The sequence below is a fragment of the Saccostrea echinata genome, unplaced genomic scaffold (genome assembly GCF_033153115.1).
Source record: "Saccostrea echinata isolate AGI-Se365-2 ecotype Australia unplaced genomic scaffold, CSIRO_AGI_Sech_v1 ptg000051l, whole genome shotgun sequence".
Lineage (NCBI taxonomy): Eukaryota > Metazoa > Mollusca > Bivalvia > Ostreida > Ostreidae > Saccostrea > Saccostrea echinata.
The window spans coordinates 6,332,708-6,476,886 of record NW_026889800.1 but is presented as its reverse complement, the minus strand read 5'-3'; the positions used below and the strand labels follow the sequence as shown (position 1 = coordinate 6,476,886).

At 34.0% G+C, this 144,179-nt stretch overlaps 6 protein-coding genes and 1 pseudogene across 8 annotated transcripts in view; 2 read left to right on the top strand and 5 right to left on the bottom strand.

The window, feature by feature from the left end:
* Positions 1-2,727, bottom strand: part of LOC133203657 (neurocalcin homolog) — a 3,993-nt gene extending 1,266 nt beyond the window's left edge. Inside the window, exon 1 of the mRNA XM_061339428.1 lies at positions 2,274-2,727. Within this exon, the coding sequence (XP_061195412.1) occupies positions 2,274-2,651 (378 nt within the window). The 5' untranslated portion in view covers positions 2,652-2,727. The remainder of the gene's footprint in view (positions 1-2,273) is intronic.
* A 24,349-nt stretch (positions 2,728-27,076) lies between these two features.
* Positions 27,077-28,813, top strand: LOC133203798 (uncharacterized; annotated as a pseudogene).
* Positions 28,814-32,183: 3,370 nt separating this feature from the next.
* LOC133203579 (peroxisomal acyl-coenzyme A oxidase 1-like) lies at positions 32,184-46,324 on the bottom strand. Of its 2 annotated transcripts, XM_061339351.1 has the most exons (16): positions 46,155-46,324; positions 45,274-45,436; positions 44,843-44,997; positions 44,522-44,629; positions 43,990-44,109; positions 43,515-43,630; positions 42,992-43,161; positions 42,594-42,756; positions 38,971-38,997; positions 38,050-38,213; positions 37,399-37,563; positions 36,834-36,939; positions 36,023-36,169; positions 35,739-35,809; positions 34,883-35,018; positions 32,184-34,401 (listed from the first exon to the last, which is right to left on the bottom strand). In XM_061339351.1, the coding sequence occupies exons 1-16, from the start codon at positions 46,312-46,314 to the stop codon at positions 34,336-34,338; spliced, it is 2,037 nt and encodes a 678-aa protein (XP_061195335.1). In that variant the 5' UTR covers positions 46,315-46,324; the 3' UTR covers positions 32,184-34,335. The 2 variants fall into 2 exon arrangements, with proteins under 2 accessions (XP_061195335.1, XP_061195333.1); XM_061339349.1 differs by lacking the exon at positions 38,971-38,997 and having other exon boundaries at positions 38,050-38,240.
* A 4,949-nt stretch (positions 46,325-51,273) lies between these two features.
* Positions 51,274-53,205, bottom strand: LOC133203509 (uncharacterized). Its single transcript, XM_061339284.1, has one exon. It carries the CDS (start codon positions 53,203-53,205, stop codon positions 51,274-51,276), a length of 1,932 nt encoding a protein of 643 aa, XP_061195268.1.
* Positions 53,206-63,988: 10,783 nt separating this feature from the next.
* LOC133203508 (uncharacterized) lies at positions 63,989-75,063 on the bottom strand. Its single transcript, XM_061339283.1, has 6 exons — positions 75,060-75,063; positions 74,774-74,964; positions 74,390-74,562; positions 67,025-67,203; positions 64,430-64,467; positions 63,989-64,309 (listed from the first exon to the last, which is right to left on the bottom strand). The coding sequence occupies exons 1-6, from the start codon at positions 75,061-75,063 to the stop codon at positions 63,989-63,991; spliced, it is 906 nt and encodes a 301-aa protein (XP_061195267.1).
* Positions 75,064-83,408: 8,345 nt separating this feature from the next.
* LOC133203585 (protein CFAP276-like) lies at positions 83,409-87,796 on the bottom strand. 2 transcript variants are annotated; one of them, XM_061339358.1, is made up of 4 exons: positions 87,646-87,796; positions 86,098-86,330; positions 85,718-85,836; positions 83,409-83,906 (listed from the first exon to the last, which is right to left on the bottom strand). In XM_061339358.1, the coding sequence occupies exons 1-4, from the start codon at positions 87,724-87,726 to the stop codon at positions 83,836-83,838; spliced, it is 504 nt and encodes a 167-aa protein (XP_061195342.1). In that variant the 5' UTR covers positions 87,727-87,796; the 3' UTR covers positions 83,409-83,835. The 2 variants fall into 2 exon arrangements, with proteins under 2 accessions (XP_061195342.1, XP_061195341.1); XM_061339357.1 differs by having other exon boundaries at positions 83,820-84,469.
* Positions 87,797-88,043: 247 nt separating this feature from the next.
* On the top strand, positions 88,044-129,295 carry LOC133203797 (endosome/lysosome-associated apoptosis and autophagy regulator family member 2-like). The gene is made up of 22 exons (XM_061339584.1): positions 88,044-88,203; positions 95,215-95,341; positions 96,010-96,202; positions 96,803-96,950; positions 99,333-99,422; positions 100,638-100,755; positions 100,995-101,144; positions 101,296-101,384; positions 101,639-101,924; positions 102,265-102,476; positions 102,882-102,946; positions 110,328-110,498; positions 111,748-111,966; positions 112,960-113,083; positions 114,574-114,671; positions 115,348-115,439; positions 117,599-117,638; positions 121,898-122,140; positions 125,451-125,529; positions 126,249-126,331; positions 127,629-127,806; positions 128,855-129,295. The coding sequence occupies exons 1-22, from the start codon at positions 88,126-88,128 to the stop codon at positions 128,909-128,911; spliced, it is 2,940 nt and encodes a 979-aa protein (XP_061195568.1). The 5' UTR covers positions 88,044-88,125; the 3' UTR covers positions 128,912-129,295.
* Positions 129,296-144,179: the final 14,884 nt, after the last annotated feature.

The window sequence follows — 144,179 nt, the reverse complement described above, 5'->3', positions numbered from 1 at the left end:
ATCTTGCTGATTCGATCCCTCAAATAGGATAGACTTCTGATTTCCTGAAAATCATTGTAATAGAACTTATTTCCTGTAAAAAGGTACGTCCACTTGTTAAAGTTCCGATTTGTTCCGAATAAATAATGAATATCTAGTAAGCAACACAGTTAGGTTACATTATGTATATAACAGCTAAAACTGATACATTTTGCAGGAAATCAGTCTTTCAACGGTGATTTTCAGGGAATGAGCAACATTTATCGATTTACTCTTACATGTACATGTATATAGGGAACCTTCAGTAGATGTATAATAACGAACGATAAAACTATGATATCTATTAGATATAATCTTTAATAGTTTGCTTGTCTTTATATTCAACTTTATGAAGCTTTTGAACTGCAACTAACATTCATGTTGGAGTGTCAAATCATACAGAGTTTTTAACCTTAGATTGAATTAAAGTTTTGGTCCAACCCCTAAGTATAACATAGCATCAGACACCTTAATGGCACCGGTGACGAAACAACAATCCTTTGTTAACATGTAACTAGTGAGTGTTGCATAAGTGGAAAATGAGTTAGAACAGTTTTCATCAGACACTACACTGCGGATATAAACCATATTTTACTTCAACTTATTTTTTGTTTACGATCATAGTATTGACAATGCACTATTACATATGAGTTTAGTTATACTGAAATTTGTTAGCAGTGGAATTTGTACTTAACAATCCACATTTTTGGCATATAAACTTAATGTGATTAATATTTGATTTTATCACATTTTAATCAGTGAAATGCTGAAATGCTGTAATTTATCCGTTCAATAATATTGATATTTTTATACTGTGAAAATAATGTTATTTTCTGAGAATTCGTTCGACACTGAATAATATACGTATACTATTAACTATATTGTTATACACTCTGCGTATGTACTAAATCTCCTGTTGAACGTTATGGAGTCTCCACAGGCGACAAATATTTATTAAACACTTCATTTATCATATGAGAATGTATTCTAAATGTATTCACTCTGCCGAGGTTTGGCGGTGTGCAACTCTATCGTTATTCATTGTGCTTATGTTCACGAGTAATCTATGTAAGGTACAATTGAAATACTGTTCACTGTGCTGAGGTGCTCGAGTAAAGGGACTTATGTTTAATCACCATGTTATTTTTGTGCTAATACTGCATCTACTAAGTGCTAGCTATCCTATGTGCCGAGGTGCTCGATTGGAGGATCTAACGTATAACTAGAGTGTTATTTATTGTGCTTTATCATTAGAATGCTAGGTGTTCACTGTGCTGAGGTGCTCAACGTAAGGATCTAACGTATTACTATAAAGTGTTTTCCCTTATAATTGGGCTAGTGACATTCTGTATCGGCAGAGAACAAGGAATTCAATTGTGCTGATACTCGAGTGAATCACAATAGAATATTATTTAAAGTAACATTACACGAATTTACAAGGACATGGCTATAATATGATGATAGGAAAAAAATATCATTGTAAATTTACTGAATAGTTCATTCAATTACCTTAAATGCTCATAATAAATTTACGCAGAAAAGGGTACCGTATCTGAGTGTTCCCAAACTATAAAACACGAAATGATACTCCTGTTTTTATTCAAGCCTTGATAAAAAAAAATCCCTGCTCTTGGTGACAACTGTCTCATCATAATTCTAGCTTTTTTTACTCTCTGGAGGGAATATTGTTGTCTAGCTCCGTCTATAAACTGAGAGTTACACTTTTATACTGTGAGGTTATCGTAATTTATGGATTGATTGAACATCATGGGAAAACAGAAGTATCTGGGGGACTGTTATAGGTCAGGTAATGAAATAGATTACTGTGAGGTTAACTTTTAGTGGAGTAATGAAGATCGATAACTTTTAATTAAATAACACTACTTTAAAACCATCTTTTCGCCTGGATAACTGTTTCGAAAAGAAGACCGCTAATTAAATTTTACAGATTATACAAAGATTATTGCATATTACGCAATAGCTTTCAGAAAACAGGTCATTAGCTTTCAAGATACCAGATATTCAGTTAAGTGTGTTCGTTTTAAATTTATTTGATAATCTTAAGTGCGTTTTCTCAATTTACTTCAGATTTACATGCAATATGTGTTATTCGATAACAATAAATACTTTACTTTCCTTTAAAACCAAGATAATTTTCAATAAAAAATTGAATCTACAGGAGATACGTGAAGTTACAATTTTTAGAATATTGAATAAGGTTTGAGTAGTAAAATATTTTTTAGTTATAATCTTACTTTGATAATTTCACGCATTTCATCTTTTGAGATGTAACCATCGCCATCAAGATCGTATATCCGAAATGCAAAGTGTATCTTCTGCTCTAGGGTTCCTCTGGAGGATACGTTTAACGCACACATAAACTCCCGAAAATCTAGTGTTCCATCTTTATTCTCATCAAATGCCCTAAACACATGTTCTGCGAACTTCGATGCGTCGCCAAGGGGAAATAACTCAGAGTATATGTTTTTAAATTCGTCTATGCTCAAACTTCCGCTTGGACAGTCGTTAATGAACCCTTTATACCACTCCTGTATTTCCTCTTTGCTGAAGTTCGTGTTCAGGTTTAGATCCGCCAGTTCTTCCGGTCTCAGTTTGCTGTTTTGTTTCCCCATCCTGCTCTAAAAACTGTAGAATGCTTCAATGGGAGGAGAAACTAGAGCTAGGAACTGTTCTTTTCGATACGTGATGCAATGCAACCAAATGCTGTCTGTAATCTAATAAATAATGTAATTATGAATTCTCTGCAATTAAATAGAGAATGTCCAACACAATTTGCTAAAAATGTATCCGTATTTCCAGATGAACAATGTCAGTTTGTTTAAGGTTTGAAACCAAACGCATAAATGACAAATCTATAAATAAATTCTCATAAAACATTTCACTGCTTTATAAATTATTCATTTCAAATTCCTCTTACGGAAGTCATAAAAGCACTGATGAGAGAGACAGACCGAGCTTACTAAGACAATAGGCAATCATCGGTTGATTCTTGCCTCATTTTAGCTGGAATTACCGGGGAGCTCAACACAGTCCGAGTTCTGTGATAAGTGCTTAGTAACTCCACTGTATCCCAGGGCACTGATATTGTCGGGATTGTAGCGCAATAGACTCCGTATCACGATTGGAAAGTCAGAAAGGAAAACAGCGATGTTTAATGCATTTTTTATAACGTTTGAAAGCCGTAGTTCTATGAGAAAATAGATCAATACAATGCTTAAAAAGAAATTAATGACAAAATAAAAATTATTCAGATCAGTGCCTGTATTTTGATACATACCTCTTTCTACGTTACAGGAGAGTCAGTCCACAAACACGGAGCCAGTTGATGCACAAAGTAAAGGCCTTCTCATTCAATTAATACAAAGATATAATTAATCATTTTTTTTAAAATAAACATGTACATGGTGATGGGACAAAGGTTCAAACATTGATTTAAAATTCCCCGATGAACCGATCTGTCATTTGTAATCAGAACAGGAACGAACTTGAATATTGAGCAAGATTGTTTACAACGGCAACCTCGGTTCAATACTTATTTCAAAATTCCTTTATCAATATCATCTATTGATAATCAGACACTAAAGTAATTAAGGCTTCTTTGTCACATAAGAGGTCTTTACGTTTATACAAAGCGATATTAATCCGATGTTGATTTTATAGTATTTATATATACAATAAGCTCATTATATTTTCCGGCAATAAAACATATTAACTTAAGAGATTTATTTTAGGCCATCTTAAAATGTTGTCTGTTTGTCCTATCCTAACCGACTGGCTAAAAACAAATGGCCCGACTCAAAAGAAATTTTAAAACCTACAGGAAAAGTTTATTTTTCTTATTAATTCCGGAATTTTCATATCCCATCACCATCTATTTTGATTCTATTCATATCACCAATATCAAATTCAGCAATGATGTTGAAAATTTCTAGGGAAAAAATCCCACCTACCTACTGACTTCATTTTTTTTATCCGCAGTTGGGAGAGGACAAACTTTTTTTAGACGGCCTAACAGAAACACACAATGTCAATAAGTCGTGATAACTAGCTACTAGGGATTGTCCGTCAAAATCGAATGCAGTTGGATAAGGTTAATTGTACCCATATTTACTGATATCTCCCGAGCAATTCACAACTATAAAAAAAACCCAACAGTTATTCCCTACTTATTTGGACATTTGCTAATGGTATGAAATCGACCACTCGTGACAAAGTTAGATCAACAACAAACACAAATCTGTCGCAGTGAAACTAATAATACAAGATATTTAGATTTCTCAGATGTATTATTTAACAATGTGTTCAAATAGGCATCCGATTCAAAGCCAGTGTGCTGGCAATTGTTAGGCTTGGTTTCTCATTTCGTAAATGAATACTGCATTACACCCGCAAAGCCTGGTAAATCAGTGTCTGATCACACCTTTAGGAATCGCGCAGTGATTAAACGTACAGAAGACCTGGTGGATGAAGAGATCGATCACGTGATTGAAAATATTTAAGACAATTATCGTCACAACTCGTTCTTTTTTCTAAAGCTCACACGGGGAAAATAAATGAAATGTGTGACATATTACTCAATACACCTTGATGTAGAATAGCCTAATACAAGATGAAACTCTTACAATGTTGAATTATTCATGTTATTGTCAACAGGAAAAAATTGAACAATCATCAATGTTTAAAAGGGTTTATGTTTTAACTAGATTTAACACGGTTTACGTTTTAACTAGATTCAACACGGTTTACGTTTTAACTAAATTTAACACATTTTACGTTTTAACTAGATTTATCATTGTTTATGTTTTAACTGGCTTTAACGCGGTTTATGTTTTAAATAGATTTAACACGGTTTATGTTTTAAGTAGATTTAACACGGTTTACGTTTTAACTAGATTTAACACGGTTTACATTTTAACTGGATTTAACACGGTTTATGGTCGCCCGCGTGGCGCAGTGGTTAGAGCGTCTGCTCTAGAGTCTCGTAGTAAGGAGTTGATTCTTATGTCGCGGGTTCGAATCCCACTGTGGGACGTGGAGACCGGTCCTTCGGATGAGACGGTATAAACCGAGGTCCCCTGTCGTAGTAGGTGCTGACACGAAAAAGATCCCTCACTGTTCAATGGCTGTAAGTGCCGAGTATAGGACAAAATTTCAGCTCTCCACCGGCAAGTGGTGGCGTCTCCATATGAGTGAAAAATTCTCGGGAGGGACGTTAAACAACATACAAACAAAACAAGGTTTATGTTTTAACTAGCTTTAACACGGTTTATGTTTTATCTAGATTTAACACGGTTAATGTTTTTAAATGTTGTGATTGGATATAATTTTTATCCAACGTGTTGTGAGTTTTCTAGGGAAAAAAAGAGCTAGATAGAAATAACCAATCAAAAAACACCCGAAGATAATCTCTTAATCTAATTTGATAATATACTGTCATGTTTACTTCAGATGGTTTACATAGTCAGCGGTATTTTCCTTCTGGAAAAAATGCCAAATTAAAGTATATTTTTAAAATCGAATCTGAATGGGAAGGGATAACTCTATTATTAACTATATTGATGGATTTACAAAGGTTATTAAAGATGGATACCTTTTTACATGAAAAAAAAAAAAATTGAAAACTTAAAAGAACTTGGTCGTCTTATATATGTTGATGGTAAATTAAATACATTTTCCTACAATCATATTAAGCTGGAATTGACATAATATAATGGTATTCGTCTCCAGTATCATTTTCACATAATGTACAGAGTCTTTGATTTGAAGGTATATTGCTCCATCGGCCTGTCATAACTTTATTAGCTATTATATAATGAATAAGAGGATTTTACAAACTCATATGATTATATATTTATGTTTATTATATGATTGAATAAGTCCTTTCTCTCTGATTGGCTGAGATCTAACAATGTAGAAAAATACTACGTTATATTCACCTGCACGTGACCTTCCAGGTGAATATAAGGATTTATTTTCACCACATTAGACTTAAAATAAATCGGGAAATTCCAAATTGATGCAAATAGTTTTGGAAAATTATTTCACTTACATCTGACTTCCACTCATATGAACATAACATAAAGGCACATAGATCCTTGGGGAAGGGATCGAGGTGAGGGTGGTGGTTGCAGAAGGTCTGTCCCTCTCCCCACCTTTTGATAATGTAAAGTTTTAATTTAAAATTTTAAGGATAAAAATTTTCAGTGAAAGCCCCCTCCCCTCATTTATGGACCTTTACATCCCACCAAATAAATTTTTGAGTGGGGAGAATTCTTTTGCTCATGCTGGGATTACTTTAAAAAATAATATAAACTGAACCCTAATTTTATTACTTTTATGGCAGTAATTCAATTAGTTTGCGAACTTCTTGATCACCCTTCGTATATAATACATTTCCTGATCAGCTGGGATACCTGTCCGGGTTCTTAAATCTTTAGCGAACAGGGCCATATTCCGTAGTAAGATATACTGACTGACTGGGCATCAGGTTCCGAAACCCTTTCTACTGTACTGAGAACATGGGTACTCACCAGGCCATGTGAGTTGTGACTAGTGTTTCAATACCGAAGAGAGGTCAAGCCCCTATGCATGTATGGTATTACCTTCAGGGCTATCACGTAGGATCACTAATTTGATAGTATCCGTGAACGACACAAAATTTACTAATCGCAAAAATGTTCTCTGTCACTGTATCGTCTGAACCATGTTTTCGTTTAATCCGATCCACTCCATCGCCAATCGGTGTATTATTTTTAATGTAAGATATTTGGAGTATAAAAATGCTTGTCAATTCTTAACACCTTAAAAGGGAACAATTTTAAATTGCAAAATACTGACAGTATAGATAGATAGTTTGGACGGACTTCATTTTGCATAAATAATAATATGTCATACTTGATTACAACTTCTTATTAAATTACCATTTTGATATAATTACATAAATGTACTTTGATGTGAAATTCATAGTGATTTGTTATATAATTCAATTTATGAAGGGATGCTTAACTTTTTCTTTATATACAGATGTAGTTAAAAAAAGAGAGAAAATGATCCATTCATTCTAAAATATCAACAGCATAAAATGACATTTGGCGATGTTCTTGAAAATCGTTCACGAGCAGGTGGTATTTATCAAAGAAAATCACAAGTACTTTGAGAGAGAGAAAATTGGTTCATATATTAACATATTTAATAGGTAAAAATATGAAGTTACAAGAAACATATCTAGCATTCATATTATGTTCAAAGCGTGGACGTAATACAGCACAATTATAAAATTTGATGTCTCACTTTTTTTGAAGAGGACATAATTATTTGCACATGCAATACAAACATATAAGGTCTCATATTACACGTTCTTTTGTACATATTTCCCTGTACTTTGACACATAGTGGCCAATTATTACGAAGTGCTAAACTGGAAATGATTCTTAAATGATACGTACCTCTCACATATACAAGAGGGATTTGATATTAGACATTTGTCAATAAACAATTTCCTCCTTGAACTTTTAACCGTCCCTTTTCATTGAGCAGTCGCCTAATTATTGCTCAACAAAAGGAGTAAGTGAGTATGTCAACTTCTCCTCAACAGAAGATAGTGCTGGCTCAATCTATCAGTTCCTTCCGTGGTAAGATTTAGAGCTTTGATTATGAACCATGACTAGTATGAAGGATATAGATACAATCATCTGCAATTGGAAAAGAAAAAAAATCATCTTCCTGTTTACATTTTTTGTTCGTCTTTCGATGTGATTAAAATACCTCTTTGCTAAAACATTTATACAAAAATATTTATTCAAAAAGAGCATACTTTATTTGTTTTATTTTCAACAGTAAAATACGCTTTTTATGATCTCTAGAATGTGGTTAAGGATAGAAATAAATAAAATTTTATTTAAGGATGATGACACAAAATATGTTTGAATGACGTATACCATCAATATTGGAAAACTTAGGGCTTCCTAAGGTTTGCGCATTTCCGGCGTTTATATTACTGGAAAAATTTATGTGAGAACTTGAAGGGTAGTGACGATTTTATTTAACATTTTATTTAAACTGTTCGTTATTTCCATATTTCATTCAATAATGATTTAATATGTGGCAATTTAGTGTAAACACTACCATTCATAAGATAAGCAATGGAAATATGAAACAAACTGAAAATCACCTTTCTGGGATATCAGGAAATCGGGATAGGTACATAGGAATTTGATAAGATGGAGAATGGCCCAAAAGTTTTTATCGATCAGTGATAGCAGTCTGCATTTTAATGACTGCACAAAGCGTTTGCACGGCAGGGATCTTGCGTACCTTGCTAAAAGCGAAAATATGACAATCAAATACGAGTATATGAAATATGAGTCAGTCTCTGTTATCATTTGGGCTCAATATGTACAAGCAGTTTGTAAGTCGAACATGTTCTTTTATTAAATATTTCAAAATCTCAAGGAATAAGGCTATGTGATAGTAGCATTTTATTTAATAGAAAAAATCTTAATTAAACTAAGGCTTTATTTACAATTAGATCACTGTTATAGAAAACGTCAGCCAACGTATTGATTGCATGGAAAACTGTCCTCTACCACATACATATTTCTGACATTTCAAAGTTTAATGTGTCGTGCTGAGTCTTACGTAAAGGAATTGATATCTTCCTTTAATAAAGGTGGTTGTTGGAAAAGAAAATTTCTGTGTGTAATAAAAAATTGAATGAACTTTCATCTAAACACTCGTTGTACAAGTCTGATTGGTCTAGAGATGATTGGAAAAAAACATAATGTTACCCTGTTAGAATGAAATATGGAGATAACGAACAGTAATCAAGCTCAAAAGTCCATTGAAACAATACAAATCGGGAGCAGAGCAAACATAGACCTCCATGAAATGTATGTCTCTTGACTTTAATAAACTGAGCTGAAAAATAAAACATCAGAGGTGGGATTAGGTGCCATGGAGGTGTAAACATCCCCCTGTCGACCAGTAACATTCGCCCTGTGCTCCTTGTCTTGATCGGGTAAACGGGAAAATCCGTAGACAATTTAGTGTTTAATAATGGCCTAAGATGTCAGTCAGCGTTTGACTTCATGATAGATGAGACAAAATTTAGAGAACTCACATCTTTCAACTGGAATCATAATTTCATAAATATTATGAATTCTGTGGAAGATTACAGCAGGCGATGGGCCAGACATCAAAAAGACTTTGACACTTTGTCAGAATGGATTAAATATATCAAATGTATGTCAAATTCATTAAAAGCATTAAGTGATCGAGGGGCAATGTGAAAACCATCTATCCTTCTGTGTTCAATAATTCAGAAGTGAAAAAAGAATTAAAGATTACACAATCAGTATGTACTGGTCACATCTGACAAAGCAGATAACAACATTGTCTTTGTTTGTAATGCTCATTATTTGAATTGTGTTTTAAAAGAACTGGGAATTAATACTACAAGTGGCAATCCAACTTATACCCACAGTTCCCTTTCTAAGGAGGAAATTCTTCAAAATCATATGTCAATTTTGAATATTTTTAATATTCCCAACAACCGAAATGAATTTTATGTACCATATTTACATTGTATTCCGAAACTTCATAAAATCCTTACAAAGTTACATAGCGGGTTCCAGTAGATGTTCTACCAAGCCTCTTTCTTTACTCCTCACTTAAATATTAACAGCAGTGAAGGAGAAACTTCAGGAGTACTGTGCAACAGTATATTCGAGAAGTGGTGTAAATGAGATGTGGATACTTAAAAATTCCAAGAAACTTTTGGAAAATTTGAAATCACAAAATCTTACCAAAATCAATAACATAAAAACTTACGACTTTTCAACTCTCTATACAAACATTCCTGAGAAAATTAAAGTCCAGGCTTTTTGACATCATAGACAGCTACTTTTTCAATAAAAATGGAACTCGTAAAAAATTAATTACCTTGTCAATGGTCATTTGCAAGATTATTTTGTTAAAAAACGTTCCGATTGTACACACAGGTACTTTGAAGTTGATATTGAAAAGATGCTTAAGTTTCTGATTAACAATATCTATATGGGTTTTGTTTTGGAGACGAGTCTTCCAACAATCTGTTGGAATTCCCATGAGTACCAATTGCGTTCCATTGTTAGCAGACCTATTTTTTTCAGGGGATGTTCACTCCTCCATGGCACCTTATCCCACCTCTGGTGTTTTTGGAGGACTGCGTTTGCTCTGCTCCCGATTTGTATTGTTTAAATGGACTTTGTGATTGTATACTGTTCGTTATCTCCATATTTCATTTCACAGATGTGTCAGTCTCTGCGTGTTTTTTTTTTATTTTGAGTTCAGTGAGATATATGGACTCAACGGATAATTGGACATATATTGCAATACGCTGTTTGCCCCTTTAATATTTAGAAAATATTACCACTTTCAATATTAATGTCACGTTAAAACTAAGCACTGAGAACTGTACCTAGAGTTTAAAGCCAACCAACAATTACGACAAGATTAACATTTTATCATGCAATTGATCTCAATTAAAGTTTAATTCAAGCAGTTATTTTTTCAATTTTTTTTTTAATATTTTCAATTTATGATTAAGCTTGAAAATTTGACATTCTACAAGTATAACGTCTGTTTTATTATAAGTAAATAAAACGTCCATGAAACCATGACAAAATAAACAAGAGAGAAACGTCCATTGATTTTGTATTTGAAAGATGTTTCTTTGCTCTTGTCGTCAGAACTTCAGAAATTTTTACATGTTAACTGAAATATATGATCTTGTTGAAAAGAATTCCCTATGGTTGTTTCCTCTTTTAACATTTAGAAATAAACGACTCGCCACCAACACGATGTTGCTTTACAGAATCAATTTATGCCAAATTAGTGTATCGATTGTAAGTTAGTATCGTCCCTTAGAGAATTGGCCTTATTCAAAATGAGACATTTGATAAAGCATAGGTGAAGTTACACAAATAAAAGGTCCCATCAAACAAAGTTCAGTGTGTCATCTCTATAACATTTGTCCATAAGCAATAAACAGTGGGAAATATAAGTTGGGGAAAAGAAAATGTTTTATAGATGCAACTATATATTTTCGATTAAATTTTTAAAAAAATGTTAATATGAACTTTGTTAATAATAAAGCATATTTGTAATATTTTTTAAATTCCAAAAAAGTGTAAATATCAATTTTTGTGAGGAAATAGTTAACAAGAATTTATCTTTGGTTAGAAATGCAATATCTCAATATCCAGTAATCCAAACATCATGTTTATTGTTAATTGGGAATGAAAGAATGACAACTGTCAAGACAGTTGAAGAAAGAGTTTTTATCCGGAATATTTAATTCCGGAAAATTTAAGAATACGAAATTAAAAATTGCTACGTAAGATATTTTAGAAGATTTAAGATACAAGCGATATTAAGGCTTAAATAAAAAGTTACCATTCCTTTATTGTATATAACATCGCTATATATATAACAGATTTGTAATGTGTTATTGTTAATATATAGAGAATTAGATATACCTTTTCCATATCACAACCTATATACCAATATCAGACCAAGGGCAGGAGAATGGGCTGATACTGGGTGTGATTTCGAAAAAGGTATGTTTTACTATTTTTATTATATAGTTAGTAAAAACATACTACACTATGAAATTTTAAATACAGTATATTTATATTTATAAGCCTTTCCTAAAGGCATCTTTTACAAAGTTAATCAAATACGGTGCCTATTTTGAACAAGATGCCCATTTCAACAAAATATGTTTCTTTAGTGATGCTTAAGCCGAAACGTTGGAAGTCCAAAATATTCAAATAAAAAATTGAAAATTGCACTATAGTTTTTCCCTTCAAAAGTAAAGTTTAATCATAATTCAACATGCTTTATCATTGTTTGATCACAGTACTTTTTGATGTTGTTAAAATGGTTAACAAATAAGATTATACAGTACTGAATAAATATATACCCATATATGTTATATTTCATCGTTAGTTTAGTCTAGGTCTGTTGTAAGTATAATTTACTTGAAGCGGAAAAAGAACAAAAAAAAAAAAAAAGTTCACAAGTGAGTGGTTCCGCCAAAGATGCATTCCTCTATAAAACATGACTGAGGCATACATTAGGGATCCTTTATGCATGGGTGATGATACAATCTGCGATGTTTTAGAGTTTTAACATCATTAGTTCTGTATCCATTATCATTGAACTGATAATAATATGTGATTTATATATTCTGATATTAATACGGAGTACAATATACCTGTTGCGAAACGTGTATTTCTTGAACACTGTACCATTTCAGTGCAAAAGTTGCTAATGAGTGAAAGTTTGAAAAATTAGCAAATGAGTTCAAAGAAAAGCATTTATTAGATAAATACATGAATAGTATACAATTACACATATATATGTAATGATGTTCTCTCAAACCTACAAGATATTGCAACATCATATAAATACATCATGTTATATCCTGTCTCGTTCACAAATAAAAGAAAAGCTTTTTGTAAAGTTGAAAATATGGTTGTAGCTGGAGTTTATATACATACCATGGGACTACCTCAGAATTCATTTACATTAATTCACCTTAAAATGGATAGGTGTACATAAAACATTTTGATTCACTAATGCCACTAATATTATTGATATGTAAATATGAGAGCTTAAGCTGAACATGTTTACTTGTACTATGCTCATTTTGTTTTTTGTTAATGATAGGATATCGATGTATTTATGATATTGGAATCCAAGACACTTTAAAAAAGTATGACACAGGTTCTTCTATAGAACTTTTGGATGGATGGAAGTCAATTTATATTTCATGTTTATAGTTTTGGTGGATTACTTCTGTCTTCAGTAGAGTCTTCAGAAGTACACTGTTGGCATCATTTTTGTTTGAGAAATCAATTTTGGTTGAAATGGTATGAATCATTAGATCTGGATCTGAAATTCAAAGTAAAGCAAGTCACATTTATGGAGTGTTGCATTTGTCGAATCAGTTTGATCAAACAGTTCCATTTTAACTTTCTGCATCCAGCACTTTACTGGCATAATATGCAGCATCTGGTGAGAAAATTTAACCACAATTTTTTTTTTTTTTGGTTAATATAAGATATATAGTTATATTTTAGAACAAATGTTTTCACCGTTACTTGAATGAGCGTGCTGTTCAATATAAGGTTATATACGATCTCTTCTTTCTGTGACCTCAGTATTTTCCACCACAACTGGTTGAATAACACTAAAGAATACATTGCAATAGGAAAGCAGTATAATGGTACAAAAAAAAACTTAATCTGTAGACTAGAAAATACGTATTTCTAACAAACTGACAAAATTATGAATATCTAAACAATGTAGTCCTAATTTATTTTACCGTAGAAATATCTTTCAAATCTATAACAAAATGAAAATTAATTGAGACTAGTCATTATCTAAGACGATTACTACCAAAACAAAAATATTCTGATCCAAGAATTTTTTCTCTAAACTGGCAGATTATACTTGTAATAAATTAACATCCTTGAATATTTTCTCCTTTGTTTCTTGTTACTAAGCCAGTCTTTGTTTACTGAATTGCTTACGGATTTCTCCGTTTACCCGATCAGACAAGGAGCTCAAGGCGTTTGTGACCGATCGATAGGGAATGCTTACTCCTCCACGACACCTGATCCTACCTCTGTTGTTTTCAGTTGTATGTGATTGCTCTCAATTTTTATAATTTAACTGGAATTTTGAGCGTGATTGTTTTCGTTATCTTCACATTTCATTATAAAAGTGATTGCTGTTGATCAACAATATTCAATCAATCTCTTCACTAGGTATATCTGTTTATTAGCAATGTTTTTTATATTAACACTACTATTGCTTATTTTGATCATGCTCTGGCGCCAAAAAACTTTGATTAGCTCACTTTTGATCTCAGTCTCATTTTCCACTATTAATTCCTTTTGTGAAAGCGAGACTGAGATCAAAAGAGAACTCATCAAAGTTTTATGGCCCCAGAGCCTGATATGCATATAAAACTATTGAAAAAAGTATTATTAGCGCAAAAACTCTATTTTTAATTTATTCAGTTATTGAAAACAATCTAAAAAAAAAAAGAAAATTCATATTTAATGCCAAAATATCATGCCAGATGACTCTTGCATGTATGGTCTAGATGTTTTCTTTTGTAAATTTTCATTCCCCATTTTTACTTATTGTGATTGTTTTAAGAACTGGCAATGGGAGCATGAAACGTCTTATACATTGTCATTTTTTTTTTTAAATTTTCATTTCTTATGCTGTAGTAGTCAAACAGTCCAAAATTAAAATATTATCAAAAAAGGTGTTTCACAAAAGTGTTGTTATAATCAAATTGAGATATTAATTTGACAATTAATTAACATACAACAGGTGATATAACATTTGACTAAACTCTATGTCTATTTCATTGTCTTGGAACCAGATCATCTATTTTGACTTAGTTTATCAAATAATGTATGATGGCTTCAAATGTCTAATATGGACGCTTAATCCCTTGAAAATTTTCATTTATAAAATAGAAGTGTTTTGGACATTGAATGGAAATGTCTAGCACCACCGCGTATATTCACATGTATAACAGCACTGTAAAAATAATTATACAACTGGACTAGGCTGAGGTCGAACAAATAAAGCTCAAGTTATAATTTGTCAAAAGTGGACCCAAGATGTTTTCAGTAATGAGAGATTTTTAATAGAAATATATTCCCATAGTTAACTGATATATGTCAAAATATGTTACCTTTTTCCTTAACAATTTTAATGTTGAAATTAAAATTCTACTCACACAAACTGGCATGTTCCCTTAAAGTAGGTCAAAAAGCGAGGAACATGCATGAGTGCCTCTCCGTTATCATTTATACACATCAACCCAGAGGCACACCTGTAAAACAAGGGATGAAGTATCGCTAGAAGCACATAATTCTGATGAAAACATAAATGAAAGAATTAATCATGTTTTGGAAAGGAGAAAGGCCTCAAACTGTCCATTTTGTGAGAGAAACAACTAATCGAGGGTCGTATCTCCTACTCAAAACATGATTTCCTTTATTCTGAGAATTAAATAAAAATGTACAAAACTGGAATCAGATATTAAGAATTGGTTTTGTCAGGTAGCACACATACAATGACAAGTTCTTTGTTTACAGAATGGACAGTCACAGGTAAGCTTAGGTTACGAGCAATTTATTGAATAACCATTTGTTTCCATATGAAAAAAAAACAAAACAAAACAAAACAAAAGGACTTTGTCTAAAGAATGGACAGTTACAGGTCTATTTTGGGGATACTAGTATCGAAATCTAATTAAACAAAAGATGCACAAAATCAATGGTATTTGGAATAGTAAGAGTAAAAGACAATATTAGTGCAATATTATATATAAATCAATTACATACATATCGCATTAACATAGTATACACTTACAAACCTGTGATACTTATACATACTATCATATAGCTAATTGTTTGAAGCATTCTAATCGTAATTTATTAGTATGAGATATATTTATTTATTACATTTTCAACAGTGAAATACTGTGATTTATTTATTGAATAAAAGTGATATTCTCTCACAGTGTGAAAGGATACCAAAATGATATTCTCTCACAGTGTGAAAGGATATGAAAGTAAGTAAAAAATAATTTCTGGCCTGTCATAAGATAGAGATAGTAACTAAGCATCTTGATAGAGCTAAAACTGCAAATTTCTTCCCAAATATCTTGCTGAAATCCATGCTATGTAATGTTTTCAATCACACAACTGCTAAGCTATGACGTCTCAACCTCTCAACTATGACGTCAAGCCTATGACACTGTGTTAAGAAAAGACAGAGGCAAAGGGAAAATCAAAGAAAATGTAATAAACAGAAAATTCAATGTTTTGTAGATGAATATGGAATTTATTTCACTCGTGAGACAGGATTTTTTGATATTTTCACTCGTGCTTCGCACTCGCGAAGATATCAAAAAACCCTGTCCCGCTCGTGAAATAAATTCCATATTCATCTACAAAACATTGAATATCCTCTATATATTTCCCTAACTGATTTACATCTTTAGTATTTGTACTAGAAAATAGTTGTAATAGTTTAAAGACACTTAGTCTTCGGGAGTAGTATGTCTGTTGAAACTTTTCAAAGTCAAGATTTTTTTTCACTTGTGCATTATTAATCAAAATTGCCTTAGAAAATAACTTTGGTTAAATTGGTAATTCTAACAAATGTCTTATTCTGTGTGGCTTGTGTATGACAAAACATTCATGGAAAAGAACACATTTAAAAATGTGTTGATAATTTATGGAAAGTTAATTAAAAAAATCTGCTTAAACTTAACCATTGCAAAAAGTTAGGTAAGCATCAAATCTGTTTCATTTACTTTAACGGGTAAAAAAAAATATTATTTTGACTCCATTTTATGAGAAATATATGTAGCAAAAATATAAACATTACTGCATATCAAACACTATCAGAATAACCCCGCTATTAAAAACTATGCTAAATATCTATATTTTGTATTACTGAATTCAATAAACAGACCACTAGACAAACTGAAACTTACCTTACAGTTGACCAAGAACATTGTTCTCCAACTCTGCGCGCGCATTCTTTGCAGCAGGAACAGGGTCTATTTACAACTTCACAATCCTTAGAGGGCAAAACTGGACAGTGAACGCTTGAACCACATTCGATGCATTTCCTAGCAGCTGCAATTCCAAAACCCACAGTAATCAGAAAATTAAAAATAAATACTTTCTCCATCTATTTGTAATTATTATCCAGTTAAGATGCACCTTGGCTGAGATGCAAATATATATATTTTAGTTCCGATGATTAAGAGAAAACAAAATGTGCAGTGTGTACCGTTATGTAACTTCTATTACATCATTTGCTGGCTCTGTTTGTCATGAATTTTTTTCTCTCAACATCTCAAACAGAGCTCTTCGCTGAGGATAATTTGTCATGAAAACTTTGGAAGTAAAATAGATGCAGCAAACGCTATTAAAGTGCTCCTTGAGAGATGCGCCTGTGTGCAGAGGATTGGCCGAAAGATAAAAGTTGGTGATTTACGTTCAGAATATTTACCGAATTCCTGAGGCAATTGAAACTCGTATAACGAGATGCACACCTCAACAAAACAATTCTAATATTGATAAAACAAACCATCACCTGTGTGTTTAATTGTGTTTTTTTTTCTTTTGTTTACTTTCCTTCCTTTTGTCTTCCTCCGTTTAATTTCACTTTTCAAATGTCAGTTTTCTTTCCACAATCCTTTGAAAATTGAAATTGTTAAAGAGTATATAGAGCAGTGGTAGAGTATGTTATATCTATGAAAATTCAATAAAACTATTTTCACATTTACAAGATACAAGAAAAATTTGAATACAAGTAAAAATTAAGCACTAAAATGTAAGTTATAAAAACATGAAATATAATGTATACACCGGAAGTGAGAAACAATAGATGAAGAAACAAGAAACGGAAATAACTAACAAAGACAAATCCAGAGAAAAAATGGGCAGCTTTTTGTAAGTAATTCTCTCATATATCCAAATTAATTAAATGATTATGTTATATACACCACGATTTTAAATTTATTTTTTTATAATAAAAAGAAGGAGGTGTTTGTTGAAGAAGTGAATTATCATCACGTGTTTATATTTGATTTATTTAGAGGAAATAACCTCAAGTATGTTTTCCATACAGAACTTTCAATAACAGGAGCAGTAATTAATATTGCATCGGATTTTAAAGAATTCGAAATTTTCTTGCATGTACCGTTACAAGAAACTATTAGAAGTATTTTTTTTATTACGATATAATTGTTATGCACGATTGACATCAATAAGTACTAATGTTTTGTATGTATTAAATTGGTTGTTTAATAACTTTTTCCATAGTAAACTTTCATTATTTATGTAGTTATACCTATCACTATCACCTGCATAATGTGTTTACGTTTTCCAACTTATTTGATACTCAAGAGCATGCTCTATGTACGATCAGTTTAAAACCGAGGCAGGCTACTGACAGATAATATAAGTTAAGATAATAGGGATTTCAACAACCTCACTTAAAGTCAGTATTTCGTAAATTCTATGGTCGTTATAATGAACTTGTTAGCCAATATAACCTATCATCGGGTCGTATTTTGGCTGACATGTGTCATACCAGTTGTTAGGCCTTTGCTTTTATACTACGACTACGGAATGTTTCTTCTACCTGATCAATACACTGGGCTCACGGCGGGTGTGATCATTCAACAGGGGATGCTCACTCCTCCTAGGCACAAGACTCCACCTCTTGTATTTTCGGGGGTTCGTGTTCCATATCCTGTTTACAGGTTTCTATTGATTGTAGATTATTTTTTAGGTAGATCACTGTTTTTTATCTTCACCTTTTTCACCAATAAGCTTTAAAAATCACAAAAATCACTTTTAAAACAATTTTATTTTATGTTTGTTCACACGAAATGCGTCTTTTTGGACCAAATGAAAAGTGGCATAAAAAAGAAAAACCTACCAAAACAAAACCGAACAAAAAAAGCATTTGTCATCAGAACTCTTAAAAGTATTTTTGTTGAAGAAATTGACATTCAATAAAACGTTATTACAAAATGCACACAAAATTTTTATCAGAAACAGGTCTGTCTACTTTTTATACTGATGTGCATATCAAAAGAAAATGACAGCGATTTTTTACATTTGGAAAAAAAAAAAAAACTTAAAATTTGAATTCATACATGTTTATAATTTAATGTAATACAAATACATGTGCTCATACTTCATCTCACAAACAGTGTTATTTGGCGAATTAATTTTGATTTTTAAAGGCTTTACGGATGATTTTAGGTTCCAGATGGTTACATAACCTAAAATACTTTATGTTCAGATAATAATAAAAGCTTTGGCAATTTTAGCTCTTCAGAAGATTCTTCTGACGTTAAAGTAGCAGTAATAAACCGTGAGAGGGCGGGGGATGACAAATATAGAAGAGCAATACGAAAGCAACAACAAAGGGATGAAGATGCCGAGAATAAAAAGGAAAGAAATATGGCCCGACAAGAGTGGATTCAACATCAAAAGATGCTTGAAGCAGGAAGGCTAAACAGAGAAAAACAAAAACAAGAGAAGATTCGTAAACAAAATGAGAAAGAGGCAAGAGAGAATGACTTGCGGAAAGGGATCGTCGATATCAGCAGACCAACTGGGACAGGAGATATAGAAACATCAGTAAAACATCAAGATAATATTGTCACACCTGTTCGTGGTCAACAGAAGGTTGTAAACAACAGGGATGATCAAAAAATAACTAAGTCACGTGATATTTCAAGCAAGCATGGCACACAGTCAGCTGGGAAAGTTCCGGTACACAGTGCTAGACCACGGCAAAAGACTAAGGAACTCAATCTGCATGAAAGTGAAATTATTCCACACGAGGTTCAGAAAGGACAAGGACACGATGGTGTTCCAAAAAAGAAAGAAAAGAATAAATCCCACGACACCAGAGAAAATGGCCCTACAATGGTACATCAGAAAACGGCTCACTCACTGGCTTCTAGTCAGCCTGATACATTGGAACATCAGAAAACGCCTTCCCCACAGGAGAACCATTCCCAGGAAAGCTCTTCAGGGGAACATGAGAAAACGACCCATTCACCGATTCCTAGTCAACCTGATAGTAAACAATAAATCCTATAAAATAAAGCACAAGAGGGTCAACCAACACAGTGTTTGACTTATCATACATTCATTGGCATACTACAGTCAACAAACATGATATACGCTACAACAGATGAAAAAGAACAATTTGAGAACATTATTATGTACTGAAAGCTGTACATAATGTTTGCTTTTAAAATCTGTAGAATTTTTTTCTTACATCTATATTTTCTTGTGATTTATAATGGATATACACTATATTGCTTCTGCCGTGTAGAATTGCTGATTATTTGAATTCAAAATAAGATGCATCCTTCAAATGCCCCACAACAACTTATAAATATACCTTTTTGCCTTGTATTGTACATTTACCTATCTTTTTGGAAATTTAACTTAAAAGCCTTGCAAGACACTTATTCGTAAGACCACTGAATAATAACTGGGAAGAATGGACATATATATAGCTTACATCATTTTCATTCATCTACAACAAAATGGACAGACATGTTCGGCACAGACTTGCATGTATGTAAATGTTTACATCTGAGTTGATTTTCAATCCACCTAGCTACTAGTATTCTCTTTCAGAGAGTATTTAATGATTGATCCATGCTACTCTTACAGATTTATTCAGAACCTTTAACTCCAAAATTAAGATAATAATTTTTTTATCCAATGTTTTTTAAAACACACGAAATGTGGTTACCGGTAAAGAATGTTTTTGAAAACATTGCGTTTAAATTTTATTTTGTTGAATTTTAAATCGAAGAGGACATAATTTATTCTGAAGAAAAATATTAATGTCAAAATGGATTATTTGAACAATACTTAGAAAAACTACAACCAAAAAATCCCTTTAATGTAGGCTATTGAAAACATAAGATTGAAATTTATTATTTTTTTTTTATTGAATTTCAATTCATTTTAAACATCCAAGGCAGCCCTTATCAAAGATGCGACACGACAGAAGTTCTATTCAGCAGTACAGATGGGTTAACACTTCTTACTACTATAGATAGGATAACAACTAAAACAAAAAGCTAGATAAGAAATTGATTTTTTAAAATATAATTGAAATGAAATGGTATGCCGTAAATTAAAGAAAAAACATAAACAAACAAAAACCAGAAATTACTATATATGCTACTGGCATTGTTCAATGCGAATTATCTACCAAAAATTTACGCATAAGAATAATGAAACGAAGATTTCTGTTAAAAGCCTTCTGACAGAGGTGTATGTGCTTTGTTATTTCCATTTATTCTTCAGGTCGTTTAAGTTATGATACTCAACGAAAATATTACACTTTACTATTTATTGAACATCAGATGAATATATTTCATAAGACAGAGGTACGCAGCACTTTATGCGGCTGAGACTAGCAAAGGCGAAATTCACTTAACAACGTTTACATTTAATCCAATGTTCTCAAAACGTGCGAACTTGGTAATATGACAGCTCACCCTTCAACACAGACTAGATTTTTTACATGCTTATTTTTTTTTTTTTTTTTTTTTTTTTTTTTTTTTTTTGGTTTTACAGGATATGACGTGAGCTCCATACTTCCAATTTTCTGCTATCTTCATCACCACTGTTATAAATTTGCAGATATATGATGAATGTTGAAACAAGCACTGTGACTTCATGCATACACTAGCTTTTGATGTTCTAAATTTTAAATATGCTGACATAAGTTTACATCGTTATGCAGTATGTGGAAAAAATGCATTTTTTTTTAATTCTGATTGATGAAAAAATAAATTTTTGACCCAATTATTCATTTATTTTTTTCTGGCATCAAAATATGAAAAAGATTTTAGTATTAATAGCTACGTTGTCAAGCTATTTACATAGTATATCAATTTTATTTTCCAGAGCCATCACTTGGTACTTGCATCAGAATATAAAAAGCTAACCGAGTGAAGGCATTGTTATTCAATGACCTCCATAACAGAAGCAATTATCACAAAAAAACAATAGATATATATGAACCCTAAGAATTAAGAGGCCAAAGGGCCTTGACGAACACTTGAGTATTCTGAATTTCTCAAGCTTTGGGGCTCATAGGGCCCACCCTAGAACTGGTCTAGACTAATGTACAAAAAAATGATATACGGTTTGGTGATCACTCTATAATCATTATTCATGCAGATTGTCTCCTAGATGTTAAGGAGTGAAGAAAAATAAGGTACACTGTATAAAAGATCTCAATTTATGACCATCTTAGCCCACACTGGTACGGTCCCTACTTCCATGAGGCATTTTTATGTTATATTTTAAATTTTTGGAGATTGCTAGCTGCTCTTTGTAATCATACCTACAAATTTTCTTCTCTCTGTCCACAAGTGAATAAGATTTCCAAATGTGTTAGGTAATTCAATACATGACCAACGTAGTCCCACTCTGGGGGCTGTACTATGGGCCCAGGAGGCTATTATTTTGATAAAGGGTTATGAGTACTCAGTGTAATCATCTAAATTCTCTGCCTTATTAAATTCATATAATCAGTTTATTCATTTAATATCCATGAGTATAGAATGTGATTTTAAACGTTGAACGGTAAACATTTTCAAATTATGATCAATAAGTAAACTCCATCATGGGGACTAAACTATGGATCAAGTGTCTATGAATTTCACAATTTTAGTAGAATGCTAAATCTATAATCCTGTAAACAGTTGTCTGTTTAATATTCACGAGTAGAGAAGATTTTCAAAGACATAAATATATTTTCAATATACATGTATGTCGAAATTACCATGGGTACTAATTGCACCTCGTTTTTAGCACACCTATTTTTGTATTCATATAAAGCAGAATTTATTCAAAAACTTCTACATGAAAGATTCAACAGATGATTCAATTCAAAATTTAGATATAACAAAAACGTTTTATGAATTAAAAGTATCCATCTTCAGTCTTACGTTGAATCGATAAATCCCTTTGAACTCGAAATAAAAGATACCAAAGAGTCTGGCCCATCTGTTTCATATTTGGATATTTTACTAGAAAAACACCTTAATGGTAGACCAACAACAATTCAACTTTTCTATCGTCAACTTCCCTTATTTATATAGCAATACATATGCATAAGGAGTTTACGTCTCCCAGTTGATTTTATACGCAAGAGCATGCTCTAGGTAAGAACAACTTCTTAAACGAGGCAAGCTAATGAAAAATACATGTAAGTAAGTGAAACAAGAATATCAACAGTCACGTTTAAAGTCATCATTTCGTAAGTTCTATGGTCAATGCAATGACCTTGTCAGCAAATACAATCTATCATTAAGTCGAATGTTTGGTACATTTTCGCCATTTTTTTCACACTGAATTGTTTGCGGATTTTTCTCGTTTGGCCCATCAGTCGGGTGTGACCGATCGACAAGGAATGCTCACTCCTCCATGGCACCTGATCCCACCTATGATGTTTTAGAGTGTTTTAGAGCTTGTTGAGTACTCGTAGATACAGGGGCACATTTTACAGAAAATTGTTGAAGTTGGTTTCATGGTTACGGAAAAAACCCCCTGAAAATGTTCAAAAGTTTACGACTGAGAGTCGACGCACATCGACGGACAAAAATAGAAAGCAAAAGGTCACCTGAGTGAGTCAATATTTTCTTTATTCAGTGTCTGAATACTAAAATAATAAAAGATTAAAGCTTATTTAAACGAATAATATATATTTTATAAACAAATCAATTTATTACAAAAGAATGTTCATACCCTGTATGGAAATATAATTTTGGCGTCTTCACCAGTACATCATAGAACACAAAAGTTTAATTAACGGTACATTATTGTTTTACTTTTATAAAAATCACTGTCTCGTTTCATTAGTATTCTTCGTTAAAAAAAAATCATGGACCCTATAGTTTCCAAAACATGTAGCCAGTTTACATTATGACGTAATATTATGAATACTTGTTCTTTACTGCTCGAAGAGATAAAGAACATAAAAAAATCCGCCTTCTGTGCAAAGGCATAATTGTCTTATTTGATTTTACAGGATCAAGGTATAAGATGTGAAATACTCCAAACACTGGGGGTGTTGTTGCACAAATGTAGTCAGTTTGTTGACTTACTTTCGGTAGAGAACTGAGTTGATAACAGGGTTTAAATGCAAGTTTCAATGAGATAATGCATAGAATTAGAGCAGGAATGTCCAGAAAATCTTTAGAGAAAAGTACTTTCCACAATACTATATTTCTGCTAATTTAAATATGATACGCCCGTGTACCTAAGCTGTTGTGCTGATTTTTTAATACTCCGAGTAGTAAAGAACAATTTAAATAGATTAATGAAATATGAAGATAACGAACAGTATCAATCTCGAAAGTCCAATGAAACAATACAAATTTGGAGCAGAGCAAACACGAACCTCAAAATTTAGAAGTGGGATCAAGTGCCATGGAGGAGTGAGCATCCCCTGCCGACCGGTCATGATCGGGAAACAAAAACCGGAAAAATCCGTAGACAGTTCAGTGTATAAATAATGGCCTAACAATTAGTATGAAAAACGTCAGTCAGCATTTGACTCAGTGACAGGTTGTATGTGCTGACAAGGTCATTGTATCAACTGAAAAACTAGCGAAAAGATGACTTCAAATGAGTCTGTTGATATCCTTGTTTCATAACTTGTTTGTCAATAGCTTGCCTCGTTGTAGAAATTGTTCATACGTAGAGCATGCTCTTGCGTATCGAATCAACTGAGAGACATAAACCCCATATACAGGTGATAAAGGTATATTGCTACATAAGTAAGGGAAGATGACGATTGAAAAGTTGAAGTCATCACGTTTATCATAAAGCTTTGTTATTTAGGTTACCATTAACGTCTTTTTCTAGTAAAATATCTAAATATGAAACAGATGTGTCAGAATCTGTGGTATCATTTATTTCAAGCTCACTGGGATATATCGAGTCGACATATGAATTAAAGTAACTATTGTAAATTGATAATACGCCGTCGATATATCGCAATGTCGAGTTGAAGGCCACAGCATTTTAAATTAAAATCACGCTACTTTGGTTTGACATATTTTAGATCTAGAGTATTGATCTTCTTGACAAAGTTGTTGAGAGAACGATGATAGGCATAATGTTTGATCCTATCTATGCATTAATTAATTTTTTTTCAAACAAAACATACTCCTTGATAGTAATTAAAATCACATGAACTGACAGTAGGTAGAGACCGGAAATAGGATCGTTAAGACCCTTAAACTTATGAAGCATATGGAGGCCATCTTGGATAACAGGTAAGATCTGTAACAGTTTAAATACATGAAATAAATGGCTTGAAAGGCTGAGGGAAGGGTCTTGAGAATTTAGCATTTTATTCACTAAAATTTAAGTATATTGAAGATAATGACTAATGGGATTAGCAGAAAATAGCAAAGAAATTACAATACAGTATTACAATTTAATTTTTTTCAATGGGTCGGGGCACTCGCACATCCATTTATAAACCCACCAATTGATTTGTCATGATATTGAAATCAAAATTAATAGTCACTCTTCATGAAAAAAGTCTTTCCCGCGGTACCAAGGACCTCACTTTTAGCATCCTTTCTCAGAATACATAAAAATACATAAATAGTTTAACCTTTAAACCAGTTTCAATCGATAGATCTTTTTTTCTCCAAACTCCCTGCTTTTAAACGAATCGTAGAGTTAAACTAGTGTATTTCAAAATAGGCGAATTACAAGAAGTTAGAATTAGAAATTTTAATTTTCGTGAAAATATGTCAATCAAACTCGAAAATTGATTTGAAGGTCATCAATGAAATATGAAGATAACGAACATTATTCAGTCTCGAAAGTCCAATGTAACAATACAAATTTGGAGCAGAGCAAACACAAACCTCAAAATATAGAGGTGGGATCAGGTGCCATGGAGGAGTATATAAAGACACACTTTATAAACATCAGCTCATTATCTATAACGATAAAAATCGGTTAGTCAAAGACAAAAATTATGTGTAGATTTGAACGCATTTTTTTTTAAATTTTAATGTTGATAAGTTAGCGTTTTCACATATCTATTTATATCTCTATATTTCATAGATCTATCTATGGTGATTTGAATATAATTTAGATTGTCTGGAATGAGATCGTCGAAGTAATAAGTCAGTTGTTTTTTACCTGTTCATTCCTGTTTAACACCATATCGTTTGCCAGTCTCTCCTGCAGTTTTTAAATAATTTTAATTTAATCCCCGTTGAGTACCGTGAACTGTTTTTAATGAGTGTCTAACCCTGTCTATATCCTTGACAGTTATCTCTCAAATTATATAATTGAACTAACATAATAGATCAACGATAGCAATGCAGAATGAAATTAACTGTGTGATAATTGGTCCGAAAATTCTTTCATGCCTCTGATATCTCGGGCATGATTCATAATTATCGTAATTTTTGCTATCTTAGTGATCTGATCAAGCAGAGATACAGATTATGAATGATACATTTTAAAAACTGTATTTTGATTCGATTATTCGACTCATCATTCGAAACGTTTTGCGATTAACCAAATGCATAGCAATTTTGTGTTTGATTGCCATCCCTAGAATATTCAAGCGCTCTCAGACTAGAGTTTGCACAGGTCTCCAGCTAAAGGTAGGCACAGGGTGTTTAAAATTTTAGTCATCCCCAAAAGTCAGAGGATAAGTTGGCCTCTATGGCAATTGCAAATTACCATGTATGGTTAAAACTCTGGTAGCCATATTGACTTTGACCGTCAAGGGTTGTTTTGACCTGTTAAATCACAAGTACTGCACAAAGTTTTGTGCAAAAAGGAAACAAAATCGCAAATAAATTACAAATAAAACAAAGAATCAAGATACATCGGCACATGGTGTTTATAATAATTGATGCCATTTTAATTGACCAGAATTTAGGCCCGATCATTCTCAATGAATTAAACGCAAGCAATAAGAAAAATGTAAAAGGTGAAGATATAAACAGTGATCGATCTATAACAAAATCTACAAACAATACCAATCTCTGAACGGACCCCGGGAAATTCCAGAGGAGTGCTTTAATTTGTTTAAACTTTCATAAAACTTGAAAGACTATTTTTATCATTGTCATATATATCCTTATATAAACACCATGTATATGTATCATAAACCCTTCATTTCAATACGTTTAATAAAATTTTGACTTTTTATTTGATTTTGAGTTTAATAATTTGTTTTCTATTATTACCACATATTTCATTTAAAAAACTAATTTTAATGTCATTTCAAATTGACTTGTAGAAAATCAAAATCAGTGGAGTGAAAATTCTCTTTTTTATAGTAATACTACATGTAATATGAAATATTTTTTACAGCATCAACTTCATCATGTGAATGAGATACCTATAATGGACCCCCACTACAGCGCCCAGGACGTCCTCCTCTGTGACCTGTGTCAAACAGCTGCACTACAGAGTCATTGTGAACTTTGTCAGATTAACCTGTGTAAGGCCTGTGTAGGAGATCATCTCTCTGATTCATCAAGAAGACATAATGTTGTACCATACAAACACAGAACTTCTACTCCTAACTACCCAAAATGTCCAAACCACACCCAGAAACATTGTGAACTTTACTGTGAGAAATGTGACATTCCTGTCTGTTCTACCTGCATCTCCTCTGGGAAACACAAAGGACATGATTTATCTGATGCTCTGCAAAAACTAAATTTTAAGACTAAAGATTTAGAAGTCTTGAAAGAACTAGAGAAGAGAATCTATCCTAAATATGAAGAAATTGCCTCAGATATAAATTCTGAAAAAGTTACGTTAAAACAACATTACAGGAAACTGACAACAGCTGTCACCAAACAAGGAGAAAACTGGCACAAAGAAATTAATATCATTGTCAACAAACGAAAATCTGAAATTGATGAAATGAAAGCAAAGCATCTGGCCATTCTAAATAAACAGGAAGAAGAAATTGAACAAATCATTCCTTTTATAAAACAGAGTATTTTTGATCTGAAGAAAACGCTTGATTCCAATGATATCTCCCAAATATCTGCATTCAAACCAAGGAATGATGAATTCCGAAGCTTACCTCCTAAAGTCAATGTGGCAATACCAAGTTTCTCTCCTCATCAGATCAACACAGAAGAACTCAATCAAATGTTTGGTTCTCTGTCAGCATTATCCATTACAACAGAAGAACATGGTTACACAATTGAGGCACCAGAAGCTGTATCCTGTCCTCCAGTCAAACCAGTGTTTGATGAACCAGTGCTCATCACCACTATATCCACTGGTTATCTGTTAAGCCTTACCTGCCTCAGTGATGAAGAAATTTGGACATGTGGAGGTAGCGAAGTCATGAGACTCTACAACCTCAAGGGCAAAATTCTGAAGACAATAAAAACCAAATCAGGGAGAGAATCACGTGACATAGCAGTGACAAGGAGTGGAGATCTGGTTTATACTGACCCTGGTACAAGAACTGTAAACATAGTGAAGAATAAACAGATAAAGGAAGTGATCAGATTACACGGATGGAAACCTCCTCTGGTGATCTCTTGGTTACCATGGACAGTGATGATGGAGAACAATCGAAAGTTGTCCGTTACTCTGGCTCCACGGAGAAACAAACCATTCAGTTTGATAGTAAAGGTCAACCGCTTTATACACCTGATTACTGTAAATACATAACTGAGAACAGGAACATGGATATCTGTTTAGCTGACAATGGAGCTCATGCAGTAGTTGTGGTCAATCAAGCTGGAATACTCCGAGTTAGATACACTGGTCATCCATCTGCTACAAAGAAATTATTCTACCCATGTGGCATCACAACAGACAGCCAAAGTCAGACCCTGACAGCAGAAAATACAGACTACGTATACTGTATCCATATCTTAGATCAGGGCGGACAGTTCCTCCGTTACATTGATAATTGTGATCTAACTACTCCAAATGGTTTATGTGTAGACACCAAAGACAACCTGTTTGTGGCTGAGTGTAACAAAGGTAGAGTGAAGAAAATTAAGTACATGTAGGATAACCGAGAATCAGGAAGTGAAAAAGAATTATCATGCCTGTTTTAAGTATATAAGCAAGAATTTATCACATTATTTATTTAATGCATATGTGAAATGAGCTAACATTTTGTACAGTCAACCTTATTGACAAATATTTTCAGTGGAAATATTTTTTAAAGGAATCATTTCTGTTGTATCCATATTTGTTTCCTCAGTAAAGTATTACCTTGAATAATATATGTGTTTTTATCGGTCAGAGGATTGATTAAAACAAATTATTTGAGGGAAAAACATTGTTCAAGTGCTACACGAGGGTCGTTCATCCATACTTGCCATAAAGCATCCTTGAGTGAAGGAGAGTCAAGTTTGATCAAATGAAGGAACCTTTTTTCATGGGGAGATAATTAAAAATTGGTGAAAATTTAATGTCATCTTTTTAAAACCTTCTTCTAAAAAACCACTGGGTCAGAAAAAATTAAACTTATGCAAAAGTTTCCTTACATATAGTGTAGATTCAAATTTCTTTAAATCATGGTCTCCGGGTCTCAATAGGAGATCAAAGTTTTATGAAGGAATATAATGGGGAAAAAATCTTTAAAATATCTTCTCAAGAACGCAAAGCCATGACTAGTCAAATTTAGAAGAGAGCATCCTCAGGTAGCGCAGATTCAATTTTGTTCTAATAATGAGCATCGGGGCTAAGGCTGGTCTACAACAAGCAATCAAAGTGCTATAAGAAAGATCTTTAATTTTTTTCTTCACGGGGTAAGCCATGACCATGTCTATTCAAATTTATATGAAAACATTCTCAGGATAGATTCTAGTTTGTTCAAATCGTGGCCCCCGGGGCTAGGGTGGGGCAACAATGAGCGATCAATTTTTTTTCTATGGGAATAAACTGTACATCGGAAAAATCTTTTAAAATCTTCTGAAGAAGAACAGCAAAATCATGATTATTCATATTTATATATCTACATTCAGTGTGATTTTCTTTATGAAATCCACTGGAAATCTACAACATCCAATACCCTATAACACACACGAAACCTTGTCACTGCGCTGTAGAATACACAGTAGGAACTATATCATGTATATGCATTTTCAATACTCTAGGAACACCAAAATGTATGCATGAATGAAATATGAAGATAACGAACAGTATTCAATCTCGAAAGTCCAATGAAACGATACAAATTTGGAGCAGAGCAAACACGGACCTCAAAATGTAGAGGTGGGATCTGGTGCCATGGAGGAGTGAGCATCCCCTGCCGACCGGTCACAAACGCCATGTGCTCCTTGTCATGATCGGGAAAAAACTGGAAAATCCGTAGACAGTTCAGTTATAAAATAGTAGCCTTACAATTAGTATGAAAAATGTTAGTCAGCATTTGACACAATGATAGGCTGTATGTTCTGACAAGGTCATTGTATCGACCATAAAACTTGCGAAATGATGACGTCAAACGAGACTGTTGATATCTTCTTTGTCAATAGCTTGCCTCGTTTTAGAAATTGTTCATACATGTACGTAGAGCATGCTCTTGCATATTGAATCAACTGAGAGACATAAACCCCATATGCAGGTGTTAAGGGTATATTGCTACATAATTAAGGGAAGTTGACGATTGAAACGTTGAAGTCATCACGTTTATCATAAAGCTTTGTTGTTAGAATACCATTAGCATCTTTATCTAGTATAATATCTAAATACGAATTAGATGTGTCAGAATCTGTGGTATCTTTTATTTCAAGCTCACTGTGATATATCGAGTCGACGTATGAATGAAAGTAACTATTATTAATTGATAATACACCGTCAATATATCGAAATGTCGAGTTGAAGGCCACAACAAATATTTTCTTCTTCTCCTGTAGAAGTTTTTGAATAAATTCTGTTTCATATGAATACAAAAATAGGTCTGTTTTGGCTCAATGTAATGAAAAACAATTACTCTTTAAAAGTATCGTTCAAATATAACATTTTTACGTTTAGAATTAATTTGTCATTTTCCCTTGCAATATTCATTTGCGTTATTTAATTAAATTTGCAAGTCAACAACGGCTCTTACGTTTATTAAGCACACCAGTTCTGAAAGGCGATAAATTCATGATAAAGATTAAAGAAACAATAATGAAGAGAGAAAATTAAAGAATTTAAATATAAGCATTAAATTCTTATTTTTGGAAACAAAAATAAAGATTCAATGCTTAATTGGAAGCAACATCAGGTAATGTAGATAGATTCAGGTTTGATCAAATCATGACCCCCGTGGTTAGAGTGGGGCCACGATAAAAAAATAAAGTTTTACGTTGGAATGTATTGGGAAAAATCTTGTATAGAACAACAAGCCATCTTTAGTCATATTAATGTGGAAGCATCCTCTGTAGTGTATAATTTTAAGTTTGTTCAAATCAATACACTCGGAGGTAGGATCGGGATCAAATTTTTACATAGGAATATGAACAGCAAAGCCATTGTGACGATGTAATTAAGTCTTCCAAGAAAATACTCATCACTATATGTTTACCGTTCTTTATTCATGAATTTCAAAACGTTACATTCAACTCGCTAAAACTCTACTTTAAGACTAAAAACTAACAGACACACTTAAAATCTCATCTCTTTTCCCCATTTCTTTCCACATTTCTAAGGAAAACCAATGAAAGTGTATAAAACAAATTGCAACATTAAAAGAGAGACGGTTGACATTAATTTAGGCAGAATTCTCAAGACAGGAAATGTTTAACCTTTTATCTCTACGCTGAATGTTAACTTACAATACTGTCATTGATACCGTGGGATGAGAGGGGGAGAGATGTCAAAATGATAAATATAACACAGATGCTGAAACATCAAAATAAAATAGACAAATTCACTCCTTGACCCCATGATAAGGCATATGCAAGCATCTTCAAGCATAATTTGTCTCCCAGTTGATTCGATATGCAAGAGCATGTTCTACGTATGAACAATTTCTAAAACGAGGCAAGCTATTGATAAACAAGTTGATGAAACAAGGATATCAACAATCTCCTTTGAAGACATCAATTCGCAAGTTTTATGGTCCATACAGACCTTGTCGGCAAATACCGCCTCTCACTAAATCAAATGCTGACGTCTTTGTCTACGCATTTTCCCGTTTTTCCGATCATGACAAGGAGCACACGGCGGGTGTGACAGGTAGGCAGGGTATGCTCATTCCTCCGTGGCACCTGATCCCACCTCTGATGTTTTGGATGTCCGTGTTTGCTCTGTTCCTGGTTTGTATTCTTTAAATGGACTTTGAGCTTGAATACTGTTCGTTATCATAATTCAATTCAATAGTTTAGCTTTAGGTTTGTTAAGATCAGGGCCCTCAAAAATAGGTTGAGACTACAGATAGGGAATCGGGGTTTTAAAAAGGAGTACATTAGATGAAATCTTTAAAAAGAGTTGCGAGATCATACTAAATCTTATTAATAACAAAACACACCCTATATATGTAGAATAGATTTATTTTCTTCAAAATTATAAGCCTTGGGTTTAGAGTTCAGCCAAACTCACAGATTCAGATTTTACATAATGCATAATGAGTGACAAATTCTCGAATGGGACGTAAAACTACATACAATCAATCAATCAATCATAATGCATGAGTACAAGAAAAATACTTAAAAACAAACATTATAACACATTATTTTTCCGAGAAATATTGGAAGTCCATTCATTGGTCATGCATATTACAAATATGATTCAAATGCCAATATTTGTTATGAGTAGTATAGCGTAGTGCTTAGCTTGTAAGTCTCGAAGCGAAAAATTACATTCAGGATTTTTATTGCTTGGGTTGAACCCCAAGAACATCCTCTTTTTTTAATCATAGAACGATTTTTGCCAAAATAATTTTCCAAAGAAAAGTTTTATTTGTCATAATTTCTTACCTTTCAATGATAAGAACTTTAAATACTAAATTCACAAGTAAATATGACTTTTATACATTTGAAGTTATAGGCATTTTGCACATCTAATTCACCCATCTCCTTTAGCTATATCAATTATCCCAGTGAACTCAAAATAAAAGACTCTACCAAAAAAGTCACATATGTTTCATATTTGGGTGTTTTAAAGACTAAAGACTTTAATGACCAACTAATAACTGAACTATATGACAAACAGGATGACTTTATATTTTCCAGTGTCAACTTTAGGTGATCATGTGTTTCCAGAAGTCCTTGTTTTTGTTTTGATTACAATTCGTATTGTTTACAAGATTTTCACGTTTTTATATAAACATCTAAAATGTTCTCTTTGTTTATACAGAAATGAACAGTTGCAATTCCTGCAGAATATTTTTTTTAAGTGAGATGCATTTTTTCTTCAATGTTCATCCCAGTATGAACAAAGAAAGAAAGCATAAAAATATCGTATAAATAAATATCACTTTTTATATCATCCACTCATTTATTCAGTTTTCGAAGGGAAAAAAAAAATATTTAAATGGGTTTAAATAGTGATCATTTAATCATTCGGAATTACCAAGTCACTTCAAGTGACAAAATAACCTGAAATTGTTTTCAGTAATATATCAATTTTATTTCGTTGTGTCATGAATTATAAGATGTGTCAATATATCAAATATAATTGACTATGGACATAGTAATTCAATTTACTTTCTTATAGAAATGTAAGGAATAAATATCAGCCACTATGAAATAATACCAATTAACGATGAAACCTCATTAAGCAGATTATGTATGCACAATCAAATTATTACAAAAGGATCTTTTACAGTGACACAAGTTCAAAGCCAAGTGCCAAGAACAAACAATTTTAATGCCTTATTAATGTACATCATTATACATGTATCCTATAAATTCATGTTTTAGAACTACAGGGAATAAGAATCACTTGGCTGTATTACATATATATTTGGCTGTATTACATGTTACCAAGGACGAATTCATTATAAGTGTGTTCCCTATAACTCTTGTTTAATAATGTATAATTTTAAGATCAAAAAAGGAAAATCTTAGTTAACAAACACAGCTAGGAGTAAAATGCTCATTTCTACTTCAAAATAATTATTTTCTCATTTCAGTATTCTTCATATTAATTAATGTTACTGGTATAAATAACAGTCACATAATAATTAAAGTGAGTAAGCCTGCAACATAGGAAATTTAAAAAAAAAATACATAATATGATCAACAACCTTGAAACAAATTCAATATTTATAAAAAAAAAATTGGGAAAATATAAACAAATGATTGAAGTGATAGTAAAATTAATCACATTTCTAAAAATATCACAGATTGTCCAACAGATCATCTTTATCAGTTTTTCATTGCTCTCTATTTTTTTCTTATCAAATATGTAAGCAATTAATACTGCAAATTCAATATTGTAACAATAAAAATCCACTATTCAGAACTATAAATTTACATATACTCAGAAATTTTATATATTAGAATGTATTTTTTCAGAGTGAAAATGTTAATTTCTCCATATGCTATGTTATGCAACAATCAGCCAGAAACCGGGTAGAACTGAAGATAAACAGACAACTCCATAATCACACTGTCTTCTGTAATATTCTGTTAACACATTGTCCTTGGTAAACACATTCTCCAAGATAAATAAGTGTTATTTACAGTTTTGAGTGATTATTCCTGTGTAAGAATGGCTTCAGGTGTTGATGATAGGAGTAGTGAACCTACAACATGAAAGAACACAATTACACATGTTTAAAATGTAAATTTACGTTCTAAGTTCTAAGTAATCGAGCTTATCAAGAAATGCATAATTAAAATTTGAATATTTTAAAATACTTTTCTTAAAAGTACCAGTGTATTGACAATGTTTATAGATCTCAAAATTAAACTCTGAAACAGAGTCAAGGAAATAAGAAATTCAGATTAAAGAAATTTCAAATTACCATATAAGCAGAAATTTTAGTGAGAATTCAATTTTGGCATTTTTAGCAAGTATATTGAGATCACTAAAAAAATTTAATATCGCCAACAATTTATTCTGCATAAGAGGTTACCGCTAACTTTCTATGCACCATAAAATCATGAAAATTATTTCTCGCTAAAATTATATACTGATTTTTAAAGACAAATCGCTACATTTACATCTCAATAAAAAATTCCACTTATATGGTATTTTAACATCATTGTATTGTTTTGACTTACATTTGATTGGTTGAGAGGTTCATTTTCCGTTGATTTCAGCATTCTCTCGTAGACATTTCCATCATAACATCCCAGTACAGATCCAAGGGTGTCATTATGGATGTCAAAGGCATCTACCAGAGACACAGCATCTGGTCTGTTAGGTAAAGGAGTTAAATGCATTATATCATTTCCAGTTTCAAGTTTTTAGACATGCACAATGTAAAGTATATTTAATAAGAGGATTAGAGAATCAAAATACTCAAACAAGACATTCCTTTGAAAAATTAGATTTAAAAAAAAAAAATCTTTTAAAATGCTACTGTGCCCTATCTGTAAACATAAAATTTGATGTTTCAAATAATTTGTCTACAATATCTTAACATCTGATAGTCTTATTTCCTTGAAAATATCTATATACCAGTATATTCTTATGCAAAATGTTGACCCTTACTGTCACCCCAACCTGACTTTTAGGAACTAAATTAAATCTACAATCATACATCTGTGAATTTATATGAATTTTTCAAGCTATGTTGTTCACTAGATTTTTAAAAATCTTTGTTTGCAAACAATTTTATTCCTATTGTGGCCTACATGTGACTTTGCATTATCCAAACAACCATGATTAAAAACATGATCACTTGTTAGTAATAAACAGATTTTGTCTTGATACTCCTCCAACACAGAGTTAAACATTCCCCTGACATTAGAATTTTCTTTAATTTTTGGCCCTGTGCTCTAAAATGCTCACCTGGTATTTACATGCGTTGTTATATTTATTTAGCAATAGTATTTATATAATGTGTAAGCTAAGATACTCATAACATTTAGACAGCTGGAAACAAAATGGTTTTGCACAGCTAGAAAAATTTACCTGATTTTAGCTAATATTTGAACCTCTTCTTCTTTCAGCCATTCCATCTGTGACAGACCAATAGACTCTGTCTAGAAAAATATAATCTCATAATTAATTTCAGGATCTTATGCTCTTTTTTGTTTTAAGAAACTGTAATGATTTTGAAGAAAAAGTTATATAATGAAGAAACTGAAAGACTGAAGCAAGTAAATTAAAGCATTATGCAAGCAATGTGAGTTTACAGATAATTTTAGATTATTTGTGAAATGTTTCTTTTAATATAATTTTATATATATTCTTACCTCAAGGAAATCTCCAGCATTTTTAACCATGTTGAAGACAGTGAAGAAGACTTGTAGATTATGTAGAGCATTTGACACAGGCAAGCTTGTCTGCAGCTGACTCATACTGTCATTGTAGTCCTTAATCATACAGTACATTATGTGGGCCTACAACCAATATAAATCTATAATACATGTAACACTGTATTTCCTTAATCATACAGTACATTATGTGGGCCTTCAACCAATATAAATCTATAATACATGTAACACTGTATTCCTTAATCATACAGTACATTATGTGGGCCTACAACCAAAATAAATCTATAATACATGTAACACCGTAGTCATTAATCATACAGTACACTATTACCAATCCACATTTCTTGTTAATGAGATGTATAAAGTTCACATTTACACTTGACAACATGCACAATATGATTATTGTTGTTACAGCGTATAGACATCATATTTTAGACAAGAAAAAGGCATATAATGGCAAGCTCTTTACATGATTGTATTTATTTGTGTATTCAGACTGGACACATCTGCTGGTCACATTTCAATCATGGATCATGTCTAATTGGTTTATATATACCCTAAACGTACATATATAATTATATGAATTAATATTTTAGAATTTATCATGAATTATTACACACTTCAGTTTGTAAAATGATGAAAGAAGAATCTTGCATAAATAAATTTAATGTTTATTCATAATTAAAGAGTTTCTGTATTAGTTACCATATTAGAGGGATAACACCCAGTTACTGTAGTGACAGTTACTGGATTAACGACACAAAGAACCAATCAATGAGAAAACACTGACCTTTGCTGCTCGGACCAGTTGTACCAAATTGTCATTCATGGCTACAGACTGCTTTTTTCCAGCCTCTATATCTTGTTGTAGTTTTCTTGCAGTCTTTGCAATCATTCTGAAAATTCCATGAAGAAGGCAATACATTAATATCATAATGATATTCCTATTGTCTTGTACATATTACTAGGTAATTCCGCCCAGAATAAGTATCTTTTATCTAACTCCACAATCTGGAATTAAGTGAGGAGTAATGCTAATAGAATTTCCTCTAGGACAATCATAAATAAAAGAAAATGTAATCTTTAAATGCCTTTGTTATCTGCATACCAGGACAACCAGAGACCGAAAGTATATGATAATGGATGGTCCACAGCTAACATTGAGACAATCTTATTTGATTTTTAGCAAGTTATTGTTGAAATTGAGAAGTAGTATATCATTTGTTTTTAAACTCACTGACTTTTATAATGCTCTCAAGTCACAAATCTACATTTTTTTCCAATTCTAAATTGATATGAGTTAACAGAACCCTACACTCTACATTTCCAATCATCTACATTGTATTGATACTTACACAAAGGCTCTGAATCTGTACACATCACACAAGAGTTCCACATTTCTACATTCTCTGGAGGATTTGAGGGGACACACATATTTACTGGGGTCCATTGTGAGGTAGTCTGTTGAGCCAGACAGTGTCTCTCCACTAATAGCAGAAGCAAACCTCTTCATTAAGTACCTATTCATTAAAGCAGAAATAAATTATATACAGGTATGTTGATACTGTATTCATTATAAATTTCAAAGAATCCATCACTTATATAATGCTTTGAAATACATGGAATTACAAAAGTGAAGGAACTAAAATTTCAAAAGCAACATGCACAATCATTCAATGTTGATGATTCTTCTGACGAATCCATGAAATTATTGTTTACCAAAGTACCATATATACTCGCCTATAAGTCGGTTTTTTGGGAGTTAAACTTTGGTCCAAAACTCTGTGTCCGACTAATAGGCGAGTCATAAAATGATTGGTATTTTAGAGGGTTAATCCCTCTAATATAAGCCTAAAAAATGCAACCGTCTTATAGGCGGACCAACTTATAAGTGAGTATATACAGTATATAAAGTCAAAGTACTGTTTTTGCATAATTTTTTGTTTTTTAATTTTGTTCTTACTATACTCGTAATATCTGCCCCTTCTGTTCCCTTGACAACAAACCTGGCCACCTGTAGGTACAGTACAGTGTTCTCTCCTTCTACAGTGATGAGGGACTTAGAGGCTGCCACTGCATCCCCCAGGGTAGCAGAGGAAAGGTAACCATGACCCCCACAGGCCTGTCTGCTGATCTCCATCACCTCCACCGTCATCTCAGAGGCCAGGGCCTTCATACCAGCCGATTGACAATGGATCTACAAATAGGGACAAATGTTAATACATGTACCCCCTTCATCTCTGAGGCTAGGGCCTTCATACCAGCCGATTGACAATGGATCTACAAATAGCGACAAATGTTAATACAGTCATGTACCCCCGTCATCTCAAAGGCCAGGGCCTTCATACCAGTCGACTGACAGTGGATCTACAAATAGGGACAAATGTTAATACATGTACCCCTGTCATCTCAAAGGCCAGGGCCTTCATACCAGCCCACTGACAGTGGATCTATAAATAGGGACAAATTTTAATACATGTGCCCCCTTCATCTCTGAGGCTAGGGCCTTCATACCAGCCGACAGACAGTGGATCTACTAATAGGGACAAATGTTAATACATGTACCCCTGTCATCTCAAAGGCCAGGGCCTTCATACCAGCCCACTGACAGTGGATCTACAAATAGGGACAAATGTTAATACATGTACATGTACCCCTGTCATCTCAAAGGCCAGGGCCTTCATACCAGCCGACTGACAGTGGATCTACAAATAGGGACAAATGTTAATACATGTACCCCCGTCATCTCAAAGGCCAGGGCCTTCATACCAGCCCACTGACAGTGAATCTACAAATAGGGACAAATGTTAATACATGTATCCCTGTCATCTCAAAGGCCAGGGCCTTCATACCAGCCGACTGACAGTGGATCTACAAATAGGGACAAATGTTAATACATGTACCCCTGTCATCTCAAAGGCCAGGGCCTTCATCCCAGCCGATTGACAGTGGATCTACAAATAGGGACAAATGTTAATACATGTACCCCTGTAATCTCAAAGGCCAGGGCCTTCATACCAGCCCACTGACAGTGGATCTACAAATAGGGACAAATGTTAATACATGTACCCCCATCATCTCAAAGGCCAGGGCCTTCATAACAGCCCACTGACAGTGAATCTACAAATAGGGACAAATGTTAATACATGTATACCCATCATCTCAAAGGCCAGGACCTTCATACCAGCCGAATGATAGTGGATCTACAAATAAGGACAAATGTTAATACATGTACCCCCATCATCTCAGAGGCCAGGGCCTTCATACCAGCCAACTGACAATGGATCTACAAATAGGGACAAATGTTAATACATGTGCCCCAGTCATCTCTGAGGCCAGGGCCCTCATACCTGCAGACTGACAGTGGATCTACAAATAGGGACAAATTTTAATATATGTACCCCCATCATCTCTGAGGCCAGGGCCTTCATACCAGTCGACTGACAGTGGATCTACAAATAGGGACAAATGTTAAATAATGCATATACCCCCACCATCATCTCTGAGGCCAAAAAATAAGAGTGATGCAAACTAAGTCTACAAAGATGAATCAAAAAGACCTAAAGAGGGGCAGGAAATACTTTTAGAGTGAAGAAAAATTAACAATGTAAATCTGTAAATCACAAAATCACTACAATGGAAGTACAGTTCAACTTCAGTATCTCAACCATCAATATCCTGCCTATCATGGAATACATTGAGGGGGTTTGGAATTAGAACTAGAAATATGTCCATAGGACATGAATGCCCTGCCAAGGGTATATAAGTAATGCAACATGAAAATTTGTATTAGTGTATGAAATTTGATGAGAATATCTTGAAAAGTTCCTTTAAAATTGAAATTGAAATCTAAAAAGTTGGATTTAGACGATAAATTCTCACCAAATTATGTATAAGTGCATAAACTTACATATATATATCTTAAATGGTTTCTTTAAAATTAAGCAAAATGCAAATCTAAGAAAAGTGAGGTCAAGGTCACAAGAAAGTTCAAGGTCAAATGTTTTTAATGCAGTTGAATACTTCTCACAAATACGTATCAGCAAATTTAAGTTTGATAAAAATATTTTGAATAAAACTGAGCTAAACACTAGTTTAAAATAAATGAAGTTAAGGTCCAAGGAAAGGTCAAGGTAAAAAAATGTTGATGCAGTTGAAAAGGTTACATCAGTATGTATTAGCATATAAAGTTCGATAAAAATATTATGAATTTTTTCTTTAAAACTGAGTTAAACACAAATTGAGAAAAGTGAGGTCAAGGACAAAGGAAAGATCAAGGTCAAAAAAATTGACGCAGTTGAATAGCTTACATGAGTATGTATCAGCACATGAAGTTTGACACTAATTTAAGATAAGTGAGGTCAAGGTCAAAGGAATGGTCAAGGTCAAAAAATGTTGATGCAGTTGAATAGCTCTCATCAGTATGTATCAACATATGAAGTTTGATAACACTGTATTGAATGGTATCTTTAAAACTGAGCTAAACACTAATTTAAGAAAAGTGAGGTCAAGGTCAAAGGAAATGCCAAGGTCAAAAAGTATTGATGCAGTTGAATAGCTCTCATCAGTATGTATCAGCATATGAAGTTTGATAAAAATATCTTGAAAGATTTCATTAAAACTGAGCTAAACACTATTTTAAGAAAAGTGAGGTCAAGGTCAAAGGAATTGTCAAGGTCAAAAAATGTTGATGCAGTTGAATAGCTCTCATCAGTATGTATCAACATATGAAGTTTGATAACACTGTATTGAATGGTATCTTTAAAACTGAGCTAAACACTAATTTAAGAAAAGTGAGGTCAAGGTCAAAAGAAATGCCAAGGTCAAAAAATATTGATGCAGTTGAATAGCTCTCATCAGTATGTATCAGCATATGAAGTTTGATAAAAATATCTTGAAAGATTTCATTGAAACTGAGCTAAACACTATTTTAAGAAAAGTGAGGTCAAGGTCAAAGGAATTGTCAAGGTCAAAAAATGTTGACGCAGTTGAATAGCTTACATCAGTATGTATCAACATATGAAGTTTGATTACACCATCTTGAATGGTATCTTTAAAACTGAGCTAAACACTACCATATATACTCGCCTATAAGGCGGTCGACCTATAAGTTGGTTGTACTTTTTAAGCTTAAATTAGAGGGATTGGCCAGCTAAAATACCATTCTTTTACTAACTCGTGTATAAGTCGGATAAAGAGTTTTGGAACAAAGTTTAACTCCCAAAAAACTGACTTATAGGCGAGTATATATGGTAATTTAAGAAAAGTGAGGTCAAGGTCAAAGGAAAGGTCAAGGTCAAAAAATGTTGATGCAGTTGAATAGCTTACATCAATATTTAGTATATAAAGTTTGATAAAAGTATCTTGCCATGGATAGTTTCTTTGAAACTGAGATTTGAAAAGAGCTAAACACAAAGCGTGACGGAAAAGACAGATGGAAGGACGGAAGACGGACATGACAAACACTATGTGCCCTGGCCATATTCATGGCGGGGCATAAAAAAAACACTTATTCTTTGAGAATTTTTCCCCAGATATCACGAAACTTCAGATATTTCAAAGTTTTTCTAGGTCCCATCAAGTCTGAGATAACGAGGTTTGACTATATACAGGTGACTCTCGATGGCTTGAACTCCGATCTCTCGAAGTTCTCGATCTCTCGAAGTGAACCTCCAGTACCGTTTTTTTCCTCTATATAACTAAGCAAATTTACTTCCGATCTCTCGAACTTCCAATCTCTGGAAGTTCTCCATCTCTCGAATTAAGACCTGGGTCCCGTTACACACATTTCATTGTTTTTTACTCTCTATCTCTGGAAGTTTTGATTGAGCGTGTGTACACGCCAATCAAGTGTAAAATTAATGCAGCTTGGACTTACCTGGATAACAGTGAACGCCTGGGGCTGGCATGGAGGTGTTAATTGGGTGTTTACATAGATGACACTATACCTGTGAGCATCCGAGTGTTGATATAAATAATTACTTGGTTATAATTGGTAAATTATAAACGAATTGCTTCACAACTTATTTTTGACTTGACAGCGCGACGAAAATTTTTAGAAAATAATTTAAGAGGCGTGTCAATAATTTTCCATAGATTATGAAGTTTTATTAGAGTGTACATAATCCCAGCATGACAAACATTGCACAAGAAATCCTATCTCAAGAATTAAATACCGATTTAATACGAGAAATCTGGTAAAGTATCAAGCCCCGGGGTAGCCACACCGACGATTGCTATTCAGGTTTTATGTAAACATGAAATGAAAACAAATAAATATTGAAACTTAAAGAGATCGTTTTATTTATTCAAAATACGATCATTGTTGTTGAAATCAAGTGAATTACCTGTAAAATACGAATGAAAACGTGCAATGTTATTATCAACATATACTTCCGGTATTTATAATAGTAGAACAATGATGATCGCAACTAAAAATTCCGGATTTTATTCACTTTCTATCTCTCGAACCCCTCGATCTCTCGAATTTTTCTTGCGGTCCCTTGAACTTCGAGAGATCGAGAGTCACCTGTATATTAATATGTTTTACCTCTGCTAAGTTTTGATAATTGCCCTTCATCATTTCAGCATGGATTCTCAAATAACGGTTCTGGAGAGTCTTGGAGACAAAGAACATGGCATAGGTTGTGGCAAGAGCTGGGAAGACTTTGTACTGCTGTGTTTGGTAATCCAGAATCTTAGTTTCCTCTGGACTACAAGGATTAAATTTAAAATGAAACCAAAAATATAATTTCCATATCTAAATGAAATCAAAGTAAAATAATAAATCAAGTGATAAATATTTGGAGACAAAATTCCTCAGTGCATTATATACTGGTATACAGATGTCCCAAAATTAATCTGAAGTTTGATCACCTACTTGGCATATAATGTTTTGGCAAACAATGGCTGAATGATCTTTTTAAAGGTAAAATCAAAGCTGCCTACCTTGCATCGAGCTTGGACTGCCTTCTAACGGAAGAATAACGTACAGTAATTGTACAGGTGTTACTAAGGGAGATAAAACACCAGTTTACAATGTTAACTCGGACTAACATCATGGCAGCATAATTCCCCTTGCTGGGGCCTCTTGAGGTAAAATGGCCCTCCCTACTGACCTACAAAAAAAAATATCTCAAAAAATTTAATGTTCCTGTACACAGTTTGATGATAAAAAAAACATTTTCAGTGAGTTGTAACTCAAAAATACACCTGCATTGTCGTAACACTATATAGAGTAAATTGTTAGAGTTTCTAACTTTCCAACTTGACAATAATACATGTTTTCATGAACGAAATGTAAAACAAGTTCTGCAATTATGTAAATTTTAAATCTTTTTATAATGCATAAGTTCTGATGAATATGCATATATATGATTTTACTAATCATTTAAATTGAACTTCATAATTTTACAAAATACATGCACATTTACTTTGCAGGGGATCTTGAATATATGAAAAATGTACAAACCTGTGCATTTTTCATTAACATATTTTCTCTCGGAATCCTGACATTATTTAAGATCAGAAAGCCATTGTCTACAGAATTAAACGACAGTTTGGGACCAATATCTCCAACCTTAATGCCTGCAAAAAATATACCATTATTAATTAAATACAGTTGAACTTCAGTATCTCAAACATGGATATCTCGAATACCATGGATATGTCAAAGTCATTTTGAAGTCCAAACTACTTTTTTCCTTAAGTATTTTACCCTGGATATCTCGAATCCTCTGTTATCTCGAAGTATTTTCTCGGTCCCTTCGAGTTTGAGATAACGAGGTTTGACTGTATATATGTAATTTACTGTTGACAGAATAAATTTTAAAATTTGTTTAAAATTTGTATCATATTCTACCTGATATAAGTAGTGGCTTGTGTAAATAAGAAAATTGTGTCATAGTTTATCTTGAAGTGGGTTATATATGTGTGTGATATTTTACCTGGTAGAGGTTTGTGATCCTCCATACTCCTTAGGGGGGTCAGGAAGGGGTGCATACCATACTTTTTACCATCAATGATTAGTGTGGCCAGAATTATAGCAATATTTACCGACTTTCCTACTGAAAACAAAAAATCAAAAACTAGCTCACACAATCTCCTGAAAGAGGAAAAATCAAACACCTGCAGCATTCAACATGCCTGAAGAAGAGCAGCAATTTTCCCCTATTCCTAGCCCCTACTACCAAAAAATAGATCATATAAAAAACAAACATATCCTTGTTTGATTTTATTATATATATTTTCTTCATTCATCAATTAGAGTATTACAATAAAATACCAAAATGTGAATAAAAAGCATACTTAAAGTGATAACTTACTTACAGTCAGGTTAATTTTTGCCAGTAAGTTGTAAAAGGAATGAAATATTTACAGGGACTCAGAGATATATTATGTGTTCATAAATACATGAGTGTGCTTTTACAGTTCCATGCAAACATATCCAGATCAATACATATTTTTGTTCAGACTTACATGAACCTGGCCACCATTTGATGGAGGTCACTTTTGGGGTATTAAGAACAAACTCCTCTGTGGTGGCATCATAAGTAGCTGTGGTCTCCAATCCCTGCAGGTAAGTTCCTATCAATGACCAAAGCCTCATTTAAGGAGTTTATTTTTTAGCTTTGTAAGTGTTTTTGGTGTGTAAACTATACAGACTTGTCACCTAGGCATATTACCTGAAGCACAATACATGTATTTTCATAATAAGTAAAAAGAGTAGATCTTGAAATAATGATATTTTTTAATTTCTTGAATGGTTCTAAATTGCTCAGTCTTGTGTTGACATATTACCATGACCCATCTCTGTCTGAGCATATGTGCCAATAATCTGGTAATTTCTTGCTAATGGCAGCCATTTTGCCTTCTGTTGCTCTGTTGCAAGTCTCTCTAGGGCAGGAACAAACATGACATTGTGGAGACCCAACGTGTGATCTTGGTTGATTGCTCTGAAATCCGACACATGTAGACAATGGATTAATCAAACACACAAACATAAAATAAAATTTTCATAAACACCATATCAAGATCGTTTTCTAATCAATCATTGCAGCAATTAATATTGTGATAAAGTCCTCTAAATCTGTGTTAATTCAAAAACAATTTAAGAAAATAAGCTATAATTGTACAGAAACAGTCATTTTCATCCCAACTTAAAAAAACCCATAGTTTATATATTAAGAATAATATATATTAAGAATAAAAGGAAAGTTAATTTAGCTTACTTGAGTGCCAGTCCAAATTCTACATCATTCCAGCTGTGTTCCTGTTTGAGCGTGAATAACCTAACAGATCTCTCTAGACCCTTTGCATACACCTCTTGTCTGGATTTATACACTCTGTCATTGGCATACTCTTTAAACAGGGACTCCTTAAATAATATTTTCTCTGTAATGAATAGAATTTTTTTCCAGCTTTTTAAATATAAACTCTGTTCTGTCAAAAAGAGATGAGAAATTAAGAGACATGCAGAATAGTTGAATTAATTGAAAAATTCGGAAAAATATGCAAACCAATAAAAGTAATTAAACGTTTAACAAGAACTTACAAAACAAAAACAGTGCAAATTACTTGGTCTAGAATAGAAAAATTTGCTTTCATCCATGAATGCATATGAGGCACATGTTACTAAACAAAATGCTCTAGCTATCATCAAAATAATAAATTCCCATGGACGAAATTTAGTAATAGGCCTACTAGGCTTGACCCAACTGCCAAAGCATTTTTTTTCGTTCCGAATAGACGACTTTCACATTTACAAAAGTTATTTCCCTTTGCGGGTTCAATCTGGGGTCAACCGGCGTAATGCACTGTTTTCCCTCTATAACATTACCAACTTTACAGGGCAACTTTTTACAAATGAAATCTGTATGAATATGTTTATTATGATTTTAATGCTGCCCCATACTATGACAATACAGGTACGAATCAAAATTGTCAGATGGCGTTTGGAGGTTCAAAATATTTACAGGTAAGTTACAAAGGATGATATAGTGAGAAAAATGAGCGTTACCATATATAATACACACCTTGTAGGAGCAACTTAGTTGAGACTATGATCACTTCTTTGGAAAATGAGTCCCTTTTTATGACCTCTTAATCTTACCTATTTCCCTCCTTTTTTCAGTTATATGGCGACCACCGTCAATGAAATGTGTAATTTCGGAAATATGTGGAGTTAATTGCGATCTGTCACGTTCAATCTGGAGGTCAGGATTCACTTTAGAAGGTATCTTGCCAAGGTTCCATACAATTGCAGCCGACATTTTGAACGGATGTCTCTGCTCTCATAATGTCACATGATCAAGGCGTGCGTAAGCTTTAAATTGGAAAGGGATTTTCTATTCCGAACAAATCATAGGATGGAGACTTGCACTTATTTTTCTCTCTGTGTGTGAATTCATTGATTAAGATAAAATCGAAAATCGCAGAAATCATTATATCGTAGTAGGAATACGATATTAAAAAAAAACATTATCAAGATATGATCGTAAAACACTGATGCCCCAGGCCCGTATATGGCAGTCCGTGGCGAGTGTGTAGTAGCTTTTCAAATGCGAATCGAACTCCAGGGTCAAGAGATCAAAAATGTTGGTACCCAGCGAAAGGTCTTGTCACAAGGAATATACACGTGAAATATAAAAGCCCTAGCATCAACCATTTAAAAGTCATTGCCAGGGTTAAGTTAAAGTTTTTTTCAAAAGAAGGGATAAAAGGTCAAAACTATTGGTACCTTAAAGCTTAGGTGCCTTGGTGCTTAGGGAAGGACATATCACAAGAAATACACATTTGAGATATGAAAGCCCTTGCACCAATTGTTCAAAAGTTATGACCAAGGTTAAAGTTTTTTAAAAGTAGGTTAAACTCTAAGGTCTAGGTCAAAAGGTCAAAATTGTTGGTCTTGCCACAAGTAATATGCATCCTGAAATATGAAAGGCCTTGCATCAACTGTTCAAAAGTTATCTCCAAGGTTAAAGTTTTTTCAAAAGTAGGTCAAACTCCAAAGTCAAGGCCAAAAGGTCAAAATATGATTGTTGTACCCACGGGAAGGTCTTATCACAAGGATACACATATGAAGTATGAAAGCCATAGCAACAACCCTTCAAAAGTAAGGGCCAAGGTTAAAGTTTGGTAAACGTTTGCAAAAGTGGGTCAAAATCCAAGGTCAAGAGGCCAAATATGTTGGTACCCAAAAGGAAGGTTTTGTCACAAGGAATACACTTGTGAAATATGAAAGCCAATGGTCCAACCAATCAAAAGTTATGGGCAATCTTAAAGTTTTTTTCGGACAAACATATAGCTAGACAGACAGACAAACAGGACAAAAACTATATACCACCGAATCTTCGATTGTGGGGGCATAAAAAAGAAAAACCCATTTCCCAAACTTGAAAAAAAAAACCTACCCGGTATTTCATGGTGGTGGTGAGGTGAGGGCTGTGTCTCTATTCTAACACTCTGGGTAGTGTGTCTACACTAAAACTCTGGGCTGTGTCTCTATTCTAACACTCTGGGCAGTGTGTCTACACTAACACTCTGGGCAGTGTCTCTACACTAACACTCTCGGCAGTGTGTCTACACTAACACTCTGGGCAGTGGGTCTACACTCACACTCTGGGCAGTGTGTCAACACTCACACTCTTGGCAGTGTGTCTACACGAACACTCGGGGCAGTGTGTCTTGTACTTTGGAAGTAGCAGATACTTTTATTGTTGTTGACTTACTGTATAATTTTTTTCACGGAAAGTCTATTATAAGACAAATTTAAGAAGATCGATCCAACGCATTATATGCAAACGCACTCCTTTGTACCTCAAGAATAACGTACGGTTTGAATTGAAGATATGCCCTTTGTGAACGATCCCATGATATTTATTGGGTGAACACAACAATTCTTTTTCACCTTTTCCAATTATTTATGGCTAATTTCATACATATATTTCTATTTCACCAACAATGGAAAGAATTGAAAGAATCAAGAACAACAACGTAGCCACACCGATATAAACATATTGAATTCAACAAAGACCAATATGATCCAGGTATAAGATAAACTATACATACATTATAAAAGTTTACACATAGCATGTAAAGGCTACTGTCATCTGAGTGGAAATTACATGTGATATAATCACTCAATTGACTGTTAATTAAAAAAATGACCAAACACAGATTTATCAACCTGCACTAAAAATAAAGGCAATGGGAATAAATTTCTATGTCTCAGCAAATGTCTTTAGATAGTGTCTAAACACCTGCCAAATATCTCATTGATATCTCAATTCACAAAAAAAAGATATGCCCAAAAATGATGCTAAAAATGTCAGGAGTGCAACACCTTTTTGTGACATTTTGAAAATTTAATATTTTGTGAAGATCTGTGAAATAAATAATAATGGTTTATGTTGGAAATAAAGACTTTTTTGATAATATTCAAAGTATTGACCTTTAAATGTAGACTGTAGCAACTTTTGTTTGACCAAATTGTGGTCATCGCTGATGTTGAAAAAAATGTGCAACAGAAAAAATGTAATGTTGCCAAAAAAACATTGATTTTGAAAATCTGAAAGTTAATTAAATCAAAAAAGAATTTTCAAAGTGTAAAACAACAACTATTATACAATTATGCAATTGAAAAATTTAAAATGTTATATAAATCTCAAGCAGCATTAATGAGAGTCAAGTATCTGTGCATACCCAATAATGTCAGGAGTGCATCAAAAACTATCATTTCTTTTGATTATGTATTTCAGAAAGTCTCTTAGGATGTAATGATATCTCTTTTTTCAAATAAATTTTTACTAATAAAAATTCTGAAACTTTTTTATCCTATTGTCGATTCTATTGCAACTTCAGGAATTTTAACTAGAATGAATGTACAGTATGATGATAAAAGTGAAAAATATGTTATGGGTAGTTGATTTTTTTTAAAAATCAATTTGGTGTTCATTATTTTTTAATTCACCCTTGAATAAAATCACTCAATTATGTTTTCCAGTGAACATATCTCCTCTGACAACAGCATGGGGAAATTTCTTCTTTAATTCCAAGTTTTCTGGAGCCACGGAATCAGGTAGGATTTACTACTCTCTAACGGAAGGCTTTTGTATTGTGGTAGATGTCCATGACCATGTACATGTGAAGCTAAAACAAAACCCAAAACAATTCATTATAGGATATAATTTCATGCACCCATAGGCATGAAGTAAGTATGGAACCATTGACTTCGTAACAGTTATTTGAGGAATGAATTTAAAATTCTACGAGTAAACGATTACAAATTGGGTTTGGTTCAATTTACTTTAATAATCAGATGTTATCAACAAAATTTGACATACTAATGTCCCTATCTATTTTGATTTTTGCATTAAGATTTCACTCAATCATATAAAATGCTTTTTAGAATATTTAAATAAAACAAAGGTAGGTTTTGTCTATTGCCGCACGGCAAGAATATTACCGACGTCGTTATGACGTTACTTTTCGGACCTCATTTTCAGTTAACTGCATTTCCTTTTAACCTCTCACGAACATCTTTTTAATAATCTTTATTGCTATTTAACTATAAACCGTCTTGTTTTATGTTGTAGTATTAAAATTATTTGAACTTTGACAAATGTTATTTTTAATTAAAATATAAGGTATCAGATTCAAAATGAGTGTCGAAGAGAAACGTCATAACGACGTCGCTACATTCTTGCCGTGCAGCGATAGACGAGAACCACTCCCTGTATCAGCCGTAGACACCAATATCAACCAGAGGGCCGAAGGTCCGAGGGAAGATATTGGTCGAGGGTTGATACAGGGCTTAATATGGAAATTGATACAGTGTATGTATTGTTTTTTTTTTTTTTTTTTTTTACAATCTTAGTGATAACATGCAGAAAGCATTTTTTGAACGAATAGAATATGATAATTATTAACTGCTTAACCATATCAAGTAACCAGAAATAGGCATGTTAACTCAGATAATGGCCGTTGGAACCGGGGGGGGGGGGGGGTATTCAATAATTTTGCCGATATATATATTAGGCTAGCTATTATTACATGTATTATCATTTTCTTCATCTTCATGTGGCTTTCTACCTACTCAGTATTGACTCAGTTTCAGACAATTGTGGATATGTTACAAATCTTGCATCTTCACTAGTATCTTACTTCTGGTATTGTACATCTTTAATTTGTTCCTCCGTGCATGGTAGACATGATTCATATTTTAACATATTACGATATTTTAATATCATTTAAATGTGATAATACTGAATTAATTGTATATACTTTCTGAGGGGCCATGATTGGTGAATAAATATATGTATGTATAGAATACTATAGAAAACGCTTGTGCTACAATAATAAAGTCTAATGATTTTTTTTTTTTTTGCTTGTCAAGGGATTTTTGTAGCGCTCCCCAAACTGAAAATATATAGTTGTGCCACCCCCATTCTTCCCCCAACCCCGCCACACACACTGAAATTGCTTCCTACGGACTTGCATATAGTGGTTTTTAAGGTTTAATCCGCAAAGACATTTTATATCCATATCAATCTTAAAGATCCAAATCAGCACTGCAAAACAAGTATCAGCTGAAGTAACTGATACGACTGTTGTAAAGTACGCTGTATTGTATATGCAAAAAAAAAAACAAAAAACAAAAAACAAAAAAAAAAAAAACCTTGTGTTTATTACTAAGTATGTACATGTAACAGGGGTAATAAAAACTATTTTTTATCCAACGAAATAGAGCGTTACAGCTAGAATCTATTTATATATTAACTTACTGGCGCACAGATCACAGTATTTGGTACATCCTACGGTTTTGGCAGTAGTGTGGTGAATTCCCCTGCAGATGTCATTTATTTGTGAACAGAAATGTGCATCTGGGTGGCATTCACCTTTGAATTAAAATTATATATCATGTTCATTGATTGAAAATAATATTATAAACTGAAACTTATATCTCTCGCTCAGCTTGTTCATAGACTCGAAGGTCAAATTTTTGAAAAAATACCCAACTTCTCATACCTGTGTTTGATGCAGGAGATTGAGTAACTGGCACTGATTGTGTTGACGTATCTTGTGTCCCCCCTGCGCTTGCTGTAATGAATAAGGTAGGAACATCATTTATGTGGACCAAAACCCTTTTCTATCATGAAACACATAACATAAAAGCCTGTCCAAATAATTGTATCACTTTTCTGCAGCTGTGGAATAATCTAGTAGGAATACTAGTTACCTGCAAGAGAGCCTTTATAGTTTCCACAGGTAGGGAAACCTTCTGGTACCGGTGGTAAGTTAGGAAAGGACTCGTTCAGAAGTAAAGTCATGCCGTCTGCTGAGTGAAGCTGGATGTGGCAATGCATGATCCACAATCCTGGATTATCGGCCTTTATCCTTACCACCACGTATCCGCCACTCGGCACAATAACTGTGTCTTTTCGCGGTGGATCCACAAGGTTAAGACCAGGAATATTTCCATGCTTCCAAGATGGATCCCTCCAAGTGGCATTGTTACAGAAACTTTCATCCTGGGTGGTTCCCCCTTGGCAGTCTATATCTGGGTTTTGAGATAAGAATTCCCCGGATGACGTGTTGTAATTACCATATCCCATTTTTAAAACATGAAATGTATGACCATGCATGTGAATTGGATGAGACCAACCTTTTCCTCTCCCCATGTTCACAAACACAAACTGAATTGTATCGTTGTGCTTTAAGTCAATGCTGTGAGTACACGAGCAAATTTTCTGTTCCCCACAGTCAGCTTTTGAACATTGTTCCGTTATCGCGGTCGGCTGAGATATCGCTGAAACAGTAGGAAATGCAAACTCTATACCATTAACAGAGTCTGGAGAAAAATTTGGCCCTGGAAATGCAAAGTTCAAAAAGTGTTCCTGAAAGGCTCCAGGCTGATAATCAGGAACGTCTTCAGGAGAATCACTCCTGATTTTATCCATTGTTATACACTGGATATTTTTCTCTTTTGGATAAAATGAAAATGGACAATTCAAGACCAAGCACTTGCTTGATGATAGACACTGTGCTCTGGTGGAAAAGATGTTCACAAAATTCTGGTCTGCACCATTATAGTGTAACACTGCTTCGGCAAGTGTGCTTCTGTTGACTTCTAAGGTATGTCCTCTAATCATGTAGTTTCCAACACTGTTATTGGTGTACATGAGAAAGTCAAATCTCTCTCCTGGGTGTATAATCAGTGATTCTACCATCACTGGTTTTATAAAATACCCATCGGTGGCAACAACTGTCAAAGGATGGCTGTCTACAGAAATTCTATATGGATACATACCAGCAGCGTTTATTACACGAAATCTGTAATTTTTATTTTTATCAACCTTAAACACTTCAAGAGGTGCTTCATTGTGTGCCCCGGTCGTGGAGTCGTAGTACCTTCCTTTTCCGTTAATAAGAGCAGATTCAGCATACCAGAGACTGAAATTAGATCCGTCCAGCGCCACGGAGGGTTTGATTTCTTTTCTATTTAAAAAGACCCCAGCATCAGAATAAAGGAATGCTTGGTCGACGTCATAATCATGGTTCCAGTCCTGTATCTGCAGAACAAACTCTTCAGTCACTCCTTGTACAGCTGGTGGTGGATTCCGCTCTCTAATGATTAAAGCGCCATACAAACCCTTTGTTCTCTGCGCTCCAACATGAGAGTGGTACCAATATGTTCCTCTAGGTCTAGCTTGGAAGGTATATGTAAATGTTTGTCCTGGATTTATGGGGCACTGTGTTACGAAACCTACCCCGTCCATGTAGGGCGTACCTTTTTGTGGCAATCCATGCCAGTGAATGGACACTGTATCGGAGTATAATTTATTTTTGACATGAACCACTAGTGTTTGGTCTTCGTACACGGTAATGGTTGGTCCTGGTAGACTTCCGTTTGCGACGATAACAACCCTCTGCATTTCCCATCCATCAGCTGTGATGACTTCATCTATGTTGACTGGTGTAGCTGCGTTTATGTTTGTGACGTCATAACGATAAAGATGGCCACTGTTTGGAAATACAGCCATTTCTGTCTCATGGAACATGGTCAGTGAAGTAGCAATCTCTAAAGACGTCTCACAGACTGAGGCATGCTCATCGCAAACAAAAGCTAATCCACTGTTGGCCAGAAGGAGGAACACGGCCATGTAGTATATGAAATACATCTAAAATAGATATGTCGATGAATTAAAACTAAAAAATAGATAAACAAGTTTTGAAAAGTAATGTGTTTGTTTATTTCCTTTTTGTCATAGTTGTGTTTCTTTTTGTTTTCTTGTTTTGTTTGTTTGTTTAATTTATTTGTCATACTTGAAGATTTCGATATTTATTTATTTTTTTTAAAATACCAAATTTAAATATTTCATATCATTAAGCATTTGAAATTGTCAATGGATTTATGTAAAACTATTATGAAATTTTTATCAATATATCTTTTTACCGATAGTTTGAATACAATTTTACAATATCGGACGCTTCTTATTATATAGATTTAACCGAAAAAAAACGTCAATAGATCTATTTATTCCATACACTTAAAGTAATTGAAAGCGAGAGAGCGATTTGGTATCAATCTTAAGAGTTGAAATGAATTTAATATCTAATAGTGTTTTTAAAAAGCATTTTTTTTATTTTGGGGTAAGATACTTAAATAGAAAAAAAAAATAACGTGTGGGTATCCTACGGTTTTCCATACTAACGCTATTAACATATTATATAATATATAGTCATATCCCGCCACTGAAGAAGGGGGAAATGTACCAAGAAAAATGCTGTATGAATATTTTGTTAAAGTGTTCTTTGGATGCTATCGGAGAGGGATTTAATTAATTTATTCTACAATGTCCTTTTTATCATGACCCTAGATTAAGATATTTGGGACACAGGCACCTGACGTTACTTATTTTTCTTTTAATAAAAAAATATATACCTCCTACCTAATACGTATTATTAGGTAGGAGGTATATATTTTTTTATTAAAAGAAAATAAGTAACGTCAGGTGCCTGTGATTTGGGAAAAAAGTATTCTTATAAGAAATCTTACTGCACCAAATGTAAAGGAAATTTGTAATATTGGAAAATATCTATATCAAGCTTCCATTAGAAGAATGAATCTATTGTAATTTTTATGTGTTTCACAATTACAATAACATGTTATAACATGTCCTATATTCTTGCTATTTATTACATTTTCAACAGTGAAATACTGTGATTCAGTTATTGAATAAAAATGATATTCTCTCACAGCGTGAACGGATACCAAAATGATATTCTGTCACAGTGTGAAAGGATATCAAAGTAAGTAAAATATAATATATAGCCTGTAATAAGGTATAGATAGTAACTTAAACATCGTGATAGAGACTAAAACTGCAGATTACTTCCCAAATATGTAACTAAAATCCATGTTGCAATGTTTTCAATCTCACAACTGCTAAACGTCTCGATTGCTCAATTATGACATCACAGCCTATGACACTGTGTTATGAAAAGACGGAGGCAAGGGGAAAATCAAAGAAAATGTAATAAACAGAAAATACAATGATTTGTAGTTGGATATGGAATTTATTTCCCTCGTGAGACAGGATTTCTTGATATGTTCACCCGTGCTTTGCACTATGAAAATATCAAAATATCTTGTCCCACTCGTGAAATAAATTCCACATCCAAGTACAAAATTGAATATCCTCTATTTACTTTTTATGCTTACTCTCATTTTGTAATACCTTATTATACTGTATTATTTGTTTAGTCATTACTATGAACTCTGATGTGTTGTATGACACGAAGAAATAAAGAACTTGAATATATACTTGACAATTTATATTATTTAACATAATTTTATATATTGCAATTATTCTGATATATTTGAAATAATAAAAATTAAATTTTCATTCAATAAGCAATATGATATTGAAATATCTTGTTGCACATGGGATATTACTATCGTCTTGATACATATATAATACTATGTAGTCACAGTCCTACCTTGGCCATATCAGACATCGTCTCCGGTGATCACTATGGACAGCTTAGATAATCCCGTTCTATTTATACCGTGCCCCGGAGACATACTGCAGTTCCTAGGGAGATGACGGATTTGATGTTGACCAGTTATCGAAGAAGTCCAGAGAAATATGGAATACCAAATCCGGCCATAAATTTACTACGAAATATGACAATTTTTTCACAGCGTAAAATGATCGCAATTTCTATAATATCCAGAAAAAAAATCTTTGTATGAAAGCAGATGAGGAATTGCAAGACAAATTTAAGTCTTCTTTTTTTAATATTGAATTTTAATAAATATACCATAAACAATTTTTTCCTAATACTCAGCAGTACAATTACACTTTCCACGTATCATTTTTAAAGTGATCTGCTGTAATAAAAATTTAACGACAAATACTCAGATATTCAGTTAAGCAATCGTCATAATTTTGATCTCATAGATTTCAACTTTAGTTTCCTTAAAGGGGGTCCACAATTTAAAAGCCCATATAATAAACTGATGCGAAGTTTATTCGAAGTCAACACTAAATAAATAAATAAAAAACAAACATGCAATCAAAACAATTTGGCCACACATTGAAGATAACGAACACTAATTATTCTCTAAAGTCCAATTAAACAATACAATGTTAATAACAGAGCCCTACGTCTTGGTCAGGTAAACAGGAGTAATATGTGGACCTCCAGTATAAAAACAATTCCCTAATATTATAATTAGATAATTCAGTCAACAAATATTCATTCGATCTTGGAAAGGTTGTAACTGGAAGCTGGCTTGTCATTGTATCGACCACAGAATTTGCGAAATGTAGACTTCAAACGAGATTTTTATACCTTTGTAACATCAACGTATTTATCAGTAAACTGCCTTGTTCAAAAGTTGTTCGAACGCAGAACATGCTCTTGTGTATGTGTATGCAGATGATGAAGGCATGGACGTAGGAACCGAGGGGCGCGAAGGGCGTCTCCCTCCTAAACAAATTGTCGATAGTATACTATAGAAAAGAGCTACTTTTTGCATAGTAATGCCCCTTCACCCAAACTGAAAATGTATTGTTGTGCCCCCCAACCCGAAATTGCTTCCTACAGGCCTTATAGGTTCCATATGACTATATAAGTAATGGAAGGTGAACGTAGAAAAGTTAGTTTTTCCTAAAGTTTAGATGTTAGTTTCCAAAAAACTTTCTCTTGTAAAACATCCAGATACGAAACAAAGGTTTCATACTCTGTAGTTTCTATTATTTCGATTTCAGTGGGATCTTTTTAATCAAAGTATGGATGGAAATGATTATTGTTGATTGATAACACGTCGCCCGGATATATCTATAAATAAGGACTAGAAAATTCGTCTTTTCATGTAGAATTTTTTGAATAGATATTCTGCTTCATCAGAATGCAAAAACAGGTATGATAAGAAATGGACACAATTAGTTCTCATGGGAATTCCAACAGACTTTCGGAACACCTTGTCTCATAATACTACATACATACTGTCAATAGTGCATTTTATTGAATACATTTTTTTTACATATATAGTTAAACTTATTGGACGATTGTCTTCTTTAATAAAATCATTCCAATTTTTTTTCTACGTTAAGCTTCCGCAGTTTTTGACATTTATTCTGGAGAAAGCACAAAAAATCAGTAGTATGGACTTAGCATTTTGTATGAAACATTTTGAATTCTGTCTATTTCTTCCTATATTTGTTGAGAATCTGTCAAATTAGTAATTGTTAAGTACATGTATTTGCTGTCTTGATTTTGATAAGGTATATTTCGTCGAGAAAAAAAGACTATGAAACCGAATTCTTTGAAAGATATCGCTATTATCATTACTTTATAATGTGTTTATTTTATTATAGGCTTGTGCGCTTTCTTTTTGTAAATAGGTACGAATTCCTTTTATTATAAATGGTTGGTAAACAGGAATTAACACGGAATGGCCTTAAATATTAAAGGGTACATTGAATGAAGACAATTAATGCTCTCCATATCAATTTTTTATTTGAAAGGTACATGTGTACCTAAAGCTTGAAGGGTACAGTGGCATGTATACTTAGAGCTTCTTTCAAATATTCACGTGAAGATTCATGTGTACATAAACGCATAAGGAGCCATTGTTTTGAAGGATAGGCAAACTCTGCTTTTGATAATTATTTTATTTCAAAGGGAAGTCTGACTGCAGGTGCGTAAATGTTCCAGACGTGTGAAGGAATTCTACTGCATTTTCCAATATGAATCACCCTATTTGAGTATTATCTAAGAACACTGGAAAAAACATGTCCACATTAAATATTTATCTAGTTTGGTGTTATCTTCAGGTTGTTCAAATGTATTAAAAGTACAAAATAAACATAAAGTACAAGAACTCTATATGGTGCAATGTTTCTAGATTGACGTGTTGTTTTGGAGATTTTTGACAAGTGAACATTGAAGATTTGAAATAACATGTCACCGATAAGTCATACGAGAGACCAATTTGTTGTACCTACTTATACATGTACGTAGTGCGCAGTTCTTTGACTTGACTGAACCTTAATTATAATAAAAATGGATGAATCAAAATTTAAAAAAAAGAAAGAAAGAAAAAAGAAAAGAAAGAAAAAAGAAAAGAAAATCTACTACCTTGGGATAAAGTATTAGATTCACAGAGTAGAATTAAATTACATAAGTTCCTTTTTTTCAAAGATAAAATTTTATTGTTGATAACAGTACAAAACGGATATAACTGCAACCACTTTTTTTCTCAATTCAATATTGTTTTCATTCTTTTTTAAGTAATTTTCTTTTTATGTATGCCACATGATGAAATCCTTTATTTCTCGACTAACGATCGTTTTATGAGAAAAATGACTTGTGTCAGTTTGAACTACAAGTACATGTAGGTGATGTAAATCTAATGTTGTGATTGAGGCTTCCTTAAAGGAAGGAATCTATTACTCTTCAACTATACGAAATTTTATTTGGTACCTTTGGTAGACTAACATAGTGACATCGTAAATTTATAGGTACTATAGACAGGGCCGAATTAGTCCCAGACATGATAGAAGACCTTTCTTTTCTATTGGTAATGCGTATTTCTGAACAAATTTACTTCATTTGTTGGTTGGGTATCCCAGACATGATAGAAGACCTTTCTTTTCTCTTGGTAATGCGTATTTCTGAACAAATTTACTTTAGATTTTATTTGTTGGTTGGGTAATGTCATTCCTAAAATCAGCATTTTGCAAATTTCACGGTCGTTATATCGACCTGTATGCAAATACAACCTACAATCTGTGTCAAATTTTCTTCTGAAATGTTTCCTAAAAATGGTTAGGCCATTGTTGTGGCACTAAATTTGATTACCGATTACTAGTTCACCTGATCGATGCATATATAGGGCTCACGACAGACCTGATCGGTCGACAGGGATGATTACTCCTTCTAGACACCTGATCCCATAACGGGTCATTCCAGGGGTCCGTGGTTTTCCCTGTTCACCATTTGTTATTTTTACTAGATTTGTGAGTTTGATCATTGATGTGTACCTTTTACACTTCATGAATTTTTACGGATTAATTCCAACACTTTCGGGCACACTTTAGATTTTTTTCTGCTGCGTTCGAGTTTTCCCATACTCCTCTTTGAGATCTATTGATTCGTCACAGTGTTTCCACATTTCTGATTAGTAACACCATTCTACAGCTGAGCAGGTTTTCACAGAATATTCAAATTGTTAATACACAATTGATATTTACATGCATTTCTGTCGAAATAGTTTCATTCATATATTGTTTAAAGTTGATTTTTTCCGTTTTGCTAATTTCTTTTTTTTTTTTTTTTTTATACAGGAAGTTTAAAGTAGTATTAATTTGTTGCAGTATAATGTACAATGTGAGATCTCGTGTCAAACATCGCCTATTCCATTTATAATTCAAATGAATTAATCATATTCTTAAAGTGTGTGTTTCAAATATTTATTATATTGTATACTCCGTAGTTTTCTTGCTTACTTCTTATGTTCCTACTAAAATCGATTTAATTGCATCCCATCTGAAAAATTAAATATTTAGCCATCGACTTTTGAATCGGTTTCTTAATAAAACTGATTAAGAAAGTAGTACTTTCCTGAGAGTGTTATATATATTAAAAAAGGAATGCATGCAAAGTTACCTTTCTTCGAGTTTCCCTTTTGTGTCGCCTACTCCTGTATTCATTATTAAATAATTGATTGTTTGTGGGCATCCATGTTCAAAGAGACAAAGAAAAATAAATTCTCTAAAATTTCAAAATTTAAAGCTTTTAATGAAAAAGGTGAAGATAACAAACAGTGATCGATCCAAAAAAAATCTGCAAACAATACATATCTGTGAACAAGGCTTAGAACACGGACCCCGAGAAATCCCATATCTGGGATCAGGTGCCTAGGAAGAGTAAGCATCCCCTGTCGACTGGTTATAGCCAGCGGTAGCCCTACGTATTGATCAAGTAAAAGAAATAATCAGCAGTTAAATTCAGTATAAAAACAAAGGCATTACAATTGATATGAAACACGTCACCAAAAATACCCAATGATAGGTTATATTTGTTTACAAGGTTATTATAAAGACCATAGAATTTATAAAATGCTGACTTTAAACGAGGTTGATGAAATCCCGGTAACATAAAATTATCTGTCAGTACCTTGCCTCAGTTTAAAAATTGATCGAATTCAGAGCATGCTCTATACTATCAAATGAGTTGAGAGTCGTAACACCATATGCAGATGATAGCGGAATGTTTCTACATAAATAAGAAAAGTTGACGTTGGAAAAGCTGAAGGCATCTCGTTTGTCATACAATTTAGTTGTTAGTTGGCCCTCATCGTCTATAGTCAGTAAAACATTTAAATATGAAAGACATGTGGCTGACTCTGTAGTTTGTTTTATTTCAAATTTTTTTGGATATGTCGAGTCGACATATCAATGAAATTTACTATATGTATTGTTTATTGATAAAACATCGTCAATATATCTGAATGTCGAGTCGAAGGCCATAGCAAGTGTTTTCTTTTTCTCATGTAGAAGTTTCTGAATAAATTCTTCTTCATAGGAATATAAAAACAGCTAATAGAGCTAATAAAGAAGCACAATAAGTGCCCGTGGGGATGCCAATACTTTGCTGAAAGAACTGGTCGTTGTCAACGAGGAACTCGAGCATCCATTTGATATCAGCATCAGAGTTGTAGAATCAGTGTGATTTTTAACAAAGTGATTTTGCTGATGAAGTTACTGGCAGATGCGTCGCCCAGTATAAAAAAGGTCTCACTCTTTTGAGTCTATGAGGGACACAGACTCTAAGGGTTCATTCAATCGGTGTCCCATGGATTATCCTCGGGGATATCAAACATATCTCATATATGCAATCTTCAGATTCCCAGTTTCGGTATAGAACCAACAGTTCATACAAAAATTTGAAAGAATGTAAAGTTTGTAATAGAGATATAATTGACGATTCCTTTTCCGTTCCCATGTGTTCTATTCAAAATGTTTTGTCAAAACCTGTAAAACCTGTGATATTTTGATTACTAGCTCCTCTTTTACTATGATAATCTTACTGGACAGAGCTTCTATACCAAAACTTGGGAAAATCTGAATTGCAAATCTTCTAGTGTTGTCTACAAATTAGGTACCCTTTGTGGGCTTATTTCTGTTGGTGAAACCAAGGGTTCTATTAATAAAAGAGTACAGGGCATAGATTTCAAATTAATAACGGGGCCCAGCAGCTTCTATACAATCATTTTAATTTATCTAATCTTTCTATTTCGTCAATGAAATTTAAAATTCTAGAAAACATTCACCATCATACTAATAGCCCATCACTGAGTACACCTTTCCGTAGACATCGAGAAGAATACTGGATTAGAAAACTAGGCACGGCCTTTCCATATGGTACCAATGACAATTTCTATATCGTTGGGAATCTTTCAAGTCCACAACGTAGCAATGTGAATTTGTTGGGACTATTTAACAGTACACAGAGACGTAAGCGTAGTCCTGGACATCGGTCTTACAATAAACCTATTATACACGATGTCTCCTTTTATTCGCTACTACCTTTTGTAAATAAACAGTTAGGCCTTCATCACATTTGCACCAAACTTTACTCTACTCCGTCCCTGTTAAACTTTTGAATAGTCTTTTTGCAAAAGTCAAGGAAAGTGCATCTTTTGGATTCTTCGACACCAGAAAACAGGCTCGGATCTGTGATGATGGATATTGTAAATCAAAAGCGCTTTAACTGCTACGTTTCGCGGACGAAAATACCTCTCAAACAAAGAAATTGACGCAGTTCATGTAAGAAATATTCTTAATCACAAAAAGGTCCAGTCTTGTATTCCACCATATTTCAAGTTGAAGTCCACACCTTGTATTTCTTACAAATATACATCGACAATTGCTTCCAAATTTTTTAAATGCTGTATACAGGGAAATTTTCGCCACCGTCTTATTTTCGCCCTACTCACAGTGGGCGAATGGAAGAAGTATAATTTCTTTAAAAAATAATAATAATAATTTCTTAAACAGAACTGTCATTGAGCGATTTCAAAACGGGGCAAAATTATTATAAAAAAGCAAAAATAGCACGTAGCGAAAATAACCCTGTGTGTAGCATTAGAAAACTCTACAGTGCTTAGATATCGAGTATCTGAAACATAAACCTCCAACGTGCTCATGTTCTTCTTCACCCTACATCTATAGTCCAGTTGGACACTTTATTACTGGTGACGTAAATATAGTTTATAACGAGGACCTTAAATCACTTTTTATAAGATAGCCAAAGTTTAGGGAACCTCGATCTGTCAATTGGTCTCATAATTACATAAATATTATGAATTCAGTAGAAGATTGTGCCAGACGATGGACCAAATATGAAACAGAAGACCTTGACACTTTGCCAGAATGGATTAAATGTATCACACGAATGTTGAAATTGCACATTAAGCGATTGAGGCGCAATATGAAAACCATCTATCCTTCTGTCTTCGACAACACAGAAGTGAAAAAAGAATTAGATATATTTCACGATCAGTGTGTACTGGTCCCCGCTGACAAAAAGCAGGTAACAACATTGTCTTTGTTTGTAAGGCTCATTATTTGAAATGAATTTTAGAGGAACTAGGATTAAATTCTGCAAGTGGTAATCAGACTAATACCTATAGCTCCCTTTTTAAGGAGGATATTCTTCAAAACCATATGTTAGTTTTCGATAATTTTGATATTCCAGACAATCAAAAAAAATGATTTATCATACCTATACTGGACTCCAAGGACTCCAAAACTCTATTTTATATACATGTATGCATTTGGTATCTGAAATAGTTATTACATAAAACAAGTATTATTTGTCAACATTTGCAATTTAAGGTGTTTAGCTTGCCTACCTGTAGCTGAAATAATTTGAGAGTATTTTATGGCTGATTCATAAACTGTTAAAAATTCACTTTTAATCAAATTTTATAAAGGCAGTCAATTGATAAACGTACATGTAGGTCTAGGTCTTAATATGTTGATGAAACACACAAACATAACAGGCACCTGACATAATCTATTTTAAATATTCCCTTTACCTTAAATTTACATGTATTTGTTCTTAAAGATTTTTGGAAGGGAAACAAAAGTAATTGAAATGTATTTAATTACACTCTTCAAAATAATTGAGAGTAATTAATTACATCTGCAAAAATCAATGTAATTGTAATTGCAAGTAATTGACAAAATACTCAATGTATTTGAAAGTATTTAATCACATTTCAAAGTAATTGACCCGAACCCTGGTACCAATAGTACCACCTATTAGCGGACCTATCTTTGTATTCATATGAAGCAGAATTTATATATATAAAAAAAAAAACTTCATGAGAAGAAGAAAATACTTGCAGTTGCCTTCAACTCGATATTTAGATATATCGACGACATATTGTCAATTAACAATAGTTATTACCATTTATATATCGACTGGATACATCCCCGTGAGCTTGAAATAAAAGATACCACAGAGTCTGACAAATATTTAGATATATCGACGACGTATTGTCAATTAACAATGGTTATTTCCATTCTTATATCGATACGATATTTCCTGGTGAGCTTGAGATAAAAGATACTACGGATTCTGACACATTTGTTTCATATTTGGATATTTTACTTGAAAAAGACGTTAAAAGTAATCTAATAACAAAGCTTTATGATAAACGTGATGACTTTAACTTTTCAATCGTCAACTCCCCTTACCTATGCAGCAATATACCCTTATCACCTGCAAACGGGGTTTATATCTCTCAGTTGATTCGATACGCCAGAGTATGCTCTACGTATGTACAATTTCTTAAACGGGGCAAGTTATTGACAAACAAGTTGATGAAACAAGAATATCAACAGTCTCGTTTAAAGTCATCATTTCGTAAGTTCTATGGTCGATACAATGACCTTGTCAGCAAATACAATCTTTCATTAAGTCAAATGCTGACTGACTTTTTTTCATACTAATTGTTAGGCGATTATTTACACACTGATTTGTCGACGGATTTTTTCACAGCGGGTGTGACCGGTCGGCAGGGGATGCTCACTCCTCCACGGCACCAGATCCCACCTCTGATGTCTAAGAGGTCCGTGTTTGCTCTGCCAATTTTGTAATGTTTAATGGACTTTTGAGCTCGAATACTGTTCGTAATCTCCACGTATTTCATTGTATAAAGTGTACAAAAGTTATTGTTATCTTGACCTCTTTAAGATTAATAATTAGCAAGAAATATTTTATTTCTTTACTGTTTTATAGCATTTTACAATCAATGTATAGTTATACAGTGTAATGTGAATAACATGGATGCTCGTAATTTTATTCATACACAGACAATTTAATGAGATGAAAATGAGAAAATGAAATTAATTGATTATTTCAAGAATTCCTTTTACTTCTGTTTTTAGTGCAGATTGCATTTATCCATTTTGTGAAATAACGGCAGACCCTTAAGACATCCGAAAACAAAATGAAAATAGCAAGAAACGATAAAAGACCTGCTCCAAGCACACTTCCGATAGCTCGTGACGACATCCTGTCATCTTCTGCGCATGTTTTGCTTCGTATGTATTGTGACGTAGAATTGACAGGAACGGTGAGGTTTGTCTTGATTTCGTATATTCTCTGTTCTATGTCAGTTGTTTGATTTGCTATCTGTTGATTCTTATTATCTGTTTGGGCGCTTTTTCCCAGACAAATCTCTGGAAATTGAAAGGAAAATTAGGATTGAATCCAAAGATTTAAGAAACCATATACGAAATATTTAAGTCCATTTTACCAAATTTCAAAAAATAAATTCTATATATCACCTTAAGCCACACCTCTCTCCACAAAAATGGCCATGAAATCTGCAGTCACTAAAATAGCAAAAAGAGTTAAAAGAACAAAAATATAAATGCATTTTATTCCTGTAATATTTGTGTATTTATACGTACATACACAGTATATAAACTCTCATACAAATGCCTTTCTTATTGCTGTAGTAACTCTCCTCCTAATAAAGCTTCCCCTGGAAGTGGAGTTGGTTTAGAATTCTTCACACATTCTGTGTTAAATGGGGTAAGAATAGTTATGAAAAGGTTCTATCCCCTTAATCCTTGCATAAAATGTTTCCCCTTACAGATCAGAGTTATTATTCTTCAGATGTGAGTGACTGTGTCTATTTTGGGGTTTTCAAGTACGTGATTATATTTGGATGTTTAAAATGTGTACAAACGTCAGAAGAGATGAACATTATTTTTACGTGTTTATTCGAAGATTAATGAAATAACTTTTTAACGAAATTTATTTTAATTGTAAGAGTATTCAAAAGGGATTTAAAAGTTTATTTTACTGTTTTTATTCACTCATTGATTCAATATATCCCATTGAAATCGAAATAAAACACACCACGGAGTTTGACTCAACTGCTTTATATATTTGGATATTTTAATAGAGAAGGGCATTGAAGGCAAACTAGCATCTATAAACGATATGATGAACGTGATGACTTTAGCATTTCTATTGTCAATATGCGATTGTCACCTGTATTTGCGGTTTATGTCTCAGACCGTATGTCCCAGTTGATTCAAATACGCAAGAAATTGTTATTCGTCGAAAGAATTTCTAAAATAAGGCAGACTAATCACTAACAAGTTGATGATGCAAAGTATCTACATGACAAATCTCGTTTGAGATTTGAATGTTTTGCAAACTTTATGGTCGATACAATGACCTTGTTTGCAAGTACAATCTGTCGTTCGGTCGAATGGAGACTGTACTTAATGACATGTGAAATTTGCAACCAAATGAACTTTCAAAAACGAGCAATGTTCTTTTAATTGCAGGAATCGAAAACGTCTTATTTACAACTTTATGTACTAGTAATTACATTAAATAAAAGTATGTATTTACTAAGTACGAATCTGTTTTCATACACGGGGGTAATAACGATTTCTTAAATCTTCATACGGTAATAAAGATACCCACATTTTTACTGACTTTATACATAGTCAGCTCATGTATTTCTATTGTTCTCCTTTTAACAGTAGCTGTATATTTGCATTAATAAAGTTATGTCAAAAGGAGATTAATAGACTAACATGTGCTCGTGGTTTAAAAGAGAAAATAAACTTAGTCTTCTTACATTCGCCCTCTCTGTTGTGATCAAGTGTTATGGCATGTTTAATATTATAATTCACCACGTGATTTCTTGCCTCAGGTAACTTTTTAAATACTAAATTCCGTAACTTAGAATAATATTATTGTAACACAGTCTAAATCATTTTAACATTTAAATTTGTTTCCTAATTGGGAAGATTTTTTTATTAATAAACGAAAGTGAAATTAGGTTAAGATATTAAAGCAAAAGATATAAAAGCAAAAGAAGCGACCAAAAAAAGACCCCAAAATGACATTTAGTGCATTCATCTTTGTTAATATAGGCCCTTATTTCCATACCGAATTGACTATGTATTTTTCCGTGTACCCCCGTCATGACAAAGAGCACAAGTTTTGTGTACCCGGTCGACAGAGGATTCTTACTCCTCTCCTCCATGGCACCTGATGTTTTTAGAGGTCCTTGTTTCTCTGCTGACAATTTATATTGTTTCAATTGGCATGATAACTGTTTGTTATCATCATATTTCAATTCAATACAATAATGTCTTATTAAACCACTAACTATAATACATATTTACACAACTTCAGAAATACTCAAATTTCCTGATCTATTCCTGAGTATTTAATACATAAAAATGAGTATTAAACGTGGTGGGTGCCTTTACCATTTTTTTGAAATGAAATGGGTGTCTAAGATGGTTCAGTAGTTGAACCCATGTAACAATCAAACTTACTCTTGTTGTTTTACAAGATGAAAATGTTTTCAAGGTCATAAAACTTCACTGTTACATTTTGAATATAAATTATTATGCAAGATTGTAACGATAAAAAAATAATCCATTAAAAATGATAAGTAATTTCAGCATCCTGATGGAAATATATTTCTTGTCATAGAACTAATTAAATACGGTATTAATGGTTATCAGGTTTAAAAAAAAACCTTAAATTTCTTATTTTTTTTAAACCGCATAAAGATAAGATACTGTTCGAATTCTTTGAAAACAGATTCCTTTCTAAATTTGTTTTGTTTTGAACATATTTTATTGACAATGTGTCAAAGGGGTTGGCACAAGTTCTAAAAACTTAGATAGTCCTCTCCCATACATGAAATCTTAATAGCCATACAACATTTACAAAGATTTACAATTTTACAATATTATACATGAACGTAGAAGAACAAAGACAATAGTTATTTTAATCTAAATTTGCATGGCTTTTAGAGAATGTGAAAGAAACGTGAAGTCTCTAAGTGATCTAAAGTTAGTAAAGTTGGAACAAACAAAGGATAAACATGAAATATTTAAAAGCACTTACGCCCAGGCATGAGGGAATGGGATGTGGTATTGACATAGTGAATAGTTGTGGTGGTCACCCAGTCCATAGGACAGGGTCCAGGTCCGTCTATCATCATGGCCCATCCCTGGTCAGAGGGACATCCGTAATATCCCTCACTAATGTAGAAATTGCGCTTAATTACGGGAGGAGCTATATCACTGTGATAAATGAAATGTAAAACATGTAACCATCATTAGAGTTTCTGAAAATTGAATCTTTGCTTTTGTAACCGTATTCATAGATTGACTGAATACTTTAAGTTTGGAACTGCAAGGAGTTGGCCATATTTTTATTCGTGGTCATATTTTGATTTGCCGTCAAGAAAACAAGACGCCAAATGGACTAACGGTCAACTGAGTATTATACAACATTGCAAAGGATCCATAGAAGTATAAAATAAAACAAAACACCTAGTAGATGAAGCTATGTTGCGCAAAAGTAAGAGAAATAGGATGATCAGGGATCCACAAAATAATTAGGATGGTATTCGGTGACAATTCCTTAAGCAGATCTATTTGTTTCCCTGTATTTGCTTCCATTTTTCACGATCACCATTCTGATTAAAAGAATAACAATATTGCTTAATCACAATTAGAAAATCAATCTCATTCCCTACTCACATATGGCTTTCTTATCCTTTGAAGGGTATTTAACGTACAAAGACATGGTATTTTAGTCTCTTTATTAACCTTTTATTAAAAACTCGACCTGACAATTAAAATCAATGAAAGCTATTTTTGTATTATTTAAGAAATATGATATTATTTTAAGAGCTTCACTGGGATATGACATGAAGTTGGTGAGTGATCAAATCCTATAATGCCCCAAGGGCATTTTAGTAGATTTGATCAAGTACACGTACCAACTTCGTGTCCTATCCAAATAAAACCCTAAAAAATAATATTATGTTATTTCCTATCTTTATATTCCATGCAGTTTGTGTTACAAAGGAAAAAATGCACTATTTAGACTTTGTTATAGAAATGCAACATAAAGCGCAAGTACTACGTCATTTGATGCCATATTCTAGACCTTCCAAATGTCTCGTGCGGTTTGATTTCCATACGCAAGAAAGACTGATCACGTGACCAACTTTATGTCAACGGATATTTAATGCCGATTTCGCTAGTAGTGTCATAAGTAGACAATGGCAAATGTAAATATATTATAAAAATTTTAATATAATTCTTTTATTCAGTTGACCATTCAATTACACTGTCTACAGTAATTAATTATCATAGGTAAATAGCAGAGGAAAATAACTTCTTTTAGTAGAATACAAAGCAATAAACCTGAACAGCACCAATACACCTGACCAAGTGGTCCAGAATTTCAACAATCGTGTTTATTACAACTTTGTACACTGTTTGCTTCCCAGATGTCCAGGAGCAAAGAAAAAATGTATTTTCACTATAGATTCAACATAACCCCGCCCTAACAGCAGAACCCCTTACCCAGGAGCCATGAAATTCACAATTTTATAAGAAGCACATTTGCTCATCATTACTTTGCACTGTTTGATTGCTTAATTAATACCCAGGAGCAGAGAAGTAGGATTTACAATGGAATAACGTATTTTCACTATATAATCTATAGAGCCCCGGTATAGCACCGGCGGGCCAAGAAAATAAATATTTTGAAAGAGGCAGTCTTCATTATCATTTTCACTCATTTTGCACTAATTATGTTTGCTATATACCCAGAGACAGAGGAGATTTCGCAGAAATAATTCACTTTCATGGTATATTCAACAGAACCCTGCCTTAACGCTAGAAACCCATGACGAAGGGGCTATGAATTACATACTTTTGGAGGAGACACCATTGCTCCTCATAACCATGCAATTAATGTGTCTGCTGAACACCCTGGGACACAAAAGAAGATATTGAAAGAATTAATGCATTTTCCATCTGATCTATAGAGCCCAGGGGCCCGTTTCATCAAAAGTCGTAAATTTAAGACCTAACTTGGGTGTACTTCCGGGGCTTACGCCAAAATTTAGTCGGGTGTAATTTGCGTTTCACGAAGTAGCGTAAGACTAGTCGTAAACAATACGCTTAGTCTTAGGACTAAGTCCTTGACAACGTTGCACTGCACATGCGCAAAAAACATAAACATACGTATTGTGTACAACGCAACAAACAATGTTGTTCTACATACATTGTACACAATACGGTCGCGTATACATTAACTTAAATGAAAAACTACATGAATTTTTAGGGAACTTGAAGAAAACATGCATCTTAGATCTACTTATTATAAAATATTAACTACAATGTACTTACAACATACCATCTGATTAACTCCAAAATTAAAGGTCTAAGAAAAGAAATAAACGTCTTATAAATGTATTTATTTTGGAATATTTACATCCCCCCGCCTCCCCCCCCCCCTCGATTTTGATACAGGAAGAGAGAAAGAGAGAATCTGTTACAATTGTATATACTTGTAAATATATGTATCTGTGCATATGATGGACTAGTCTACTAAATTATCAAGAATCGATAAAATAATACAGAATATGCATTATCATGAAAAAATAAAGACTTCTTTCTATTTTTCTTTGACATTACTTTGTACGCCATTCCGTTTGTTCCTAAAAATTGTAGTATTATCTTTTTATTTTTCCCAATAAAGAAAGGCAAGTACCATCGATATTCATTTTGAAATTTTCAGAAATGTATCATTCATTGTTTAAACATTATTAAAACATTGCTGTGATGTCATGCCTTTGTTCTTACAGTCTAAAAATTTACCTGTAGCCGTCCGATAATAATAATTAGCAGTCCAATAATATATTATCGGACGGCAGTGATAACAAAATCGGACAGTAGTTAAAAAACAACAACTAGAGTGAAATCAAGGTTTAATTTGTCCAGAAACCAAAAAAAAAAGTTAGGGAAAAAAAATTCAGGGAAAGCGAACGCGAGGAAATTAAGTTGTTAAAATAGCAAATTCGAGAAGAAACTGGAGTTTTAACCTTCCTCAAAAGTAACACTTTCCATTCGGTTTTTTGCAAAGCGTTTTAAATACAGCACTGTGAATAAGCCAATTTAAATCCATTTCTGGTAAAGAACCAGTCTGCGAATCTCTTCATTTAATGAGGTTTGTTCGCCAATGACGGCACTTTTAAAACCCAAGATTTTCATTATATCATCCAATAAAAATTTTAGATAAAAATTAGCATTTTTACTTTAAATACATTTTGAAGTTATCATCCAACACTGTATCTGTATCAATGTCAAACGCACTTAATAAAAAAAAATATTCCGAATCATAAAAAATTCCTTCATCACCTGACCACTGTCCATAGTTCCTGCTAAGCCAAATGACTGCCATTGAATGAATGAAACAAAAGAGTTCACTCACTGATTTTACTGTCTGAAGAAAAAAAAAAACTTTCTCTTTTCTTTTGTCTACCTGTTAGATGGTTTCAGGTAGAAAACTATTGATGCCTGAACTCCTATTGTGTAATTATTGGACTCCTCCAGGTAACTTTTGGACATTTAAATGGCAATGTTTTAAGTAAGATATATGCCTCATACAATTCTATATGTAAAATCATCAGACTGTTTTCGGCCCTAACGGGCCTCAAACAGTCTGATAATTTTACATATAGAACAGTATTCGGCATATATCCATTACATATATCGTCATACATGGGCGTAATAATTGTAAAATTACAGTCATTTCCGAGTCAAGTTTCTCTGATAGCTGATTTTCAGAATCTACCGAGTGACTTCGTTGCCCCTTGTCCCTAAGGTAAAATTCTCTCTCATTTGTATTCTACATCAGAAAAAAATTGACGTTCAAGTATATTTACCTAATCAACTGGAATCTTTTTCGTCTTTTGAACGTTAACAACTTTTTCTGGACGCAGGTGCGGGTCCGTGATTTTTTTCAAAGGAGAGGGGGAAGGGGGGGGGGAAGAGTCATCAGTAAACAAAAATTCCATCTGAGAAACTTGTTGACAAGCTAAAAGATTGTAATTTTTTTTCCTAGACCTGAAAATCTTATTGGAGGGGGGGGGGGGGAGGGTCCGTTCAGTTCTTAACCTTAATAAGTATGGTTCTTCCTAACAACGTACTAACTTAACTCTTTAACAGGGGTCCAAGGTTATTTTCATTTCTCACTTACTTTACTCCAGATTTGTACGAGAGCTGTTCGGAAATTATTGAGACATTGTGTATATTCTTCTTTCTAATGAACGTCTTTCGGTGAAAAACTGTATATACGTATGACAAACACTAAGAATTAATAAAAGCAAAGAAAAGAAAATTACAAGTGTTTTATTCTTCTTTTCAATGGTATATTGTGTCAATAGTAGGAATACCCGGCGCAGTCACGAAATCAGATATTGAAAATATGCAACACCAACGTTCAAATTCCTGGTGAACCCATAGTAAGACCGAAAATAATTTAATTTATGTATACATTTTTGCAATATAATTTTGACTTCATTTTATGCAAGTTTGTTAGCATTTCGATCAAAAATACGGAGATCATAAATAAATTTAAGCACGGTATAGAATTATGATAACGACAACAAAATGGATTTTGACGTCAAGACGGCGAATCGAGCATAGTTACATAAAATTTTGTTTAGCGCTATGGAGAACTCTTTTTCAGACTAGACGACCTGCTAAAACAATAACAATAAGAAAAACATGTGTATGGGGTTGATTTTTTCACTAATATATTTTTTCTTCAATCAGACTGAGAGTGAAAACAAAAGCTCCTGAAGACCATCAACTATTACGGACCAAATAACGTTGACCCGCGTTCCATAAATCAGTACTGAAAAATGCTAAGTCAACACGGCTGACGTGACGTTAAAATGACGTAGCGATGCTGCTTTAGGTCGATAGACACATGCATGATTATGATTTCATCGAAACTTGTCTAATTATCCTATAAATTATAAATTAGAAATTTTGCACATTTGTTTTATTCGTTCTTTATAAAATGTTGACGAATTTTCATGAATTTATCTCTGTCCTTTATGGAATAAAAGTAAATGTCTCAATGATTTTCGAACAGCCCTCGTACATAAATAACGCTGCAAATTGCTGCGAAGAGGAATGGACCCCCTCCCTGACCCCCCTCTAGGTCCACGCGTGTAAACGTGGAGTGAATAAGATATGGAATTTTCCAGAACGATAATTTAAAAAAAAAAAGCCTACTTGGTTTTACGATGAGTAAAAAAAAAAATTGTGTTTTTTAATTATAGATATTAACCATGCAAAGCTAAAGAAGATCACTGGGCTTTTGTGGGAAAAAATACCTTTTTTCCACAAAAAAATTATGTTGGGAAAATAGTTTTTTTCAAATAGAAATTTTTAATAGGTTTCTTTTCAGTGAATGACACAGTATCTGTATCGTGTAGTGGATTTACAATACCTCCTCATACTCAAAATACAACAATCAAATGCGTATAAATGCAGGATTGTCAAAACTTAAGATATGGTGTTAAAATGAATCCCTAATAAGGCAATCTTTTATGAAGAAATTTATTAAAGTAAGTTATGTAAATACTGCATGTCATTTACCTCCCCAAGTGGGTGTACCCCCCTCCCCAATTTCCGCTCTCCCAAATCTGCATAGTTTCTGAAATGAAATTATGCATCGTTTGCATTAAAACACTTCTTAGAACCGTAATTCTTCTTGAATGAATGGCTAAATCGTTTTCAAATCAGTAAAGTCTCTTTATTTTATGTTTACTCCCAAACTTACGCCTACCCATGAGTAGACGTAAAATTTGGGCCTAACTTTAGTCCGGTGTAAAGATACGCTGTTTAATGAAACGCTAATCTTTGTACTAGCCCCGACTTTACGCCGGCGTAGCGCTACGACTGGGCGTACGACCCTTGATGAAACGGGCCCCAGCCCTATAACCCGAACTCCTGACATAGGGGCCATTTATTCACAATTTTGGAAGAGGCACCCTTGCTTATTATAAATATGCACTTACTCTGTGTGGTTAATACACAGGAGCAGAGAAGATTTTCAAAGAACTAATGGTTTTTCTTTTATTATATAATTAATATTTATCATTAGGGCCCCACACTAACTCCAAAGCCCCTGACCCTGGGGTCATGAATTTCACAATTCTGGTAGAGGGTTCAATGCTTATGACAATCATGGCAAGAGTTTGCCTGATTTCCAGTAAAGAAGAAGATTTTAACAATAGCACTAATTTTGATGGTTTAAGTCCCATCCCTCAAGCCCCAGGTGGCTGGGACAAAAAAAATTGTTGTACCCATTCACTAATTGATTCTATATGGAAAATTGGTAAAATTTGTCCAGCACTTCAAGAGAAGACGCTGACAATAATAAAAAGATTACGACCGATGGACGACACACGACGGACAACTACGGACAAAAACAGAAAGCGACAGGTCACCTGAGTGGCTCAGTTGGCGTAAAAACCCAGAATTTTTGCATGCTTTAATTTTAACTGGCTTATATTAGTAATATTAAGTTTCCGTTAATTTCAAGAAACATTTTGCACGCTATTTTAAATAGAATTGAATAGTTTACAAAGACACGCGTGATAATCTGAAGACGATTTGACAACTTAATAGCGTGTATGGGTTATTTATGGCGCTCTGCAAAAAAACGTTTTTTGGTGAATCCAAACATTTCGCCAAAAAAAATAAGTCTCCAACATTTTCATGTGAAAGTTTAGAAAAGAGCTATGAGCTTTCCTTTGAATTCAGTTTCTGGATCCTATCCGATAGATAAGGTTTTATATTATCGGCATACCAATAATCTATATAGCTATGTTCTGTTATCATAGATTTCCTAATAGATGTTAAAGAATTCCCCCTCCTCCTCAGCCAGTAACAAAAAATCTTGAAAAGATTATTTAATTGAATAAGTTTCAAGATGAAGCCTTTAATCATTTTTTCGTGCATTAATTTCCATTCCGTCTTAATTTTATCTGTGATTCAAGGCTCTTTTAACTCTTAGAAAAGGTCTTGTGAACATTTGTCCAACCATAAAAGTACTTTGATAAAAATACATTTATAGAGAAATCAATTTTCCTTTCATCCTGCCTAAGAGACTCAAGCTTATTAGCGCGCGTGGTATAAATTCGTGTAGAGATTTGAAAATTTATCACAAAATACTTTGAGAAACAGTAAGGTTATTTCAAAAATTTCTTTTTTATTTCACATATTTTCTACAATAATAGTGATTATGTAAGGATGGCATACATATCTATAAAATCCTGTCTGTATCTGAAAAAACTAAGCAAGCAAAATTAGCTGTTATAAGAAGATATATATCTGCAAGTCAAAACTGAGGAAAAAGAACTTAAGTTTGGTATTTATCAGCTTTTACCCATCTATACTAAAATATTCTCCTGGTTTTCCAGTTGTTCCGGCAAATGCAGAGATGTCATAGCTCGTCTCTAATATTCTATAGCGACTTAACCAGTCTGTCTTTGTTGCTCCGGTTGCGTTAAAAACAAAGTACTGAGCCTCTGTATCCCCAGAATAGTATGAAACTCTGATCTGAAAGAGAAGTGTGTTACACAGCTAAAGAAATCTCTCTATCTCTCTCTCTTAATTGTCTTTAAAGTTGGAAATGTTTTCTTTAAAACATGCATTTTAAAACACTATTATGAATAACGATGGTGTGTCAATTTCTTTGGTGATGAAATAATTGTATACTTTTTTGTATTTGATCTTATCTGTATATGTTTTTCGTAAATAAAAGACTTACCTTAGATATACCATTACTCTGCCAGTTATTCAGGACCTCAGATTTATAGTGGTCTAGAACCTGATTGGTCAATTGTTGGACTGCAAGATTGTTGGTGTTACGAGTGCTGTTGGAATAAAATAATTCATACGCTCCAAACGGTCCTCCCGTCACCGCTTTGTACACCAGCTCCCACCAGGACTGGACTGTACCTAATTAAGAAAGAGGCTGAGTTAGACTTTGTAATCGAGGACTCAAATCTCACCAGAAAGGGAAAATAAAAAGGAAACAACATAAAATAAATTACGCATATTTAGTTTAGATTTTATTTTATATCTGTACTAATTATAATATTCTTGCTTGACAAAATTAAGAAAGATGAACAACTACTGCAATTTTGTAGCATTCCAAATCTCAATCGAGCATTTGTATGTATTTATGTATAAGAGGAAGAGGATGTGTTACCTACATACCTATATGTACAGTTTTCAAAAATTAATTAAAAATACAGTTGTGGAAGTTTAAAAGGAAGTTTTTTTAGAAACCATTCTGGGATGTCGTTGTCAATACATATTTGCAATGAGGTTTTCTCTTCAAACCCGTTTTATCCAGTTATCGAAAGATATGAAAAATCTGATGACATCTCACATGAGTGAAATAATGTTGAAAGGGGAAGAAAACTACAATCAATTAATAAACCAAGACCAGAAACAGATACAATGCTAAAGCCAAAATTTTAAAAAAGTAGAACTTTCGGGGTAATTTTGAAAATAAAACAAAATTGTCTTACTTTTTTGAAATAATTATGTATTTTTACACGATTGCATTTTTAAAGCATATTTGTAAAGGAAAAATCAAGAAATTTAAAATCTAAAAATTTTCAGCTGTTCTCAGTTAATAGTCTTGAGGCCAGGAACTTTTAAATACAAATAAGAGAAATATAATACATTATTTAAGGGGAAAATAATTTAAAGGAGATTTATATAATAAAACTGTTAAACAGATCTTGATGTAGAATAAATTCGTGAGTTTTTATATTTTTATACAAAGAATCTCATAATACTCTTTTTAAAACTAATTTCCAATACTTTGTTTGATACAAATGATTACATTAAGTTACATAAAATTAATGTTTTTTTTTTTTTTTTTTTCTTAAAATGTATCCTATATTGATCGGTATCAAGATTAAGCTAGAATAAAAACCAGATCCCATATTTCTTTCATTTGAAAAAAAAAATGCCCTTCCTCCTTCTGACTTTTAATAAAATTCAGAATGTTTAATAATTTCCATATTACTGTTCAAGAAATTTTTGAAGTCATTCAAGAAGTGTAGATTTTATGTTAACAATTTTCAAGTATTTATATGAAGAATTTATATTTATTTCCAGAACTCATAGCAAATAGAAGAGGAAACTGGAAAATGGAAAAGGTCATGCGAAGTGAACAACCTGACAGAAATCAATAGTATTTCCTTAAATGTTAGTGAACTTTTACAGAACTTTTATTTGCTTGTCACTCTTTTGTCTGCTTTTTTGTGTTTGTGAAACAATACATGAATTAAAATTGAGCCGATTTTACGAACTTATGTCTTTAACCCTCTGATACATTGTTTGCATGAAATAGATCTAGTTTATTTAAATAATTAAAAATTTTATATTTATAATTAACATTGACAGTTGAAAATATTCAGTTGTACTTAAATGGACTGAATTTTACTCATCCCTAAAAATAAGGAACAAACAATAACAATGTCCTTTAAAAGTTACTGTATTTATTGAGTGACCTTAAAACTGAAGGAAATCCGAAAATACCTGGAAAAAATTAAAAGATACGTTACTAAATGTAAATACTTCTTTTAAATTTAAAAGTTAACAAAAATACCTTAATAAACAAGATACCCAAATGCCTTAACGATCAATTGAGTATAAAACAATCTTGTGAAGGATCCATGGATAAAATAATACAAAATAAACCGAAACTCGAAACAAAAGGGGAAAAAAGGAATGATCAAGAACCAACATTAAAATAGTAAGTGTGGTAATCAGTCTTCATAAACCAGTGCTTTCTATACACTCTGTCACAATAATGCTCTAGCATGGAAACAATATTTAGAGAGAACAGCCAGCATGTTCCATTTACAGTATTGGTCTCTCAAATATATCAAATATACATATATGAGGTGGTTTTGTCTGATTGTCATTCATCTATTATTTACAAGTGATCGGTAACGATTGACCTAAGTCGATAAAAAATAAGAGTTTGTTCCCGTTTTTGCACACATTTGAATTTTAGTTATTGAAAAAATGTGTGCAAAACAGGAATTTGTCCAGGTAAGATAATTACTTAATTGCTATAGTCTTTATTATAGATGGGAATTGGGAGAAAAAGAATCTATGGAAAGAATAGGAATAAAAAATGACTAATTTTGTATTCGATATTTTAATTGATTTATTTCTGTGATTTCATGATAAGAAAAAACTATTTTAAACATGAAAAATATCAAAAATACTTATCAAAACTATAATTATTTTCATATGATTATCTCTGTCTCTCACTATCTATATTTTTTTAATTAATCAAGTACTAGTCATTATATTTTTTCTTTACGAAGTAAAAAAAAAAAACGAACAGGGTGAACTGCGATAAGGATATTTGTCTAAATTAATAACTTCATCTTCAGTTGGGTTTAACAAATTAAATTTTCAAAATTTATTCTTTTAAATATAAATCATAATGTATTGGTTAAATACAGGTAATTCCAGGTAAGTCCCAGACGGAGATCAAACTATAAAACCAAAACATATTTCACACCTATTGTTCTATACCTAATTAACAAATGTGTGCAAAACAGGAACACCAAGCCAAGCGCTCGGCACTTTGAAGTGAAAATTGCGGGTCTTTCGGGTGAAACTTGAAAAACGGAGGCCCCCATGCCACGACAGGCTCTAGCAAGATAAAGATCCCTCACTGCTCAATGGTCCTAAGTTCCGAGTTCAGGTCTAAATTTGAAGCTCTTCATGGTGACGTTTCTATATGAGTGAAAAATTCTCGAATGGGGCGTAATCAAAACAATATACAATCAATCAATCAATTTTTACAAGTCAACATAACTATAAAAAACTACCATAATGAAAGTACTTTTTATCATATATTACCAATTCTATTATAATTTATTCAATTTACATTCAGTTATATTATCTAAATTGATAAAGTATCATTGGTAAATTATAAAAAAAAAAAAAAAAAAGGTTGGGGCATAACTTCTATCAAAAAGAAGTAAATATGTCCATTCATGATCATAGTAGAGCCCCTCCCCTACTCCAGAACCCCTGTCTCAGGGGCCATGTTTTTCATAATTTTTGAAGAACCACACTTTTTCATCATAACCATACACTTACTTTGTCTGCTTAATACTAAAAAGAGGAGAAGCTTTTCAAAGAATTCACACAACATTAGCGTGAGACTTTTTCAATACATGATCATAAAACGCCCCATCCTAACTCCAAAACCCCTGACCCAGGGGCCATGACTTTTACGAATTTGGAAGAGGCACTTTTGTACATCATAACTACCAACTTAGAATGTATGCTTTACACTTCGAATTAAGGTATTTTCATGATATGATCAAAGGAATTCCACCCTAACTCCAGAACCCCTAACCCAGAGGCCATGAATTTCACGATTTTTGCTTATCATAACCATTCAATTAGTGTGTCTGCTTAATGCCAAGGAGCAGAGAAGATTTTAAAATATATATACTAGTATGCATTTTCTCTATATGATCACAATAGGGGGATGGGTTGTAGGGGGCAAGCGTCGTGTAGAAAAGGTTTTAATTCATTAATGTTGCTCATAACAATTAACAATTTAAGTGTTGAAACGCTCTCTTTTTACGTATGATTTAAATCGAGAAAATTTCACAATAGTAATTCTTGTCTAACAAGAGATAAAATTCTATTAAAACAAACAAACAAAAACAAAAACAAAACAAAACAAAACAAAAAAAAAAAAAAAAAAACAAACAAAACAAAAAACAAAAAAAACAAAAACAAAAAAAACATTGCTATAATTAAAGAATTGCTTACTTTAACATGATTATTTCCATATATATTCTATAGCATGAGGTATATACATTAAACTTTCACATCAAAATATCTTTTATGTCGTTGTTGGCACAAAATAATTGACTTGATTTTGATTCAAGATATAAACTTACCCATATATGTCAAAAATATAATGATCTGGAATCTCATGTCTGTTCACTACTTCAAGACACACCAAGTTATTAATTTAATTAAGAATCAAAGTCGCAGTTTGTTGCAAACACGTTGTCACGTAGGATCGATGGAATCGATTTTCAATCCAATCAAAATTAATATTCGACTGCTACTTAAGCACTTATATAAACCGTGAACCATTGTTTAGCTAATTAAGTTCACCTCCACTTGAAATTAAATGAAATGTCGGTCTTATATCTCTGACACCGCAGTTTTATAGTTTACAGAACTTATTACTTTGAAGTTGATCTATACTTAAATTTTATTGGTCATGCATGTTTCAAAGACATTTTGTCTTCAGTAAATACAATTGAGTTTTTGTCGATCACCACACCTCCATTGTCAAGATAATCAAAGGTAGGCTACATGTAGTTTTCATCTGTGTATTAGGTATTCTCACCAAGAATTTTAACTCATGGGAAATTGTAAAATTAGTCACTCAAAAATCATAAGATTCAATGTCTCAACATACTCTCTCGGCGCCTGTTTATTCACGAATTTTAACATGTATACCAGTCTTAATATATCTTTTGTGATTTGATAATTTGTTTGTACTTTAAAAGGACCAATATATTATCTAATGTTCGATCCTTTTTAAAAAGAGTGCGTGTGAGAAAATTCTCAAATTTGTGTTATTAAAGGTTCCACATACTATATATATATTGTATGAGTTCTTCAAAGGGAAAAAGGAAAAAGAAGCCAAAACTAAAAACAAACAAGACAATGAAATATATGGAGATAACGAACAGTATTCAAGCTCAGAAGTTTACACAAACAATACAAATCAGGAGCAGAGCAAACACGGACCTCTGAAACACCAGAGGTGGGATCAGGTGCCATGGAGTAGTGAGCATCCCATTCCGACTGGTCACACCCGCCGAGTGCGCCTTGTCATGATCGGGAAGTAACAGAAAAATCCGTAGACAATTCCGTGTTTAGGTTATGGCCTAACAATTAGTATGAAAAATGTAAGTCAGCATTTGACTTAATGATAGATTGTATTTGCTGACAAGGTCAATATATTGACTATAGAACTTATGAAATGATTACTTTAAACGAGACTGTTAATACTCTTGTTTCATCAACTTGTTTGTCAATAACTTACTTCTTTTTAAAAATTGTTCATACGTAGAGCATGCTCTTGCGTATCGAATCAACTGAGAGACATAAACCCCGTATGCAGGTGATAAGGGTGCATTGCTGCATATAAGTAAGGGAAGTTGAAAAGTTTAAGTCATCACGTTTATCATAAAGCTTTGTTGTTAGGTTACCATTTCTGTCTTTTTCTATTAAAATATCCAAGTATGAAACAGATGTGTGTCGGACTCTGTGGTATCTTTATTTCATCTTATTATATCTTATTTCAAGCTCCCTGTGATATATAGTGTCGACATATGAATGGAAATAGCTATATTGTTAATTGATAATACTAACTAGTACGTCAAGAAACGCTGCTTTTGCAAGCCGAAGCATAAGTTTCCTCAACCCTGTCAGTGTTATATTGGACTTGAAAGCAGACAGGAAATACTATGTTAAAGTTTTGCGAAATTTCAATTTTTTAGAAATAAAGTACTCATTTTAGTTCCATGGTAACTGCAGTTATTTTGGATATTTAAACACCAGAAACTTAGAGAGACATATACAGTAAAACACGCTTATAGCGAATTGCCAGGGACAGATGATTTTGCTTCGTTATGAACGTAATTCGTTATATCCGTTAAGTTCACAATATAACTTTAAGCCTCAGGGAATGAAAATCACTTCGCTGTCAATTCATTACAGGCGTGTTCGCTATAAGCGTGTTTTACTGTACATAGCAATAATATGTAACAAAACAGTTTGAAATACAATTGGAGAAAAATCCATTTAAAGTAATATTCCTTTTTTTCATGAATATAGTTTAAAATTTGTCAACCAATTATATTGTACCATTTTTTTTTTTTCAGAAACTAGTTTTGATCATATGGAAAGAATAATATTTTAATGCTTCAAAAGAATTGGTTGGACAGCTACTGAGAAAAATGAGATTTAATTTTTTTTATTTTTCATACTTCGTATATGTTTCAATGGAACTGGTCGCCATTTGAAGAAGGGACACTTGTAACAATGCGTCGCCCCCTCTCTCCTCATACATAAGTACAGCCATGATATTTTATTGGGGAAAAATTGGCTCTGGGGGAAATCGCACGCAATAACTATAACTTACAGTAGGATTTTCCCCCGGAAAATTGAATCTGCTGTGAAATTTCCCTTGGGGAAATCCTACTCTAGAGTCATTTTCCGTGGGGGAAACCCTACTCTTGAGACAGTTTTCCGGGGGGATCTTACTCTATAGAGCCAATTTTGGGGGGTGGGCTGGGGTGGGTTAGGGGGAAGCCTACTCTACAAGAACGGTATTATTTCTGTCTCAGTAATACATTCTGATTACTCCAATCTCTAGATCCGTCTCTGTGTTACATTGCATCTGCTATAATTAAAGTTACAAGAGTCAAAACCATGTCTTAATTTCTTTCTCATCATCTGTATCATAAAGCGAAATATATTTATGAAAAATATGAGTATAGCCAAGTTTTGAAAAATTCAACTGCACTATATAAAGCAAGAAAAGACTGCAAAATATAAGTGCCAGAAAACAAAGGTTGTTATATCGTGGATGTCAAGGTCACGCGACTTTTATTTATTAACTTGTAAACAACATGGAATTGAAAAGGAATAAAGAAAGGAAAGGAATATGCTTTGGTTATCTTCTCCGAAGATTGTATCAATTAAAATCCTCCGTCTACCGGCAACATTCATTTTTTGGGACTCGAGACCATGGTAACTTCTTCAACTTTTCTGCGCAGGCGTACAAATGGAGGAACTTTCGTCTTGGGGCAGACAAATTTTTTTCTCCATAAAACTAGATTTTTTTTAAAGTTCTGAAACCTGTAATTTTCTAAAAACCATTATTTTCAAAACCTGCACGGGTCATGCAAAAATTCTATTTCTGTCGGTCTTACCTTTTTCGCGTCTCGGAGTCGCTTTAAGCCCCGTTCATATGCGCCCAATTACACAAGGTGAGCAAATTTTACATGTTCTCAAATTTTACACTTTGATACGTGCAATTTGGTACATGGAAACGGAAAGGGGGGAGGTAAGCAAGATTTATACACGGTGTGCACAAGTATTTTAATTTTACATCTACTCAGATTAGGTGAAAATAAACTAATTTTACTCCTGGTGTATTTTCAGCCATGTGAACGCGTGGCAAAGTTTACACAAATTGTCTGCAGGGGACGCTTAATTCCCTTAGGGGACCTGATCCCCTCTCTGATGTTTCCAGGGGTCCTTTTTTCACTATAAACAAATAGCATGTATTCAGGTAAATAAATACTGTTAAAGTTCAAATATATTACAAAGAGAATTTTAACTAGGCTATTAAATGTCGAAAGGGGAAACTACATGCACAGATGAAAAATTCAGTGTTCTTTTTAGTACATCTGGGAAGAACGTGGAACAATTAGAAATCTCAAACAGCATTTAAACACTGCTTGAAAACTGCCGACTTTCACTTTGCTAGTACATGTCGGCAAAATTTCATGGCGTAATGAAAATGTAAGTTGGGCCTAGACGATTGCTCCATTTCTTTGTTCTATGATCTATCTATAAGATTGTTGAAATGTCTATGCTAGATTGTATCTCTTACCAGTTTCTTTCTTATTGTTATATTGGTCCAACATTTATTTTTTTTATTAAAGTCATACAGATTCCTTTAATAGAATCTGACATAGAGAGACTGACTATTATTTACATAATGGATTGCCCCCGTATTTAGATGGGGCAAAACTAGACGACCAACGATAAGTTACAAATTCTTTTAGTTTCATTGACTGCAGTTCATCTATGTGCAACATTCCTATATTGTCAGTATGTTTCTTTAAAAAGACCATTTAAACCTTCTCTTACTCATTTGATTGTCTATATGGATGCAGAACTGTAGCGTTATGGCTTTTTAGTCTTTGACCATAATGCTACAGATCCCATAATGCAAAGTAGCAGCCTTTGGAAAACACAAGGTTTCAAAAAGAATCACTTAAAATAAAATTTAAAAATAAATACTGCATGTAACGTGCATGAAATTAATATTTCAAATAGAAGACATCAATTGCTGTATTCTGAGTTACCAACACGACTTGTATCTTGTCCAGTCTTCGATTATTTTGTGAAAATTGAGGACTTTTATCTCAATCTTTATTTGTATCAATATGATAGTTGCATAATTCATTACTTGGTACGTAAAAAAAATTAGCGTCTTGAAATGACACCCTGAATATTGGTTAATAAAAACAGACAAGCTAAAAATAAAATACTAAAAAGGTGTTCAAAACTGACTGCAAATATTACATCACAGAAATGCTTTATTATACAAAAACTATATATATAAATAAAGTTTGTCAATGCAGTATAATAAATATAGACAGGTGAATACAAGAGCTCATCAATGAGTGATTAAAAAACAATTGTATACATAAACTTCCCTTCTCAGTATTATTCATATGTATTATTAACAGGTAAAAATAAACCTGAATTTTCTACAATACATAATGCTCTTTATAAATACATTTTCTCCAAATATACGATACCTAACTATAAACAAAATTCACATCAATGAGAAAATTTACAAATTAAAAAAAAATCTTCAAAATATTTGATATAACGGTATTGCTATTGATATACATATCCGCTCTGAATCCTCTCAAAAACCATTTCATCTGATTGACAGTTAATTGTGTAAAACAGCAGTTAGTTGAATAAAGCAGTAGTTAATTAAGTGCAGTAGAATCCGCCGTCGTGTTTTCGGGAGTAGCCGCCGTTCGTACCAGCACAATGAGGACTCTCTGTTGGGGAAGAGGAAAAGGATAGAAAGAAGAAATAAGCTTAAAAAGAAGAGGAAAGGATAGAAAGAAAAAACCTGTAAATATATCCACGGATTTGGTGTTGAAGGTTGTTTGTATAACGTACCACTTAAAAAATATGTTAATGTATCTGATATCATTATTTAGCTACTTTGTACAAAACAAAAAAAGGTTTGTATTTTTTTTAAAAACAATTTCAATTGTAAAACGATCTTGAATTTGTTTAATTCTAAATGTAACTGTATCTCATCTTTCCGTCTTGTTCTTTTAACTGAAATCAAACTTTGTTTGTTGTTGATTACATTAGTTTGTGTATTGCTGATTCCAATATAAATCATATCTTACTATAATTTTTACATCTTATGTCTATATTATTAAGACGCAGTTTCGCTCGACATTGTTTTACAATACAATACATTATGTGCATTTTATGATGAGATTTTAACTTTTGTAAATAGATGTCATTATTTAAGTCTAAGAAGAGAAGAAGCCCCCGTCAGGTTTTCTAGTATAACCTCTGTTTGTTGTTTGTGTATGGTGACCCTCTGTAAAAAATTAAAACATTTTTGTTAAATATTTTAAGTGTTGTGAAGAATACTGCTACTTTGAAAATGAATCAAATATGTATAACATGAGCAAATATAACCTCTATGTATATTTACAATACTTTTCTAAAACGTCTCCGATGACTGGGACATTCAAATTAGCCAGGAATTTTGGACATTCAAATTAGCCAGGAATTTTGGACATTCAAGTTAGCCAGGAATTTTGGACATTCAAGTTAGCCAGGAATTTTGTACGACAAAAGGGGAAGGGGGTTGCAAGATTTAACTTATATAGTCATTTACTATGATGAGTTATTTAGATCCCCTCCCTGTTAGACTTCAAAAAAAGGAAGGCCAGTTGCTTACAAACTGTTTCAAATTACCGGTAATTCATATTCCCCGTTTTTATAGTTGTCAGAAGGGCTATCCCATAGTTTCTGATGCCACTATAAGGATAACATTTACCTTACCTTCATTTGTCATATACATGCAGTTTAAAAATTATAAAGCTCACAAAGATTTCTTGTTTAGCCACTTTTCAAAAATATAAATACATGTATGCAGATCAGTTGTAAAATCCATCACAAGTCTGGCATTCTTCAACTTTGGTCAATATATAGGACTTGTGGTTACTTAAATTGGGAATGAACCTACTTCAAAAACATTCAGTTGGTCACTCATCTAGCAAATATAGATGCATCAACAATAGAATGTTTGGTCACTGACAGGTAGGGCTTAAATTTACTTGAGAATGGAATTTAAATTTAATAAGCAGCTGGTCACTAATCTACATGTATAGTTAGACTAAGTATGTCAGGGGAGGCATAATGATAGTAAGCATCTTTGATGCAAATTTGGTCAAGGTAGGGCTTATACTTTCTTGGGTATTGGATCCACTATAAAAATGTAAACCTGATTCAGTGGGATGTAGTAACACAGAGGGTGAAGCCTGTAACATAAACTCATGTTGTCAACTTCATCAATGCAAGTTTAGCTAAATGTGCATATCAATTAAGCACTGTTGCATTTTGTTTTGGTGTGGAAAACAAAATTAAAATATTTTCTAATTATTATCAACTTTTAAAATGTCATAATGGACTTTTTTTAAACCAAAGTTCATAATGATACAGTGTATAACCAAAAAAAGGATATACTTTCTGTCAAATGAGTTAATTATATATTTAAAAAAAACAAACAAAAATGACTGTTTTATGAACAAAGATATAGATTTACAGAAAATAAACATACCAATTGCATTTTCAATTGAATGGATGCTATCTTTCTTTTTCTGCTCTATTACTAAAAGAGGATGGTTCAGGTAGGGTTTTGGCACAATAATTTCAACCTCACGATTTTTTAATACTCGTCTGAAAAAAAGAACAGTGAATGAAAAGTTTGAAAACCTGTTGATCTATTTTAAAACATGAATACTTTTCCATCAAGTTCACTTATTTCTGATTCTTTGATTGAATCTATGAAGAAATATAAAATACTTTTGTTAAATACTTAGCATAAGATAAAGATAACTTCTATGCAAGAACAGACTTTAATTATGAAAGGAATTTATGTGTATTTCTTAAGGCACACTGTTTAGAAATAGGGCCTTATTTTTATAAAACATAATTTACCCAGTATCTTCACCAGCTGTTTCTGGTTGGATGAGAGTTTCGTTTTTTGCCCTAAGGAATTCCTCATGATGGTTATATTTAGACTTAAGGACAAAATCGAGGCTGTCTCGGGGGGCCTTGGGATCCATGTGGTAAATTTCCCTACGAGAAGAAGCCAGTGTACAGGTACCATTCAGTCTGTTCCATGGATCTTCATTCTGAGCAAGGTGGACTGGAACGTCATATGCCTTTTGCTGTTCATGATAAAATGTGATATCTAAGATTGTGTTATAAATTATAAATATCTACAACACGTTTATTAAATCATGGAGACCAGAAAATTTATTAATAAATTGAAAGACTTCAAAATTTTAATTTAAAGCAAAAATCTTAACCTCAAGCAAAGACAAATATATGTATTTCTAATTTAAGGAAATAACAGACATTCACAAACACACACAGAGAACATTAGAAAATTGTTGTACTTAAGAATTTTTCTTTACAGTAATCAATCCTTAATCCAAATATATATAATGGAGTGTAAAGAAAAAATACTTGGAGGATGAAATGAAATTTTATTTTTGAATACAGCTTTAGTCGCCCATGTGGCACAGTGGTTAGAGTGTCTGCTCTAGAGTCGTGGAGTAAGGAGTTGATCCTTATGTCGCGGGTTTGAATCCCACTGTGGGACGTGGGGACCGGTCCTTGGATGAGACCATACAAACAAAGGTCCCGTGTCGCAGTAGGTGCTGGCACAAAAAAGATCCCTCACTGCTCAATGGCTGTAAGTGCCAACTATAGATCAGAATTTGTAGTCCTCCACCGGCAAGTGGTGGCGTCTCCATATGAGTGAAAAATTCTCGAGAGGGACGTTAAACAACAATCAATCAATCAATCATTGAATACAGTTTTTCTTTTAGGTGGTGAGACAAATATGTAAATATTGTCAATCATACATAGGAAAAAAAAATCAATATCCCTAAAGTTTATCATGTTTTAATTTTTTTTTCATATTTGTAGTTTTGAATATTTACATATAGAAGCACATGTGCCTAGGTCTATGTGAATATGAATACCTTATCTTATTTGTACATGTATATAAGATAATACATAATTATTCATCATTATTATATTCATTAGGACCCAGACACCTGGCGTATATAAGTATGAAGGTAAATATTTTGGAAAGAATGCAAAAATAAGGTTGGTTTAAGGCTGGTTTAAAGGAAAAGTTTGTCTTAAATATGTGTTATGATTAAGCATTACAAACTTCTTTTTTTTTTTTTTAGCAATTTCTTTGACTTTTTTTTTGGGGGGGGGGGGGGTGGAGCTAACACTCTATCATCTGAGCGGATCGATCAATCAAACTCAATCTTTACAAAAATGATAAATGAGGACTACCTTTGGAGAGCTTTAACTTATATCTGTTGCTTACATACCTGACTCCTTTGATGAAATACAGGACACAAATACATGCTGTTATATACATGGTATATATATCGTACGTTAGAGTCTACTGCATAAAATATACAGAACATAATTCATGTTAAGCAACAGACAAATACATACCTCTGTGGAGCTTGGTCCATAGAAATTCTCATCGTTTTGTAATCTTGGAAAAGGGTAGGGGTCTCTTTCTGACTGCATCATTGTTGTGATTGTATTGTCCACAGTTTAAACGCAAAAGTTCACGCTCTCGTTGATGTAACTACCATGGATACACAAGTCTCGCTCACAACGTGACTTTACTAAATCTATCTGCAATAAAATAAAATAAAATATTATTGTGGAATGTTTATCTCTGGCATCTTATTATATAATTATACGTTTTATTTAATAATCATTTTTTATTTCATGTTTGTTTATTCATTTTAACTGGTTCCCTTATTGTTTATATTTTAAGCGCATGCCCTTTAATAACATCCGGTTACATATGGAGTGACAGATGAAAACGCATGCTGCATTTCTTGGACAAAAAGATTACATTATTGTTAAATAATACACACACTGATTTTTAAATCGCATTTTGGAGAAAAATATCCAGTGAAAATGAAGCTTGTATTCTGCTGTTTAGTTGCAGTGATCTACAGCGCTGGAGCTACAACAACAGTGACAACATGTTCAAAGGTTTGAGATTAAATTATTTTGTTATTCAGGTCCAGTGCAATCTCTTGATTTAGCCATATAGCTTAAAATAGCTATATAGCTTTATTAAGCTATTCAAAATAATTTGATAAAGCTATTTATATGCAGTTTTTTCACAAAATGTTTTGTGAGATATAGATAAAAAAGTAGCAAGTATTTGTATGCACTATGGGCCGGTGCATCGATTTACCCAAAAGGACCCAAAAGAACCCAAAAGGAACCCAAAAGGAACTCAAAAGGACCCAGAAATTATAAGCAACCCAAAAGGACATGAAATAAAGGGGATATCTGGATATATTCAATGAACACTTTCATACTTTATTGAAAATGAAACGGTAGTTTTGGGGGGAAAGTGTGTGTTTAGGGTGGGGGTTGGTGGGGGTCTCCCCATTCCCTACCCCACCCCCTGATACCATATGCCTAGAAAAAGTCATAAAATAAAACGTATTGCTTCATTATATATCATATAGTAAGATATGGTAAAATAGAAGGGGAAACATAATAATACTTTGTTATTTTCAGCTCAAATAAAACAAAGCATATCTAATCAGATTTAGTGTTTGATGTGATATATAAGGCGTTATGTTATTTCTCAAAGAAAAGTCGCAACAGTATAAATTTATGTTTTTGCCAACTTTTATGTAAATTTATAAATAAATGTAATATTCATTATTTCATTCAAATTACTAATTTTCAGTATATCATAATATATTCCTTTTGAGTCCTTTTGGGTTCCTTTTGAGTCCTTTTGGGTTCCTTTTGGGTCCTTTTGGGTTCCTTTTAGGTCCTTTTGGGTAAATCGACGCACCCCTATGGGCTATCAAAAAAGCAACCCAAATCAAAGATAGTTTTAACGTTATAGCTTTTGAACATTTAAGCAAAAGATGTATGTCCATTGTTTGGATAACTGTTATTATCGAATGGTGAAGCTGACATCAATATTGCATAGGACATCCTTAAACAAGACATAAGCATGAAAAAACCTGTCATGTTCAACTAGGGTATACGGAAAAGGAGATTCGTAAAACCTATTAACATCTTTCAAATTTAAAATAAGGAAAGAAATAGTTCCCTTTATAAAACAAAAAAGAGAGTGTTTGCCTTATTACATCAAATAAAAAACATTTAAAAAATAGTCCACAAGAAGAGTTTTTCTATAAATGGTTGACAATTTGACACTTCACCTGTATTGTTATCACAAAGGTCCACAGGTTGACAGTTGACACCGAATTGGTAAACTTTTATCCCACAAAATAAAGGTTGACAGGTCGACATCAATTTGAATCTTATCCAACACAACAAAGGTCGACAGTTGACACTATTTGGGAAAATATTTTCTCGAACCCTCTCGAGAGATTAGGGTTAGGTCCCGAGAGATTAGGGTTAGTCCTCGAACAGACCTGATGAGAGATTAGGGTTAGTGCAGGAACCCACTGGAGATAATCATCCGTCGACCTGTCGACCTGTCAACCCGTTGACTCGTTTACCTGTCAACCTGTCAACCTGTCGACTTGTCTTCCTGAATACATGTAGACCTGTCAAGCAAACAATTTGTCGACCTGTCAACCCGTTGAACTGTCAACCGTCGAACTGTCAACCCGTGGAACTGTCAACCTGTCGACTCGTCTATCTGTCGACCTGTCAACCTGCCGATCTGTCAACCAAACATTTTGTTAACCCGTTGACCTGTCATCCTGTCAACCTGTCTTCCTGTCAACCTGTAAACCTATCCACCTGTTTACATGTCCACAATTTTACCAAAAAGTTCCTACGCTACATCGAATTTCTCCAAATTTCCTCATATTCTTTAGCAATGCACATTAATTCTTCAGCCCTTTGGCGTATGAAAATATTTACCGGTACTACTTATCCATATATCCTAGTTGAGCCACATTTTTCAAGTATTGGAAAAACCAACTATGACGTCACACTTAAGATAAATAAGCAAAAAAAGATATACCTACTTAAGATTTCCATCATCAGCCATGCAAAAATAATTTTTGTGTTCCCCATTTCTCAAAATGTCTCATATCTCATATACTAATTATGACCTGTTTTTGCATAATAATAGTGCCAGTGTATTCACTGAGTATGATCTTGCCGTACTAACAGATTGTGTATGATGTCACCGACTTGTTGGACGCGCAGTTTAGGGAAACAGAGGAGTTGATCAATCTCTTTCATAGTTTGTTAATTTTTCAAGAATGTTAAAACTTTTTAATATTTTTAGATAAGATGGTAAAATAAATTGTCAAAAATTTATACAAAATTATATAAACGGGGACTATGATGTAGGTAACAGTCATGTGACCATGGGTTCAATCCATCATTTTTTCTCTTACTTGTGGTTTCTTTTTTGGTTCTGTGGCCTATACATGCCCAGGTAGTGATAGTTACAGACCTGACAGGGAGAGCATTGGTTGCAATCTCCTATGCAGAGTTGTCGTTCGTTCCTCTCTCAGACACCTTTGCAATGGGCTCGCGTCAAAATTTTTGACATAAAGTAGAAAACATGATATTCCAAGGATTATTTCAAATTATACTAGTAGTTCTATATCTATTTAGGAAATATCTACCTTAAAAAACAAACATTAGCGCAGGGAATTATTTATAATGAATTAAAACAAACGCACTATTTCTTGTGCTTAACACTGTGATATACGCGAGCCAACGACAGAGGTGAATGTATGAACTGATGGTAGAGAGTGCATTGGTTGGTGTCTTTGTACACAAAGACATTTAAGGGGGGGGGGGGGGGGGAGGGGATGGGTGGAGTGTATTTTAGGTAGATTCGATAGCCAGTGGTCAGATAGCTTTGTTGGTAGAACACCTGTTTGGAGTTCACAGAACTTGGTCTGGGCCATCACATTTTCTTTTTTCTTGTTACAATTGGTGCCATTTACAACATCTTGACTTGCAGGTGAAGGTCCTGCCAACATTAAAGGTTAAAAGTAAAACTCTTAACTTTAAAATGTTAAAAAAAATCATATAAATTAACAGGCATCAGAAAGCTTTATTTTTTATTTTTACCGGTACTTTAAATTTCACATATACCATGGATTATTATCAGACATCTGTTTTTCAATCTGAATGGTTGATATATCTGTCCCAATAGCAGGGTTGTCCCTAAGACCCAGGGGCCAGGGAATTTCTTCACCTATAATGATGTAATCCCCCAGTTATTTTGGTATTCCACCTATAAACTCCTCATTAGGGGAAGAACATGTTTAAATGACATGATTGATGTTGAGTTTGTGTATGTATCATTAAATTATCCATATTCAGCATGTTCAGAAATAGATGCTTGGTTATATGAACATTAATTCATGATACAGTCAAACCTCGTTATCTCCAACTCAAGGGACCAAGAAAATACTTCAAGATAACTGGGGATTCAAGACATCCAGGGTAAAATACTTAAGGATTCAGCAGTTGGAACTTCAAAAATGACTTTGACATATTCATGGTATTCAAGATATCTGTGTTCGAGATACCGAAGTTCAACTGTTACAGTAGATAGTTCCGCAGCTGCTTTCAGACCTAATTCAAAATCTGCTGGTACTCGGTACTTTTACCAGGTTAAAATCAGAAAATGAGAAATTTGTACCTGACAAAATATTTGATGGAGAAATATTTGGTAATATATTTAATTAAAATCACTTATACAAGGTATCTTTTGTAAAAGTAATGTCAGTTTCTAATTATATTTTGAAGCCCTGTGTTTTATGATTTTTAGTATTTAAAAAAAATGAATGCTTTGAAAGTATATGGGACAGGGATTAAATTACAAGTATTCTATCACCCATAAGTGAATTCTTGCTCTAATTTACTTGACAATATAGTTATCTGGTTAATTACTGTAGATTCCTTATTTTACGCGAGTACTTAATATCGTGAAATGGCCCAAGGACGTCAAATCGCGAAAAAAATAATTCGCGAATGGGTGATTTATCTAGAGATTTTACATATATTAAAGCGTCATGAAAATTAAAGCGAGTAATTTTATTTCGCGAGTGGTGCTTCTCGCGTAATTACGCGATAATTAATTCCTCGCGTATATTTAGGAATCTACAGTATAACTGGGCTTCTGTCAGACCCCTGGGGGTCATAGTATTCAACTCTGGCTGTTAAACATGGACAAACTACAGGGACATTACTGTTGGTCTGACTGGACTCAGATGGCTGTAACATTTAAATAGGGGCACCTGTTACCACCAGACATGTTAAATAACAGCTTGTCAGATAATTGTTCTCTATCATACAACAAAAGGACCGATCAATATATCTAAAATTAATACACTGACAACTCCAAAACTTACTCAAGTTTGTGAAAATGGGCCACTTCTTTTTTTTTTTTTAATTGTTTTGTTTTTTGTTTTAAAATGATGTTCCAACTTTCATCTTAAATTTGTAATTATTTCAGGTCACCCTTTATAATTCTAAATGTTAAATGTCAAACTACTCATTTGGCATTATACAATTACATTTTGAAATACCACGTTTTATACACATGTCCATATATTTCTAAATTTTATTTCACTGCCTCTACACACAGTTAAATATCATACAGTATATCCACCTATACAAACTGAGATTACACTAACTAAAATTGCTTTAAATTGTATACATTTACTTAACCCAAGTTTATACAAGGGTTGTTCGAAAAGTTCGTGGACGATGTCAATCTTTATTATACGACTTACAAGAAATTTAAAATAAGCACAATATCATGTGTAAAAATATTTGTTTTGTTGATCTGTGAAATATCATTCCATTCGATTTGATAGAAATTAATTTACTTCATTTTAAAATCAACATGTTTTGTAACCACGGCGCATACTTAAAAGCAAGTAACATCAAAAACATAGCGTCAAGAGTTTCTTAAAAATTCTATTCCTATACATTCACACAGTATAGTCCAATACCCACGTATTAAAACCTTTTTCAATCACTTGACAATTATTTTTCTAACAATTGTTCTCGTTTAATAATTTCCTTTGTTAATGTTTAATTTCTTTTACCGCTTAACTGTGCTTTCACAAGATCAGCAACTCTGAAGCGCCTACGTCTTTCCATGACGTCCCAACTTTTAAAAGTTTTCGTTCAGATTTTTACAGTTTAACCGTTTCTTCACAGATTTTCCTCATCCGATACAGAGTCTCTGTCACTCAAATACTGCCTCTACCATTTACACACACATGCACTACTCGCTTGTGGCATGTTTTCTGATTCCTCCAACATTTTTTAGCGTTTATTCAGGATTTTCCCCAAGTATAACACAAAACTGCATCGTTATCCGCTGCTCCGACGTTCTACAACATCATCGTTTTTGTCGTTTTCAATGAGGACTACCTATCTTCTCAAATTGATTTCTTTTTACCGAAGCAAAATATTAAGCCATAATTTGGAATACGAATCGATGTAACAGTTCTTAATTCAGCCGTCTAAGATTTTTTTGTTTTGGCTCCATTTTACAAAGAAGATGACTACAGACATTATTTATTGTATTGTTTGTAAATTACTAAATTTTGACCTGCGCTGCGATCCGATTTTTGCAGTTTTTAATTCTAGATAAGTTTTAAATATATCATGATATATTTGAAAAATTTAATACAAATCATTTAAATTTATTGTTAAAATATTTCTACCAAATTTGGATAACATATGACGTTAAATAAAAAAGATATGACAGAAGTCCACGAACTTTCTGAACAACCCTCGTAGCTACACATACATGTATACAATGGAATTGCATGATCATTTTCCTGTTCAAAAATATTTGCACAGTATAGGAGACATCCTCAAATTTCTCTAAATGCATGTCCTTTGTGAATATCATCTCTAATTTCTATTTACTTATGAAATTAGGAATGGGAGACTTTGATGATTAATGTACATTATTACCGAACATAAAATCTTTTTGCGATGGATGAATTAAACTAACAAATTTAAAAAAGAAAATATGACTATTACATAATCATGAATGATCACCATTTGATGTTATTAAGTCTTGCAACATCTATAACACAGTAAACCCAACCATGTTTGTCTATATAACAAAAAATTCAAAACAAAGAAATCAATATAATTGTTGAATGACCCTTGGGAACAGTTTGAATCTTCATATTATACAGTGGATGTCTAACTGAGATTACCGGTACTTTAATTTATTATCTAGTACTGGAAAGAATTCGTATTAACATAACAAGAATTCTTTAATCAAAAGCAGTGTGCTAAATCCGAGAATAATACACTACATTATCCTGTGTATGATGAAGATAAAGAGATGTAAATTCCCACTTGTTCGTTTTCATGTGTGTGTACATTTATTTAAGCTTTGATCACATTGAATAAGACTGGGTTTGTTTGATATAAGATGGAGAGATTGTGATTTTAAAGTACACTAGAACAGACTAGGCCCTTATAAAGTTAAAATCCATGTTACATATATACTTAACTTTTTCTGGTTGTGAGTCATGTGCCAGCAGATGGATCAATATATATTTCAGAATAATTTCATCTGATAAACATATTTACTGTATGTGTGGTACGTCATGTTGATCTCAGTTACAATCAGCTAATATATTGTTTTGCAATATGTAATAAACATGTTAAAAGTATGCTTTTCTTTTTCTCAGTCACATTTTTATGAAGCCTGTGTGACAAGCATGACATATATATAATGAAAACTTAATTAGAATGACAAAAAAAAATAAAGTACAACATGCATCTCAATATTTAATTGTCAACAAGAATTTTTGTGTTGCCTAAATGGAGGATTACCATAATAAAGCTGTTTCTGCACACAGGTTGTGGCGGTTAATTGTAAGCTTAATTTTCATTTCAAGCAACATGAGCTAAGTATGTTTTTTGTAAAATCATGCAGTGCATTTCATGCAAACGTATTGTACATTGTAATACAACCTGTGTGAGACATTTTTATCATAATTACATGTGATTATTAACAAGTTGTACAACTCTGGCTTATTTTAGGAGGATCTTAAATATGAATATACAACTTGTGATCACAATGGAGGAAGGTGGAAAGTACAAGTCCCCACTGAACCAGAGAAGTGTACAATTACGAACCCTAAACCTCCCACAAGGGGGAAAAGCTGTGGTAAGTCCCCATTGAACCAGAGAAGTGTACAATTATGAACCCTAAACCTCCCACGAGGGGGAAAAGCTGTGGTAAGTCCCCATTGAACCAGAGAAGTGTACAATTACGAACCCTAAACCTCCCACGAGGGGGAAAAGCTGTGGTAAGTCCCCATTGAACCAGAGAAGTGTACAATTACGAACCCTAAACCTCCCACAAGGGGGAAAAGCTGTGGTAAGTCCCCATTGAACCAGAGAAGTGTACAATTACGAACCCTAAACCTCCCACGAGGGGGAAAAGCTGTGGTAAGTCCCCATTGAACCAGAGAAGTGTACAATTACGAACCCTAAACCTCCCACAAGGGGGAAAAGCTGTGGTAAGTCCCCATTGAACCAGAGAAGTGTACAATTACAAACCCTAAACCTCCCACAAGGGGGAAAAGCTGTGGTAAGTCTCCATTGAACCAGAGAAGTGTACAATTACGAACCCTAAACGTCCCACAAGGGGGAAAAGCTGTGGTAAGTCTCCATTGAACCAGAGAAGTGTACAATTACGAACCCTAAACCTCCCACAAGGGGGAAAAGCTGATTTTAGGAGAAAGAGAGAGAGAGAGAATTTGAAATGATAAATCTTAAAAACCAATGAGAATAAATAAAAATACTATATTTAGTTTGTGTTTTCTATCCCAGATTTTACCTGTAAGTCGGGGCAGTATCTGGACATGGAGACAGAGGATTGTAAACCCTGTGTGGCAGGGACGTATTCTCTAGGGGGTGGAGAACGCTTTGAAGAGTGGGATCTTCTACCCCCAGGATTTAAGGTCTCCGTGGAGAGCCTGGGTTCATTCTTTATCGAAGAGGAGGACAATATTAACTGTAGCTCGTAAGTTAACTTTTGTACTTAGGAAAGAAATCATAATTATATAATCCTTAATTGAGTTATCAGCCAGGTTTTAAAATTTTAAAAGACCAATTTAAATTTTCAGGCAGAATTAAGAAATCATGCTATTAATCAAGGGTGTGATAATCTTTTGGCATTATATTGCAGTATATTGCAGTATTAATCTGCAATACACAATACATTATTGGTTATATACAACAATGACAGTATTCTTTATTTTTGTGATAAATCGTGAATTTAAGGAAGAGTCTATAAATTTCTTTTCTCAGGTTTGTTTAAATTTCATATGTGTTTATCGATATGCTTAGTCCTTATGTGTACTTAATTTAGTAAATTTTATAATCAAATTACTATTAAAATAAGGAAATCCAGATCATTGGGAATTAGACTGACAAATGCAGACCTGAAAATGTTTGCAATGTTACTCCATTCCATAAAAAGTATGGAATACAAGATTTTTTTTTAAAAGAATTAATAAAGTCAATGCTTTTATGGTCATTGTTTCTATGAACTAAAATCTCATTGACATTTTTTAAGCAGCTGGTCTTTTTATAGGTTTATGACATTTCTCCTCTGATCTAGGTCACTTTGGACCCCCCGTGGGAACTACATCAGCTCCCTGGCACAGTCCTGCTCCTCCTCCCTGACCTACTCTGTCACCCTGGTCAAAGCAGGCAGTATAGAGTTTGAGTACCAGTATCCCAGCTCTGATACCATGTTCCACTTTATTGTAAGTTTATGTTATTCACTCTTAAAGATCTGCTATGATTTGTTAAGAAAAATCAGTTATTCCTCATTATCTCAAAGTAAATTGGACCTTAGAAATCAATATTCCAGGATTTCAGATATTTGATATATATCCATCAGTGTTCAAGAAATTGAATATGACTGAAGAAGTCCAGCTGTAGTTCAGCAGTGACATTCCTGTTTGTTTTAAGATCTAAGTTACGAAATAAGATATGTTTTAAAGTGGATCTACCATGATTTGTAAGGATTAGGGTTATTACTTATTTGATCTATTCCTTTCTTTGTACAGATAAACAGTGTCTGTCCTATGATGTACTGTGTAGTGTACATGTGTTAATGACTTATTTGATCTTTGTAGGTTCTCAGTCCTATGATGTACTGTGTAGTGTACATGTGTTTATGACTTATTTGATCTTTGTAGGTTGTCAGTCCTGTGATGTACTGTGTAGTGTACATGTGTTTATGACTTATTTGATCTCTGTAGGTTCTCAGTCCTGTGATGTACTGTGTAGTGTACATGTGTTTATGACTTATTTGATCTTTGTAGGTTGTCAGTCCTGTGATGTACAGTGTAGTGTACAAGTGTTTATGACTTATTTGATCTCTGTAGGTTCTCAGTCCTATGATGTACTGTCTAGTGTACAAGTGTTTATGACTTATTTGATCTCTGTAGGTTGTCAGTCCTATGATGTACTGTGTAGTGTACAAGTGTTTATGACTTATTTGATCTTTGTAGGTTCTCAGTCCTATGATGTACTGTGTAGTGTACATGTGTTTATGACTTATTTGATCTCTGTAGGTTCTCAGTCCTATGATGTACTGTGTAGTGTACATGTGTTTATGACTTATTTGATCTCTGTAGGTTCTCTGTCCTATGATGTACTGTGTAGTGTACATGTGTTTATGACTTATTTGATCTCTGTAGGTTCTCTGTCCTATGATGTACTGTGTAGTGTACATATGTTTATGACTTATTTGATCTTTGTAGGTTCTCAGTCCTATGATGTACTGTGTAGTGTACATGTGTTTATGACTTATTTGATCTCTGTAGGTTCTCTGTCCTATGATGTACTGTGTAGTGTACATGTGTTTATGACTTATTTGATCTGTGTAGGTTCTCAGTCCTATGATGTACTGTGTAGTGTACATGTGTTGATGACTTATTTGATCTCTGTAGGTTCTCAGTCCTATGATGTACTGTGTAGTGTACATGTGTTTATGACTTATTTGATCTCTGTAGGTTCTCAGTCCTATGATGTACTGTGTAGTGTACATGTGTTTATGATTTGATCTTTGTAGGTTCTTTGTCCTATGATGTACTGTCTAGTGTACATGTGTTTATGACTTATTTGATCTGTGTAGGTTCTCAGTCCTATGATGTACTGTCTAGTGTACATGTGTTTATGACTTATTTGATCTCTGTAGGTTCTCTGTCCTATGATGTACTATGTAGTGTACATGTGTTTATGACTTATTTGATCTTTGTATGTTATCAGTCCTATGATGTACTGTCTAGTGTACATGTGTTTATGACTTATTTGATCTTTGTAGGTTGTCAGTCCTATGATGTACTGTGTAGTGTACATGTGTTTATGACTTATTTGATCTTTGTAGGTTGTCAGTCCTGTGATGTACTGTGTAGTGTACATGTGTTTATGACTTATTTGATCTTTGTAGGTTCTTAGTCCTATGATGTACTGTGTAGTGTACATGTGTTTATGACTTATTTGATCTTTGTATGTTATCAGTCCTATGATGTACTGTCTAGTGTACATGTGTTTATGACTTATTTGATCTCTGTAGGTTCTCAGTCCTGTGATGTACTGTGTAGTGTACATGTGTTTATGACTTATTTGATCTCTGTAGGTTGTCAGTCCTGTGATGTACTGTGTAGTGTACATGTGTTGATGACTTATTTGATCTCTGTAGGTTGTCAGTCCTGTGATGTACTGTGTAGTGTACATGTGTTGATGACTTATTTGATCTTTGTAGGTTGTCAGTCCTGTGATGTACTGTGTAGTGTACATGTGTTTATGACTTATTTGATCTCTGTAGGTTCTTAGTCCTATGATGTACTGTGTAGTGTACATGTGTTTATGACTTATTTGATCTCTGTAGGTTGTCAGTCCTGTGATGTACTGTGTAGTGTACATGTGTTTATGACTTATTTGATCTTTGTAGGTTCTCTGTCCTGTGATGTACTGTGTAGTGTACATGTGTTTATGATTTGATCTTTGTAGGTTCTCAGTCCTATGATGTACTGTCTAGTGTACATGTGTTTATGACTTATTTGATCTTTGTTAGTTCTGAGTCCTATAATGTACTGTGTTTGTGGTTTATTTGATATATGCCTCTTTCTGTTTAGGTACAGAATAGTCAGTGTCAGTCCTATGGCAGCCATACAGGGTCACAGTTTCTAGAGGAAACAGAGGAGGGAAAGTGGTCCAAGAAGAAGGTAAACCATCAAACAAGATCCCAGAGTTAAAACATGCCATTTTCCCTTACACTGAGCATGTAGATATTTTGTTTTAGAAAGGTGGGAGTATTATATGGATTGATAAGAAAAGTACAGCAGGACTGCCTTAGATGCTTGTAAACTATGTAGTCACCCAAGGAGGAAATAGGTCATCTGCAACTAACGAGTTATCGAGTTAATTGTGAAAGTCATATGTATTAGTTTGTTTTATCCCATGTTTACCCCTTTATCCCGTGGATATGACTCATTGGATAATTTTTTCATAATCCACAGTTGTGACGTCACAATGGTTTTTGCGTTAGCGCGATGAAGTAAAATAAAGTGGAGTCCTATATAAAACAGTGTAAAACATTGGTTGTGAAGTATTAAACATGGGATAAAAAGAATCTCCCATGATTTGTAGTTGGATATGACTTTTATCCAACTCGTTGTGTGTTTTTGTCCCCTCGCCAAGGCTCGGGGATAAAAAACACGCAACTCGTTGGATAAAAATCATATCCAACTACAAATCATGGGAGATCCTATATATATTAAATAGCTCTTTTTAGTAAAATTTATTTTATCTGTGCTCTGTAGGAATACAACTTTGATAGAACAAGTAAGTTGTGAGGTATAGAACACATCCACAGCTTTGAATGAAAACATTGTGATCCCTCTTATAGCCTCTAACCATAACACGTCACTGGTAAATTATGATGATTTATCAAATTATTGGACAAGTTTCTGAATGTACACAATAAACCATTTAAACTTCATTTCATATGATGAAAATCTTGTTTCATAGCTTGCATATTTAACCATGGATGTTCCAGCATGACAAATAAGAACATTTTATAAAAAAAAGTTTCATTTTGAGACAAATTTTCACACTGTCATAATTATATTACAGCTTTCTACCTTCTCTTTTACGTGCTATATATATATATCACTCTCTAAATGTTCTCTATTAGCAAATATCTCTTGACTGCTTTGCCAAATACTTCCTGTGAATGACCATCCCGTATAGGGAGTGTGTTTCTTGTGTGTGTTTCTGATAATACATGATAATCTCTTGTTTATAAGATTTTCTCTGAATCGTGTAACTTTCTGACGATGATGAAGTATTCCAGCCACACTGTTTGTTTTTTCACTAAACTGTTTAATTCTGGTCACAGTATGTAAACATGGGATCTCTAATCCTACATCTGCTTACAGGTGCATCTGACGTCAGGCTCCAATGTCCTTGTGTGGAAGACCCTGTCTCTTTTGTCCGAGTCCTCGACCAAGACGAGCAGAAATAAACCAGTGCTGATCAGAAAAGTGGAAATCAATGGTATCTCTCTAGCTACAAAATCAGTTCTAATTAGGCAGTAATCAAAACAGTAATTTAGGTTGAAATTCTTAGATACTTGTATTAGTAAAAGTTTGAGAGTGAAGTCAGAAAACTTATTGATTTTGGATTATAGGTATAAAGTCCGTTAAACAATGTTTTAAGGAAAACATCCGTAAACATATATATGTTCTTTTTTTTCTTAAAACTTTGGTTTTGATTTACATGTATTTATTTTCCAGGAGTTGCATTCACATCCAAATGCTCTAAATGTAAAAATGGAACCTATAGCAGTGAGGGGGCAGCATACTGCTCTATCTGTAACAGGAATACCTACTCCTTAAAGGGGCAGGCCACATGTACAGGGTGTGACCAAAAGTCAGAATATTCAGGTCTAGATTAAGTTTTGTACATGTTTATCTAACTTTCTAGCTTTAAGTACAATGTAATCCTGTGGTTCTAAAGATAAAGTTTTTCTTCTGAACTTCTTTATAATCAGTGAAAAATTTTGTGTGAACTACTGAACTGTGTTGTTTATTTTAGAACGAGGAGCCAGTTCCTGTTTAAAAAGACCTGCATGTACAAACAAAGACTATTACGAAGTACAGGCTCCATGTGACCAAAATAAAAAGGTGATTTATATCTGATTTAAAAGTGGAAATAAATCTCAGCTCATTCTTTAATCAAGCATTGAGTATTATGAAAAAAAATCCTAAGATTTTCTGCAGTTAATGCATTATTAAGTGAATTTACACAATCAAGTAAAATTTCATTGAGCTTGTTTGCCCAAGTTTAAGGTCTTCTGTTAATTAGCCAACCACTTTTAAGAAATTCTGTGGAATCTAAAATATCAACTTCACAATTAGCTATAATTTTTATATTGTAGACAAGGAAACTGTATAAGTGGTTAGAGCCACAGATTTGTCGGACTGACCTGAGTGGTGCCGTTAACCTCCCTGACCCCAGTCCTCCAGAAGACTGTCCCCCCTGTAACCCTGGCATGCATTTTGTGGAGGGTAAAGGCTGTGAGTTCTGTTCTGATGACATGTATTCTGACGGAGCTAAGAGCTGTCAGGCTTGCCCTGCCTCTACTTCTCCTAACATTGGACTTGAGTACAAATGGTGGAACCAGATGCCTGCTAACATGTCGGCAAATTGTATCACATTTTCTGGTGAGAATTCTGCTCAAGTTTTATTACATGCTGAACTTGACTTAGAAAAAGGTATAACAAATATTTCTCTTGCTACTAGTAGTGAAAAAGAGATGTGACATTGCAAACATTATCTAACACAGCTTAGTCTGTGACTTTACTGTGTGCAACACAATATTATTATTGATAACATTAATTTCAAATGGCTTTGCTAAGTTTGTGTTTATGCTTTCTGTAAATGAAGTCCCATATAATTCTTAACTAAATTATATTGTAGTTTAAATGTTAATTGTCATGTCTAATGGTGTTCTTTATAATCAAGTTACTGTTAACATTTCTCTATGTAATTTTTTTATTGCAGATTCTAACTGTTCTACAAACGCCTCCTGGGTCCTTGCTGGAGACCACATCCGCACCCAGTTTGGTCGCAATAAGGATTCCTACCTTGTTTTAATTTTTAGAATACCTGGATTTCGAGGTGAGGAAAGTTCCAGTAATGACATCACCGTGGGAACCATAGACTTCCAGTTTCAACTTTCATGTGGTGGCAACTGTGAACTGATTTTCCTCTCTGTAAGTTTAAATGTGTCTTTTTTTGCTGTGGAATTAGTGTTAGTCATATCTGTCTTCCTTTTTTTAACTACAATATATGTTCTGTTTCACATTAACATGTTGATCACAAAGAAAGAAACCAAAGATTAATGACAAATATAATGTACATTTTGCCACAAACTATTTAACTCTGACAAGTTTTGTAACCCAATTATTCTTGTTGAGCTTTGATTCACATTTTCTAATTTTTCTGTCCAAAACTTGTTGGAAAATAGATCACTAGTGAGATATTACATGCACATACCTGTCATTTTAGTGATATTATCAGACCTCTTCACTTATCAGGAAAAATTAAAACAAATCTGAGTAAAGGGAGATTTTTATTATGCATTCTAAACTATTCAGACACTTATTTATCCTTTGCAGGATGAGTATGGATCTAATGGTATTGTAAAATCCTGGACAGGTGAACAGAAGAAGCAACAGTACAGGTACGTACAGGTGAATAATGACAACACAAGCAACAGTACAGGTACATACAGGTGAATAATGACAACACAAGCAACAGTACAGGTACGTACAGGTGAATAATGACAACACAAGCAACAGTACAAGTACATACAGGTGAATAATGACAACACAAGCAACAGTACAGGTACGTACAGGTGAATAATGACAACACAAGTAACAGTACAGGTACGTACAGGTGAATAATGACAACACAAGCAACAGTTCAGGTATGTAAGGTGAATAATGACAACACAAGTAACAGTACAGGTATGTACAGGTAAATAATGACAACACAAGCAGCAGTACAGGTACGTACAGGTGAATAATGACAACACAAGCAACAGTACAGGTGAATAATGACAACACAAGCAGCAGTACAGGTACGTTCAGGTGAATAATGACAACACAAGCAACAGTACAGGTGAATAATGACAACACAAGCAACAGTACAGGTGAATATTGACAACACAAGCAACAGTACAGGTGAATAATGACAACACAAGTAACAGTACAGGTACGTACAGGTAAATAATGACAACACAGGCAACAGTACAGGTACGTACAGGTGAATATTGACAACACAAGCAACAGTACAGGTGAATAATGACAACACAAGTAACAGTACAGGTACGTACAGGTAAATAATGACAACACAAGCAGCAGTACAGGTACGTACAGGTGAATAATGACAACACAAGCAACAGTACAGGTGAATAATGACAACACAAGCAACAGTACAGGTGAATAATGACAACGCAAGCAACAGTACAGGTACATACAGGTGAATAATGACAACACAAGCAACAGTACAGGTACATACAGGTGAATAATGACAACACAAGCAACAGTACAGGTACGTACAGGTGAATAATGACAACACAAGCAACAGTACAAGTACGTACAGGTGAATAATGACAACACAAGCAACAGTACAGGTACGTACAGGTGAATAATGACAACACAAGCAACAGTACAGGTACGTACAGGTGAATAATGACAACACAAGCAACAGTACAGGTATGTAAGGTGAATAATCAGAAGAAGCAACAGTACAAGTACGTACAGGTAAAAAATGACAACACAAGTAAGTACAGGTATGTACAGGTAAATAATGACAACACAAGCAACAGTACAGGTGAATAATGACAACACAAGCAACAGTACAGGTACATACAGGTGAATAATGACAACACAAGCAACAGTACAGGTACGTACAGGTGAATAATGACAACACAAGTAACAGTACAGGTATGTACAGGTGAATATTGACAACACAAGCAACAGTACAGGTGAATAATGACAACACAAGTAACAGTACAGGTACGTACAGGTGAATAATGACAACACAAGCAGCAGTACAGGTACGTACAGGTGAATAATGACAACACAAGCAACAGTACAGGTACGCACAGGTGAATAATATGACAATGTTGGACAGACTCATTAGATCAGTAGTATATGATAACTGAGTCAGCTCTGGAACTCTTAGGTAAACATGTTCAATAATGTATGCTTTATAATAAAACTTGTAATAGAGTTAATTGTCTTTTCAAAATCTTTTTAAACACTACTTTTATTAGGAGTTTTAAGTGGAGTTCTGTTCTGTGTTTTTCATCAAACAAGAATTATCTTTGAAGTTGTTTCTCAAAATTTTCGTCCCCCATTTGCATTGAACGAAAAAAGATTCCCAATAAGCCAAAGCTATGTTTACATCAATATCTATACTTACCTGCATCAACTTTTTGCATTTCCCCCGGGCTGCCTACGATCTTGCCTGAACTTTTGAGACCACCCCTGTGGTATCATACACTATGTGTATACCCATAATGCGCAAGCACTTCCGCTTCAGTTTTGTTCGGGCATCTTGGAAGAAAAACCGCGTGTTTTCTTCTGTTATTAAATATTTTAAGTAGCCTGCGATTTACGATGTCTGAATCGTACAAGATATGTCAGAAATGTAATAGAGAGATGACAGTATTAGACGATCACGCGTGTGTAACGAAGCGTTTCCTTGTGAAGTTTGTAAAACTTGGACAGAGGAAAAACGGACGTTAATGAATAAAATGATTGAACGCAAGAAATCCAAGTCTGGTAAGAAATCGGCCACGGTGTCGAATCCAGCAACAGAAATTCTCTTTGTGGGGAATAACACTTGTTCTGATTCACAAGTTTCCTCTGTGGGAAACGTAGTTGTATCGGAATCGCAACCTCTCTCAGATAGGAGTCAAAATGGCGGCAATTTGGCACAGGGTTTTTTCCCAACACAGATGGGTAATTTACCCCCTTTTATGCTAGGGAATTTTGAAACTCAGTGGCAACAGTATCAAGAAAATTTCATGCGAAATTTGATAGGCGCCAGAGTTAAAGAATTAATACATGGCGCAAGTAAACAGTCTGAAAAACAGTCTACTACACGTTCAGAGAGTAGGTCTACAAGGTTCGATAGATTTCGACCTTCAGATGATCAACACTCGAGAGATTCGGATGATGAGGATCTTGTAAGTCACAGAGGTGACAATGATCCTGTTATGAACAATTCACTAAATGACGATATTGTTGAAGTCCATGATGAGGACAACCATTCTGAGTTTGATAATTCTGTTGTAGGTTCTGTGCATACAGAAACTAATGATTCATGCACAGTAGACTGGAAGAATTTTGTTAAGAAGGTAACTTCGGAATTAAAAATAGATGCTGTGAATGTTTCTGAAAATCAGGATAGAGATTTCAAGTCGTATATGTCAGAACGCTTGATAGGGACAAAATCATCCACCCCACAGCAATCTTTACCCCTGGATGGGTACATTTTGAACACTTTAACTGATGTAGATGAGGAGTTCCAGCGTAAAGGTGCAATTCGCACTTATAAAGCATCAGATGATGAGAAGTACAGAGTAATTTCTGCAGATTTTGATAAGTATTGTACAACGCCATGACTTGATGACAACATTGAGGATAGTAGTTTCTCAAGGAAAGGTAATAAAAACTCTTACCATTTCCGTAATCCTACATTGCATTCCCGTAACAATGAGTTGTGGAAGATTGATCAAGAGTCGCGTCTTCTCCTGAGAGAATTGACATATGCTTCTCTTATTACCTCATATGTGGATAATGTAGTATCTGATGAGGACAAGACTGAGGCCCTTCAGGCACTGATGCAAGTTTTTAAGTCAATGGCTGATGTTACTTCACGTATCTTAGTGGGTGCAGTTGCAGCACGAAGAGCCATTCACATAGAAGATCTGGCTTTTAAAAACAAGGCAACTGAAAATAAGCTCCTTGTGCAGTCTACTCTTAATCCTAAACTTTTTTGTGGGAAGTATTTTGACATTCTTCACTCAAGTGCAGAAAGTTTACGTGATGCTAAAGAAACGCAACACTTGAGAAGTTCAAAGCAGAGAGATGGTTCAAACCCTAATTCTGCGAGAAAGAGGAAAAGGGAAGATTCAGCTGGCGCTTCAGAGCAGAAAGATCAGCAATCAGCCATTGCAAAGAAGGGGAAGTTTTCCTCTGACAAAAATGCAAAGACTGGCCTGGGAAGAGGGCGAAAGTTGAATTCTCAGGTCTCTTTCAAAGGCCAAACTCGTACCTCGGTCCAAGATCGTTTGGGGTTTCGTCCCCAGAAGTAAGCTTAAAAGTTCAACTAGAGACTCGCCTAGAGTTGCAGAAATCAGCCCAAGTAGGCTGTCGGATCCTTTCTTACCACAGGGAGTGGATGAAAATTACATCCGACGAATGGGTTTTAAAAATAGTCCAGAAAGGACTCAAGCTTGTTTTCTTAAAACATCCTCCAGAGACAGGAGTAAGAATCACAAATGTACAAAATGTTGCTCAAAAACAATGTATTTTCGAAGAAATAGAAAGTTTATTACAAAAGCATGCCATAGAGACTGTTCCCAGAGCCCAGGAAGGTCACGGGTTTTACAGCACCTTTTTTGTAGTTCCAAAACGAGACGGAGGGTACCGTCCAATTCTCAATTTGAAACCGTTAAATGTTTTTCTCCAGAATCAGCATTTCAAAATGGAATCTCTAAAGTCAATTATACAGGCTTTGAATATAGGAGATTGGGTTGCATCAATAGACCTAAAGGACGCATATCTACATGTTCCAATTTTTCTAGAGGACAAAAAATACCTCAGATTTTGCATAGACAACAACCATTATCAATTCAGGTCAATGCCGTTCGGTCTAGCAACAGCTCCAAGAGTGTTCACAAAACTAATGGGAGCTATAGGAGCGCATCTGAGAAGTCAACAGATTTTCATTTACATGTACTTGGACGATTGGCTGCTGAAAAATGCAGATCGAATGACATTAATGCACCAACTACAGAGAACTCTGTTGCTGTTGATGGATTTGGGTCTGGTGATAAATCAATCAAAATCAATACTACAACCAACTCAACAGATTACTTATCTGGGAGCTCTATTTCTTCTCGAACGTGGTTTGGTCTACCCAAGTTTGGACCGTTTCCACAGTCTTTGTGGATTAATTTCAACCATGGTAACAGCTTCTTTTATCCCAGCACATACATTTCTCAGAGTCCTTGGGCTTATGGCAGCCTGCATAGACTTGGTACCTTTTGCCAGACTACAAATGCGCCCAATTCAGTTCTGCCTATTGTCCCAGTGGCGTCCACATTTGGACAATCTGGATCACATGATTCAAGTCAACGATTTCCTCATTCCACATTTACTTTGGTGGACAGAGCAAGGGAACGTCCTTGCGGGGACATCTATCCTGAGTTTCAGGGCAGATCTAACATTGTGGACAGATGCCTCATCCTACGGTTGGGGAGCCCACCTAGAAGATCGCAATGTGTCAGGCAAATGGTCAGTGGAGGAACAACTATCACACATAAATCTGTTGGAACTCAGTGCAGTGGAAAAAGCCCTTCACCACTTCAAAAACAATGTCAAACACAAACAGATCCTATGGAGGACAGACAACTCAACAGTGGTGTCCTACATCAATCGCCAGGGAGGAACAAAATCTCCAGTCCTTTGTATGATGACATGGAGGATTCTGCATGGGTGTCGTCTTTGGGGTGTACAACTTCGTGCTGCACACATTCCTGGGAAAAGGAATGTGATAGCAGACCAGTTGTCCAGAGGATGACAAATTCCGAAAATGACAGAATGGAGTCTCAATCAGGAAGTGGTTCAACAGATTTTTCACATATTCTCCACTCCAAACATAGATCTCTTTGCCACAAGGGAAAATCGGAAACTAACAGTTTTTTGTTCTCCCTACCCAGATCCTCTAGCATGGGGATGCGATGCTCTAGCTGTAGATTGGATAGGGATGTTTGCATATGCATTCCCACCGCCAATACTAATTCCAAAAGTACTCAAAAAAGTAGAGCAGGAGCCTTGTGTTCTTCTTCTCATAGCTCCATTCTCACCAAGACAGTCGTGGTTTCCAGACCTACTGAATCTGCTTATAGACTTTCCAAGGGAACTACCCATAGTAAGAAACTTGTTAACACAAAAGAGGGGACAGTTCATTCATCCAAGTCCAGAAAGTCTACATTTGGCTGTTTGGAAAATTTCAAAAGACGAAGTGCTGCGAATCAATTTTCTGAAAAAGCTAAGTCGTTCATCTCTAACTCTTGGAGACAATCAACAAGAAAAATGTATGATGCTAGACTACGAATCTACAGAGAATGGTGTGCCACAAACCAGAAAGATCCTTTTGAGGCCACTGTAGCTGATTTGGCAGACTTTTTCATCTACTTGCATGAAGAACGCAGTTGTAAGCCAAACACTATTACAGGTTATAGATCAGCTATAGCTTCTATTCATAAGGGTTGGAGTAACAGTTCAGTCAGTAACAATACTGATATATCAAAATTAATTAAAGGAATTTATAATTCTGAACCAAATGTGCGACCATTACTTCCAAATTGGGATCTACCATCAGTGCTATGGAAATTGTGTGATTACCCTTTTGAACCAATGAATTCCTGTGATATGAAGTTTCTTACTTGGAAAACAGTGTTTCTAGTAGCATTGTCAACAGCTTCTAGAGTGAGTGAAATTCATGCTCTCTCTATTGGAGAAACACATTTGCGTTTAGAAAGGAACGGAATTCGACTTTTACCAAACATACAGTTTTTGGCTAAAACTCAAAGATTAGGAAAGCCATGGAAACCTATGTTCATACCAGAGTTTAACATCTTTGCAACAGACAACAGAGACTTGCTTTTGTGCCCTTGCAGAGCATTAAAAATATATCTGGAAAGAACAAAGTCTTCTCGTGGTAATGAAAAGTGTTTGTTTTTAACTTACAAATCAGGTCTACAAAAACCAGCTTCCAAAAATTCTATATCAAGATGGATTGTATCTCTTGTCAAATTTGTGTATGAACAGAATAGTGAAACCTTAAGTAGCGTACGTGCACATGACACCAGACGACTGGCAACTTCATGGGCCCTTTTCAATGGCGCAACAGTAGAAGAAATTTTACAGACAGCTCATTGGGAAACAGAAACCACTTTTACTGCATTCTACATGAGGGATGTTCCTCAAGATGAAGCTCGGTTTGCCAAGTCTTCAGTCCTTGATACTTCAAGATGGGCAAAGGGAAAAGAACAGAAATAGAGTACGCCTTTAATGGTGAGTGCAATCTTTTTTTTTACTATTATGTAGATAGTAAATCAACTTATCATTATCCCGCCCTAATTCTGCTACAAATTCTGCGAAAAGTTGATGCAGGTAAGTATAGATATTGATGTAAACTGGAGGTTTTTAAGGGTAAAACCTCTGTTTACGATATATCTATACTTACCTGCATCACCCACCCCTTATAAGTTATTTCTTTGGGTCCTAGTTTTCTAGGTCCTCACAAAACTGAAGCGGAAGTGCTTGCGCATTATGGGTATACACATAGTGTATGATACCACAGGGGTGGTCTCAAAAGTTCAGGCAAGATCGTAGGCAGCCCGGGGGAAATGCAAAAAGTTGATGCAGGTAAGTATAGATATATCGTAAACAGAGGTTTTACCCTTAAAAACCTCCAATTTGGTCCATGCCAAAATATAGCCTTTTGAATTCTGTCTTTAAAAGCATTGTGACATCATCTATACTGCATTGCTTATGCCATAGTATCATTATTTCAACTGCAGAGATTTTCTTAAATTTGTTGAAAACAGCTTTTCTCTGAGGTTAGATGTAAAACTATTGCAGAATAAACAATATACGTGTTAATTATTTTGAAATAATAGCAGTATTTTGACTCGGGTCAAAAATGCAAATAGATTTTGGCAAGCCTTGCCCTTAATCGTTTTCTTACCCTCGCCTAAATTAAATATCACTTATATTTCAAGACAGTAACCGTGTATTCTTTAATTTTGCCTTTAGACATGAAATAAAAGACACCCAGCCTTTGACCTTGACCTGGGCCTTCCAGAGCTCCGAAGAGTCTGACGGTAAGGAGGATGTGGCTCGTATCTACAGTGTCAAGGTCACCAACACACTGACAGGGGGCGCCAAGGACTGCCAGAAGTGTATGAGAGGAGTCAAAAATAACCAGTAAGATACAAATATATTCTAATGCAACTGCTTTGTAAAATGCATTTTGATTGGCCAATACAATGATGTATGAGGCAGTTAAATGAGCATTAACAAGAGTGAAACATTTTGATTGTGACATCATAATAGAACAACTCAAAAACACAACCCTTCTTTCATATAACAAAACTCAACAAAAGATGTAAACATAAAAAAAAATGCATGAATTGCATTAGAATGGAATAACTATTTTCTCAATTGTTATTTGCGACTGTTAATGCTGATTTAACGGTTGTTAACATCCATTTTACCAGCTTCATTGACACATAGCTGATAAAACTTACTTTGCAACCATTAAATCAGCATAAATGGTCATGGCAAATGAGAAGACTGCTATTGCCTAAATACCAACTGAAAGATAACCAGTAAGATACAGAGCCAAGTCAGAATCAGTTAACTCAAGATCATGATCAGTATGCAGGAAGAAATGTGTTAGTAAAAAAGTAAAAATGAAAGGAAAAGTAATGTGTATTGTAACTTTTCAGAGTAATTTCTTGTGAATGCATGAAATTCTTATTTTATTTAGGCCAAAAAAAATTATAGTTTCTCAGGCACTGCTGCATCAGGCCAAACACTGCCGCATTTATCAATGAAAAGGGAAATAACTTGATTTTCTATTTTTCAAAGTTGAAAAGGAAAATTGAGTTCTGCCCCCTTTTCATATATGCTTATTGAAAGAAATTTTGATAAGATACACAATCCAGTTCTTTTTGAAAAATGGTATTCATGAGTTAACTTCTTATAAAAATGTTTTTAATAACATTAAAGTTGAGTACATATTATAATTAATATAAGTCAGAGTACACAAAAGTAAGAATCAATTGATATCATCATTTTATTGACTGACAATAAAAAGTAGATATTATTGGCTTCAAAAAATAAAGGATGAGCCTACCGCATTTAATTTTGAAATTTTTGGCCTGAGAAATTAAAGATTAACTTTTTTTGGCTTAATGCATGAAGTTTTAATTTCCTTACAAAGAACCAGTAGTATCCAATATTAACTGTTTCATAAAGAAAATAAATAATTACAGGTGTTCTCCTTCAGGACCCTTTGTTTTACATCAGAAGTTAAAATTGTGAATTTGTTAAGGTAGTAGGTCATACAGATGTAGGATTAAATTTGTTAAGGTAGTAGGTCCTACAGATGTAGGATTATATCCTGTCCTGTCATCCATTACATTGAATTTTGACTTGTTTGATATTCTAGATGTATATCCTGTCCTGCGGGACATTATGTTGACCTTAACAACACCCAGTGTCTGCCCTGTCCTAATAATGCTGTAATCCGGACCAGATTAGCCTGGGGTGAGGACTCATGTATCAAGTGTGGGCCAGGTCTGAGGGCTAAGGGTGGTACCTCCTGTGTAACTGACTGTGTGTACACTGATGAATCCAACAGAAAATATGACTTCACAGCACTGAAAAGGTCAGAACTCAGAAATTTATTTTTAAAGTATTCAGGTGGCTAGTCTGGTTATGAATAAATGAAACAAATTGAATTTCTTTGTTTTCAAATACTAGTACTGCTGTGAAATATGTGAAGAAATATGCAAAATATGTTGAAATAAGAACAAACCAAACTTAATTTGGTAAATTATTAGTGTTTGCTGGAGACTTGTTTTCAGTGTCTTTCTGTGAAAAGACATTCGGTAATCCCTTTATAACATCAATTGAAAATTAAAGTTTGTTGTTGAATAGGTATTGAATTGAACACATTATATGGATAAGACACAAGTTCTATAACTTGCTAGGTATTTTCCTGATACAGAATTTTATAAAATTGCCATAAGTACAATTATTTGGTCAGTAACAAATACATTAATAGTGTCAAAAACTGAAACTTCTTGATAAGCAAAATGCAATTCTTTATAAAAACTAAGATTTTTTTAGAAAATCTACCACATTTGTTAATAAATGTTTGAATAACTTTATCAAGTTTTACATTCTGTTAATCAGAGAATGAATCATTGCCCCATAGAATCAAATGCACATCATTCTATAATGTACAGATTATACAAATAAACTTAAATAGGTATTTTTTGATACTCTATTCTATGGAAGTTTTCTTAAAAAGTCCTTAATTTGTCAAAAATGTGTAAAAATGTATAAGAAGTCTTAAAAAGGAGGTAAAAATATTTATCATAAAAATATGTTCCCTTCTACTTCTAGTCATCAGTGCAATAAATACAAGAGAGAGGTGGCTAGTTTTAATCAGATATTGATTTGCATGTTCAAATTTATGAGTTATCAATTGTAAATTGTAAATGAATTAGGTAGTATTGTCTGTTCAATATTCAACCAAAAACAGATTAAAATGGATCAATTCAATACTGTTCTAAAATGGGTTGAATCATGTGACAGTTTGCTTTGAGAAGAATGTAAGAGTGACAGTAATTGACCTCTCAATCTCTTTTGACAGTCCTCAGTTTGTGAAAGGAGCCAAACTTTTCACAGGTAGTGGAACGGGGTACTTTCATGGATTTAACATCTCGCTTTGTGCTGCGGAAAATACAAAGGCACTCTGTCAGAACAACATGACAGCGGTATGTTATAATAACATGTGACTATGTGTTTTGAATACATCTGCCTATAATATTACCTCTGTATGTTTATGTCTCTCTCTGCTCAGGAGAATTGCCTTATTTGATTTATAATCTCTTTTTGATTAATCATAATAAGTTAAAGTACATATACTATGACTATTATATTTAGCATGTACAATATTTGTCAGAAATTGATTTTTGCACAAGTTAGCGTAATTTTGATTTAGTACATTTCTTAATGTTCTTACTTAAGTGTACTGGTATATGTGCAAGACATTAAGCATTTTACTTGAATTAGCGGAATTTGCTCTCCACCAAAAGCACTAAAAAGAATACACAGCCAAATGTAATATTTTAAGCTCACCTGAGCTTTCCAAGTGAGCTTTTCTGATCACATTTTGTCTGTAGTCCATCTGTCCGTCCGTCCGTCTGTCTGTAAACTTTTCACATTTTTGACTTCTTCTCCAGAACCACTGGGCCAATTTCAACCAAACTTGCCACAAAGTATCCTTGGGTGAAGGGGATTCAAGTTTTTTTCAAATGAAGGGTCAGGCCCTCTTTCAAGGGGAGATAATAAAGAATTAGTGAAAAATTAATAACATCTTTTAAAAATCTTAAGAACCACAAGGCCAGGAAAGATGAAACTCATGTGGAAGCATCCTCAGGTAGTGTAGATTCAAGTTTATTCAAATCATGACCCCCGGGGTTGGGGCGGGGCCACAATGGAGGATCAAGGTTTTACATATAAATATAAAAGGAAAAACCTTTTAAAATCTTCTTCTCAAGAACAGAAAAGCCATGATTGGTCATATTTATATGGAAGCATCCTCAGATAGTGTAGATTCAAGTTTGTTAAGATAATGACCCCTGGGGATAGGGTGGGGCCACAAAGGAGGATCAAAGTTTTAAATAGAAATATATAGGAAAATATCTTCTTCTGAAGAACTGCAAAGCCATGATTAGTCATTTTGATATGGAAGCATCATCAGGTAGTGTAGATTCATGGTTGTTCAAATGATGACCCCCCGGGATAGGGTGGGGCCACAATGGGGGATCGAAAATTTTACTTGGGAACATACAGGAAAATATCTTCTTCTCAAGAACTGAAAATCATGTTTAGATATGGAAGCATCCTCAGATAGTGTAAATTCAATTTTGTTCAAATGATAACCCCTAGGGGATAGGGTGGGGTGCAGTGGGGGATCAAAACTTTTACATAAGAACATATTGAAAAAATATTTCTTCTCAAGAACAGAAAAGCTATGTTTAGTCATATTGATATGGAAGCATCCTCAGGGAGTGTAGATCCCCCCCCCCCCCCCCCCCCCCCCCGTAATCTTTTCAATTCTGAACTGTGCTTTTGCCTAGCTAATGTGCTCAGGTGAGCGATGTGGCCCATGGGCCTCTTGTTACAGTACCCTGTAAGTATCCTTGATAAGTAATTAAAAAATTAGTGTTAAGTAAAGTAAGACAAAATTTTCTACCATTAGAAAAGTGAGAAGAGTGAAAACTTTGTCCACTCCATGGTATGTAGGTCAGCTATGGTACCTACAAAGAAGAACAACATAGTTTCTTCACAGCCTGTCAGGTAGGAGATTTCAACCCAAACAGAGATGGATTATAATTATACTCCACTATGAAGGAGAGGGGGGTATACTGTTTTATCCTTGTGTGTCTGTCTGACTGTGTGTCCGTCTGACCATAACAAATTTCCGTTGCAATTTTCTAAGCAACTACTCATTGCAGATGCTTGAAATTTTAGCACACTCTTTGTTTAGGCATGCCGTATGGTGGGATTCATTTTTGTACAAATCTGATGTCAACTCTCTTTATCCGTGAATTTGTTCATTCCAAATTTTTGTCAGTTTTTTTAGCAACTACTCATTGAAGATAATTGAAATTTTAGCGCACTCTTTGTTTAGGCATGCCTTATATTGGGATCCATTTTTGAACGAATCCGATGTTAACTTACTGTTTATCCGTGCATCTGTTCATACCAAATTTCCATCGCAGTTTTTTTCATCTTCTTACTCAATGCAGTCTATATGATAGCATATATTCACATCAGATCGGGGGTATTACTAATGAGCATTGGCTCACAGATTTAATTCAAACTGAATTTCAGTGTGCCACTTCCAAAATAATTAAAGTTGATAAGAAAAAAAATACAATGTACATTTAATATATGTACTGTATATGATATTTGAAATCATTGCGGACATATTAAGGCCTCAGATTTGAAATGAATTTTTTGTATGTTTCAGTATTGGAGACTACCTGACTAAGATCTTGTCCAATCAGACCCATGAGTCAGACCTACATGATCTGTATACACAAGGAGGGATCCCAACAGAAGGTATAGATAGTTTTCAGTAGGCCCAAATTATCAAGAGTTATTTCCCGTTGGCCGCCATATTGGAGGTCAACATGCTCATATTCCTTCATTATTCAACCAATTTTAACTTTTTTTACTGGCCATTGTGGGGTAGGAAGCATTGTTTTTCTGCAAAAATATACATTTGTTAAAGTCTCCTTCATTTCATAATTTTTATTCCATAAAGATTTCCCCCCCCCCCCCCCCCCAATATTTCTGCTACTCCCTCTTTAATTTGGTAAGACAAAGAGGAAAAATTACCAGGTTGACCACCAAGATAGCGGCCAAGGGAAATAACTCCGAGAGAAAATATGTCATGTGAAAACTATCTATTGGTCATTTGTGAACATAGAGCTAAGTAGTGAATTGGAGTCTATCCACCCCTGTATATTATAGTATAAGTGATAGTGTTAATGTGTTCTCAAATAATTTCCCTTACTGTGAAATCATTTTTAAGCTCACCTGAGCCGAAGGCTCAAGTGAGCTTTTCTGATCACATTTTGTCTGTAGTCCGTCTGTCCGTCTAGCTGTCCGTCTGTAAACTTTTCACATTTTCAACTTCTCCAGAACCATTGGGCCAATTTGAAGCAAACTTGCCACAAAGTATCCTTGGGTAAAGAGGATTCAAGTTTGTTCAAATGAAGGGCCACGCCTTCTTCCAAGGGGAGATAATAATGAATTCGTGAAAAATTAATGGCATCATTAAAAAATCTTCTTCTCAAAACCACTGTGCTTGAAAATTTGAAACTTATGTGGAAGCATCCTCAGGTAGTGTAGATTCGAGTTTGTTCAAATCATGACCCCCAGGGGTCGGGTGGAGCAACAATTGGGGATCAAAGTTTTACATCTATTAGGAATATATAGGAAAAATCTTTAAAAATTTTCTTCTCAAGAACAGCAAAGCCATGATTGGTCATATTTACATGGAAGCATCCTCACATAGTGTACATTCAAATTTGTTCATATCATGACCCCCGGTGGTAGGGTGAGGCCACAATGGGCGAACAAAGTTTTACATAGGAATGCGTAGGAAAAATCTTTTAAAAAAAACTATTTCTTAAGAATAGCAAAGCCTTGATTGGTCATATTTATATGGAAGCATTCTTAGATAATGTACATTCAAGTTTGTTCAAACATGACCCCTGGGGGGTCGGGTGGGGCCACAATGGGTGATCAAAGTTGTACATAGGAATACATAGGTTAAAACTTAAAAATCTTCTACTCAAGAACAGCAAAGCCATGATTGGTCATATTTAAATGGAAGCATCCTCAGATAATGTAGATTCAAATTTGTTCAATTCATGACACACCCCCCCCCCCCCCCCCCCAAACCACTTTTATATTTAAACTTTTCAACCTTTCAAGACTGAACTTATTTCCGCTTTTTCCTAGCCATAGTGCTCAGGTGAGCGATGTGGCCCCTGGGCCTTTGTATTCATATGGGTCAATGTTCATGAATAACCGATAGTTTACTGGTTCGTTGGGACATAAATTCATGGGTAACTCTTTTATACAGAAGATTAAATGAACCAATGTGTTTACAAGTTGGGGATGTATATTAGTGGGCAAGGATGCTCTGCAAAATCCACCAACATTGGTACCCTATGAACAATCATTTATGATGATTCTACAGTAGTACCACTATAATAAAAGCTTGTCAAATTCTCCCTATATAGCATATTACAAGTAATGAATGTAAAACTTGTGAATTTCCCAATTTCAGGGGAAGCATGATAAGAAATTCCATTCTTTTAATTTCAAAGATATTTTTTATCAGCGAATGATTTTTGATGTGGAATTCATTTCTTTGATATATATATGGAATCTTGGGTTTCTGGCTTCGGACATAAAACTTAGATAAGCTCACTTTTGATATATATAGTGGAAAAAGTGAGAATGAGATCAAAAGTGAGCTCATCTAAGTTTTATAGCCCAGAGGTCATATGACCTACTTATTTTATACACTGGTTGCCAGATTTTACCCAACTCAGACACCAAAATATCAATATTAGAGTAACATAGGTGGCAGCTTAATTAAAATAATCAAGAAACTTCAACCCTATAGTTGTATTTAATTCTCACAATAATTTTATTTTCTTGCAATTGCAATCCAGTGATATACACATTGTACTTATTTACAGGAATGGAAAGAGATGTCCATTTCTTTTACAAGACAGATGAGTAAGTACATTTAAATACATTGTGTGATGTGTCAAGAAAAGTATATTATTTAGCTCACCTGAGCTGAAAGCTCAAGTGAGCTTTTCTGATCACATTTTGTCTGTAGTCCCGTCTGTCTGTCTGTAAACTTTCACATTTTTGACTTCTTCTCCAGAACCACTGGGCCAATTTCAACTAAACTCGCCACAAAGCATCCTTGTGTGATGTATCAAGAAAAGTATATTTTTAGCTCACCTGAGCTGAAAGCTCAAGTGAGCTTTTCTGATCACATTTTGTCTGTAGTCTGTCTGTCTGTAAACTTTTCATATTTTCGACTTCTTCTCAAGTTTGTTCAAATGAAGGACCACGCCCTCTTTCAAGGGGAGATAATAAAGAATTAGTGAAAAATTAATAGCATCTTTTAAAAATCTTCTACTCAAGAACCACAGGGCCAGGAAAGATGAAACTCGTGGAAGCATCCTCAGGTAGTGTAGATTCAAGTTTGTTCAAATCATGACCCCTGGGGGTAGAGCGGGGCCACAATGGAGGATCAAAGTTTTAAATAGAAATATATAGGAAAAACCTTTAAAAATCTTCTCCTCGAGAACAGCAAAGCCATGTTGAGTCATATTTATATGGAAGCATCCTCAGGTAGTGTAGATTCAAGTTTGTTCAAATCATGACCCCTGGGGGTAGGGTGGGCCACAATGGAGGATCAAAGTTTTACATAGAAATATAAAGGAAAACCTTTAAAAATCTTCTTCTCAAGAACAGCAACGCCATGATGAGTCATATTTATGTGGAAGCATCCTCAGGTAGTGTAGATTCAAGTTTGTTCAAATGGAACTGTTCAAATGATGACCCCTTGGATAGGGAGGAGCCTCAATGGGGATCAAGTTTTTACAAAGGAATATATGGAAATTTTTTTAAAAAAATCTTTTGAAGTACAACAAAGCCATTTGTTATATTGACATGGAAGCATCATCAGGTAGACATTTAAAATTCAAGCCTTCATCTTCTTCTCAAGAACCACTGGGCCAATTTCAAGCAAACTTGCCACAAAGTATCCTTGGGTAAAGGGGATTCAAGTTTGTTTAAATTAAGGGCCACGCCTTCTTCCAAGGGGAGATAATTATGAATTCTTGAAAAACTAATGGCATCATTTAAAAAATCTTCTTCTCAAGAACCACTGTGCTAGAAAATATGAAGCTTATATGGAAGCATCCTAAGGTGTGTAGATTCAAGTTTGTTCAAATCATGACCCCCAGGGATAGGTTGGGGCCACAGTGGGCAATTAAAGTTTTACATAGGAAAACATACTAGGGAAAATCTTCAAAAATCTTCTTCTCAAAACAGCAAAACCAAATCATGGGGCCACAGTGGCGATTAAAGTTTTACATAGGAAAACATAGGGAAAATCTTTAAAAACCTTCTCAGGAACTGCAAAGCCATGATTGGTCATATTTATATGGAAGTATCATCAGGTAGTGTGCATTCAAATTTGTTCAAATCATGACCCCCTGGAGTAGGATGGGGCCACAATGCCATTGGGCAATCAAAGATTTACATAGGAATACGTAGGAAAAATCCTTAACAATCTTCTTCTCAAGAACAGCAGAGCCATGATTGGTCATATTTATATGGAAGCATTCTCAGTAGTATAGAATTGAGTTTGTTCAAATCATACCTCCGAGGGTAGGGTGGGGCCACAATGGATGATCAAAGTTTTACATAGGAATACATAGATAAAGTCTTTAAAAATCTTCTTCTCAAGAACAGCATTGCCGTGATTGGTCATAATAAAATAAAAGCATTCTCAGGTAATGTTGATTCAAATTTGTTCAAATCTTGACCCACCAGGAGCGTAGGGGGGCCACAACAGGGGTACAATTACCGATAAATATCGGGAATCATCGACACAATATTTCCGACAATAATATTATGTACTGCAAAAATCCCCTGTCAAAACTAAAACTTAAATGGCTCTTGATAAAAATTGTTTAACCAGAAAAGATAGGCTTTTCACTGCTAGTACAATTAAGTAGCTCATATGTGAAAACATTCCCTAGCACTTAATCTATTAAATACTAGTACTTTACTAGTAATAATGTACTTCAGTTACATTAACTGAACTAGTACCTCATATAACAGCAAACTTCAGGACTCTGACAGCTACTACTGCAATTAACAGCTTCCATTACTGAGTGAAAACAAAGAAGAGAAAATGATACTCAGCGTCTGTGTATTTATTTATAGAACTCCCAAAACCCGCAATAATTAATTACCAGTCATGAATAATAATTCCATCCCGTAATTAATAATTAGCCAATCATACATAATCATCATCTAGTAATGAAATTTCACTCTTGTACATCGTACGTAAAATTATTACAATACGTAAATAAATTAATAAAATATAAGTTTACACTTTAAATACACATTTAACATTTAATTAAACAGAATCTACAATCAAATCTTCCGCCAAAATAACTACAGTAAAAATAGATCAATACACCGTGAAGCATCATGGGAAAATACACAAGTAAACAAAGTATGGCGGCGGCAAAACTTACGGAAAACACATGCTGAAAGATGCTAAAATACATTGTTCACATGATAATTAACTTAAGGTAATCATGAAGTAATCCTAAATTACAGTGCAACTTTCTAACTATGTATTTGCAAGTAAGTAAACAACAAATGTATATAATTAAATAACTCAACATCCAAGACATCATAAGACATGAAAAAGGTGGGAGCGATCATTACATATCAATAAAAATTTCTTCTTAAGAACAGCAAAGCCATTATTAGTCATATTAATTCAAAAGCATATTTAGGTGGTGAAGATTCAAGTTTGTTTTAATCATACCCCCATCCCCCATCCTTTATTTAACTTTTCAATACTGAACTGATTTCTGCTTTTTCCTTGCCAATTCTATTGGTTTGATAGGAAAATATTCTAATCATGAGTTTTAGCAATTTTTAAAACTATACAAAATGTTTTACAAAATTATAGGATTATTTTTTTTTGTATCCCATGTCCTTAAACTTCGGTATCTTGAACATCGATATTTTCAATACCATGGATATGTCGAAGTGAGCTAGAAGTCCCGTATGCGTTATCTTTAATTATTTTCCCTTGAATTCTCAGAAAACCCAATTTTTTTTTCTTACCCATAGAGTTTGATGTAAAGAGGTTTGATTTGTATAATAATGACATAACTTCAAGTTAAAAAATTACATGCTTATAAACTATGAAGTTCAGCCATTTTTTTTCCTTTTAATTGGCGTAGATCAGAAAAAGCTACTTTTGATTCTTAACACAGTTACTGTCAAACCATTAATTTTCATGGTGTTTTTGTTGTTGTTGTTTTGATGTCCTGAAGAGACCCACAAAGGACTATATTCGGTAATGACCAATATTTGCCCCCAAAATCAAACTTTGACGGAGAAATATATAATTATGTTCTAGAACAGGGAGATATCTGCAGACTTCAAAGCACTAAATATTTTCATAAACCATGACGCCATATGTTTGATATGACGTCAGGAAAATGACGTAAATTCAAATTTTCCATGATTTCTACAGAAAAAGGTATATATTACGTCGATATTTTGAGTAAAAGTCACCGAGCGCAGGTCTGCTCCAGCTCAGTATTTTGATATAATGTGTAGAATGATAATATCAATGAAATATGTAAAGACTGTTCTGGAGCAAGCCTGCGCTCTATAAATTTTATAGTAAAAATTGAACAAATTTTATCCATTTTTCCCTCTTTCTGAAAAATAATGCAAAATCTTAATAGTTTGTGACGTCATAGAAACAAAAATTGCTAATAACCTACTTTGAAACTATAATATTTTTTGTTGATTTAGATTTCTCGTACAATATATACAATTCAGCACATTTCAAGAAATTTTCAAAATATGACTTTTGTGGGGGCAAAAATATGCATATACCACTAATAGTTCTTTGTGTCCTCCACAGAATGTCACTATTTCAAACTACTTTTTCATGTGTTCTCTTTGCAAGAAGTCAAACCTCTGCATACCAGTTATATTCCTCAAACCTAGAAAAATTTGACACACAAATACAAAAAGCTTTGAACAGGTTTTTTTCATTGATGATCATTATTAAAAAAATGTTGAGAGTGATAGCTGATTTACAACATTATAAAAAGGAATTTCAAATTTGAAATTGGGGTGGGATGGAGGGTCAGCCTTAGGAAATAGTAATTTATTTAACAAAAATATCATATGAAGTCTTCATTTCACAGGAAAACCCAAGCCTGTCCCAAAGGAAGAAAGACTATAGTCTCACTGAAGTGTGATCAGCAAAAGAAAGGACAGGGTGTGATTGAGATCCCCGCTAAATGTCCCGACGGAACGTGTGATGGATGTCTGTTCCACTTCCTGTGGACGACAGATCAGGCTTGTCCCCCATGTGTGGAGGAGGACATACAGATCATTGTGGGGGAGTGTCTAGATGAAGTACAGACTGTCCATTATAGTGCCCCAAAGTGAGTCTGGGAACACCATTACTGACTCTATTTCTGTGTATAGTAAATAGGACGGTATCTTAAGGTTTATACAAGACTTGGAATATACAGTGTTTGAAATAACCAGACCGCCCGAGACTCACACATTTTGCAGCAGGCGAACAAATTTGCATGTATTGATGCCCGGCTAGACGTGTTGTAATTTTCGACAATTAAAATTTATATATTTGATAAATCTCTCTCGTATCAACTAAAAGTATCAGTAGCAAAGTGTAACAAGCCCAGAGGAAAAATTCATCAGTCTATAGATTCAGGATCGAAGTTATGGTTAACTGGTTCCAGTCACATAATGGTTAAAAACAAAGTAATAAAAGACAAATAATATTTTCTCGGGCTATTAGATCTTTGGCAGGGCTGACAACTTAAATACTAGCAGTCAGCACTGCATATTTCAATTTGCTAATTTTACAGTGAGTTTCAAACACTGGGAATATACAGTGAAACTTGTCTAATCAGACTTGCACTGGTGTACTAATTATACGTCAGAAGAAATAGGGTGTCTGATTGCATATAGTGTAAAGAACATGGAAAAAAGGTGAAGTGAGAATAAAATAAAAGGCAGAATGTACAGTGAAAGGATTGCATGGATTTGGGATTAAACAGCTTTTAATGTAATATGCACTTTTTTTTTATTAAGCCAGTGTACAAAATTCTTAAATAAATTTAATTTTTTAGGTCACCTGAGTCACTCAGGTGACCTATTGCTATCCGTTCTCGTCCGTCGGCGTGGCACTGCATCGTGTGTAAACATTTGAACATTTTTTGCTTCTTCTCTGAAACCGCTTAACCAATTTCAAGCAAATTTGGCATATAGCATCTGTGGGTGAAGGGGAACAAAAATTGTGAATTTCATGGTCCCTGCCCCCCTGGGGCCTGAGGGGTGGGGCTAAAACCACCAAAAATAATGCAATCTTTAAAAATCTTCTTCTTTACTCCAGGACATCAAACAGTCAAACTGTTGGCATCATTGTAATAAGCAGTGAGCCCTCTACCAAAATTGTGAAATTCATGGCCCCAGGGTCAGGGGTTCTGGCCCCAGGGTGGGGCTATATAGATCATATAGTGAAAGTGCATTAATTCTTTGAAAATCTTCTTCTCTGCTCCTAGGTATTAAATAAAGTAACTAAGTACATAGTTATGAAGAGCAAGAGTGCCTCTTCCAAAAGTGTGAAATTCCTGGCCCCAGGGTCAGGGGTTCTGGTGTAAGGGCAGGGCTCTATTGATTATATAATGAAAATGCATTAATTCTTTGAAAATCTTCTTCTCTGCTCCTGGGTATTAAATAAAGTAACTAAGTACATAGTTATGAAGAGCAAAAGTGCCTCTTCCAAAATTGTGGAATTCATGGCCCCAGGGTCAGGGGTTCTGTTGTAAGGGTGGGGCTCTATTGATTATATAGTGAAAATGCATTAATTCTTTGAAAATCTTGTTCTCTGCTCCTGGGTATTGAATAAAGTAACTAGGTACATAGTTATGATGAGCAAGAGTGCTTCTACAAAAATTGTGAAATTCATGGCCCCAGGGTCAGGGGTTCTGGTGTTAGGGCGGGGCTCTACTGATTATCTAGTGAAAATGCATTAATTCTTTGAAAATCTTCTTCTCTGCTCCTGGGTATTAAATAAAGTAACTAAGTACATAGTTATGATGAGCAAAAGTGCCTTTCAGAAAATTTTGAATTTCTTGGCCCCAGGGTCAGGGGTTCTGTTGTTAGGGCCGGGCTCTATTGATTATCTAGTGAAAATGCATTAATTCTTTGAAAATCTTCTTCTCTGCTCCTGGATATTAAATAAAGTAACTAAGTACATAGTTATGATGAGCAGGAGTATCTCATCCAAAATTGTGAATTTCATGGCCCCAGGGTCAGGGGTTTTGGTGTTAGGGCGGTGCTCTATCGACTATATAGTGAAAATGCATTAATTCTTTGAAAATCTCCTCCTCTGCTGCTGGGCATTAAGGTGATAAACTAAGTACATAGTTATGATGAGGAGGTGGGCCTCTTCCAGAATTATGAAAGCCATGGCCCCTGGGTGAGGGGTTCTGTTGTAAGGGCGGGGCTCTATTGATTATATAGTGAAAATGCATTGATCCTTTGAAAATCGTCTTCTCTGCTACTGGAGATTATTTAAACAAACTAAGTGCATGATTATGATAGGCAAGGATGCCTCTTCCAAAATTTCAAATATATGGCCTCAGTTTATGGGGTTCTTGAGGAAGAGGGGCTCTATTGATTATACAGTGAAAAAGCATTAATTCTATTAATTAATAATTAATTAATCCTGTCTGCTCCTTAGTGTTGAGCTGATAAATAAATTGCTTAGCTATGATGAAAATGTGAGCTTCAAACAGAATTTTTAAATCTTGTGGTCCTTGGGTCAGGGGTTCTGGCATAACTAAAGGGGGGGGGGGGGGGCTTTTGATAATATAGTGGAAAAGTGTTAATTCTTTGAAGTCCATAGGTATGATGATGAGGGTAACTCTTCCAAATTTGTAAATTTCTTGACCCTTGGTCTTGGGTTCTGGTGTTAGGGTAAGGCTTTGTTGAATCTGTAGTGAAAATGCATTGTGCCTGTGAAATTCTTCTCTGCTTCTGGGCATATCGGAAGAAAACTGAGTAAAAGTTTAAAATTAATGATGTAAGTAAGCGTATTTCTACCAGATATTTGAACATCTGGACCATTTGTCTAAGGATTCTAGTCCTGGGCAGGGCTCTATTAATTTGTATTCTACTGAGAGAAGTTATTCCCCTTTTCCATTCACCTTTGATAATTAATCCCTGTAAATAATGTATTTGAAAGGTTGATAGAATAAGATAATTATGCAAGAATGTTTATCATATAATTCAAAAACTATTTTCTTAGTTTTAATAATCAGGTTGACCTGTAAGTAATAGATAAATAAAAATGAGACAAAAATAACTTATCTTATTAAAAGTTCTTCAAAGACCATAAGAGAGGTCAATGTTAGAGCTCTTAATATGGGTTTAAAAATAGTACTGAAGCACTAATAGTTCGTTAATAGTCTGCATGGTGAAAGTGTTAAGTGGGGGACAAATTAGAACTTAATTTATGAGCTGATACTGAATACTAGACTAATTATTTTGTTGATCCTGATATTCCTACTTCTCTTGCTTTAGGGCAACAAAGCTTCATCTATCAGTGTATTTAACTTCTAAATTGTTGTATTATACTCAGGTGACCGTTAAGGCCCTTGGGCCTCTTGTTTTTCTGTAAAAGAGATATTTTGAAACAAAGTGAATGATATTATTTTGAAGATACTGCAGACCAGACAAAAATATGAAAAACAAGGAACAGAGGAAATGCAGATTGAAGTTAGCTGCTCTTCCATTTGTTGTAAGTTTCAGATTATAGAATACAGTATATAGTATATCCTGAAGTATAGAATAGTTACAGTGTATAGTACTTCCTGTAATATAGAAGTTACAGTGTGTAGTATATCCTGTAGTATAGAAGTTACAGGGTATAGTGTATCCTGTAGTATAGAAGTTACAGTGTATAGTATATCCTGTAATATAGAAGTTACAGTGTATAGTATATCCTGTAATATAGAAGTTACAGTGTATAGTATATCCTGTAATATAGAAGCTATAGTGTATAGTATATCCTGTAATATAGAAGTTACAGTGTATAGTATATCCTGTAATATAGAAGTTACAGTGTATAGTATATCCTGTAATATAGAAGCTATAGTGTATAGTATATCCTGAATATAGAAGTTACAGTGTATAATATATCCTATAGCATACTTGCACTAGACTTTAAACACAATTGCATAATTAGAAGTTATTTTCAAAATTGATGTTAATGTCCTTGTGTAATGTTAATTGGATTTTATAAAGGGAAACTCTCTTCTATACTACACAGACTTGTAGAAAATTAGAATTGTTCATAGAGTGCAGTTTTCTTAATGTAAAAAAGAAATTTATCTTAATAAGGTAAAGTTTTATTTGAATACAGAGGTATTTCAAATATTAAGTGCTCATGGAAAAATTATTTTGGTAATGTGTATGTAAGCTTTTATGCACTGAGTTTTCTATCTTTTCCTATTGCAGCTAAAAGTGGGCATTCCCTCTGCAGTTGGAGTGGGAATTCTGCTGTTTTTATGTGTGATTTACTGCTGGTGTAGAAACAGAAAGTAAGACTTTTATTATTTTCACTGATAAATTCTTACCAATGCTTTACTTTCAACTTTTTCTTATTTCTTTCAATTAATTTAAAAACTTAAAACTGGAATAATTATTTAAATATAATTAACACAACTTGAAAAGGGAAATGGCCTTCAGCAAATTTGAATCTGGTAATTGTAGTTTTTTCAATACATTGTGGTGAAATTAATATATAACAATACTACAATCTGATAATCTAAATACATGACATTTTTATTGTTTTAACTGGCATTATCTTCTATAAAAACTTTGTTTTAAAAGATCTTTCTGTAGGTGTGTTTACTGCTTTGATAACTATTTTTGTCTAACCTTATAATATGTTGTATGTAATAGCAAGGGAATACTCCCAAGCTCTGAAAAGGATAAGTATGATTAATAAATAAATGTATAACAAGAATTTTAGTGGGAACTTGTGTACAGTTAATGAATGGCCTATTTATAGACGTGAGCAGGGTTATGTTTACATTGAGGACTTGTGTACAGTTAATGAATGGCCTGTGTATAGACTTGAGCAGGGTTATGTTTACATTGAGGACTTGTGTACAGTTAATGATTGGCCTATGTATAGACTTGAGCAGGGTTATGTTTACACTGAGGACTTGTGTACAGTTAATGATTGGCCTATTTATGGAACTGAACAGGGTTAAGTTAAGTGTATATTGAGACTTGTGTAAGTTAATGATTGGCCTATTTATAGACTTGAGCAGGGTTATGTTTACATTGAGGACTTGTGTACCACTAATGATTGGCCTATTTATAGACTTGAGCAGGGTTGTATTTACATTGAGGACTTGAATACAGTTAATGATTGGCCTATTTATAGACTTGAGCAGGGTTATGTTTACATTGAGGACTTGTGTACCACTAATGATTGGCCTATTTATAGACTTGGGCAGGGTTGTATTTACATTGAGGACTTGTGTACAGTTAATGATTGGCCTATTTATAGACTTGAGCAGGGTTGTGTTTACATTGAGGACTTGTGTACCACTAATGATTGGCCTATTTATAGACTTGAGCAGGGTTATGTTTACATTGAGGACTTGTGTACCACTAATGATTGGCCTATTTATAGACTTGAGCAGGGTTGTATTTACATTGAGGACTTGAATACAGTTAATGATTGGCCTATTTATAGACTTGAGCAGGGTTGTGTTTACATTGAGGACTTGTGTACCACTAATGATTGGCCTATTTATAGACTTGAGAAGGGTTATATGTATATTGAGGATGTGTGTAAAGTTAATAATTGGCCCTCTTTCATAGACTTGAGTACAAGTATATGAAGTTGGTGGAGGGTTCTGGCCCGAACTACGATGGGGAGTTGCCAGGTGTCGACTCGTGTGCCCTAGAGGATGGGGAGGATGAACATTTTGATACAGTGTCCTTCTCAGAAACCAAGAAAAAAGGACTATTCAGTAAGCTCAGGGGAAAAAAATACAAGGTACGTCATCAGGAATAGTGGTATAATAAACAATCAACTATGAAGTTAACTCAGAGGGAAAAAATACAAGGTATATTGACAGGAATAGTGGTATAACATACAAAAACCATTCAGTAAGCTTAGAGGGGAAAAAATACAAGGAACATTGACAGGAATAGTGGTATGTTGTACAAAAACTATCAGTGAGCTCAGAGGGGGAAATACAAGGAACATTGACAGGAATAGTGGTATAACGTACAAAACCCATTCAGTAAGCTTAGAGGGGAAAAAATACAAGGAACATTGACAGGAATAGTGGTATATTGTACAAAAACTATCAGTGAGCTTAGAGGGGAAAAAATACAAGGAACATTGACAGGAATAGTGGTATATTGTACAAAAACTATCAGTGAGCTTAGAGGAGAAAAAATACAAGGAACATTGACAGGAATAGTGGTATATTGTACAAAAACTATCAGTGAGCTTAGAGGGGAAAAAATACAAGGAACATTGACAGGAATAGTGGTATATCGTACAAAAACTATCAGTGAGCTTAGAGGGGGAAATACAAGGAACATTGACAGGAATAGTGGTATATTGTACAAAAACCATTCAGTAAGCTTAGAGGGGAAAAAATACAAGGAACATTGACAGGAATAGTGGTATATTGTTAAAAAACTATCAGTGAGCTTAGAGGGGAAAAAATACAAGGAACATTGACAGGAATAGTGGTATATTGTACAAAAACTATTTAGTAGATGCTCATATAAATGCCCTCTGGTCTGATATGTCCAAGATAAATGGGTATTTTGATACTATAATTTTAAAGTTCCATCTCTCTTAAGCAAACAAGTCCCCGAAGTATCTGACATTTAAACTTAAAGTTCATGTGTTTCTATGATCTTTCAAAATTCTAATTTCCCAAACCAAAGTACATGTAACTTAATCTTTATTGAAAGATGCACATTTTAAACATCTTATTTGATACAGACTGTGTAAAGATCCAGATGTAAAGTAATTTTTATGCTCTATAAACCTATTTTAAACTTGTTGATATTTTTGTTTTCAGTCGCATGATGACAACCCGTTTGAGACTTCTCACACAGAGAAACTCCCTCTCACATAATAAAACACCCTGTGTTGCCTAAGTGACAGAAGGGATGATACGCAACAAAGCTTCCTTGACAGTTTACAGTGGACCAATAGAATCTCTGTCTGGCCTATCGTTAGCCTTTGTTCTCTTTGATTTGCTCACTACTGTTTTTCAATTCATGTAACCATTGATGATTTTAATCTAACATAAAATGTCAATGATTAATTTCATAGTAAATATATCAAATATATGCTGTTAAAGGATGTCTTTCTGAAATGGTTTTACAGGGTTTTGTAGGAAAATATTTCCATATGCTACACAAATATTTTTGTTTGAAATATACTGTAAAGTCACTAATTTTCTTGGGGGTTTAATTTTCATTGATTTCAAGGTATGAAGAGACCCATGAACTCTGACAACCACGAAATGTAAAAATTCGTATATAAAACTAAAATTTCATACATAAAAACATAAATTTCATATATAAAACTTAAATTTCATATATAAAACTTAAATTTCATATATAAATTATTCAACAATTTTTCATCCACGAAATTAAATCCCCATGAGCCCATATTTTTTCCTCAAACCACAAAAATTTGAACCCACAAAAATATATGTGATTTTACAGTATCATGAAATCATTCTGTTTAATTGATTAATACATATTTATGTACACATTCCTATTAAGATACATTTTTTTTACCTACATTCCAAACCATTTTACATTCCTAGAAGCTTTTTGTCTCTGTTTTAAGACATTGCTAACCTTGCCTGACATTGTTAAGAACTCCTTCTCTTTATCTGTATGTATTAGATATTTTTCAAAGCAGAAGTGATTTGTATGGAAATATGTCATTTTTAAGCATGAAATTTTTGTTTATGTAATTAAATAAGTTTTGTTACCTGTGCAATGAGACGCACATTATGTTCTTCTTGGTTTTGAACCAAGTAATGTATGATTTTCATGAAAAGAAAATTGAAAATGTTTGTTTAAAGAAGTTAATATCTCTACTGCATTCTTGATGATGTTGGTGACATTTCAAATGGTAGTCAACTCAACCCATATGGGGGATGAGGAAATTTTTGAAAAAAAAAATTATGGTGCTTTGTAGAATGAAAACAGGGATCTTGTCACTTGTTTATATGTTATGACTGATGAGTTTCACACCTCGTATAGTACTATTAAATAAAATGAATCGTAATTTGGTGTGAAAGGAGAAAGTAATGGAGATAATCCCTTACTGTAGTGGAGAAAAATGTCATTCAGAGTAAAATTATATAACTTATAGCATACATGTCAATTTATTTTGTGTGTTTTCATGTTCTGGAGAATAATTGTTACACATGATTTCAATTATTAAAACATCAGTCATTGATTGTAGTATTCAGAATACAACACTTTATCATCATGTTCTCTATAGAGAAATATCAGGAAGCATAGGCCTCTGTTAATTTACATCTTTTTAATGTTTTTTTTGCAGGTGAAACTCACATGTGGCATTACATTGACTTAGATTTCATAGTTCACATTTTAAAGTTACTATAATCTATTGTTTAATTTGTCCCAGCAAATTCATTATGAAATCCACTCTCTAAGAGTCTCTTTGTTTAATACCTATTTACTTTTGTTAGTTTTCTGAATATTTTCCTATTTTTGTTGTTTATTTATTTACTATAGTATATAGATAGTTTTATTTTGTTTTTTCTTTTATTAGGGATAATATATATAAAGTGTAGTGAGTGTATTTTTCTCCTTGCATTATTTAATGGTTGTGGGCACGATGTGATCTGTAATTAGACAGAGATAGTATCACATTAATTGAGATCATATTTAGATAAAGATCTAGTTTGTAGACATATTCATTCAAAGTTATATTTCTTTTCTTTAATATTGTATTTCTTTGAGTAAGTGGTATTTTGTGTGACTTTAAACTTTCCAATACTTGAGAAACAATAGAGGTACATGTATTTTATTACAAATCAATAAGAATCTCGCATGTTTTATTTATTCTCTACTATAAATGTTTGTTGTGAATAAATTGTAACTATTTCTTTAACAGCAGAGGGTTAGGAAGTGGATACTAGATGCTTTATTGAATTTGTCCTTTGCTTGTACTAGGTATAATTAACAAAAAGTCTTATTTATAGAAGAAGTATAAATTTAAAAAAATAATTAAACAACATTATTATAAATGAATACAATGTTAGTATCTCTACTGTCCTTTGCTTGTATAAGGTACTAGGTATAATTAACAAAACATCTTATTTATGTAAGAAGTCTAGATTTTAAAAAAAATATTTCAACAACATTGTTATAACTGAATACAATGTTAGTATCTCTGCTCAAAAAGGGTGAGAATTCCAACTCTTTCTTATTTTCCAGCATAATGGCTTGCTTTTGTTTAGGTGTCAAGAATTCAGTATGTGCAATATGACTTAGTTATCTTGTTTGTGATATTACTGGTGTGTGTTTTCTAAATGTTTTGGTAATTTGAAAGCACGGCGCATATAATGAAGTTAACATATAACAAAGTATAAATGAGTTATTTAAATGTAATCCTTTTTTTTTCCTCATCAAACATTAAAAAGTGGAACCAAATGTGTTGTATGTTTTCTTCTTGGGTACTAAGGCTTTAGGGTTGCGAACATTGAATCAAATAACAGTGTATTATTTGGGGGTACTGTTGTATGGGAGCTCATTTTAACCCATTTTGTATTTTCCCTAATTGGCTTGACAGATGGAGTTTTAAGAGTGGTCCTAACATTCCTACCTTAGGTGTGAATTTAAAAAAAAAAGTAGACACATTGATGCTAAAACGAGAAAATTGAAAATATATATATAGAGAGAGAGAGAGAGAGTGCTTAGCTCGGGCAAATTATTTAAATTTAAGAAAATATTAGGTTTCATAAAATTGTACGTTTCAAAACCCAAATATTTCTGGCCAAGTACGGCAACATTGATTCACTCCACTTGTACGCGTTATAGGTGGAAATCTTGCCAGGGACAAAAGAACTTGGATTGTGTTTTTGAGAACAAGATTCAATCGACCGAAGCAAGAAAGCTCAGTTGGTAGAGCACATTTCCGAGTTTAGCGAGCCAGGGTTCGAATCCTAGGTCTGGCCCGGTCCGTTACATTTTCTCTCTCGCTCCCCCCCCCCCCCCTTTCAAGACTGCATATAGTCCTGGCTGTATGTGACCATATTAAGAAAATCGAACCTATTTAATTTTTATGTACATGGAGGTTGGGGTGTTTTGTAATAGACCTTGAATCCTTTTCTCTCTCTTTTTTTTTAATTTTACACACACACACTTAATTTAAATCTCTTGAATGTTTGTCTCCATATATAATTATTAGTCATCAGTCCGCAGTATCTATAACTTCACAACAGCATACCACTATTACGGGATGAAAATGAGGCAGATTCAGGTACATTTCAAAGAAGGAATTGCTTTGTATGAGTGGAAATTGGTTTTGTAAAGCTGCATGTATATTAAAGGCTTAACATTCACACATATTATCCTCGATTTCATTAATCGTATAGAATCCTTTTCACATATTATCGAATTACATGTACATGTGTTTAATCAATGATCGCATTCCAGAAAAAAAAGGATGAATTGTGAATTTTACCTGGAAACTATATATGTAAACTATATGTAATGTCTCCTTCAATCACCGGCTAATTGTAAGGATAATTCAGTAAAATATTCAGTGTTTGAAGAATCCAAAAGCGTATGTGTAAGTATGGGCTGTTTTTCTTCTTGAACATCTCAGAATAATACAGTATTACTACAATAGTACGTAGGAGTTGCTCCAGGAGATTTTGGAGTGGGTGTGGGGTGGGGGTGATGTTAAAAAAATATTTATATATCTTAATTTTTAAATAAGTATACATTCGGTACTTATATTCAAATTAAATATTTAAGGAGCACAATGTCCAAAATTATACCGAAGCCCCCACCCCACCCCCTTTAAACCCTTTAAATCCGCTACAGCATGATAACAAAAATGAAATGTACAAGTCGGCAAAAATTTCAGCCCTGAAATCTCTGTTACGCTTCCGAATAATTTAATCCCTAAAAAAATCTGAAGGCCAAAGAACTTAAGAAATGTTTACACCATGTATCTTAAAAAACTTGTATAAAAGTAAAAGATTAAATATGCTACATTTCACAAAAGTCCCTATTATGTGCAGGTCATTCGAGTTTGACCAATTAGTGGACAGAACCCTGTGGGACTCCGGCCATCGGGACGGATCAGCTGCGAGACAGCGATCGGAGGACAAGTTTGTTATCACAGGACCTGTACAACATGGCTACAAAAATTACAGGGATATTGTTAATTCTCTCTTTTGCATCAGGTACTTATGCATTTTAGACTTTTCTATTACTAACTCATTCTAATTCTATTCATTTAATGAATTATGTATATATACGTCATGTATATATAATATATAAATCGCTTTTCCAGTTGTGAAAAAAAAAATCTTGATTATTTGCATCAAATAAACACGTAAATGTAATTGAACAACAGAGAAAATAATACAAAAGCTTCTCATCTCCTCAAAGTGCAAACGGAAAAAATAAAATATGAATAAATCTACAAATCGAAGGATGAGAAATCGATTAATGTATTTTGCCCCCCCCCCCTTTTGTGAAATTCCTCTTGAAATTTGATATGTCCCTTTACTTGGAAAAGAACTTCCCACTAATGCACTTCATCATCCGCATCAGAAGACCAGTATGCTCTGACACCAGTATCAATTAAATTATATGACTTTCCATTCTTACGTCATGCTTAAATAAAAGCCCGTAGTGGGAGGAGGATATCCTTCTGGTAATTTAGTATGGGGAAAAATATTTACAGGGTTGTTGTGCCCCTTTTTATGTCGCAGTATGTTAAATCCTACCACATATATGTTATAAAACTTGTAAAATTTTCCTCGTTAAAAGTTAGAACCTATACATGCACCCCCAGATCAAAATAGATTTTTCGAGTTCGGACAATTTAATTCATTTTGTTTATTTTTTGCTTGTCAAAATTTTTTCAGATACATGTATCTTGTCAATCCTCACCCCCCCCCCTTTCCCAACACACACACAATTTAAAAACGATGCTACGTCCCTGAAACAGTAAAACACCGGACCTGAGTCTATCCACCAACAAAAGACGGGTCTTCTTCATCGTCTTTGACCTTTATTTTTTTCCAGGGATCGCCGAACAGGTGTTATTCCCAGGGAACCCCGAACAGGAGTTACCCCAAGGGAACGCCATACAGGATATCCCCTGTCCAGAAGACAAACTATTGGAGTGTAGAGATTCTCCGGCCATGAAGTCCTTGTGGATAGAAGACGCCTGTCGGTAGGTAATCAATTCCGTTTACGAGCTCTCCTGTCCTCCGAATATTCTGAATCATAAAAGCTCATTAAAAATCACAGAACAGTGATATTTAAGGAAGCTCTAAACATTAATGAAGAATTTTAGGCATAGAGAAATAGAGGAAATATCTTAAAAAGGTGTACATATTCAGTTTATTTTGTGATTTTTCAACCCCCCCCCCCCCCCCCCCCGATAACTATATATACATAAACAGAAGTCACTGTTGCATGCATGAATGGGGAAAATACATAAAAATTATGCATGAAAATACTTAATCTTCGTCTTATATAATATTAACAATACTAAGATCGATTATATAAATTGTGTCCTATACATTAAATTAAGTTTATTCTATTTCACATCGAAATGCAAGTGCAGATCATTATTACTGCAAAAATGTTTCATTGAAATAGAACTCTTTAGTTTTGTAGCTTCCTAAAATGTACATAAACATGTAAATGCTTTTGAAAATTCAGAAAACAGAATTAGAATACCCGATGTTTACAGGTAGAAAGATTGATTTTGTGAACAGATAAACCCTGTAATACGAGTATAGATCAATTAAACTTGTATTTATATGATGTCGCGAAAATATTGAAGATGTTCATGTTGTTACTGTTGTTTTAAGGGGGATTAACATGAAAAAAAAATGTAAAGGTGTCACGATTTTCCTTGACCTTTTTATAATTGGTATATTGTAAGACAGCTTTGGCGTGAAAAAACCCGACGGTGATAGTCCTGGGATAGCGGCACAACAGGCCCGTAGGAAGCAAATTCACTTTGAGGGGGCACAGGCATACATTTACTAGTTGAGGGGGCACTATCAACTCCCAAAATTCCTTGACAAGCAAAAACCCCCCGGTTCCTACGGCCATGCACTAAGAAAATGTTACCTAGGATTAAAGCATTCATTATACCGAGTCATACGATGTGATTATTGTTTTCTTTTATCAAAAGTGCTTGATCATATAACTGCTTAATCTGCATACTTAAGTAAAGGGCGGTCAGGTATATGTTACATGTAGTATTTAGAAAGTTCAAGGAGGTATGCCACACCAAACTATTATTTAATGGATGTTTAAAGAATCTCTTTTAAAATATGACTTCATCATTGACGGTCAAAATAGAATAATTAAGAACTTTTATTAGTCTTTCGATGAAGAAATAAAATTTGAAAAGAGAAAACTTTAAAAATCCATTATATAAAAGTTCGGTATATCACACGAGACACTATTATAATTAAGTAAATCTAAGAATGTTATTTAATCAGGTGAAGTCTATTATTATTTTATGCAGGCACATCATATTAATGTAGTGGTGTCTATAGATTTAAAGTTTGAATTTCTCTGCATGCATGCTCAAGTTCTGTGCTAGTGCCATACGACACATCATTAATTATTTTACATGTATATGGACATCAGAAGACATCTACTATTATTAGTATATTACAGGCTAGGACAATGTGATGTGAGCATAATAATTATAAATAATTAGAAAGTAGATATATACATGATATAGAACATTATATCAAGTCATTGAATTTAAAAAAAGGCTTAATTTAATTTACTCATTTTTTTTTATTATGCAAAATCAATTTTTATGGATTAGACATCAGGCATAGCCTATATAAGTCCTCTCCAAGAAAGTCAAGGTTACAAAGGAATTGACAACAATCATGTGTAATGGTTTAAAATTAATGATGAAATTGTTCAAAATAAGTTATATTAATTTCTGATATAAAAGCTTAAGAGTATAACTCACAGATAATTCACTTTCCTAATGGAGACATGGCATGTATATTTTCCGACATGACATAATTTATATTTTGTACACTTTGAGAGTTGAATTAAACAGTAGGTTGCTTATTGTAGTATATACTTCTTCAAAATAATTCAATGTAAGTACATGATAAAAGAACATTGCGGAATAAATTGAAATCATTTTCAATCACACAATCGTTAATTAGTCTATTTAAAATTAAATGTTAGGCATAACAAATAATAAAACATAGTGACTAATTTTAATAAGACTGAATCGTTAATAATACATTTTGCAAAATCTATTTTTCCTAAGCTCACTAACATATGAGGGTCGTCCATAAAGATCGTGGACAATGATGTTTTTGTCAAACTGAATGGTCCAGCATATATTATTGTATACCAAAATATTTGTTATGCAAATCCAAGTCAAAATACTTTGGTTTTGAATATTTGAACTTGATATTTTTGTAAAAATCGCGATCTTTAAAGTTCGATAGAACGCAGGGCCCAAGGTAAAAATGCTATAAACTAAACTTTGAAGTAAAGTTTTCAAATTAAAATGATTATATTTCTTCATAAGACAGGTCGAAACTTAATAAAAATTGAATGTGTCGAAAATAAAGCGGTTGTCGTTATTTTTTGATATCTTTCCAATCGTTTATTTGACAGCCCGTACAGGTTCCAATTAAAATTTCCATATACATGTAATTCATTTGGAATTTGCTCAAAAACGAAAAGATATTCATTTTGAAATATACACAAATTAAAATCAGATTCTTCCAAATAAAATTCTGAAGATTGACTTGGAAGTACTTGGAATTCCAAATGCCAAAGTAATTCCAAGTGACTTCCGAATGAGAATCTACGGGGAGTTTGGTCTTCTACACACGGAAGTTGTTGAAAACTCCGAAAGAAATGTTTAAAAAATTGAAAGAAAAAGTGACGTCAGCCATCCGAATGGAACAGCTGTAATGCTCATAAGGTTAACACGACGTCAGAGATTGTGTAAAAGTTGGGAGACACTACAAGAAGTGGAAACCACTGATCTTTTGACAAAAATTAGTATATCCCTATTCATTACATTAATTGTTTAATATTAATATTTCACATGTACATTACCTTTGACAAGACCTTTCCAAATATAATATGATTTTCAACCCCGTGGCCTTGAATTTTGACTTACTTTTTAAAAAAATTTAACATTGGTTATAACTTTATAAGACATTCATAACTGACGTGTGCATTACCTGTAACAAGTCGTTTCCAAAAGTACTATGATTTTTACCCCTATTTGCCATTGACCCGCATATAAGTCGGTACAACTTTTTGCACGAACCGGCTGACAATTTCAAATCAATGTTTTAATTCATGGCCGTAGGAACCGGGGGGGGGGGGGGGGGTTGCCCCCCCCCCCCAATATTTAAAAAAAAAAAATCATATAGTAAAATTAACATATATTGTAATGTATAATTATTTTTAAGCAGAAAGTTCATTTAAATCAATGAGACTGAGAGGCAGTCAGCGTGACTGTCCTTTAGCTTAAATAAAAAAAAATAAAAAAAATTATTATGAAAAGCAATTAATGCTTTAATATTTCTTAGGGCATCATCCAAAAGGTCGTTAACATGAGGTCATAGTTCGATTCTCGTTCCCAGCACCGCGTCTGGCGTCAAACATAAAAGGTATTAAACATGTAGTGACTGTTCGTTTGTCAAGCTTAGCACCCGGCAATATGAGTGAAAGTCAGGGATATTTCGGATATGACCTTTAGTTGTTAATCAAAAGGTATCTTATATGTGTGACCTTGACCAAATTTCAAGGTCTAATAATTCATTACATAGCTTGTTCGTAGAAACTTCGTCTTGATACAAAAATGCCTATACCCAACTGCCCTAATACCAGTTCAACGTTTGTATATATTTAAAATCTTTTTGTAAAGCTAATATGATGAATTGTTGACTTTTTTTTTCATCACAGTTTTTTATGGTAAAGGTAAACCCGACAATGTGTGAAGTATGATCTATCAGTGACGTAACACACCCCCAGTGACGTAGGTCATGACTTGTAACAACTTTTTCAAAGCTTGTAAAGTCTCAGGCTGTCTAGATCTGTTTCATTCTTGGTCCACGAGTAGACACTATCATATCAGTGTAAGATCAACCTTCCGCACAGTTTCAACTTTGATTATATTTCACAATGTATGCCCAGACGGATGAAAGAAAGGCATTTTTCGAAAAAGTGCACGAAGAAGCAAGGAATGCGGGAAAAAGGGATGGGGGCACTAAATTTTCTTGTTAGACTCAAAGGGCAGAGTTTTAAGAAATATCCCCTTCCAACAACCATACCCAATATCCCAACTTCGAATGTTCGAAAAGATGTTGTTTCCTCAGAGTTTTATCCAAATGATACTCCTTCTAAGTTTGTCCCGATTCAGATATATGGTGATGGGAATTGTTTATTCAGAACTCTCTCTCTTTTTGTGTTTGGACATGAGGACAATTTTAAGGAAATGAGGGTACGAATTGTGTTTGAACTTGTTTCAAATCTGAAGCGCTACACAAATGAAAACACTTTTGTGACCATGTCCACAAACAAAAATTCAATTCAATATATCTTTGAAAGTTCCCTGTCAGAAGATTGTTTAATTACTGGTGATTTGGTTGCTTCATTACAAAAGGAAACAATAAAAACAACCCAGAACGGTTACTATTCAAGCCTTTTACATATGTTCGTCGCTTCTAACGGTTGGACACCTAATCATTTTGTTGCCTGTATTCATAAGTATAAGGAACCTCTTTCAAAGCGTTCTAGGTTATTCTTTGAGGATTCTGAACCTCATCGCTCATATGAACCAAAACAATCACAAAATAGTCCTTCACAATAGTCTAACACAAATGAGCAGTCTATTGAAACAGGTAAATTGGGGGAAACTGCAAAGAAAGAAACGGACAAACATGTTGAGGTTGCTTTCTTTTTTTATTCTTCTTCTTCATCAGAAGATGATATGTCAGAAATACCAGTTCAAAGGGCCCAGGTTGTACATGAAAAATGGCATACACCCGAGATTGGTAGTACCCCAAATCAGCCACGGAATATTTTCTTTCCAGCAAAAAGGTTTGGTAAAAAGATGAGATCTTTCAATGCCTCCTGGTTTGATCGGTGGTCTTGGTTACATTATGTAGTAAACAAAAATGTTGTATTCTGTTTTCCTTGCATAAAATCATTTCAGAAGAAGACTCTCAGTTGTCACAAGAAAGAAAAAGCTTTCATATCTAGTGGTTTTAAAAACTGGAAAAAACAACCACAAAATTCGCCGCACATGAGAAAAGTGATTGTCATAAAGAGGCAATGGGAAGGGAGTTTACGATAAAGAAGGAGGTTAAAGATGTTGGAGAATCTCTTTCAAAGACACACGAAGTCGAGAAGAAGTCTAACAGGGAGAATTTGCTAAAAGTCACAAACATTTTGAAGTTTCTTGCTCGACAAGGAATTGCTCTTCGGGGTGACAAAGACGAGAAAAACTCAAACTTTAATCAACTTCTCATGCTTGAGGCTAAACGCGATCACCAGCTTCAGGAATGGCTTCAACGCAAGACAAATAAGTACGTTGCTCCAGATATACAAAATGAAATTTTGCAGGTCATGGGGTTGCAGGTTTTGCGACAAATTGTTGCCTTCATTAAATCGTCTGAATTCTTTTCAATAATGGCAGACGAAACACGAGACATTTCCAACAAAGAGCAACTTGTTTTATGCATTCGATTGATTGATTGTATGTTGTTTTACGTCCCATTCGAGAATTTTTCACTCATAGAGAGACGTCCCCTTATACCGGTGAAGGCTTTAAATTTTGACCTTTACTCGGCACTGAGGGCCATTGAGCGGTTAGGGATCTTTATCGTGCCAACGCCTGCCGTGACACGGGGCCTCGGTTTTTTAGGTCTCATCCGAAGGACCCGCAACTTTCACTTCAAAGTGCCGAGCGCATGGCGAAGGAACAGTTGCTACCTATTTTTTATCGACTTAGGTCTGTCGCGGCCAAGATTCGAACTCACGACCTCCCGATCACGGAGCGAGCGCTCTACCGACTGAGCTACCGTGAACGGTATTACGCATTCGATGGGTAGATAAAAATTTCACCGCTCATCGATGGGTAGATCAAAATTTCACCGCTCATAAAGATTTATTAGGGATGTACTGTCTTCTTGACATTGGGGCTAATTCAATAACCCTAGCAATTAAAGATGTCCTCTTGAGGTTCGATCTGCCTATTAGCAAAGTACGAGGCCAGTGTTATGACATGGCTGCTTGTATGGCTGGTTCAAAGACAAGTGTTGCAATACAAATTCATGCACTTGAACCCAGAGCCCTTTACATACACTGTTATGGTCATGCTCTTAACCTAGCTTGCAGTGATTCTATTAAGGGATGTAAGTTGCTTAGAGACACCCTGGATATTGCAAAGGATATAACAAAGTTGATTAAAGAATCTCCAAGAAGGGAGATGATTTTCAATACATTAAAAAATGCCCAAAATCTAGAGAAAACGTCAGCGGGAATAAGGGTCTTGTGTCCCACAAGATGGACAATAAAAGCCGACACATTTCGGAGCATTTTTTCAAACTATGAAATTCTAAGAAATGTTTGGGATGAAAGCCTCCAATACGTGCGTGAGGTAGAAATGAGAAACAGAATTAGGGGAAAGGCTGCTTATATGTGCAGGTTTGATTTCTTCTTTGGAAATTTACTGAGTGAAAAACTTTTACGTTATAGTAGTAATTTGGCAAGGGCTCTGCAGGCTCCAAATCTCTCAGCGAGTGACGGTCAAAAAATGGCATCAACGACAATGAGTGCTTTGCAAAGTCTCCGAGATGAGACAATCTTCACTCATTTTTACGAGGAAGTTGTTGAAAAAGCAAAACAGATGAACATCGATGATCCTGCTCTTCCTAGAAAACGCAAAATTCCTCGTAAACTTGATGATGGGACAGCAGCACATACTTTTTCATCGTGTGCAGATATGTATAGGAAAGATTTCTACGAGGCATTAGATCTGCTTTTAGCTGGCATAAAGTCTAGATTTGACCAGCCAGGTTACAAAGCTTATGTAAATCTTGAAAACCTCGTAGTTAAGGCTTGCACAGGTCAAACGTTTGAAGAAGAATTCAATTTTGTCACGACCCTATATGGTACAGATTTGAAGCCAAAGGATCTTCACTGCCAGCTTTTAATGCTGAAGACTGCTTTACCAAAAGACATATTGCCAGAAATACCAAGTTTGGTTGAATTTTTCAGACATTCAAATGAAAAAAGTCTGTTTGCAGAGATCCTCAAAATTCTCAAACTAATTTTGGTCCTTCCTGCAACTAACTCTACCAGTGAGCGCTCATTCAGCGCCTTGAAAAGATTGAAAACATCACTGAGATCAACAATGAGCCAAATACGAACAAAGAATTTGCTTTTATTGCATGTTCATAAAAATGAGACAGATGAACTGGATCCCGAAAAAATAGTTGAGGAGTTCGTAAGTGAAAGTGAACACAGACTGGCGATTTTTGGAAAGTTTACCGAATACTGAGTACCTATGACTCAGAAATGATAATGATTAATAACAAAATGATAAAGAAATAAACAAAAAAAGGTGAAAAAAATCTTTAACCCCCCCCCCCGAAAAAAAGCGAAACAAAACTTAAATTAAAGGTGAGGGGTTTTCTGGGAAACTAATTAGATTGATGTACATGTTGTGCACCTCAATGCTTGCACATACTTATGCAATTATCTTTTACTTAATGGTTTTGTCAATATCACTTTTTTGTCGTAAATTACTTTGGTGTGATGCCCCACCCCTCCCAAGTGAAATTGCTTCCTACGGGCCTGTTAATGATGCTTTAACCTGGTTTAAGTAATTGTTTTTAGAAATGACACTAATATTCAATTCTAAATCATCAAAAAATTACGTAACGCTTACTTAAGATAAAAATTGAATCAATGAAATTTGTAAATACTTGTACTTCATCAATAATCTTAGAATACGAAAATTATATAATATATCCAGACTTTATTCATCGATAATCGTCGGACACGTTTATGAAATACTATATGTTGTCGTTCAAAATTATGCCAATTTTTTATGACTCGCCTATAAGTCGGACAGAGAGTTTTGAACCAAAATTTAACTCCCCAAAAAACCGACTTATACGCGAGTATATACGGTAATTTATTCTGTGCAAATTGTACAAATTGTTCTTATAGTTAATATTATTTTGTTTTAGATGTTTAAGTAGATTGACATATGATTTTCGTTACAGATACTATGATACTCTGAAAAACTGCTACGCCCAGTTCTCGTTTGAATGCGCCGAAAGTTTCAACCAGAACTACTTTACCATGATTCAAGAGATGAAGACTCAAAAAGAAATATTTTGCAAAGAGGAAGTACCAGGTATTCCTCATTATTACAATGGATGCCCTCTTCAACTTAAAGCTTTTTCGTTTTAAAAAAATCCTTTGGCATTGGGACTGATAATGTAGTCTCGGATTGATACGAGATATATATGGTACACAAATCTTTATCATTTTTTTAAAAGTATGTGATTCGAAAAAACTGGAGGCTTGCTTTGCCAAACACATTGACATGAGAAATACGGACCTTCAGAACCCAGAGACCTTCCCTATACTGTGCAAGTAAGTAAATAACTGTCAGGCCATGTACAATAAAAATCTAGACCTGTTTTTAATTTAAAAAAAAACAGGATAAGTGTACAAAATTTAGCATCGTCTCATTCTTGACCATCGCTAATCGATAAAATAAAAGTACGCGTTAACTAAAGTAACAACAAATTCTTGAAAATAATAATGGATGTCTTGAAAATTATTGTACGGTAGTATACTAGCACTCGATGTAAAAAATACTTACAAGTACCAGAATTAAAGCTGAAATTACACATGTTTACTCTTTTGTTTATTTTACAGGGATTTCGGGCCATTTTCGCAATGTTATGAGAAGGCCGTTGTCCCTTGTTATAGCGACCCCACATTCCAGGGGCAATCCCCTTGGGAAAATCTCTATGAACAAGTCAAGATCATCTGTTTGTCTACGCCAGGTAAAAATCATCTTGCTGTCTAAGGTACAGGTCAAAATCACCTGTCTTCTATGGTGTTCCGTTGGGGCTACCCGCACCTTCGCTTTGAGGGCGAAGATGCGAGAGAGCGAAGTTGCGTAGCGAAAGTGTAAAGTTGCGAAGGTGAAGGTGCGAAGATGCGACGGCGAAGCGCGAAGGTGCGAGGGATAAAGTGCGAATTGAATTAAAGGTGAAGGTGCGATGCTAGTATCGCTCATTCGCCCTCGCATTCTCGTCTTCGCCTTCTCCTTTTTTTGTGAAGCTCCTTATCAGTTGAAGTTTATTCAGACCGGTGCTTACCATCAAATTTGGCGCTGTCACACTTATCCAGCGCATAAAAAAATACTGGCACAAAAAAGGCGAGTGCAAAAGTGCAAAGGCGATAGTGTAGTCAATTAATGAACCTACGCACAGTAACTCTAAAAATTCACTGAATTTATCCCACTAAAATTAATTAACGATAAAGAGCTCCACAAAAGTAAAATGCGAATTAAGGCGAAAGTGCGAAGTTGCGAATGCAAAAGTGCGATTTTTGTATTGTTCCCTCTCCTTCGAAACTTCGCACTTTCGCCTTCGCCATCGCATCTTCGCTCCTTCGACTTTGCAACTTCGCACTTTCGCCTTAGCAACTTCCCACTCTCGCATCTTTAGCCTAAAGGCGAGAGTGCGAAGGTGCGAGTGGCCCCAAGGGAACACCATAGTCTTCCCACGCCAGGTATATGCGTTCTCTTCTCTGGTCAGCCAGCAGCTCCTATCAATTAATGTATTGTCTATTCATATATCTTTCAATATGAGTCGTATATATCTTATCATTCGAGATAAAAAAAAACAATCCAGATGATCACAATTTTGCAAATGAGGTAAAAAGTTACCATTGATAACCCCCTGTTGTCCTGTAGTTACATCGTCAACTTTCCTTAATAATGTAGTAATATTCCGCTATTACCTGCATATGGTGTTTATGTCTCCCAATTGCAACTTATTCGATACTCAAGAGCAGTCTCTGAGTTAGATCAATTTTAAAACCGAGACAGAG

Coding starts and splice junctions, on each gene's coding strand:
- LOC133203579 (XM_061339351.1), bottom strand. CDS start 46,314: ATGTCGGCTGCAATTGTATGGAACCTTGGCAAGATACCTTCTAAAGTG. Junction 45,437..46,154: donor TGAAAAAAGGAGGGAAATAG/GTAAGATTAAGA, acceptor TATTCATTACAG/AGAAAATATTATTTAAGGAG. Junction 44,998..45,273: donor GAATTTGGACTGGCACTCAA/GTAAGCTAAATT, acceptor GTCGGATTTCAG/AGCAATCAACCAAGATCACA.
- LOC133203509 (XM_061339284.1), bottom strand. CDS start 53,205: ATGGCCGTGTTCCTCCTTCTGGCCAACAGTGGATTAGCTTTTGTTTGC.
- LOC133203508 (XM_061339283.1), bottom strand. Junction 67,204..74,389: donor GAATATTTTAGTATAGATGG/GTAAAAGCTGAT, acceptor CATTTATCACAG/TGATATAGCTCCTCCCGTAA. Junction 64,468..67,024: donor CCATTCCCTCATGCCTGGGC/GTAAGTGCTTTT, acceptor TTGCTATTTTAG/TGACTGCAGATTTCATGGCC.
- LOC133203585 (XM_061339358.1), bottom strand. CDS start 87,726: ATGATGCAGTCAGAAAGAGACCCCTACCCTTTTCCAAGATTACAAAAC. Junction 86,331..87,645: donor ATGGACCAAGCTCCACAGAG/GTATGTATTTGT, acceptor TATCATGAACAG/CAAAAGGCATATGACGTTCC. Junction 83,907..85,717: donor TTCAATTGAAAATGCAATTG/GTATGTTTATTT, acceptor CTTCCCCAACAG/AGAGTCCTCATTGTGCTGGT.
- LOC133203797 (XM_061339584.1), top strand. CDS start 88,126: ATGAAGCTTGTATTCTGCTGTTTAGTTGCAGTGATCTACAGCGCTGGA. Junction 96,951..99,332: donor ATACCATGTTCCACTTTATT/GTAAGTTTATGT, acceptor CTTTCTGTTTAG/GTACAGAATAGTCAGTGTCA. Junction 127,807..128,854: donor TCAGGGGAAAAAAATACAAG/GTACGTCATCAG, acceptor TTTTGTTTTCAG/TCGCATGATGACAACCCGTT.